The sequence below is a fragment of the Antechinus flavipes genome, chromosome 3 (assembly GCF_016432865.1).
Source record: "Antechinus flavipes isolate AdamAnt ecotype Samford, QLD, Australia chromosome 3, AdamAnt_v2, whole genome shotgun sequence".
Taxonomy (NCBI): domain Eukaryota; kingdom Metazoa; phylum Chordata; class Mammalia; order Dasyuromorphia; family Dasyuridae; genus Antechinus; species Antechinus flavipes.
The window spans coordinates 334,202,332-334,315,371 of NC_067400.1; the positions used below are offsets into that span (position 1 = coordinate 334,202,332).

At 38.8% G+C, this 113,040-nt stretch overlaps 9 non-coding genes and 3 pseudogenes across 9 annotated transcripts; 4 read left to right on the forward strand and 8 right to left on the reverse strand.

Annotated features, from left to right (window-relative positions):
- Positions 1-5,844: 5,844 nt before the first annotated feature.
- LOC127557212 (nuclear speckle splicing regulatory protein 1-like) lies at positions 5,845-7,620 on the reverse strand (annotated as a pseudogene).
- Positions 7,621-20,371: 12,751 nt separating this feature from the next.
- On the reverse strand, positions 20,372-68,326 carry LOC127554265 (nuclear speckle splicing regulatory protein 1-like; annotated as a pseudogene).
- LOC127557213 (nuclear speckle splicing regulatory protein 1-like) lies at positions 20,887-22,995 on the reverse strand (annotated as a pseudogene).
- On the forward strand, positions 41,786-41,976 carry LOC127558567 (U2 spliceosomal RNA). The gene has a single exon (XR_007952937.1). It is a non-coding gene; the product is annotated as a U2 spliceosomal RNA (small nuclear RNA).
- LOC127558554 (U1 spliceosomal RNA) lies at positions 43,986-44,149 on the reverse strand. The gene has a single exon (XR_007952929.1). It is a non-coding gene; the product is annotated as a U1 spliceosomal RNA (small nuclear RNA).
- LOC127558571 (U2 spliceosomal RNA) lies at positions 58,790-58,980 on the forward strand. Its single transcript, XR_007952940.1, has one exon. It is a non-coding gene; the product is annotated as a U2 spliceosomal RNA (small nuclear RNA).
- LOC127558555 (U1 spliceosomal RNA) lies at positions 61,069-61,232 on the reverse strand. The gene has a single exon (XR_007952930.1). It is a non-coding gene; the product is annotated as a U1 spliceosomal RNA (small nuclear RNA).
- A 431-nt stretch (positions 68,327-68,757) lies between the features above and the next one.
- On the reverse strand, positions 68,758-68,921 carry LOC127558553 (U1 spliceosomal RNA). Its single transcript, XR_007952928.1, has one exon. It is a non-coding gene; the product is annotated as a U1 spliceosomal RNA (small nuclear RNA).
- A 15,464-nt stretch (positions 68,922-84,385) lies between these two features.
- On the forward strand, positions 84,386-84,549 carry LOC127558527 (U1 spliceosomal RNA). Its single transcript, XR_007952905.1, has one exon. It is a non-coding gene; the product is annotated as a U1 spliceosomal RNA (small nuclear RNA).
- Positions 84,550-90,060: 5,511 nt separating this feature from the next.
- Positions 90,061-90,255, reverse strand: LOC127558578 (U2 spliceosomal RNA). The gene has a single exon (XR_007952943.1). It is a non-coding gene; the product is annotated as a U2 spliceosomal RNA (small nuclear RNA).
- A 7,671-nt stretch (positions 90,256-97,926) lies between these two features.
- Positions 97,927-98,090, reverse strand: LOC127558556 (U1 spliceosomal RNA). The gene has a single exon (XR_007952931.1). It is a non-coding gene; the product is annotated as a U1 spliceosomal RNA (small nuclear RNA).
- A 9,630-nt stretch (positions 98,091-107,720) lies between these two features.
- LOC127558572 (U2 spliceosomal RNA) lies at positions 107,721-107,911 on the forward strand. The gene has a single exon (XR_007952941.1). It is a non-coding gene; the product is annotated as a U2 spliceosomal RNA (small nuclear RNA).
- The last annotated feature ends 5,129 nt before the right edge of the window (positions 107,912-113,040 follow it).

Below are 113,040 nucleotides of genomic sequence, written 5' to 3' on the forward strand. Positions count from 1 at the left end.
CCTTCAGAGACCTAAAACTTATAAGGGATCACTCGCTGTCGCTTGTCGTCAAAGCAAAGTCTGGGGAGGTTGGAAAAGGTTTTCTGGGAGAGGTGGGATAGGGGCTGGGCTGGATCGGGAGGAGGGAGAGTAATCCAGAAAGGGGCCTTGGAGGTGTGAATTCTGACGGGCTCGGTTTCGAACCAGCGGGAGGGCTAGGACGAGGGCGGGGACCAAAGGCAGGCACCGGGTCTCCATGGAATTAGTCTGAGGAAATGCTCAAGCCTGGAGCGAGTTCGCGTTCCTTTCCTCGTAAAAGTTCTTCCGAAAAACCATTAGATGGCGATGTCCACTCAGACAAGGTTTGGTGGATGACGTCAGGAGGAGGCAGAGCGTATGCAGATGAGGAGACTTTCAGGCCGGGTTCGGAGAGAGGGATAGGGAGGAGAGACTTAGCCCCTCTGATCTTGTCTGAAGCGCGGGAAGCGTGTGTAGTTTGTGTGTGTGTGTGTGTGTGTATGTGTGTATGTATACCGTGTTGTGCGGGAGGCGGAAGTGCTGTGTAAGTAGGCGTGAGTTAGGAGTGTGTGTGTGTAGATGGAGTGCGCGCGTGTGGAACAAAATAAACGCAGTCTCTTTCGAACCATATTCCCACACGCACACAGGCGGCAATGACATTCTGAAGCGTTTCATAATCCCATCGTGTCACATTTCACCTTTCCCACGCGCACCAGCTGATCTGCTTAGGGAAAACGCCGACACAAACCTCCTCATCTGCATAACGGTCTGTCCTTTACTGACGTCACTCGACAAAGCTGCCCCACAGGAGAGCGCCGCCTCTTGGCTCATCGCCCGAACTTGCAGCGAATTAAACTTCCAGCATAGAATAGGAATTGGGCAGTACTCAGCAGGCGTCAGCTCTTGGGAAGAATACTGAGACGCGACTGAGTCCCTTTAGCAATTTCTATACAATGGGCCATAATACTCCTTTGGGATCTATTTTCAATGGAGTCTTATAGGAATTTTATATCTGTAATAGGTTTATTTCTTTAGATTTCATACTGTACTTTCAATACCAACAAGTATTTGATTGTTTATCCCTGTTGGAATGTAACGTGCGCTCCAAGTTACCTGTAAATCTGTTCAATTAAACAGTTGAATAAAAGATGGCACCTAGTCATTTTCTCAGTAACAGAAGCCCGAATGTTACAAACTAGAGTTTTATCGCTATTCTTGTTTCCTCTTCATCAGTCATCTTCATCAGATTATTGTTCACCCGCCCGTAGTCACAGAGCTGGAAGTGTCTGAGGCTGGATTTGAACGTTGGTCTTCTTGACTCCAGGCTTTTGAAACTTAGCTGCCTCAGATACTGGAGTTCTGGCAAGCTACACTTCCTTAGCATTTTGGATGAATCGAATTGCTTATTTTCCTAAATATAAGGCTGACAATTGGGTCGGGGGACTACTGTGTCTCACATCCTTAGCAAAGTTCAAGAAGAAAAATGTTGACATCCTGGTTGCCAAGCGGCCCATCACAGTTAGCCACAATTATCCAATAACAATAACAAGGAAGCAGGTCACCTTGTTAGGTACAAACAGTGGACAAGAGCCTAGACAGCCTGACTCGGGCAGACAAGCTTCCAGATTCTTCCGTCATTTTCTTTGATCCTTGAAGCAGTTAGTGTGTGCACCCAATAGTCACTGTTTCACTTTCATGCCAAGAAGTTTGAATCTTTACTAACTGATGGCCAAACACATGGGCAATTCCCACACAATTTTGTTTCAAGGATAACTCTATCTCCACCAGTATCACTGAGAAAAATGCTTCTGGCTAGTTGGGAGTGCCCACGGGAAATTTGGTGAGTGATGCTAGCCAAAAGACTAGCAGAATCAGACTTGACTGAGTAGCCAGAGTGGCTCGCTGGCCAAAAATGATCCCTTCCCTCCATCATCAAGTAGAGCAATTTTATCACCTGTGTTGGGGTACCTTTCTTTTTTCATTTTCTTTTTTTCTTTTCTTTTTTTTTTCTGTCCTGGAATACCAGCTTACCTTTCGCTGTAATCTACAAATCTCTGTTTGACAGTATTACAGCTGAGAAGTTGCCATTCTAGAACAAACTCACTGGTTTTCTAGAATTATTTGCAAATCTTCTTAGGCATGGAGGAGGATGGGGCTTGCCTTGTAAGCATACAAAGGGGACATAGGAGAGACCTTTTCATTGGATTGAACCCCACGAGTGGGAGCTAGAGTAATTGGAGTAACTGATTCCATTGGTGGTTGTTAATAGGAGCATGTTTGTGTATTTCCAAAAAGAGTGTATGTGGAAGAGTGTATGGAAGAAAAGGGAAGAGATGATGAAGATACTGAGTTGGTGACTGTTTGGAATCTGGAGAGTAATTTCAATAGGTATTTTTAGAAATAGAAGTAGAAAAATTCACTGAAGAAAAGAAAATCGTTAAAAAGTAGAATTGGCCAAGTGGACGTTAATGACTCCATGAGCCATCAAGAAACAATAAAACAAAACCAAAAGAATGGAAAGAAGAGGAAGAGGAGGAGGAGGAAGAAGAAGGAGAAGGAGAAAGAGGGGAAGAGGAAAATGAAGAAGAAGAAAGAAGAAGAGGAGGAGGAAGAGGAAGAGGAGGAAGAATGTGAAGTATCTCATATTGAGAAAACAACTGACCTGAAAAAATAGATCCAGAAGACATCAATCATTTGAGAGTGATTGGACTACCTGAAAGCCATGATCAAAAAGGGAGCCTACAATTTCAAGAAATTATCAAGGAAAACTTCCCTGGTATTCTAGAACTAGAGGATAAAATAGAAATTGAAAGAGATCCCAAAATGAAAATTGCCAGAAATATTATAGCCAATATTATAGATCAAGGAAAAAATATTGCAAATAGCCAAATAGAAAGAATTCAAATATCATGGAATCATCAGGATTTAGCAGTTTCTACATTTAAAAAATGGAGGACCTGGAATATGCTATTTCAGAGGACAAAAGAGCTAGAATTACAAGTAAGAATCACCTACCCAGCAAAACTGGGTATATAAGTATATTTATATAGGCTGTATACATATAGGGTTTGTGTGTATATATACCACCCTGTTATACATATATATAGTGTGGGCTGAGGCAGAGGAGGAGAGGAGGAAGGAAGAATATTCAACAAAATAGAAGATTGTCAAGCATTCTTGATGAAAATGCCAGAGTGGAGTAGAAAATGTCATTTTCAGATACAAGACTAGGGAAAAACGTAAAAGGGAAGAGAAATTATAAGGAATTTGATAAGGTTAAATTCTTTATACTTCTACATGGAAAAAGGATATTTGTAATGCCTAAAAACTTTCTCATTATTAAGGCAGTATGTGGGAGCTATGGGAGGTGGGATGTTATGTGTGAATCTTAATCTCACTGAAATTATGTTCCAGTGAGGGAATAACACATACTCAGCTGGGTATAGAAATCTATCTTATCATACAGGAAAGCAGGAAGGAAAGGGAATAAGAAAAGGAGGAAAGGGATGAAGGGGCTGATAGAAGGAAGAGTGATTTGAGGGGGATATAAAAGTCAGAAGCTTATATTTGAGAATGAACAGGGTGAAAGGAAAGAGAGTAGGCTAAATGGGGGGAAAATCTTAACTGCGGGGAAAATTACAGCAAGCTTCTCCAACTTCATTTCTCAAATAAATAGAAAACTGAATCAAGTTCTAGAAATAAGACCCATTCCTGAATTGACCAATGGTCAAAGGATATGAATAGGAAATCAAAGTTATCAATAGTGATATGAAAAAAATGCTCTAAATCACCACTGATCAGAGAAATGCAAATTAAAGCAACTCGAATTTAGATTGGCTAATATGACAAAAAAAGGAAAATGGCAAATTTTGGAGGGGATGTGGGAAAACGGATACACTTCAATGTTGGTGAATCATTCTGTAGAGCAATTCAGAACTATGACCAAAGTGTTATAAAAACAATGCACACCTTTTGATCCAGCAATACCACCACTAGATCTCTTTCTCAAAGAGCTTTTTAAAAGGGGGGAAGAGGGGAGAAGACTTTTATGTAAAAGGTATATATATACAGCTCTTTAAGTGGTGGCAAAGAACTGGAAACTGAAGGGATTTCCATTAGTTGGGGAATGGCAGAACAAGTTGTTGTACATGGTTGTGATGGAATACTATTGTGTTATGAGAAATGATGAGTAGAATGCTTCCAGAAAAGCCTGGAAAGACTTACATGAACTGTTGCAAGTTGAAATGAGTAGATCCAGGAGAACCTTGAATATAGCAATAGCAATATTGCATGATGATCAACTCTGAATGACTTAGAAAGAATTGGAGTCTGAATGCAGATAGAAGCACATTTTTTTCTTTATTTCTTTTTTGTCTTGTTTCTTATTTTCTTTCACATTTTGATTAACATGATTTGCATGTCATGTTTTTCGTAACTACACTTGTATAACCTATATCAAACTGCTTGCCTTCCCAGTGGGGAAGGGATGGAGAGAAGGGGAGCATTTAGAACTCAATTTTTTTTTTTTGGTGTTTTTAAGAATGTTAAAAATGTGTTTACATGTAATGGGGGTGGTATCAAATTTTTTAAAAGAAAGAGGTAGAGTTTTTTCTAAAGGTCAAAGACAATGACAATCTCTACAAAATCAAGCTATCCTTAAGTTTTTACATCAAATTCATATTTATGAAGGGAAAAAAATGTCTATAAGTTTTTCTTTAGCTAAAAATTGAGATAATATAGAGGTACAATTTCATCTTATATTTTGGAGCTCTTGAAAAACCCTCTCTGTCTGTCTGTCTGTCTCTCTCTCTCTCTCTCACACACACACACACACGTAATATTAATTCTCCTTGCATCCAGATTATCTGTGTTGTGTGAGTTGTGTTCTTTCCTTCAGCATCCACAATTCCTAGCTTTGACTTTGCAGAGTCCGGCTAGATGATACATGTTGCTACTTTCTGATATGCATGAGCATAAACTTTTGTCCTAATGGAATGGCCCTGTTTAAAGATGCTGTGAATGGGAAATGGAAATGATTCAAAATCTGGGCAGCACCTTAATAATATGCTATTTTTTTTCCTGTAAAAAACAAAAAACAAAATGAAAAACAAAAACAAAAACAAAAACAAAAAACAAAACAAACAAAAAAAACACTAGTGGCTGCCATTGACTCTACCACTTCTGTATTTATCATGAGCCCTGTAGTTGTCTCATCAGTGTTTTTCAGTTACATAATTGGGAATCTCAGAAAATTAGGTTCGACTGCAAACAAATACACAGTCTATTGAACATTTGGTTGTTGTTGTTGTTATTAAAGAAACAGTCACACAGCAAAAAGTGCTTGCTTTGCTGGATAAACCAAAGCAAATCTCTCAAAAAATAGCAAGTGCTTTTAAAGGTGATTCTTCAGGAACTCTACAGCAAGCCAACTTGGTCGCGTATGACCAGAAGGAAAACAGGCCCCTGCCTATAGGACACCGATTTGGTTGTCTGTGACTTCCATGAAAATTGGTGCAGAATTTCAGAAAACTCTGCCGGTTGTGAGACCTTCCCCCCACCTTTTGTTAAAAATGCCAAAGCCCTGAAAACCAGTTATTGTTGAATTAAAAAAAATACTGAAATGACTCTTCCTCCCAGATCTGTGGAGCACTCTTCAATCGTGCTAGAGCAGAGAGGAAACGCACATGAACATTTTTTAAATCAAGGACACTTTTATTTACTTTAAATTACAGTGTGTGGAGAATATATATATATATATATATATATATATATATATAATATATATATATATATAATATATATATATATATATATTATATATATATATATATATATATATATATATATATATATGCTGCACCCTTTCCTCTTAACAAATGTCAAACAACAACAACAAAAAAAAAATCCCTCCTCCCCCGCCAGTTTAGTGGCTACTGTTTTCCATATGTTCTTCGTCTGTTCTTGGGAGACCCTCAGGCATCTTCTTTCTCAATATCGGTTTTGCAACCGGTCTCTCGTTGATATCACGGTCCCTTTGTTGTTGCACTTTGCAAACTTGTTTTCAGTGTCTCCTGTGGCCTCTCCTCTGCTCCCTCTTCTTGCCTTGGGTCCTCTCTGGAGGCCTGATGCTCAGCTCCTCCTCTCTGCCTTTCTCATGCCTGTCTTTCTGCCCTCAGAAGAGCCTCCCTCTCCTTTCCATCACACTGGTCTTCACTATTTCTCCACCTGGCTCTTTCTCCATCCTAGGTCATCAGTCCTCCTCCTCTCTCTTTTCTCTTCTCCCCCAGTCTTTCCCCACCCCACCCCACCCCTCCCAGTTTATGCAGTTTTCTTCCCTGGGCCTGTATTTTTTCTTTCTGGTGACCACTGGCCTCAGGGGTTCGTTTGTCCTGCTCCCTGACCTGGCTTTTGCAGCCGCGGTCCTGATGGTGGTCCCCTCTGTCTCGCACCGCTGTGTCGCTGCCTCCTGTCCTGGAGCGCTTGGTGTGGCTCTTATCAACCCCTGGTCCTCCTCCGAAGAGCTGGCGTGGCTGTGGCTCCTGTCACTCTTGCAGTCCGAAGGACTCTGGTCGGCCATTTTCTCATCTTCTTCGCTGCTTGCTATCCACATCAAGGTCGCTGTCTGCATCAGTTTTCCTCTTTTTTTCATTCTGGTTTTGCGCACATCTCTGACGATAATCTAGGACTCTGTTGTCTGGATTTAGTTCGTCAGAACAATCCCGCGGCTTCTCTTCCTCTATCCTACAGCTGGCTTCCAGAAGACCGAAGTGCCATTTAGGCACTTGCTCTTCTCCGACTGTTTGATTTAAAAGATGCCTATAAAATCTACTGAGATCTTTCTGCTTGGTTATATATCCAGACGAGCCTCCAGGGCAGCGACTCTTCTCTCTTTCCGCTTCCTTAGCTATTTCCTCAAATTTCTTTTGTAAGCAGATGTCACAAATGCCTCTTTGTCGTCTGGATTCTCCCCTTTCTGTTTCTCATTCTCTTAGAATTTTCTTTTCCATTTTTTCTCTTGCTCCTTTTTCCTTATCTCCACTGCTTTTTAGTACGCTGTGGATGTTCTTTCCGTCTTTTACTAAAAACAATTTAGGATTACTTTCCCCCTGCTGCTGCATTTTGTCATAAATGCTGTCATATTCATACACAGTGGCATCTTCTGCTAGAGGCTTCTGGATTTCAAGTTTAGTCTGCTTCACCACTTGCTTCTTTCTGAAAGCATCACTCGCGAGGGTCTCCTCGTCAGAGTCATTGTTAAACACTCTTGGCTTCTTCAAAATAGGCTTGTGCATGGGGCAGCTAGGTGGCGGTGGAAAGAGCACCAGCCCTGAAGTACAAATCTAGTCTCAGACATTTAACACTTACCAGCTGTGTGATCCTGGACTCTGGGCAAGTCACTTAAACCCAATTGCCTCAGGAAAAAAAAAAAATTGGCTCGTGCAAGTGCTGTGCTTTCATTGGCAAGATGAGCCCATATTGCTCCAGCCCTCGGTCGACGCCGGGCGGTGTCTTCCTTTCTGGTGATGACCTCTTTCTCTGCTCCCACTTACTTGAGTCACCGTGTCTCAAGGAAAAGTTTTTAGCTGGAGAAAATAAGGAAATGGGAATTGAAACAGAAAAACTAAGCAAAGGAGTTCACATGACTCAGACTTCGGGCAGCTAGGTGACGCAGTGGATAGAGCACCATCCCTGAAGTCAGGCGGACCTGAGTTAAAATATGGCCTCGGACGCTTAACACGTCCTAGCTGTGCGACCCTGGGCAAGTCACTTAACCCCAATTGCCTAAAGGTGTGGGGGGGAGGGCGCGCCCAGATGACTCAGACTTTGCCACACACACCCCTACCTTTTTTTTTCTTCTAAGAATCTTTACTGGTTCTAAATGGAAAAAGCAAGAGAATGGATACGTGTGAGTCTAGACGAGTCAAAGGGGAAAAGCATAGCGAAGAAAGTGCAAAAGAAAGGGAAATGGTGCGAGTATTCGGTCGCAGTCGTGACCGCTGTACTTTTAAGTGCTTCCATGCCCCCAAACACGGGTACTCGGTCTCCCGGAGGCCCGCGAGTCGGAGGGAGAAAGAAGGGCGAGAAAAAGCAGGCGAACCAAGAAGAGAAAGCAAAAATAGACAGAAGCCACACATGGTGAGCCAGCAAAGGGGGAAGTGCTAACTTGTTTTCGTTGGAACCATTAGGTCAGAGGAGAGAGCGCGAACTCTAACTAACCACATAGTGCAGTGCTTCTGGGGACAGTCTACCTTCCCATACGGTGTATATATAATACTCATTGAGGTCACCCAGAGTTGATTTAGCCGAGTAGGGCCCCATTACCTACCTGAGTTACCACAACGATCTTCCAGGTAAGTGCCAGTGGGTTCCTGGAACTCCTCTCGGCTACTTTGTACTCAAGAGGCCAAGAACTGTTGTACCCAGCAAAGTACCTTTACATTCAAAGTTTTTATTTTGCTTTCCTTTTTTTTTTTTTTTTTTTAATTATAAACCTCACAATCACGAACATTTCATTACACAAAGGAGAAGGTAAAGAAGATTTGATTTAACTATGGAATGCTATTGCGTAAGTTGGGTTTTTTTTTAAGCTTTTGTTAAATTTTTTAAAAAGTAATAAAACTCACTGATGTTTGTATCTTCTTCTTTCTTCTTCTTCTTCTTTGTTCTTCTTCCTTCTTCTTTCTTCTTGTTTCTTCCTTCTTCTTCTTATTTCTTCTTCTTCTTTCTTCTTGTTGTTTCTTCTTCTTTCTCTTTTCTTCTTTCTTCTTCTTCCTTCTTTCTTCTTCTTCTTTCTTCTTATTTCTTCTTTCTTCTTCCTTCTTCTTTTTCTTCTTCTTCTTTCTTCTTCTTCTTCTTTCTTGTTCTTCTTCTTCCTTCTTCTTATTTCTTCTTAATATTATTATTTCTTCTTATTATTATTATTTCTTCTTCTTCTTATTTCTTCTTCTTCTTTCTTCTTCTTCTTCTTCCTTCTTCTTTCTTCTTCTTCTTCTTTTTCTTCTTCCTTCTTATTTCTTCTTCTTCTTTCCTCTTCTTCTTTCTTCTTCTATTTCTTACTTGTTCTACTTCTTTCTTCTTCTTCTTTCTTCTTCTTCTTCTTTCTTCTCTTCTTCTTTCTTCTTGTTTCTTCCTTCTTATTCTTACTTCTTCTTTCTTCTTCTCCTTCTTTGTTCTTCTTCCTTCTTCTTTCTTCTTGTTTCTTCCTTCTTCTTCTTTCTTCTTCTTCTTTCTTCTTCTTCTTCCTTCTTCTTCTTCCTTCTTCTTATTCTTTCTTCTTCTTCTTCCTTCTTCTTTTCTTCTTCTTTCTTCTTGTTACTTCTTCTTTCTTCTTCCTTCTTCTTCTTATTTCTTTTCTTCCTTCTTCTTGTTTCTTCTTTCTTCTTCTTTCTTCTTCTTCTTTCTTCTTCCTTCTTCTTCTTATTTCTTTTCTTCTTTCTTCTTATTTCTTCTTCTTCTTTCTTCTTCTTTTTTTTCTTCTTCTTCTTTCTTCTTCTTCTTCTTCCTTCTTATTTCTTCTTCTTATTATTATTTCTTCTTCTTATTTCTTCTTCTTATTATTATTATTTCTTCTTCTTCTTTCTTCTTCTTTCTTCTTCTTCTTTCTTCTTCCTTCTTCTTATTTCTTCTTCTTCCTTCTTCTTATTTCTTCTTATTATTATTATTTCTTCTTCTTCTTACTTCTTTCTTCTTATTATTTCTTCTTCTTCTTTCTTCTTTCTTCTTCTTCTTCCTTCTTCTTCTTTCTTCTGGTTACTTCTTTCTTCTTCCTTCTTCTTCTTATTTCTTCTTCTTCTTTCTTCTTTCTTCTTCTTCCTTCTTCTTCCTTCTTCTTCTTCTTTTTTCTTCTTCTCTTCTTCTTTCTTCTTCTTTCTTCTTTCTTCTTCTTCTTCTTCCTTTTTCTTCTTATTTCTTCTTATTATTATTTCTTCTTCTTTCTTCTTGTTTCTTCTTTCTTCTTATTTCTTCTTCTTCTTTCCTCTTCTTTTTGCTTCTTCTGTTTCTTACGTATTCTACTTCTTTCTTCCTTCTTCTTCCTTCTTGTTTTTTCTATCTTCTTCCTTCTTGTTTCTTCTATCTTCTTCTTTCTTCGTCTTCCTTCTTCTTCCTTCTTCCTTCTTTTCCTTCTTCTTTCTTCTTCTTTCTTCTATCTTCTTCCTTCTTGTTTCTTTCTTCTATCTTCTTCCTTCTTGTTTCTCCTATCTTCTTTCTTCTTCTTCCTTCTTCTTCCTTCTTTTCCTTCTTCCTTCTTCTTACTTCTTCTTTCTTCTTCTTCTTTCTTCTTGTTTCTTCCTCTACTTTCTTCTTATTATTATTATTCTTTCTTTTTCCTTTTTCTTCTTCTTATTTCTTCTTCTTCTTCTTCCTTCTTCTTCCTTCTTCTTATTTCTTCTTATTATTATTATTCTTTCTTCTTCTTCCTTTTTCTTGTTCTTCTTCCTTCTTCTTCTTCTTCTTCTTCTTCTTCCTTCTTCTTCTTATTTCTTCTTTTTCTTCCTTCTTCTTATTTCTTCTTCTTTTTCTTCTTCTTCTTCTTCTTCCTTCTTCTTCTTGTTTCTTCCTTCTTCTTTTTCTTCTTCTTCTTTCTTCTTTCTTCTTCTGTTTTATTCTTCTTCTTTCTTCTTCTTATTCTTTCTTCTTCTTCTTCTTATTCTTCTTCTTCCTTCTTCTTCTTTCTTCTTCTTTCTTCTTCTATCTTCTTCTTTTTTATTCTTCTTCTTCTTCTTCTTCTGTCTTCTTCTTCTTCCTTCTTCTTCTTCCTTCTTCTTCTTTCTTCTTCCCTCTTCTTCTTTCTTCTTTCTTCTTCTTCTTCTTCTTTGTTCTTCTTCCTTCTTCTTCTTATTTCTTCCTTCTTCTTCTTTCTTCTTCTTCTTTCTTCTTCTTCTTATTTCTTCTTCTTCTTTCTTCTTCTTCCTCTTCTTCTTTCTTCTTCTTCCTTCTTCTTGTTTCTTCTTGTTGTTTCTTCTTCTTCTTCCTTCTTCTTGTTACTTCTTCTTTCTTCTTCTTCCTTCTTCTTCTTATTTCTTCTTCTTCTTTCTTCTTTCTTCTTCTTCTTATTTCTTCTTCTTCTTCTTTCTTCTTCTTCTTTTTTCTTCTTCTTCTTCTTTCTTATTTCTTCTTCTTTCTTCTTCTTCTTCTTCCTTCTTCTTTTTATTCTTCTTCTTCTATTTCTTACTTGTTCTACTTCTTTTCTTCTTCTTCTTTCTTCTTCCTCTTCTTCTCCTTTCTTCTTCTTCTTCTTCTTTCTTCTTTCTTCATTCGTCTTCCTTCTTGTTTCTTCAATCTTCTTTCTTCTTCCTTTTTCTTCCTTCTTCTTCTTTTTTCTTCTTCTTTTTTCATTCTTGATCTTTCTTCTTCTTTCTTCTTTCTTCTTCTTATTTCTTCTTTCTTCTTCTTCTTCTTTCTTCTTCTTCTTCTTCTTATTTCTTCTTTTTATTCTTCTTATTCTTCTTCCTCCTTCTTCCTCTTATTTCTTCTTTCTTCTTCTTCCTTCTTATTATTTCTTCTTCTTCTTCTTTCTTCTTATTATTTCTTCTTTCTTCTTCTTTCTTCTTGTTTCTTCCTTCTTCTTTCTTCTTTCTTCTTCCTTCTTCTTATTTCTTCTTCTTCTTTCTTCTTTCTTCTTCCTTCTTCTTATTTCTTCTTCTTCTTTCTTCTTTCTTCTTCTTCTTTTTTCTTTCTTCTTCCTTCTTCTTATTTCTTCTTTCTTCTTATTTCTTCTTTCTTCTTATTTCTTCTTCTTCTTTCTCTTCTTCTTCCTTCTTCTTCTTTCTTCTTTCTTCTTCTTCTTCTTCCTTCTTCTGCTTCTTTTCTTCTTCTTCTTTCTTCTTTCTTTCTTTCTTCTTTCTTCTTTTCTTCTTTTCTTCCTTCTTCTTTCTTCTTCTTCTTCTTTTTTCTTCTTTTCTTCTTCTTCTTTTCTTTCTTCTTCTTCTTTTTTCTTCCTTCTTCTTTCTTCTTGTTTCTTGTTTCTTCTTCTTCTTTGCTCTTCTTCTTTCTTCTTCTATTTCTTACTTGTTCTACTTCTTTTCTTCTTTCTTCTTCTTCGTTCTTCTTCTTCTTCTTTGTTCTTCTTCCTTCTTCTTCTTTCTTCTTTTCTTCCTTCTTCTTTTTTCTTCTTCTGTCTTCTTTCTTCTTCTTCTTTCTTCCTTCTTATTTCTTCTTCTTCTTTCCTCTTCTTCTTCTTCTATTTCTGACTTGTTCTACTTCTTTTCTTCTTCTTCGTTCTTCTTCTTCTTCCTTCTTGTTTCTTCTTGTTTCTTCTTCTTATTCTTTCTTCTTCTTCTTTCTTCTTCTTCCTTCTTCTTTCTTCTTTTTTCCTTCTTCTTCTTCCTTCTTCTTCTCCTTCCTTCTTCTTATTATTTCTTCTTCTTCTTCTTCTTCCTTCTTCTTCTTCTCCTTGTTGTTTCTTCTTCTTCTTTCTTCTTGTTACTTTTTCTTTCTTCTTCCTTCTTCTTATTTCTTCTTCTTCCTTCTTCTTGTTTCTTCTTGTTTCTTCTTCTTCTTTCTTCTGTCTTCTTCTTTCTTCTTTCTTCTTCTTTCTTCTTCTTCCTTCTTCTTTCTTCTTATTTCTTCTTCTTTTTTTCTTCTTCTTTTTTCTTCTTCTTCTTTCTTCTTCTTCTTCTTCTTGTTCTTCTTATTTCTTCTTCTTATTATTATTTCTTCTTATTATTATTATTTCTTCTTCTTCTTCTTATTTCTTCTTCTTCTTCTTCTTCTTCTTCCTTCTTCTTATTTCTTCTTCTTATTATTATTTCTTCTTCTTCTTATTTCTTCTTCTTCTTTCTTCTTCTTCTTCTTCCTTCTTCTTATTTCTTCTTCTTCTTTCTTCTTTCTTCCTTCTTCTTTCTTCTTCTTCTTCCTTTTTCTTCTTTCTTCTTCTTCTTCTTTCTTCTTTCTTCCTTCTTATTTCTTCTTCTTCTTTCCTCTTCTTCTTTCTTCTTCTATTTCTTACTTGTTCTACTTCTTTCTTCTTCTTCTTTCTTCTTCTTCTTTGGAGTTCTAGGTCTCTTCCTTATCCCCACCCACAATTAAGAAACCACATGTGAAGTTGTGAAAAACATTTCCATAAAAATCAAGTTATGAAAGAAAACATAGATCTCCCAACCCTAATGAAAATACAAATCCTGGAGAAAAATTGAGAATTAGAGAATGCTTCAATCTATATTCAGACACATTCAGCTCCTCTGGGAATGGATAGGATTTTTCATCTAAGTCCTTCAGAGTAGTAGTGGATGATTATACTACTGAGAATAACAAAGTCATTTACAGCAGGTCATTCTAGAACATTGCTATTACTCTGTATACAGTATATTTCACTTTGTTCATGAAGAATTTTCCAAGTTATTTTTTTTCCTGAGAGAATTCTGCTGCTCAGGAAATATGTTTAGAAGACCTGCACATGTTTAACCTTTATATTAGATTACTTGCTGTCTAAGGGAGGGGGAGAGAAAAATTTGGAACACAGGGCTTTACAAGGGTGAATTTTGAAAACTATCTTTGCATGTATTTTGAAAATAATCTATTATTAAAAAAAAAAAAAAAAGAACACCTGCACAAAGAGACAGCTTTAACAACCTTCACAATTCCTCATATGGAGAGAATAGGTACCACCATGGAAAGTTTTGATGGATGGCCTCCATGTCTGAAGTGGGGAGTAATGGGAGAGAAATGGTATCTTCTGTCTACTGGAACAGCCTAAGTCCCTCCAAATTCAAACTTATATATCGTTTGAGTTGCAGTATAATACCAATGGTAACATTCCTTAATATCCTATAGGATCAGCAAAGTGAGGATATTTTCCAAATTAAAAAGAAGCAGGAAAAATGAATAAGGAATGGAGAGGCAAGAAATTTAATGCTAATATTATCCCCTCAGGCAGAAGGTGGAAAGTGGAGGGATAGGGATATACCAGTCACATCCATCTCTCTCTCTCTCTGTCTCTGTCTTTGTCTCTCTGTCTCTGTCTCTATCTCTGTCTTTGTCTCTCTGTCTCTGTCTCTGTCTCTGTCTCTCTCCCTCTCTTTGTGTGTGTCTCTGTCTCTCCCTCTCTCTTTCTGTATGTGCGTGCATGCGTGTGTCTCTCTATATACATATATTATGTCATTCGAAGAGATCCTTTTTTCAAGAACAAGGTAGACGAGATGGACTGAGAGACTCCTCATCACCCTTGACGATCTGCTTTTAATTTGCAGGGTGTCTGTTATTCCGTTCAAGTCCAATCAGCTGTCACGTTTCCCCGTGGAAACTTATATCCATGTATCTGAAGAAAAAGCTTCGTTGTCCTGAAACGTGAGATGAGAGGGACTGGAAAGCGTCCAAGATCCCTCCCGGGCCTTACTCAGTGACTGTTTCGATCCTTTGCTATTGGGGCTCTGAGGAGGCGGGTGGTCGGTGAAAAGGCCAAGAAGTTGCTGGTGCAGCCAAGTAGAGCGGTCTCTTCTAAAGCCAGCTGTGGGAGGCAGCTGGAAGGGGAAGGATCAGGACCGAGGTCTGTTATCCTAGAGATCTACCAAAGCCCTTCAGAGACCTAAAACTTATAAGGGATCACTCGCTGTCGCTGGTCGTCAAAGCAAAGTCTGGGGAGGTTGGAAAAGGTTTTCTGGGAGAGGTGGGATAGGGGCTGGGCTGGATCGGGAGGAAGGAGAGTAATTCAGAAAGGGGCCTTGGAGGTGTGAATTCTGACGGGCTCGGTTTCGAACCAGCGGGAGGGCTGGGACGAGGGCGGGGACCAAAGGCAGGCACCGGGTCTCCATCAATAGGCTGAGGAAATGCTCAAGCCTTGAGCGAGTTCGCGTTCCTTTCCTCGTAAAAGTTCTTCCGAAAAACCATTAGATGGCGATGTCCACTCAGACAAGGTTTGGTGGATGACGTCAGGAGGAGGCAGAGCGTATGCAGATGAGGAGACTTTCAGGCCGGGTTCGGAGAGAGGGATAGGCAGGAGAGACTTAGCTCCTCTGATCTTGTCTGAAGCGCGGGAAGCGTGTGTAGTTTGTGTGTGTGTGTGTGTGTGTGTGTGTGTGTGTGTGTGTGTGTGTGTGTGTGTGTATACCGTGTTGTGCGGGAGGCGGAAGTGCTGTGTAAGTAGGCGTGAGTTAGGAGTGTGTGTGTGTTGATGGAGTGCGCGCGTGTGGAACAAAATAAACGCAGTCTCTTTCGAACCACATTCCCACACACACACAGGCGGCAATGACATTCTGAAGCGTTTCATAATCTCATCATGTCACATTTCACCTTTCCTGTGCTCAACAGCTGACTTGCTTAGGGAAAACGCCGACACAAACCTTCTCATCTGCATAACGGTCTGTCCTTTACTGACGTCACTCGACAAAGCTACCCCACAGGAGACCGCCGCCTCTTGGCTCATCTCCCGAACTTGCAGCGAATTAAACTTCCAGCATAGAATAGGAATTGGGCAGTACTCAGCAGGCGTCAGCTCTTGGGAAGAATACTGAGACGCGACTGAGTCCCTTTAGCAATTTCTATACAATGGGCCATAATACTCCTTTGGGATCTATTTTCAATGGAGTCTTATAGGAATTTTATATCTGTAATAGGTTTATTTCTTTAGATTTCATACTGTACTTTCAATACCAACAAGTATTTGATTGTTTATCCCTGTTGGAATGTAACGTGCGCTCCAAGTTACCTGTAAATCTGTTCAATTAAACAGTTGAATAAAAGATGGCACCTAGTCATTTTCTCAGTAACAGAAGCCCGAATGTTACAAACTAGAGTTTTATCGCTATTCTTGTTTCCTCTTCATCAGTCATCTTCATCAGATTATTGTTCACCCGCCCGTAGTCACAGAGCTGGAAGTGTCTGAGGCTGGATTTGAACGTTGGTCTTCTTGACTCCAGGCTTTTGAAACTTAGCTGCCTCAGATACTGGAGTTCTGGCAAGCTACACTTCCTTAGCATTTTGGATGAATCGAATTGCTTATTTTCCTAAATATAAGGCTGACAATTGGGTCGGGGGACTACTGTGTCTCACATCCTTAGCAAAGTTCAAGAAGAAAAATGTTGACATCCTGGTTGCCAAGCGGCCCATCACAGTTAGCCACAATTATCCAATAACAATAACAAGGAAGCAGGTCACCTTGTTAGGTACAAACAGTGGACAAGAGCCTAGACAGCCTGACTCGGGCAGACAAGCTTCCAGATTCTTCCGTCATTTTCTTTGATCCTTGAAGCAGTTAGTGTGTGCACCCAATAGTCACTGTTTCACTTTCATGCCAAGAAGTTTGAATCTTTACTAACTGATGGCCAAACACATGGGCAATTCCCACACAATTTTGTTTCTAGGATAACTCTATCTCCACCAGTATCACTGAGAAAAATGCTTCTGGCTGGTTGGGAGTGCCCACGGGAAATTTGGTGAGTGATGCTAGCCAAAAGACTAGCAGAATCAGACTTGACTGAGTAGCCAGAGTGGCTCGCTGGCCAAAAATGATCCCTTCCCTCCATCATCAAGTAGAGCAATTTTATCACCTGTGTTGGGGTACCTTTCTTTTTTCATTTTCTTTTTTTCTTTTCTTTTTTTTTTCTGTCCTGGAATACCAGCTTACCTTTCGCTGTAATCTACAAATCTCTGTTCGACAGTATTACAGCTGAGAAGTTGCCATTCTAGAACAAACTCACTGGTTTTCTAGAATTATTTGCAAATCTTCTTAGGCGTGGAGGAGGATGGGGCTTGCCTTGTAAGCATACAAAGGGGACATAGGAGAGACCTTTTCATTGGATTGAACCCCACGAGTGGGAGCTAGAGTAATTGGAGTAACTGATTCCATTGGTGGTTGTTAATAGGAGCATGTTTGTGTATTTCCAAAAAGAGTGTATGTGGAAGAGTGTATGGAAGAAAAGGGAAGAGATGATGAAGATACTGAGTTGGTGACTGTTTGGAATCTGGAGAGTAATTTCAATAGGTATTTTTAGAAATAGAAGTAGAAAAATTCACTGAAGAAAAGAAAATCGTTAAAAAGTAGAATTGGCCAAGTGGACCTTAAGGACTCCATGAGCCATCAAGAAACAATAAAACAAAACCAAAAGAATGGAAAGAAGAGGAAGAGGAGGAGGAGGAAGAAGAAGGAGAAGGAGAAAGAGGGGAAGAGGAAAATGAAGAAGAAGAAAGAAGAAGAGGAGGAGGAAGAGGAAGAGGAGGAAGAATGTGAAGTATCTCATATTGAGAAAACAACTGACCTGAAAAAATAGATCCAGAAGACATCAATCATTTGAGAGTGATTGGACTACCTGAAAGCCATGATCAAAAAGGGAGCCTAAAATTTCAAGAAATTATCAAGGAAAACTTCCCTGGTATTCTAGAACTAGAGGATAAAATAGAAATTGAAAGAGATCCCAAAATGAAAATTGCCAGAAATATTATAGCCAATATTATAGATCAAGGAAAAAATATTGCAAATAGCCAAATAGAAAGAATTCAAATATCATGGAATCATCAGGATTTAGCAGTTTCTACATTTAAAAAATGGAGGACCTGGAATATGCTATTTCAGAGGACAAAAGAGCTAGAATTACAAGTAAGAATCACCTACCCAGCAAAACTGGGTATATAAGTATATTTATATAGGCTGTATACATATAGGGTTTGTGTGTATATATATACCACCCTGTTATACATATATATAGTGTGGGCTGAGGCAGAGGAGGAGAGGAGGAAGGAAGAATATTCAACAAAATAGAAGATTGTCAAGCATTCTTGATGAAAATGCCAGAGTGGAGTAGAAAATGTCATTTTCAGATACAAGACTAGGGAAAAACGTAAAAGGGAAGAGAAATTATAAGGAATTTGATAAGGTTAAATTCTTTATACTTCTACATGGAAAAAGGATATTTGTAATGCCTAAAAACTTTCTCATTATTAAGGCAGTATGTGGGAGCTATGGGAGGTGGGATGTTATGTGTGAATCTTAATCTCACTGAAATTATGTTCCAGTGAGGGAATAACACATACTCAGCTGGGTATAGAAATCTATCTTATCATACAGGAAAGCAGGAAGGAAAGGGAATAAGAAAAGGAGGAAAGGGATGAAGGGGCTGATAGAAGGAAGAGTGATTTGAGGGGGATATAAAAGTCAGAAGCTTATACTTGAGAATGAACAGGGTGAAAGGAAAGAGAGTAGGCTAAATGGGGGAAAAATCTTAACTGCGGGGAAAATTACAGCAAGCTTCTCCAACTTCATTTCTCAAATAAATAGAAAACTGAATCAAGTTCTAGAAATAAGACCCATTCCTGAATTGACCAATGGTCAAAGGATATGAATAGGAAATCAAAGTTATCAATATTGATATGAAAAAAATGCTCTAAATCACCACTGATCAGAGAAATGCAAATTAAAGCAACTCAAATTTAGATTGGCTAATATGACAAAAAAAGGAAAATGGCAAATTTTGGAGGGGATGTGGGAAAACGGAGACACTTCAATGTTGGTGAATCATTCTGTAGAGCAATTCAGAACTATGACCAAAGTGTTATAAAAACAATGCACACCTTTTGATCCAGCAATACCACCACTAGATCTCTTTCTCAAAGAGCTTTTTAAAAGGGGGGAAGAGGGGAGAAGACTTTTATGTAAAAGGTATATATATACAGCTCTTTAAGTGGTGGCAAAGAACTGGAAACTGAAGGGATTTCCATTAGTTGGGGAATGGCAGAACAAGTTGTTGTACATGGTTGTGATGGAATACTATTGTGTTATGAGAAATGATGAGTAGAATGCTTCCAGAAAAGCCTGGAAAGACTTACATGAACTGTTGCAAGTTGAAATGAGTAGATCCAGGAGAACCTTGTATATAGCAATAGCTATATTGCATGATGATCAACTCTGAATGACTTAGAAAGAACTGGAGTCTGAATGCAGATAGAAGCACATTTTTTTCTTTATTTCTTTTTTGTCTTGTTTCTTATTTTCTTTCACATTTTGATTAACATGATTTGCATGTCATGTTTTTCGTAACTACACTTGTATAACCTATATCAAACTGCTTGCCTTCCCAGTGGGGAAGGGATGGAGAGAAGGGGAGCATTTAGAACTCAATTTTTTTTTTTTTGGTGTTTTTAAGAATGTTAAAAATGTGTTTACATGTAATGGGGGTGGTATCAAATTTTTTAAAAGAAAGAGGTAGAGTTTTTTCTAAAGGTCAAAGACAATGACAATCTCTACAAAATCAAGCTATCCTTAAGTTTTTACATCAAATTCATATTTATGAAGGGAAAAAAAAGAATGTCTATAAGTTTTTCTTTAGCTAAAAATTGAGATAATATAGAGGTACAATTTCATCTTATATTTTGGAGCTCTTGAAAAACCCTCTCTGTCTGTCTGTCTGTCTCTCTCTCTCTCTCACACACACACACACGTAATATTAATTCTCCTTGCATCCAGATTATCTGTGTTGTGTGAGTTGTGTTCTTTCCTTCAGCATCCACAATTCCTAGCTTTGACTTTGCAGAGTCCGGCTAGATGATACATGTTGCTACTTTCTGATATGCATGAGCATAAACTTTTGTCCTAATGGAATGGCCCTGTTTAAAGATGCTGTGAATGGGAAATGGAAATGATTCAAAATCTGGGCAGCACCTGAATAATATGCTATTTTTTTTTCCTGTAAAAAACAAAAAACAAAATGAAAAACAAAAACAAAAACAAAAAACAAAACAAACAAAAAAACACTAGTGGCTGCCATTGACTCTACCACTTCTGTATTTATCATGAGCCCTGTAGTTGTCTCATCAGTGTTTTTCAGTTACATAATTGGGAATCTCAGAAAATTAGGTTCGACTGCAAACAAATACACAGTCTATTGAACATTTGGTTGTTGTTGTTGTTATTAAAGAAACAGTCACACAGCAAAAAGTGCTTGCTTTGCTGGATAAACCAAAGCAAATCTCTCAAAAAATAGCAAGTGCTTTTCAAGGTGATTCTTCAGGAACTCTACAGCAAGCCAACTTGGTCGCGTATGACCAGAAGGAAAACAGGCCCCTGCCTATAGGACACCGATTTGGTTGTCTGTGACTTCCATGAAAATTGGTGCAGAATTTCAGAAAACTCTGCCGGTTGTGAGACCTTTCCCCCACCTTTTCTTAAAAATGCCAAAGCCCTGAAAACCAGTTATTGTTGAATTAAAAAAAATACTGAAATGACTCTTCCTCCCAGATCTGTGGAGCACTCTTCAATCGTGCTAGAGCAGAGAGGAAACGCACATGAGCATTTTTAAAATCAAGGACACTTTTATTTACTTTAAATTACAGTGTGTGGAGAATATATATATATATATATATATATATATATATATATATATATATATATATATACATATATATATATATATATATTATATATATATGCTGCACCCTTTCCTCTTAACAAATGTCAAACAACAACAACAAAAAAAATCCCTCCTCCCCCGCCAGTTTAGTGGCTACTGTTTTCCATATGTTCTTTGCCTGTTCTTGGGAGACCCTCAGGCATCTTCTTTCTCAATATCGGTTTTGCAACCGGTCTCTCGTTGATATCACGGTCCCTTTGTTGTTGCACTTTGCAAACTTGTTTTCAGTGTCTCCTGTGGCCTCTCCTCTGCTCCCTCTTCTTGCCTTGGGTCCTCTCTGGAGGCCTGATGCTCAGCTCCTCCTCTCTGCCTTTCTCATGCCTGTCTTTCTGCCCTCAGAAGAGCCTCCCTCTCCTTTCCATCACACTGGTCTTCACTATTTCTCCACCTGGCTCTTTCTCCATCCTAGGTCATCAGTCCTCCTCCTCTCTCTTTTCTCTTCTCCCCCAGTCTTTCCCCACCCCCCCCCCCCCCTCCCAGTTTATGCAGTTTTCTTCCCTGGGCCTGTATTTTTTCTTTCTGGTGACCACTGGCCTCAGTGGTTCGTTTGTCCTGCTCCCTGACCTGGCTTTTGCAGCCGCGGTCCTGACGGTGGTCCCCTCTGTCTCGCACCGCTGTGTCGCTGCCTCCTGTCCTGGAGCGCTTGGTGTGGCTCTTATCAACCCCTGGTCCTCCTCCGAGGAGCTGGCGTGGCTGTGGCTCCTGTCACTCTTGCAGTCCGAAGGACTCTGGTCGGCCATTTTTTCATCTTCTTCGCTGCTTGCTATCCACATCAAGGTCGCTGTCTGCAGCAGTTTTCCTTTTTTTCATTCTGGTTTTGCGCACATCTCTGAAGATAATCTAGGACTCTGTTGTCTGGATTTAGTTCGTCAGAACAATCCCGCGGCTTCTCTTCCTCTATCCTACAGCTGGCTTCCAGAAGACCGAAGTGCCATTTAGGCACTTCCTCTTCTCCGACTGTTTGATTTAAAAGATGCCTATAAAATCCACTGAGATCTTTCTGCTTGGTTATATATCCAGACGAGCCTCCAGGGCAGCGACTCTCCTCTCTTTCCGCTTCCTTAGCTATTTCCTCAAATTTCTTTTGTAAGCAGATGTCACAAATGCCTCTTTGTCGTCTGGATTCTCCCCTTTCTGTTTCTCATTCTCTTAGAATTTTCTTTTCCATTTTTTCTCTTGCTCCTTTTTCCTTATCTCCACTGCTTTTTAGTAGGCTGTGGATGTTCTTTCCGTCTTTTACTAAAAACAATTTAGGATTACTTTCCCCTGCTGCTGCATTTTGTCATAAATGCTGTCATATTCATACACAGTGGCATCTTCTGCTAGAGGCTTCTGGATTTCAAGTTTAGTCTGCTTCACCACTTGCTTCTTTCTGAAAGCATCACTCGCGAGGGTCTCCTCGTCAGAGTCATTGTTAAACACTCTTGGCTTTTCAAAATAGGCTTGTGCATGGGGCAGCTAGGTGGCGGTGGAAAGAGCACCAGCCCTGAAGTACAAATCTAGTCTCAGACATTTAACACTTACCAGCTGTGTGATCCTGGACTCTGGGCAAGTCACTTAAACCCAATTGCCTCAGGAAAAAAAAAAAATTGGCTCGTGCAAGTGCTGTGCTTTCATTGGCAAGATGAGCCCATATTGCTCCAGCCCTCGGTCGACGCGGGCGGTGTCTTCCTTTCTGGTGATGACCTCTTTCTCTGCTCCCACTTACTTGAGTCACCGTGTCTCAAGGAAAAGTTTTTAGCTGGAGAAAATAAGGAAATGGGAATTGAAACAGAAAAACTAAGCAAAGGAGTTCACATGACTCAGACTTCGGGCAGCTAGGTGACGCAGTGGATAGAGCACCATCCCTGAAGTCAGGCGGACCTGAGTTAAAATATGGCCTCGGACGCTTAAAACGTCCTAGCTGTGCGACCCTGGGCAAGTCACTTAACCCCAATTGCCTAAAGGTGTGTGGGGGGGGCGCGCCCAGATGACTCAGACTTTGCCACACACACCTCTACCTTTTTTTTTCTTCTAAGAATCTTTACTGGTTCTAAATGGAAAAAGCAAGAGAATGGATACGTGTGAGTCTAGACGAGTCAAAGCATAGCGAAAAAAGTGCAAAAGAAAGGGAAATGGTGCGAGTATTCGGTCGCAGTCGTGACCGCTGTACTTTTAAGTGCTTCCATGCCCCCAAACACGGGTACTCGGTCTCCCGGAGGCCCGCGAGTCGGAGGGAGAAAGAAGAAGGGCGAGAAAAAGCAGGCGAACCAAGAAGAGAAAGCAAAAATAGACAGAAGTCACACATGGTGAGCCAGCAAAGGGGGAAGTGCTAACTTGTTTTCGTTGGAACCATTAGGTCAGAAGAGAGAGCGCGAACTCTAACTAACCACATAGTGCAGTGCTTCTGGGGACAGTCTACCTTCCCATACGGTATATATAATACTCATTGAGGTCACCCAGAGTTGATTTAGCCGAGTAGGGCCCCATTACCTACCTGAGTTACCACAACGATCTTCCAGGTAAGTGCCAGTGGGTGCCTGGAATTCCTCTGGGCTATTTTGTACTCAAGAGACCAAGAACTGTTGGACCCAGCAAAGTACCTTTACATTCAAAGTTTTTATTTTGCTTTCTTTCTTTCTTTTCTTTTCTTTTAAATTATAAACCTCACAATCACGAGCATTTCATTACACAAAGGAGAAGGCAAAGAAGATTTGATTTAACTATGGAATGCTATTACGTAGGTTGGGTTTTTTTTAAGCTTCTGTTAAATTTTTTAAAAAGTAATAAAACTGTCACTGATGTTTGTATCTTCTTCTTTCTTCTTCTTCTTCTTCTTTCTTCTTTCTTCTTCTTCTTCTTTCTTCTTTTTTTTCTTCTTATTCCTTCTTCTTTTATTTCTTCTTCTTTCTTTTCTTTCTTCCTGTTTCTTCCTTCTTCTTGTTTCTTCCTTCTTCTTTTTCTTCTGCTTCTTTTCTCTTTTTCTTCTTCTTTCTTTCTTCTTTTCTTTCTTCTTTCTTCTTCTTCTTCTTCTTCTATTTCTTCTTCTTACTTCTTTCTTCTTATTTCTTCTTTCTTCTTCCTTATTTCTTCTTCTTCGTCTTCTTTCTTCTTCTTCGTTCTTTCTTCTTCTTCCTCCTTCTTCTTCTTCTTACTTCTTTTTTCTTATTTCTTCTTCTTTTTCTTTCTTGATCATTCTTCTTCTTTCTTCTTTTTCTGTTCTTCATTCTTCTTTCTCTTCTTCTTTCTTCTTCCATTTCTTACTTGTTCGTTCTTTCTTCTTTCTTCTTCTTCTTCTTCTCTCTTCTTCTTCTTTCTTCCTTCTTATTTCTTCTTCTCTTTCTTCTTCTTTTTCATTCTTGATCTTTCTTCTTCTTATTCTTCTTTCTTCTTCTTCTTCTTCTTCTTGTTTCTTCCTTCTTCTTCTTTCTTATTCTTCTTATTTCTTCTTTTTTTTCTTCTTCTTCTTCTTCTTCTTTCTTCTTCTTCTTCTTCTTTCTTCTTCTTCTTCTTCTTCTTTATTTCTTCTTTTTTTCTTCTTCTTCTTCTTCTTCTTCTTTTTTCTTCTTTTTCTTCTTCTTCTTTCTTTCTTCTTCTTTCTTCTTGTTTCTTGTTTCTTCTTATTCTTCTTCTTCTTTCTTCTTCTTATTTCTTCTTCTTCTTTCTCTTCTTCTTTCTTCTTCTATTTCTGACTTGTTCTACTTTTTTCTTCTTCTTCATTCTTCTTCTTCTTCTTTGTTCTTCTTCTTCTTCTTTCTTCTTGTTTCTTCTTCTTTATTCTTTCTTCTTTTTTCTTCTTCTCCTTCTTTGTTCTTCTTCCTTCTTCTTTCTTTTGTTTCTTCCTCTACTTTCTTCTTATTATTATTATTCTTTCTTTTTCCTTTTTCTTCTTTTATTTCTTCTTCTTTCTTCTTCTTTTCTTCTATTTTTCTTATTATTATTATTCTTTCTTCTTCCTTTTCTTGTTTTCTTCTTCCTTCTTCTTCTTCTTTTTTGTTCTTCTTCCTTCTTCTTCTTCTTTCTTCTTCTTCTTCCTTCTTCTTCTTATCTTCTTTTTCTTCCTTCTTCTTATTTCTTCTTCTTTCTTCTTCTTCTTCTTCTTTCTTCCTTCTTCTTCTTGTTTCTTCCTTCTTCTCTTTCTTTTCTTTTTCTTCTTTCTTTTATCTTCTTCTGTTATTTTCTTCTCTTTCTTCTTCTTTTTTCTTTCTTCCTTCTTCTTCTTTTTCTTCTTCTTCTTCTTCCTTCTTCTTCTTTCTTCTTCTTTCTTCTTCCTCTTCTTCTTCTTCTTTCTTCTTCTTCTTCTTCTTTGTTCTTCTTTCTTCTTCTATCTTCTTCTTTTTTATTCTTCTTCTTCTTCTTCCTTATTCTTTCCTTCTTCTTCTTTCTTCTTCTTCTTTTTCTTCTCTTCTTCTTTCTTCTTCTTCTTCTTCTTTGTTCTTCTTCCTTCTTCTTTCTCTTTCTTCTTTCTTCTTCTTCTTCTCCTTTTTCTTTTCTTATTTCTTTTCTTTCTTCTTTCTTCCTCTTCTTCTTTCTTTTCTTCTTCTTTCTTCTTCCTTCTTCTTTTTCTTCTGTTGTTTCTTCTTCTTCTTCCTTCTTCTTTGTTACTTCTTCTTTCTTCTTTGTTCTTCCTTCTTCTTCTTCTTTCTTCTTCTTCTTCTCTCTTCTTTCTTCTCTCTTCCTTCTTCTTTGTTCTTTCTTCTTTTTTTCTTCTTCTTTCTTTTTTCATTCTTGATCTTTCTTCTTATTTCTTCTTTCTTATCTTTTTTTCTTCTTCCTTCTTCTTTCTTCTTGTTTCTTTTCTTCTTCTTTCTTCTTCTTCTTTCTCTTCTTTCTTCTTCTTCTTCTTCTTCTGTTCTTCTTTTCTTCTTTCTTCTTCTTCTTTTTCTTCTTTTCTTCTTTTTTTCTTCCTTCTTCTTCTTCTTCTTTTTCTTTTTTTCTTCTTTTCTTTTTCCTTCTTCTTTCTTCTTGTTTTCTTGTTTCTTCTTCTTCTTTCCTCTTCTTCTTTCTTCTTCTATTTTTACTTGTTCTACTTCTTTCTTCTTCTTCGTTCTTCTTCTTCTTCTTTGTTCTTCTTCCTTCTTCTTCTTTCTTCTTCTTCTTTCTTCTTTTCTTCCTTCTTCTTTCTTCTTTTCTTTCTTTTTTTCTTTTTTCTTCTTCTTCTTTCTTCTTTCTTTTCTTCTTCTTTCTTCCTTCTTATTTCTTCTTCTTCTTTCCTCTTCTTCTTTCTTCTTCTATTTCTGACTTGTTTACTTCTTTTTTCTTCGTTCTTCTTCTTCTTCTTTGTTCTTCTTCTTCTTCTTTCTTCTTGTTTTTTCCTTCTTATTCTTTCTTCTTCTCCTCTTTGTTCTTCTTCCTTCTTCTTTCTTCTTGTTTCTTCCTTCTTCTTCTTCCTTCTTCTTCTTCCTTCTTCTTCTCCTTCCTTCTTCTTATTATTTCTTCTTCTTTCTTCCTCTTCTTCTTTGTTCTTCTTCTTTCTTCTTTCTTCTTCTTCCTTCTTCTTCTTTCTCCTTGTTGTTTTTCTTCTTCTTTCTTCTTGTTACTTTTCTTTCTTCTTCCTTCTTCTTCTTATTTCTTCTTCTTCCTTCTTCTTTCTTCTTTCTTCTTTCTTCTTTCTTCTTCTTTCTTCTTCTTCCTTCTTCTTTCTTCTTCTTCTTTCTTCTTATTTCTTCTTTCTTCTTCCTTCTTCTTTTTGCTTCTTCTTCTTTCTTCTTCTTCTTTCTTGTTCTTCTTCTTCCTTCTTCTTATTTCTTCTTAATATTATTATTTCTTTTTTTCTTCTTATTATTATTATTTCTTCTTCTTCTTCTTTCTTCTTCTTCTTTCTTCTTCTTCTTCTTCCTTCTTCTTAATTTTCTTCTTTTCTTCTTTTCTTCTTCTTCTTTCTTCTTCTTTCTTTTTCTTTTCTTTCTTCTTCTTCTTCTTCTTCTTCTTCTTCTTCCTTCTTCTTTCTTCTTCTTCTTTCCTTTCTTCTTTCTTCTTCTATTTCTTACTTGTTCTACTTCTTTCTTCTTCTTCTTTTTCTTGTTTTCTTCCTTTTCTTCTTACTTCTTCTTTCTTTTCTCCTTCTTTGTTCTTCTTCCTTCTTCTTTCTTCTTGTTTCTTCCTTCTTCTTCTTTCTTCTTCTTCTTCCTTCTTCTTCTCCTTCCTTCTTCTTATTATTTCTTTTCTTTCTTCTCTTCTTCTTTCTTCTTCTTCTTTCTTCTTTCTTTCTTCTTCCTTCTTCTTCTTTTCCTTGTTGTTTTCTTCTTTCTTTCTTCTTATTACTTCTTCTTTCTTCTTCCTTCTTCTTCTTTTTCTTCTTCTTCCTTCTTCTTGTTTCTTCTTTCTTCTTCTTTCTTCTTTTTCTTCTTCTTTCTTCTTTCTTTTTCTTATTTCTTCTTTTTTTCTTTATTTCTTCTTCTTCTTTCTTCTTCCTTCTTTTTTCTTCTTCTTCTTTCTTCTTCTTCTTCCTTCTTATTTCTTCTTATTATTATTATTCTTCTTCTTATTTCTTCTTCTATTATTATTTTTCTTCTTTCTTTTCTTCTTTTCTTCCTTCTTCTTATTTCTTCTTCTTTCTTCTTCTTCTTTCTTCTTATTTCTTCTTCTTATTATTATTTCTTCTTCTTATTTCTTCTTATTATTATTTCTTCTTCTTCTTACTTCTTTCTTCTTATTATTTCTTCTTCTTTTTTTTTTTCTTCTTCTTCTTTTCTTCTTATTTCTTCTTCTTATTATTATTTCTTCTTTTATTTCTTCTTATTATTATTATTTCTTCTTTTCTTACTTCTTTTCTTATTATTTTCTTCTTCTTTCTTCTTTCTTTGGTTACTTCTTTCTTCTTCTTCTTCTTCTTCTTTCTTTTCTTCTTTCTTCTTTCTTCTTCTTCCTTCTTCTTCCTTCTTCTTCTTTCTTTTTTTCTTCTTCTTCTTCTTCTCTTCTTCTTCTTCTCTTCCTTTTCCTTCTTATTTCTTCTTCTTATTATTTTTCTTTTCTTCTTCTTTTTTCTTCTTTCTTCTTATTTCTTCTTCTTCTTTCTTCTTCTTTTTGCTTCTTCTGTTTCTTACGTATTCTACTTCTTTCTTCCTTCTTCTTCCTTCTTGTTTTTTCTATCTTCTCCTTCTTGTTTCTTCTATCTTCTTCTTTCTTCGTCTTTCCTTCTTCTTCTTTCTTCTTTTTCTTCCTTTCTTCTTCTTTCTTCTATCTTCTTCTTCTTGTTTCTTTCTTCTATCTTCTTCTTCTTCTATCTTCTTCCTTCTTGTTTCTTTATCTTTTTCTTCTTCTTCTTCTTCTTCTTCTTTCCTTCTTCCTTCTTCTTACTTCTTCTTTTTCTTGTTTCTCTCTTTTCTTCTTATTATTATTATTCTTTCTTTTTCCTTTTTCTTCTTCTTATTTCTTCTTCTTCTTCTTCCTTCTTCTTATTTCTTCTTCTTATTATTATTCTTTCTTCTTCTCCTTTTTTCTTGTTCTTCTTCCTTCTTCTTCTTCTTTTGTTCTTTCTTTCTTCTTCTTCTTCCTTCTCTTCTTATTTCTTCTTTTTCTTCTTCTTCTTATTTCTTCTTCTTTCTTCTTCCGTCTTCTTCTCTTTTTCTTCTTCTTCTTGTTTCTTCCTTCTTCTTTTTTTTTTCTTCTTCTTCTTTCTTCTTTCTTCTTTCTTCTTCTATCTTCTTCTGTTTTATTCTTCTTCTTTCTTCTTCTTTCTTATTCTTTTCTTCCTTCTTCTTCTTTCTTCTTCTTCCTTCTTCTTATTTCTTCTTCTTATTATTTTTCTTCTTATTATTATTATTTCTTTCTTCTTCTTATTTCTTCTTCTTCTTTTCTTCTTCTTCTTCCTTCTTCTTATTTCGTTTTCTTCTTTCTTCTTTTCTTCCTTCTTCTTTCTTCTTCTTCTTTCTTTTTTCTTCTTTCTTCTTCTTCTTCTTTCTTCTTTCTTCTTCTTTCTTCCTTCTTATTTCTTCTTCTTCTTTCCTCTTCTTCTTTCTTCTTCTATTTCTTACTTGTTCTACTTCTTTCTTCTTCTTCTTTCTTCTTCTTTTCTTTGTTCTTCTTCCTTCTTCTTTCTTCTTGTTTCTTCCTTCTTATTCTTACTTCTTCTTTCTTCTTCTCCTTCTTTGTTCTTCTTCCTTCTTCTTTCTTCTTGTTTCTTCCTTCTTCTTCTTTCTTCTTCTTCTTCCTTCTTCTTCTCTTCCTTCTTCTTATTATTTCTTCTTCTTTCTCCTTGTTGTTTCTTCTTCTTCTTTCTTCTTGTTACTTCTTCTTTCTTCTTCCTTCTTCTTCTTTTTTTCTTCTTCTTCTTCTTGTTTCTTCTCTTCTTTCTTCTTTCTTCTTCTTTCTTCTTTCTTCTTCCTTCTTCTTCTTATTTCTTCTTCTTCTTCTTTTCTTCTTTTTCTTCTTCTTCTTTCTTCTTTTTCTTCCTTCTTATTTCTTCTTATTATTATTATTTCTTATTATTATTATTATTCTTCTTCTTCTTTCTTCTTCTTTCTTCTTCTTCTTTCTTCTTCCTTCTTCTTATTTCTTCTTCTTCTTTCTCCTTGTTGTTTCTTCTTCTTCTTTCTTCTTGTTACTTCTTCTTTCTTCTTCCTTCTTCTTCTTATTTCTTCTTCTTCTTTCTTCTTATTTCTTCTTCTTCTTTCTTCTTCCTTCTTTTTTCTTCTTCTTCTTTCTTCTTCTTCTTTTCTTATTTGTTCTTCTTCTTATTATTCTTCTTATTATTATTATTTCTTCTTCTTCTTTCTTCTTCTTTCTTCTTCTTTCTTCTTCCTTCTTCTTATTTCTTCTTTTATTATTTCTTCTCCTTTCTTCTTGTTTCTTCTTATTTCTTCTTCTTCTTTCCTCTTCTTTTTGCTTCTTCTGTTTCTTTTTTTTTTTAAATTTTTTATTTAATAATTACATTATATTGACACTCATTTCTGTTCCGATTTTTTTTCCCTCCCTCTCCACCCCCTCCCCTAGATGGCAAGCAGTCCTTTATATGTTGGATATGTTGCAGTATATCCTAGATACAATATATGTTTGCAGAACCTAACAGTTCTCTTGTTGCGTAGGGAGAATTGGATTCAGAAGGTATAAATATCCAGGAAGAAAAACAAAAATGCAGATAGTTCACATTCGTTTCCCAGTGTTCTTTCTTTGGGTGTAGCTGCTTTTGTCCGTCATTTATCAATTGAAACTCAGGTCTCTTTGTCAAAGAAATCCACTTCCATCAAAATATGTCCTCATACAATATCGTTGTCGAAGTGTATAATGATCTCCTGGTTCTGCTCATTTCACTTAGCATCAGTTCATGTAGGTCTCTCCAAGCCTCTCTGTATTCATCCTGCTGGTCATTTCTTACAGAACAATAATATTCCATAACATTCATACCACAATTTACCCAGCCATTCTCCAATTGATGGGCATCCATTCATTTTCCAGTTTCTAGCCACTACAAACAGGGCTGCTACAAACATTTTGGCACATACAGGTCCCTTTCCTTCTTTAGTATTTCTTTGGGATATAAGCCCAATAGAAACACTGCTGGATCAAAGGGATATGCACATTTTGATAATTTTTTGGGCATAATTCCAGATTGCTCTCCAGAATGGTTGGATTCGTTCACAACTCCACCAACAATGTATTAGTGTCCCAGTTTTCCCGCATCCCCTCCAACATTCATCATTATTTTTTCCTGTCATCTTAGCCAATCTGACAGGTGTATAGTGGTATCTCAGAGTTGTCTTAATTTGCATTTCTCTGATCAATAATGATTTGGAACACTCTTTCATATGAATGGTAATAGTTTCAATCTCATCCTCTGAAAATTGTCTGTTCATATCCTTTGACCATTTATCAATTGGAGAATGGCTTGATTTCTTATAAATTTGAGTCAGTTCTCTATATTTTGGAAATGAGGCCTTTATCAGAACCTTTAACTGTGAAAATGTTTTCCCAGTTTGTTGCTTCCCTTCTAATCTTGTTTGCATTAGTTTTATTTGTACAAAGGCTTTTTAATTTGATGTAATCGAAATTTTCTATTCTGTGATCAGTAATGGTCTCTAGTTCATCTTTGGTCACAAATTTCTTTCTCCTCCACAAGTCTGAGAGATAAACTATTCTATGTTCCTCTAATTTATTTATAATCTCGTTCTTTATGCCTAGGTCATAGACCCATTTTGATCTTATCTTGGTATATGGTGTTTTAAGTGTGGGTCCATGCCTAATTTCTGCCATACTAATTTCCAATTATCCCAGCAGTTTTTATCAAATAATGAATTCTTTTCCAGAAGTTAGGGGCTTTGGGTTTGTCAAACACTAGATTGCTATAATTGACTATTCTGTCTTGTGAGCCTAGCCTTTCCACTGATCCACTAATCTATTTCTTAGCCAATACCAAATGGTTTTGGTAACTGCTGCTTTATAATATAATTTTAGATCAGGTACAGCTAGGCCACCTTCATTTGATTTTTTTTTCATTAGTTCCCTTGAGATTCTCGACTTTTTATTGTTCCATATGAATTTTGTTGTTATTTTTTCTAGATCAATAAAATATTTTCTTGGAAGTCTGATTGGTATAGCACTAAATAAATAGATTAGTTTAGGGAGTATTGTCATCTTTATTATGTTCGCTCGGCCAATCAAGAGCACTTAATATTTTTCCAATTATTTAAGTCTGACTTTATTTGTGTGGAGACTTTTTTATAATTTTGCTCATATAATTCCTGACTTTCCTTTGGTAGATAGATTCCCAAATATTTTATGGTATCAACAGTTATTCTGAATGGAATTTCTCTTTGTATCTCTTGCTGTTGGGTTTTGTTGGTGATGTATAAAAATGCTGAGGATTTATGGGGATTTATTTTGTAGCCAGCTACTTTGCTAAAATTATGAATTATTTCCAATAGCTTTTTGGTAGAATCTCTGGGGTTCTCTAGGTATACCATCATATCATCTGCAAAGAGTGATAGTTTGGTTTCCTCATTGCCTACTCTAATTCCTTTTATATCTTTCTCGACTCTTATTGCCGAGGCTAGTGTTTCTAATACGATATTAAATAATAATGGTGATAGTGGGCAACCTTGCTTCACTCCAGATCTTACTGGGAAAGGTTCCAGTTTTTCCCCATTGCATATGATGCTTACTGATGGTTTTAAATATATGCTCCTGACTATTTTAAGGAAAAGTCCATTTATTCCTATGCTCTCAAGTGTTTTTATTAGGAATGGATGTTGGATTTTATCAAATGCTTTTTCTGCATCTATTGAGATGATCATGTGGTTTTTGTTTGTTTGGTTATTGATATAGTCAATTATGCTAATAGTTTTCCTAATATTGAACCAGCCCTGCATTCCTGGTATAAATCCTACTTGGTCATAGTGTATTATCCTGGTGACAATTTTCTGTAATCTTTTTGCTAATATTTTATTTAAGATTTTAGCATCAATATTCATTAGGGAGATTGGTCTATAATTTTCTTTCTCTGTTTTCAGCCTACCTGGTTTAGGTATCAGTACCATATCTGTGTCATAAAAGGAGTTTGGTAGGACTCCTTCAATCCCTATTTTTTAATAGTTTATATAACATTGGAGTTAATTGTTCTTTAAATGTTTGGTAGAATTCACATGTAAATCCATCTGGTCCTGGGGATTTTTTCTTAGGGAGTTGATTGATAGTTTGTTCTATTTCTTTTTCTGAGATGGGACTGTTTAGGATATTTACTTCTTCCTCTGTTAGTTTGGGCAAGCTGTATTTTTGGAGGTATTTTTCTATTTCATTTAAGTTGTCGAATTTATTGGCATAAAGTTGGGCAAAGTAACTCCTAATTATTGCTCTAATTTCCTCTTCGTTAGTGGTGAGTTCTCCCTTTTCATTTTTAAGACTAACAATTTGATTTTCCTCTTTCCTTTTTTTAATCAGATTTACTAAGGGTTTGTCTATTTTGTTGGTTTTTTCATAGAACCAACTCTTAGTTTTATTAATCAATTCAATAGTTTTTTTACTTTCAATTTTATTGATCTCACCTTTTACTTTTAGAATTTCAAGTTTAGTGTTTGACTGGGGGTTTTTAATTTGTTCCTTTTCTAGCATTTTTAATTGCAAACCCAATTCATTGACCTTCTCTTTCTCTATTTTATACAAATAGGCCTCTAGAGATATGAAATTTCCCTTATTACTGCTTTGGCTGCATCCCATACATTTTGGTATGATGTCTCATTATTATCGTTTTCTTGGGTGAAGTTATTAATTATGTCTATGATTTGCTGTTTTACCCAATCATTCTTTAGTATGAGATTATTTAGTTTCCAATTATTTTTTGGTTCCCCCTGCTTTTTTGTTGAATGTAATTTTCATTGCATCGTGGTCTGAAAAGGATGCATTTACTATTTCTGCCTTACTACATTTGAGTTTGAGGTTTTTATGTCCTAATATATGGTCAATTTTTGTATAGGTTCCATGAACTGCTGAAAAGAAAGTGTATTCCTTTCTGTCTCCATTACATTTTCTCCAGAGATCTATCATATCTAGCTTTTCTAGTATTCTGTTTACCTCTTTGACTTCTTTCTTATTTATTTTCTGGTTTGATTTATCTAATTCTGAGAGTGCAAGGTTAAGATCTCCCACTATTATAGTTTTACTGTCTATTTCTTCTTGCAGCTCTCTTAGTTTCTCTTTTAAGAATTTAGATGCTACCCCACTTGGTGCATATATGTTTAATATAGATAGTGCTTCATTATCCATGCTACCCTTTAGCAAGATATAGTGTCCTTCCTTATCTCTTTTAATTAGGTCAATTTTTGCTTTAGCTTGATCTGAGATCAGGATGGCTACCCCTGCTTTTTTGACTTCACCTGAAGCATAGTAGATTTTGCTCCAACCTTTTACCTTTAACCTGCATGTATCTCCCCGCTTCAGGTGTGTTTCCTGTAAACAACATATTGTAGGATTCTGGCTTTTAATCCATTCTGCTAACCGCTTCCTCTTTATGGGGGAGTTTACCCCGTTCACATTTATGGTTAGAATGACCAATTTTGTATTACTTGCCATCTTGTTAACCCCGGTTTATGCTTTCCTCCCTTCTTTCCCCTTTCCCCCCCTTCAAGTATTAAGCTTGTGAGCACCCTTGCTTCTCACAGCCCTCCTTTTTAGTGTCCCTCCCCCCGCCTTAGAGTTCCTCCCCCTATCTTACCCCTTTCCCTCCCAGTTCCCGTATTCCCTTCCGCTTAGCTTATTCCTTCCCTTTCCACTTTTCCCTTCTCACTTTTCAATGAGATGGGAGAAGTTTCACCATAGATTGAATATGTCTTAAGATTTTTCACTTAAAGCCAATTCTGAAGGCAGTAAGATACCCACTATATTCATCCCCCTCCATTCTTTCTCTCAGATATAATAGGTTTCCTATGCCTCTTCATGAGATGTACTACCCCACTTTACCTTTTTCTGGTACAATGTCCTTTCCACATCAATTTCTAGAACAAGGTATACATGTATTCTTTATACATCTATATAGTCAAAATATAGTTCCCAAGATTAATCTTTACCTTTTTAGATTTCTCTTGAGTTCTATATTTGTAGATCAAACTTTTTGTTAAGTTCTGGTTTTTTCATCAGAAATAGATGAAATTCGCTTACTTCGTTGAATGTCCATCTTCTTCCTGGAAAAAGATGCTCATTCTCGCTGGGTAAGTTATTTTTGGTTGCATACCAAGTTCCTTAGCCTTTCGGAATATCATATTCCAGGCCCTTCGATCTTTTAATGTGGATGCTGCCAGATCCTGGGTGATCCTTATTGTGGCTCCTTGATACTTGAATTGGGTTTTTCTAGCCGCTTGCAATATTTTTTCTTTCATCTGAGGGTTCTGGCATTTGGCCACTATATTCCTTGGTGTTTTGATTTTAGGATCCCTTTCAGTGGGTGATCGATGAATCCTTTCAATGTTTATTTTTTCCTCTGTTCCTATGACTTCTGGGCAGTTCTCTTTGATAATTTCCTGGAAGACAGTGTCCAGGCTCTTTTTTTCATCATGTTTTTCTGGGAGTCCAATGATTCTCAGATTGTCTCTCCTGGATCTGTTTTCCAGGTCTGTTGTCTTCCCCAGAAGGTATTTCACATTTTTCTCCATTGTTTGATTTTTTTGGATTTGCTTGACTGATTCTTCTTGTCTCCTCGAGTCATTCAATTCCACTTGTTCAATTCTGATTTTCAGTGAAGTATTCTCTTCACTCACTTTTTTAAAATCTTTCTCTAATTGTCCAATTGAGTTCTTTTGTTCTGTGGAATTTTTTTCCATTTCTTCTTTTTTCTTTTTTCTTTTTTCTTCTTCTTCCTTCTTCTTCTTATTTCTTCTTATTTCTTCTTCTTCTCTCTCTCTCTCTCTATCTCTTCTCTCTCTCTCTTCTCTTCTCTCTATCTCTCTTCTTCTTCTTTTTCTTCTTCTTCCTTCTCCTTTTGCCAAGCCTCACTCTGCTTTCCCCATTTTTCTTCTAGCTCCCTTGTGAGAGCCTTTTAAATCACTTCTATGAGGTTCATCTGTGCTGAGGAACAGACGATCTCCTCCTTTGGGGAATCACCTGGGGACTGCCTGTTTTTAGTCTCCTCAGGATTTAGAGTCTGCTCTCTATCTGTGTAGAAGCTGTCAAGGGTTAAAGTCCTCTTCAGCTTCTTGCTCATTCTGTCTATTAATCAGAGACAAACTACCAAAGAAAAACAGAAAAAACTGGAGTCTTTCTTTGGGGGGGGGGGGGGGGGGGCTGGGTGTGTTATCGAGCTTCCTCTATAGACTGCAGGGGGCAGCAGTGAGGCACTAGCAGGACTGTGCTGCGCCTGCGCTCTGAGATCCCAAAGCGTGCTGAGTCACTGAGGGGGGGGAAGGGGGGGGCGGCCAGGTCCTGAGAAACTCCAGCTGTTTGCGGTTGTGTTCTTCAGCCCTGGTGTTTTTAGCTTCTCTGCTGGGCTGTTGACTTGCTGCAGGTTCCAAACCTGTAGCGAAGCTCTCCCGCAGAGACGGCTGCGATCACTCCCCACCCCCTCTCCCGTCTGCTCCCGTGCTCTCACTGCCGCTGCCCTCAGCCTGCGCCCGATCTAAAACCGCCCCAGCCCTCCAGTAAAGACAGACCTTTCTTGGCGGATCTCAAGGATGGCTTCTCTTGGTAACTATTTGTGGGTTTTTTTCAGTCAAGCATTGATTCAGAGGCTTGTAATGAAGTGGATAGTGAGAGAAAGCGCGGAGCTTATGCAACTGTGAGCCTCCTCTCCGCCATCTTAACCGGAAGTCCCTTCTTCTGTTTCTTACGTATTCTACTTCTTTCTTCCTTCTTCTTCCTTCTTGTTTTTTCTATCTTCTTCCTTCTTGTTTCTTCTATCTTCTTCTTTCTTCTTCTTCTTACTTCTTTTCTTCTTATTATTTCTTCTTCTTCTTCTTCTTCTTTCTTCTTCTTCTTTCTTCTTTTTCTTCTTCTTATTATTATTTCTTCTTCTTATTCTTTCTTCTTATTCTTCTTCTTCTCTTCTTCTTCTTCTTACTTCTTTTTCTTCTTCTTATTTCTTCTTCTTTCTTCCTTCTTCTGCTTTCTTCTTCTTTTCTTTCTTCCTTCTTCTTCTTTTATTCTTCTTCTTCTTTCTTCTTTCTTCTTCTTCCTTCTTCTTCCTTCTTCTTCTTTTCTTTTTTCTTCTTCTTTTTCTTCTTCTTTCCTTCTTCTTCTTTCCTTCTTCTTCTTCTCCTTTCTTCTTGTTCTTCTTCCTTCTTCTTCTTTTTCTTTTTCTTCTTCTTCTTTCTTCTTCTTCTTTTTCTTTTTCTTTCTTCCTTCTTCTTCTTCTTTCTTCTTCTTCTTCTTCTTCTTTTTCCTTCTTCTTTTCTTCTTCTTTTTTTTCTTCTTCTTTTTCTTTCTTCTTTCTTCTTTCTTCTTCTGTTTTATTCTTCTTCTTTCTTCTTATTCTTTCTTCTTTTTCTTTCTTATTCTTCTTCTTCCTTCTTTTTCTTTCTTCTTCTTTCTTCTTCTATCTTCTTCTTTTTTTATTCTTCTTCTTCTTCTTCTTCTGTCTTCTTCTTCTTCCTTCTTCTTCTTCCTTTTTCTTCTTTCTTCTTCTTCTTTCTTCTTCCTCTTCTTCTTTTTCTTCTTCTTCTTCTTCTTATTCTTTCTTCTTCCTTCTTCTTCTTATTTTTCTTCTTCTTCTTTCTTCTTCTCCTTTCTTCTTCTTCTTATTTCTTCTTCCTTCTTTCTTCTTTCTTCCTCTTCTTCTTTCTTCTTCTTCTCCTTTCTTCTTTCTTCTTCTTCCTTCTTCTTTTCTTCTTTTTCTTTCTTCTTCTTCTTCTTCTTTTATTCTTCTTCTTTTTCTTTCTTCTTCCTTCTTCTTCTTATTTCTTCTTCTTTTTTTTTCTTCTTTTTTCTTCTTCTTCTTATTTCTTCTTCTTCTTCTTCTTCTTCTTCGTTCTTCTTCTTCTTCTTATTTCTTCTTCTTCTTTCTTCTTCTTCTTATTTCTTCTTTCTTCTTCTTCTTATTCTTCTTCTTCTTCTTTCTTCTTCTTTGTTCTTCTTCCTTCTTCTTTCTTCTTCTTCTTTCTTCTTCTTTTCTTCTTTTTCTTCTTTTTCTTTTCTTCTTTCCTTTTTCTTCTTTCTTCTTTCTTCTTTCTTCTTTCTTCTTCTTCTTTCTTCTTATTTCTTCTTCTTCTATTTCTTACTTGTTCTACTTCTTTCTTCTTCCTTCTTTTTCTTCTTTTCTTCTTCTTTCTTCTTCTTTTTCTTTTCTTCCTTCTTCCTTCTTCTTATTTCTTCCTTCTTCTTCTTTCTTCTTCTCCTTTCTTCTTCTTCTTATTTCTTCTTCTTCCTTCTTCTTTCTTCTTTCTTCTTCTTTCTTCTTTCTTCTTCTTCCTTCTTCTTCTTTCTCCTTGTTGTTTCTTCTTCTTCTTCCTTCTTCTTATTTCTTCTTTCTTCTTCCTTCTTCTTTTTTCTTCTTCTTCTTCTTCTTCTTCTTCTTTCTTGTTCTTCTTCTTCCTTCTTCTTATTTCTTCTTATTATTATTATTTCTTCTTTTATTATTATTTCTTCTTCTTCTTATTTCTTCTTCTTCTTCTTCTTCTTCTTTTCTTCTTCTTATTTCTTCTTCTTCTTTCTTCTTTTCTTCCTTCTTCTTTCTTCTTCTTCTTCCTTTTTCTTCTTTCTTCTTCTTCTTCTTTCTTCTTCTTCTTCTTCTTTTCTTCTTCTTATTTCTTCTTCTTCTTTCCTCTTCTTCTTTCTTCTTCTATTTCTTACTTGTTCTACTTCTTTTCTTCTTCTTCTTTCTTCTTCTTTTCTTCCTTCTTATTCTTACTTCTTCTTTCTTCTTCTTCTTCTTTGTTCTTCTTTCTTCTTTTCTTCTTGTTTCTTCCTTCTTCTTCTTTCTTCTTCTTCTTCCTTCTTCTTTTCTTCCTTCTTCTTATTATTTCTTCTTCTTTCCTCTTCTTCTTCTTTTCTTCTTCTTCTTCTTCTTCTTTTCTTCTTCTTCCTTCTTCTTCTTTCTTCTTCTTTCTTCTTTCTTTCTTCATCTTTCTTCTTTTTTCTTTATTCTTCTTTCTTGTTCTTCTTTCTACTTCTTCTTTCTTCTTCTTCTTTCCTCTTCTTCTTCTTTTTTCTTTCTTCTTTTCTTCTTCCTTCTTCTTTCTTCCTTCTTCTTTCTTCCTTCTTCTTTCTTCCTTCTTCTTTCTTCTTCTTCTTTCTTCTTCTTCTTTCTTCCTTCTTCTTTCTTCTTTCTTTCTTTCTTCTTTCTTCCTTCTTCTTTTCTTCTTCTTTCTTCCTTCTTCTTTCTTCCTTCTTCTTTCTTCTTCTTCTTTCTTCTTTCTTCCTTCTTCTTTCTTCTTGTTTCTTCTTTTTCTTATTTCTTCTTCTTTCCTCTTCTTCTTTCTTCTTCTATTTCTTACTTGTTCTACTTCTGTCTTCTTTTCTTCTTCTTCTTCTTTCCTCTTCTTCTTTTCTTCTTCTTTCTTCTTTCTTCTCTTTCTTCTTCTTCCTTCTTCTTCCTTCTTCCTTCTTTTCCTTCTTCTTCCTTCTTCTTTTTTCTTTCTTCTTCTTTTTTCTTCTTCTTTTTTCTTTCTTCATTCTTCTTTCTTGTTCTTCTTTCTACTTCTTGTTTCTTCTTCTTTTTTCTTTCTTCTTTCTTCTTCTTCTTTCTTCTTCTTTCTTCCTTCTTCTTCTTCTTTCTTGTTCTTCTTTCTTCTTCTTCTTTCTTCTTGTTTCTTCTTCTTTCTTTCTTCCTTCTTCTTCTTATTTCTTCTTCTTCTTTCTTCTTTCTTCTTCTTCCTTCTTCTTCCTTCTTCTTCTTTCTTTTTTCTTCTTCTTTTCTTCTTCTTTCTTCCTTCTTTCCTTCTTCTTCTTCTTTCTTTCTTCCTTCTTATTTCTTCTTCTTATTATTTCTTCTTCTTTCTTCTTGTTTCTTCTTTTCTTCTTATTTCTTCTTCTTCTTTCTTCTTCTTTTTTCTTTCTTCTTCTATTTCTTACTTGTTCTACTTCTTTTCTTCCTTTTCTTCTTCCTTCTTCTTTCTTCTATCTTCTTCCTTCTTGTTTCTTCTATCTTCTTCTTTCTTCTTCTTCCTTCTTCTTCCTTCTTCCTTCTTTTCCTTCTTCTTTCTTCTTTTCTTCTTCTATCTTCTTCCTTCTTCTTTCTTCTTCTATCTTCTTCTTTCTTCTTCTTCTTCCTTCTTATTTCTTCTTATTTCTTCTTTTCTTCTTCTTCCTTCTTCTTCCTTCTTTTCCTTCTTCCTTCTTCTTACTTCTTCTTTCTTCTTCTTTCTTCCTCTTCTTTTCTTCTTATTATTATTATTCTTTCTTCTTCCTTCTTCTTCTTTCTCCTTGTTGTTTCTTCTTCTTCTTCCTTCTTCTTCTTCTTTTTTCTTCTTTTTTTTCTTCTTCTTCTTATTTCTTCTTCTTCTTCTTCTTCTTCTTCTTCTTCTTCTTCTTCTTATTTCTTCTTCTTCTTCTTCCTTCTTCTTCTTCTTCTTTTTTCTTTCTTGATCTTTCTTCTTCTTCTTCTTCTTTCTTCATTCTTCTTCTTCTTCTTCTTATTTCTTCTTCTTCTTCTTCTTCTTCTTCCTTCTTCTTTTTATTTCTTCTTATTATTTCTTCTTCTTACTTCTTTTCTTCTTCTTCTTTTCTTCTTATTTCTTCCTTCTTCTTCTTCTTCTTCCTCTTCTTCTCCTTTCTTCTTCTTTTTATTTCTTCTTCTTCTTCTTCTTCTTCTTCTTCTTCTTCTTCTTATTCTTCTTCTTCTTCTTTCTTCATTCTTCTTCTTCTTCTTCCTTTTTCTTCCTTCTTTCTTCTTTTCTTCTTCTTTTTTCTTTCTTGATCTTTTTTCTTCTTCTTCTTCTTCTTCTTATTCTTCTTCTTCTATCTTCTTCTTCTTATTTCTTCTTATTCTTCTTCTTCTTCTTCTTCTTCTTCTTCTTCTTCTTTTTCCTTCTTCTTCTTCTTCTTCTTCTTTTTCCTTCTTCTTCTTCTTCTTCTTCTTTTTCTTCTTCTTCTTTTTCTTCTTCTTCCTTCTTCTTCTTGTTTCTTCCTTTTTCTTCTTCTTCCTTCTTTCTTCTTTTCTTCTTCTTCTTCTTCTTATTTTTCTTCTTCTTTTCCTTCTTCTTCTTATTTCTTCTTCTTTTCTTATTTCTTCTTTTTCTTATTTCTTCTTCTTCTTATTTCTTCTTCTTCTTCTTCTTCTTCTTCTTCTTCTTCTTATTTCTTCTTCTTACTTCTTTTCTTCTTCTTCTTCTTCTTTTCTTCTTCTTATTATTTCTTCTTCTTCTTCTTCTTCTTCTTATTTCTTCTTCTTTTTTCTTCTTCTTCTTCTTTTTTCTTCTTCTTCTTACTTCTTTTCTTCTTCTTCCTTCTTCTTCTTCTTCTTCTTGTTTCTTCCTTCTTCTTCTTCTTCCTTCTTCTTCTTTGTTCTTCTTCTTCTTCTTATTATTATTTCTTCTTCTTCCTTCTTCTTCTTATTTCTTCTTATTATTATTATTTCTTCTTCTTCTTCTATCTTTTTTCTTCTTCTTTCTTCTTCCTTCTTCTTATTTCCTCTTCTTCGTTCTTCTTTCTTCTTCTTCTTCCTCCTTCTTCTTCTTATTTCTTCTTCTTCTTACTTCTTTTCTTTTCTTTCTTTTTTCTTTCTTAATCATTCTTCTTCTTCTTCTTCTTCTTTCCTATTCTTCATTCTTCTTCTTCTTTTTTCTTCTTCTTCTTCTTCTTTTTTCTTCTTCTTCTTCTTCTTTTTTCTTCTTCTTCTTCTTCTTTGTTCTTTCTTATTCTTCTTCTTCTTCTTCCTTCTTCTTCTTCCTTCTTCTTTTTTCTTCTTCTTCTTCGTTCTTCTTTCTTCCTTCTCCTTTCTTCTTGTTTCTTCTTCCTTTCTTCTCCTTTCTTTTTGTTTCTTCTTTCTTCTTCTTTTGTTCTGCTTCTTATTTCTTCGTCTTCTTTCCTCTTCTTCTTTCTTCATTTATTCATTTATTACATTTATTCATTTCTGTGATATTGCCAAACTGCATTTGCGAATATGCAGCTTCATCATTAGTTATATTTCCTATGTTGTGATGCTTTTCAGTCTGCACGTTTTATCATTATCAGGTATTTGTGCATTTTTTTTAAAAAAATCGATGAGGAATCACGGTATGGCTAAAAAATACCTCCAAATCTGTGTACTTTGAAAAGGAGTTGAATAAAGGTGAAAATATCTGTTATGTTCTCTATCATATATGTATGTAGGTCGCTAGAGATGCATATATCAACATTTCAACTCTTTTTGGAACTGGGAAATGGAACAGGAGCTTGCTCCTACATAAAGCTCTATGATCCTCCCTTCCTCACTTTCTCCCCGCCCCTCGACAAATCAATTTCGTAACTTAGTCCAAACGAAACAACTCCAGTCAAGTCAGTCAAGAAACGTTGATTGAGGCGGCTATTGGGGGCCAAGCCTGCGCCTGGAGATTAAATGAGAAGCAAAAAAGACGATTGGTTTTGATGAAGACTTGCCTGGAGTGCTTTCAATTTTTTTGGTGGGGATATCTGCGGTTATGAGTTGGAAACCCGGTAGGTCAGCAGACCGCAGACTAGTTGTGAAGGGAGCTGGAATAGCTTATTCCCAAATGGTCTTATTTGCCCGGGAATATTCCATCGCTGCTAAGTACGCGACCAGGGTAGGGTGCCCTGGCTCCTATTCTTGCTGAGTGGGTTTCTTGGCGGCTTTTGGAGGCTCTTGACCAAAGGAAAGGGAAAGCGAGTAAGGAGGAGGAGAGCTATGCAAATGTTAACCAAGCCCGAAGGCAAGGACTTGTGGGTCGCAGTTTGAAAGTGTCTTCTTGCCAGAAGAAAGTGCAAAAATCTGGTTAAGGTCCGTTTTGTGGCGTGTTTTTAGGCGATGGTCTGGACTGGTAAATGCTCCCGGCTGGCAGCTGTTTTGTCGGGTGTAGGGAGGTAGAGAAGGGCAGTGGAGGCTGGAGCAGCCTTTTTATAGTGGGCGCGAGTGGAAAAGGGTGCTGTGTGGAAGGGTGAGGGAAGTGAGCGAGCATGTGGTTATCGCTTCTCGGCCTTTTGGCTAAGATCAAGTGTAGTATCTGTTCTTATCAGTTTAATATCTGATACGTCCTCTATCTGAGGACAATATATTAAATGGATTTTTGAACTTAGGAGATGGAATAGGAGCTTGCTCCGTCCACTCCACGCATCGACCCAGTATTGCAGTACTTCTGGGAACGGTGCACTTCCCTCCGGGGATTATTTTTGCGTGCAGAAAAGAAGCCTAACGGTCGACTTGTTTTCCGCAAGTTTGTTTTTTGTTAAGTCACTGCGACTAGACACGGAGCGCTTTTCCCGCGCAGCTTACGTGCTCAGCCGGAAGCAGTCGTTGTAAGTCAGCTCAAGAGTGCGAGAAAATTTAACTTCTTTCTAAGAGGAGAAAACAAAAAGACAAGCTTCTTATTTATGCTGACTCTCTTCCACTCCCTTTCCCCACAGCCACACGCATGCAAACTTAGACCCCTGAAGCATGAAACGCTTTCTGGGTGAAAATGGCGACTTCCCACCGTAGCGCAGCTAGGTGGCGCAGTGAATTAGAGCACCAGCCTAAAGTCAGGAGGACATGAGTTCAAACCTGCTCTCAGACACTTTAACACTTAAGCCGTCTTAGCTGCGGGAGCCTGGGCAAGTCACTTAGCCCCAATTGCCTCAGCCAGAAAAAAAAAAAAAAAAGGAAAAAGAAAAAAAGAAAAGAGACTAACCCACAGACTCTAGAAATCCTACAGCTACCCGTACATTAGAATTCTGATCAGCACAGGGACCAAACGAGATATCGTCTGACAGAGGGGTGATGTATTCAGGTTACGAGGCCTTGTTGTTGTTGTTGTGGTTAGGGTCAGCGAGGCTGTTGGGTTTGCCTATTTTTTTCAGCGGTAAACAGTGGTAAGAGATGGGGTGTGGTGTTCTTTTTCTTCTTTAAAATATATAATAAGATGATGGTTCTCTCTGGGAGAAGGTAGGTTTCTTGAGGAGGTTTTCTTGGAGGCAGCCTTAGTATCAGTTCAGATCAATGATTACCCCAAATGCAGCCACCTGGTAAAAATACAAACGTTTATTTTCTCCTTCCAAAGTAGCCTGGTTAGTTGAGGCTTCTCTCTCTCTGCTTGGTTCCCAGCGCTCCCTCCGAATGTCTCCAAATCCAAAGGTTTTGTCCTTCAGCCTCTGCCTCTGCTTTCTTCAGCCTCCAGAGCCAGCACCAAGTTGAATCTGTCTTGCCTCTGAGAGAGCCTTCTCAATTTTCACTGAGCTCTCGACTTGTAGCTTCTTTCTCTGAAAACTCTTCTTCCGCCATCAGCCAGTCAAGTGGAAAATATTCTGGAATGAATCACTCTTCACTGGCTTATATACGACCCTTCTGAGAGAATGGGATTATGGGTTTTCTCCCATAGTGCTCTCTGGCCCTAAGAGCTTCAAGGGAGGTGTGAATTCAGATATCTCATACTAAACCCTGAAATTTCCCAAACGTGTGAACTCCAATGAGTAAAGGTGCAAACACAAGCATTGTATCAATTAGTTCTACTTGGTACCTTGTTTCAGGTTCTGGCCCAAAACATCTTCTTGTAAGATCAGATCAATAATCTATCGACTCTAATGAGCCAGCAGTTTGTAAAGATTCCAACAATGGGGAAATAAAATTTTTATTCATTGAAAAAAAATTCATTTAGTTCGAAACCCCAAACTTCAAAACTTTAACCAGAATTACCATGGGCACGGAATTTCACCCCGAAGCCAAAGACAAAAAGAACTGGGTAGAATATCAAGAGATCCTTTATTTTGGAGGGTGGGAGGGAAAAGAGTTGAAGGGTTTCAAGTTTTCTTCCACAAAATGATTAATATGGTAAATGTTTCTTTGGCAGTATTGTACTTGTCAGATTGCTTGCCACGTCAGAAGAAGAAGGAAGATGCAGGATTTGGAATTTGAAAAAACAAGTTAAAAATAATAATCGTTGTTACATGTAACAACATGTAACATGTTGGTGGGAAGAAGTTTTCTGTTTTTTGTTTTGTTTTTAGCAACAGCACACGCGAGATTGGTGGTAGGCTAAATAAGCAGGGGCGCGCTTAGAGCAACCAGCATACTGGAGGCTAGCGCAACTTGCAAAGACAGAAAAGGAAAGATTTCTAGTGCTGTCTACAAAAGACAAGGGTGGAAATTGCCCCTGTCGGGAGCACAGCCAACTGCTTTTGAAGACTCGAAATCAGGGGAGAGCGCGAACGCAGTCCCCCACTATCACAAATTATGCAGTCGAGTTTCCCGCATTTGGGGAAATCGCAGGGGTCAGCCTACCCGGAGTGCAATGGATAAGCCTCGCCCTGGGGAAACCACCTTCGTGATCATGGAATCGCCCCTGCCAGGTAAGTATGCTCACTCACACCACGCTCCAGCGCTCCCTCCACACACACACACTCTAAACACAGGATCACTCCAGCGACGCTCCCACACATCAATCACACACGCTCCACACACAAAAAACACGCACACACTGAAGCGCTCCAACTCCCATCAACTCGCTTTCGCCCCTCAGGCCCTCAACATCCACCTTTCCCACGCGCACCAGCTGATCTGCTTAGGGAAAACCCCGACACAAACCTCCTCATCTGCATAACGGTCTGTCCTTTACTGACGTCACTCGACAAAGCTGCCCCACAGGAGAGCGCCGCCTCTTGCCTCATCGCCCGAACTTGCATCGACTTCAACTTCCAGCATAGAATAGGAATTGGGCAGTACTCGGCAGGCATCAGCTCTTGGGAAGAATACTGAGACGCGACTGGGTCTCTTTAGCGATTTCTATACAATGGGCCATAATACTCCTTTGGGATCTATTTTCAATGGAGTTTTATAGGAATTTTATATCTGTAATAGGTTTATTTCTTTAGATTTCATACTGTACTTTTAGTACCAACAGGTATTTGATTGTTTATCCCTGTCGGAATGTAACGTGCGCTCCAAGCTACCTGTAAATCTGTTCAATTAAACAGTTGAATAAAAGATGGCACCTAGTCATTTTCTCAGTAACAGAAGCCCCAATATTACAAACTAGAGTTTTATCGCTATTCTTGTTTCCTCTTCATCAGTCATCTTCATCAGACTCTTGTTCACCTGCCCGTCGTCACAGAGCTGGAAGTGTCTGAGGCTGGATTTGAACGTTGTTCTTCTTGACTCCAGGCCTCTGAAACTTAGCTGCCTCAGATATTGGAGTTCTGGCAAGCTACACTTCCGTAGCATTTTGGATGAATCGAATTGCTTATTCTCCTAAATATAAGGCTGACAATTGGGTCGGGGGACTACTGTGTCTCACATCCTTAGCAAAGTTCAAGAAGAAAAATGTTGACATCCTGGTTGCCAAGCGGCCCATCACAGTTAGCCACAATTATCCAATAACAATAACAAGGAAGCAGGTCACCTTGTTAGGTACAAACAGTGGACAAGAGTCTAGACAGCCTGACTTGGGCAGACAATCTTCCAAGATTGAAGAATGCTTCAGTCATTTTCTTTGATCCTTGAAGCAGTTAGTGTGTGCACCCAATAGTTACTGTTTCACTTTCATGCCAAGAAGTTTAAATCTTTACTAACTGATGGCCAAACACATGGGCAATTCCCACACAATTTTGTTTCTAGGATAACTCTATCTCCACCAGTATGACTGAGGAAAATGCTTCTGGCTGGTTGGGACTGCCCACGGGAAATTTGGTGAGTGATGCTAGCCAAAAGACTAGCAGAATCAGACTTGCCTGAGTAGCCAGAGTGGCTCACTGGCCAAAAATCATCCCTTCCCTCCATCATCAAGTAGAGCAATTTTATCATCCGTGTTGGGGTACCCTTCTTTTTTCTTTTTCTTTTTTTTTCTGTCCTGGAATACCAGCTTACCTTTCGCTGTAATCTACAAATCTCTATTCGACAGTATTACAGCTGAGAAGTTGCCATTCTAGAACAAACTCACTGGTTTTCTAGAATTATTTGCAAATCTTCTTAGGCGTGGAGGAGGATGGGGCTTGCCTTGTAAGCATACAAAGGGGACATAGGAGAGACCTTTTCATTGGATTGAACCCCACGAGTGGGAGCTAGAGTAATGGGAGTGACTGATTCCATTGGTGGTTGTTCATCGGAGAATGTTTGTGTATTTCCAAAAAGAGTGTATGTGGAAGAGTGTATGGAAGAAAAGGGAAGAGATGATGAAGATACTGAGTTGGTGACTGTTTGGAATTTGGAGAGTAGTTTCAATAGGTATTTTTAGAAGTAGAAGTAGAAAAATTCACTGAAGAAAAGAAATCGTTAAAAAGTAGAATTGGCCAAGTGGACCTTAATGACTCCACGAGACATCAAGAAACAATAAAAACAAAACCGAAAGAATGGAAAGAAGAGGAAGAGGAGGAGGAGAAGGAGAAAGAGGGGAAGGGGAAGAGGAAAATGAAGAAGAAGAAAGAAGAAGAGGAAGAGGAAGAGGAGGAGGAAGAATGTGAAGTATCTGATTGAGAAAACAACTGACCTGAAAAACAGATCCAGAAGACATCAATCATTTGAGAGTGATTGGACTACCTGAAAGCCATGATCAAAAAGGGAGCCTAAAATTTCAAGAAATTATCAAGGAAAACTTCCCTGGTATTCTAGAACTAGAGGATAAAATAGAAATTGAAAGAAATCCCAAAATGAAAATTGCCAGGAATATTATAGCCAATATTATACATCAAGGAGAAAATATTGCAAATAGCCAAATAGAAAGAATTCAAATATCATGGAGTCGTCAGGATTTAGCAGTTTCTACATTAAAGAAATGGAGGACCCAGAATATGCTATTTCAGAGGACAAAAGAGCTAGAATTACAAGTAAGAATCACCTACCCAGCAAAACTGGGTATATAAGTATATTTATATAGGGTGTATACATATAGGGTGTGTGTGTATATATATCACCCTGTTATACTTATATACCATATATATATATATATATATATGGTATATAAGTATAACAGAGTGTGTGCTGAGGCAGAGGAGGAGAGGAGGAGGGAAGAATATTCAACGAAATAGAAGATTTTCAAGCATTCCTGATGAAAATGCCAGAGTGGAGTAGAAAATATGATTTTCAGATACAAGACTAGAGAAAAATGTAAAAGGGAAGAGAAATTATAAGAAATTTGATAGGTTAAATTCTTTATACTTCTACATGGAAAAATGATATTTGTAATGCCTAAAAACTTTCTCATTATTAAGGCAGTATGCTGGAGCTATGGGAGGTGGGATGTTATGTGTGAATCTTAATCTCCCTGAAATTATGTTCCAGTGAGGGAATAACACATACTCAGCTGGGTATAGAAATCTATCTTATACAGGAAAGCAGGAAGGAAAGGGAATTAAAAAAGGAGGAAAGGGATGAAGGGGCTGATAGAAGGAAGAGTGATTTGAGGGGGATATAAAAGTTAGAAGCTTACACTTGAGAATGGACAGGGTGAAAGGAAAGAGAGTAGGCTAAATGGGGGAAAAATCACAACTGGGGGGAAAATTACAGCAAGCTTCTCCAACCTCATTTCTCAAATAAATAGAAAACTGAATCAAGTTCTAGAAATAAGACCCATTCCTGAATTGACCAATGGTCAAAGAATATGAATAGGAAATCAAAGTTATCAGTAGTGATATGAAAAAAAATACTCTAAATCACCACTGATCAGAGAAATGCAAATTAAAGCAACTCTAGTTTAGATTGGCTAATGTGACAAAAAAGGAAAATGGCAAATGTTGGAGGGGATGTGGGAAAATGGAGACACTTCATTGTTGGTGAAGTTGTATACTGATTCAATCATTCTGTAGAGCAATTCAGAACTATGACCAAAGTGTTATAAAAACAATGCACACCCTTTGATCCAGCAATACCACCACTAGATCTCTTTCTCAAAGAGCTTTTTAAAGAGGGGGAAGAGAGGGGAAGACTTTTATGTAAAATGTATATATATATACAGCTCTTTAAGTGGTGGCAAAGAACTGGAAACTGAAGGGATTTCCATTAGTTGGGGAATGGCTGAACAAGTTGTTGCATATGGTTGTGATGGAATACTATTGTGTTATAAGAAAGGATGAGCAGAATGCTTTCAGAAAAGCCTGGAAAGACTTACATGAACTGTTGCAAATTGAAACGAGTAGATCCAGAAGAACCTTGTATATAGCAATAGCAATATTGCATGATGATCAACTCTGAATCGACTTAGAAAGAACTGGAGTCTGAATGCAGATAGAAGCACATTTTTTTCTTTATTTCTTTTTTTGTCTTGTTTCTTATTTTCTTTCACATTTTGATTAACATTTGCATGTCATGTTGTTCATAACTACACTTGTATAACCTATATCAAACTGCTTGCCTTCTCAGTGGGGAAGGGATGTAGAAAAGGGAAGCATTTAGAACTCAATTTTTTTTTTTTGGTTTTTTTAAGAATGTTAAAAATGTGTTTACATGTAGTGGGGGGGGGGTGGTATCAAATTTTTTAAAAGAAAGAGGTAGAGTTTTTTCTAAAGGTCAAGGACAATGACAATCTCTACAAAATCAAGCTATCCTTAAGTTTTTACATCAAATTCATATTTATGAAGGGAAAAAAAAAGAATGTCTATAAGTTTTTCTTTAGCTAAAAATTGAGATAATATAGAGGTACAATTTTATCTTATATTTTGGAGCTCTTGGAACCCTGTCTGTCTCTCTCTCTCTCTCTCCACACACACACGTAATATTAATTCTCCTTGCATCCAGATTATCTGTGTTATGTGAGTTGTGTTCTTTCCTTCAGCATCCACAATTCCTAGCTTTGACTTTGCAGAGTCCGGCTAGATGATACATGTTACTACTTTCTGATATGCATGAGCATAAACTTTTGTCCTAATGGAATGGCCCTGTTTAAAGATGCTGTGAATGGGAAATGGAAATGATTCAAAATCTGGGCAGTACTTGAATAATATACTATTTTTTTCCCTGTAAAAAACAAAAAAAAAATCAAAATCAAAAACAAAAACAAAACAAACAAACAAAAAATCACTAGTGGCTGCCATTGACTCTACCACTTCTGTATTTATCATGAGCCCTGTAGTTGTCTCATCAGTGTTTTTCAGTTACATAGTTGGGAATCTCAGAAAATTAGGTTCGACTGCAAACAAATACACAGTCTGTTGAACATTTTGTTGTTGTTGTTGTTGTTAAAGAAACAGTCACACAGCAAATAGTGCCTGCTTTGCTGGATAAACCAAAGCAAATCTTTAAAAGTGATTCTTCAGGAACTCTACAGCAAGCCAACTTGGACGCGTATGACCAGAAGGAAAACAGACCCGTGCCTATACGACACCGATTTGGTTGTCTGTGACTTCCATGAAAATTGATGCAGAATTTCAGAAAACTCTGCCGGTTGTGAGACCTTTCCCCCCGTTTTGTTAAAAATGCCAAAGCCCTGAAAACCAGTTATTGTTGAATTAAAAAAAAATACTGAAATGACTCTTCCTCCCAGATCTGTGGAGCACTCTTCAATCGTGCTGGAGCAGAGAGGAAACGCATACGAGCATTTTAAAAATCAACTACACTTTTATTTACTTTAAATTACAGTGTGTGGAGAATATATATATATATGCTGCACCCTTTCCTCTAACAAATGTAAAAAAAAAAAAAAATCCCCCCTACCCTGCCAGTTTAGTGGCTACTGTTTTCCATATGTTCTTCGTCTGTTCTTGGGAGACCCTCAGGCATCTTCTTTCTCAATATCGGTTTTGCAACCGGTCTCTCGTTGATATCACGGTCCCTTTGTTGTTGCACTTTGCAAACTTGTTTTCAGTGTCTCTCGTGGCCTCTCCTCTGCTCCCTCTTCTTGCCTTGGGTCCTCTCTGAAGGCCTGATGCTCAGCTCCTCCTCTCTGCCTTTCTCATGCCTGTCTTTCTGCCCTCAGAACAGCCTCCCTCTCCTTTCCATCATACTGGTCTTCAGTATTTCTCCACCTGGCTCTTTCTCCATCCTAGGTCATCAGTCCTCCTCCTCTCTCTTTTCTCTTCTCCCCCAGTCTTTCCCCACCCCACCCCACCGCCCTCCCAGTTTATGCAGTTTTCTTCCCTGGGCCTGTATTTTTTCTTTCTGGTGACCACTGGCCTCAGGGGTTCGTTTGTCCTGCTCCCTGACCTGGCTTTTGCAGCCGCGGTCCTGACGGTGGTCCCCTCTGTCTCGCACCGCTGTGTCACTGCCTCCTGTCCTGGAGCGCTTGGTGTGGCTCCTATCAACCCCTGGTCCTCCTCCGAGGAGCTGGCGTGGCTGTGGCTCCTGTCACTCTTGCAGTCCAAAGGACTCTGGTCGGCCATTTTCTCATCTTCTTCGCTGCTTGCTATCCACATCAAGGTCGCTGTCTGCAGCAGTTTTCCTTTTTTTTCCATTCTGGTTTTGCGCACATCTCTGAAGATAATCTAGGACTCTGTTGTCTGGATTTAGTTCGTCAGAACAATCCCGCGGCTTCTCTTCCTCTATCCTACAGCTGGCTTCCAGAAGGCCGAAGTGCCATTTAGGCACTTGCTCTTCTCCGACTGTTTGATTTAAAAGGTGCCTATGAAATCCACTGAGATCTTTCTGCTTGGTTATATATCCAGACGAGCCTCCAGGGCAGCGACTCTCCTCTCTTTCTGCTTCCTTAGCTATTTCCTCAAATTTCTTTTGTAAGCAGATGTCACAAATGCCTCTTTGTCATCTGGATTCTCCCCTTTCCGTTTCTCATTCTCTTAGAATTTTCTTTTCCATTTTTTCTCTTGCTCCCTTTTCCTTATCTCCACTGCTTTTTAGTAGGCTGTGGATGTTCTTTCTGTCTTTTACTAAAAACAATTTAGGATTACTTTCCCCCTGCTGCTGCATTTCGTCATAAGTGCTGTCATATTCATACACAGTGGCATCTTCTGCTAGAGGCTTCTGGATTTCAAGTTTAGTCTGCTTCACCACTTGCTTCTTTCTGAAAGCATCACTCGCGAGGGTCTCCTCGTCAGAGTCATTGCTAAACACCCTTGGCTTCTTCAAAATAGGCTTGTGCATGGGGCAGCTAGGTGGCGGTGGAAAGAGCACCAGCCCTGAAGTACAAATCTGGTCTCAGACACTTAACACTTCCCAGCTGTGTGACCCTGGACTCTGGGCAAGTCACTTAAACCCAATTGCCTCCGGAAAAAAAAAAAAATTGGCTCGGGCAAGTGCTGTGCTTTCATTGGCAAGATGAGCCCATATTGCTCGTATGGGGCCGCCATCTTGCTCCAACCCTCGGTCGATGCCAGGCCGGTGTCTTTCTTTCTGGTGATGACCTCTTTCTCTGCTCCCACTTACTTGAGTCACCGTGTCTCAAGGAAAAGTTTTTAGCTGGAGAAAATAAGGAAATGGGAATTGAAACAGAAAAACTAAGCAAAGGAGTTCACATGACTCAGACTTCAGGCAGCTAGGTGACGCAGTGGATAGAGCACCAGCCGTGAAGTCAGGCGGACCTGAGGTCAAATATGGCCTCGGACGCTTAACACGTCCTAGCTGTGCGACCCTGGGCAAGTCACTTAACCCCAATTGCCTAAAGGTGTGGGAGTGGGGGGGGGGGGCGCCCAGATGACTCAGACTTTGCCACACACACCCCTACCTTTTTTTTTCTTCTAAGAATCTTTACTGGTTCTAAATGGAAAAAGCAAGAGAATGGATAGGTGTGAGTCTAGACGAGTCAAAGGGGAAAAGCGTAGCGAAGAAAGTGCAAAAGAAAGGGAAATGATGCGAGTATTCGGTCGCGCTCGCGACCGCCGTGCTTTAAGTGCTTCCATGCCCCCAAACACGGGTACTCGGTCTCCCGGAGGCCCGCGAGTCGGAGGGAGAAAAAAGGAGGGCGAGAAAAAGCAGGCGAACCAAGAAGAGAAAGCAAAAATAGACAGAAGCCACACATGATGAGCCAGCAAAGGGGGAAGTGCTAACTTGTTTTCGTTGGAACCATTAGGTCAGAGGAGAGAGCGCGAACTCTAACTAACCACATAGTGCAGTGCTTCTGGGGACAGTCTACCTTCCTATACGGTATATATAATACTCATTGAGGTCACCCAGAGTTGATTTAGCCGAGTAGGGCCCCATTCCCTACCTGAGTTACCCACAACGATCTTCCAGGTAAGTGCCAGTGGGTGCCTGGAACTCCTCTCGGCTACTTTGTACTCAAGAGGCCAAGAAGTGTTGTACCCAGAAAGTACCTTTACATTCAAAGTTTTTATTTTGCTTTCCTTTTTTTTTTTTTTTTTTTTTTTTTTTTAAATTATAAACCTCACAATCACGAGCATTTCATTACACAAAGGAGAAGGTAAAGAAAATTTGATTTAACTATGGAATGCTATTGCGTAGGTTGGGGTTTTTTTTTTTAAGCTTTTGTTAAATTTTTTAAAAAGTAATAAAACTCACTGATGTTTGTTTCTTCTTCTTCTTCTTCTTTCTTCTCCTTCTTCTTCTTCTTCTTCTTCTTTCTTCTTTTTTCTTCTTTCTTCTTCTTATTCCTTCTTCTTATTTCTTCTTCTTTCTTCTTCTATCGTCTTTCTTCTTCTTCTTCCTGTTTCTTCCTTCTTGTTGTTGTTTCTTCCTTCTTTTTCTTCTGCTTCTTTTCTTCTTCCTTCTTCTTTCTTCTTCTTCTTTTCTTCCTTCTTCTTTCTTCTTTTTTCTTCTTCTTCTTACTTCTTTTCTTCTTATTTCTGCTTATTTCTTCTTTCTTCTTATTTCTTCTTCTTTCTTCTTCCTTCTTCTTTCTTCTTCCTTCTTCTTTCTTCTTCTTCCTCCTTCTTCTTCTTACTTCTTTTTTCTTTCTTGATCATTCTTCTTTTTTCTTTTTTCTTCTTTCCTGTTCTTCATTCTTCTTTTTTCTTCTTCTGCTTTCTTCTTCTTCTTTGTTCTTTCTTTCTTACTGTTTCTTCTTTCTTCTTCTTTTATTCTTCTTCATATTTTTTCGTCTTCCTTCCTCTTCTTCTTTCTTCTTCTTTTTTCATTCTTGATCTTTCTTCTTCTTCTTCTTTCCTCTTCTTCTTCTTTTTTCTTCTTCTTCTTTTGTTCTTTCTTATTCTTTCTTCTTTTTCTTCTTCTTTTGTTCTTTCTTCTTCTTCCTTCTCCTTTTTTCTTGTTTCTTCTTCTTCCTTCTCCTTTCTTCTTGTTTCTTCTTTCTTCTTCTTTTGTTCTGCTTCTTATTTCTTCTTCTTCTTCTCTTCTTCTTTCTTCTTCTATTTCTTACTTGTTCGACTTCTTTTCTTCTTTTTTCTTCTTCTTCTTTCTTCTTCTTCTTCCTTCTTGTTTCTTCAATCTTCCTTCTTGTTTCTTCAATCTTCTTTCTTCTTCTTTTTTCATTCTTGATCTTTCTTCTTCTTTCTTCTTTCTTCTTCTCCTTTCTTCTTGTTTCTTCTTTCTTCTTCTTTTGTTCTGCTTCTTATTTCTTCGTCTTCTTTCCTCTTCTTTCTTCTTCTATTTCTTACTTGTTCGACTTCTTTCTTCTTTCTTCTTCTTCTTTCTTCCTTCTTCTTCCTTCTTGTTTCTTCAATCTTCCTTCTTGTTTCTTCAATCTTCTTTCTTCTTTCTTTTTTCATTCTTGATCTTTCTTCTTCTTTCTTCTTCTTCCTTCTCCTTTCTTCTTGTTTCTTCTTTCTTCTTCTTTTGTTCTGCTTCTTATTTCTTCATCTTCTTTCCTCTTCTTTCTTCTTCTATTTCTTACTTGTTCGACTTCTTTTCTTCTTTCTTCTTCTTCTTCTTCCTTCTTCTTCCTTCTTGTTTCTTCAATCTTCCTTCTTGTTTCTTCAATCTTCTTTCTTCTTTCTTCTTTCTTCTTCTTTCTTCATCTTTCTTCTTTCTTCTTCCTTCTCCTTTCTTCTTCTTCTTCTTCCTTCTTCTTTCTTCTTTCTTCTTCTTTTTTCTTCTGCTTCTTTTCTTCTTCTTCCTTCTTCTTATTTTTTCTTCTTCTTACTTCTTTTCTTCTTATTTCTTCTTCTTCTTATTTCTTCTTCTTCTTTCTTTCTTCTTCTTCTTCTTTCTTCTTCTTCTTCTTTCTTCAATCTTCCTTCTTCTTTCTTCTTCTTCTTTCCTCTTTCTTCCTTCTTCTTTCTTCTTCCTTCTTCTTCTCTTTCTTCTTCTTCTTCTTCTTCTTTTCTTTCTTCTTTTTTCTTCTTTTTTCTTCTGCTTCTTTTCTTCTTCCTTCTTCTTATTTTTTCTTCTTCTTACTTCTTTTCTTCTTCTTTTTTCTTCTTCTTCTTCTTCTTCTTATTTCTGCTTCTTCTTTCTTCTTTCTTCTTCTTTCTTTTCTTCTTCTTCTCTTCTTCTTCTTCTTCTTCTTTCTTCTTCTTCCTTCTTCTTTCTTCTTCTTCTTTCCTCTTTCTTCCTTCTTCTTTCTTCTTTCTTCCTTCTTCTTTCTTCTTCCTTCTTCTTTCTTCTTTCTTCTTTCTTCTTTCTTTTTTCTTCTTTCTTCTTCTTTTTTCCTCTTCTTCTTCTTCCTTCTTCTTTCTTCTTCTTTCTTTTTTCTTCTTCTTCTTTCTTCCTTCTTCTTTCTTCTTGTTTCTTCTTTCTTCTTAATTCTTCTTCTTCTTTCCTCTTCTTCTTTCTTCTTCTATTTCTTACTTGTTCTACTTCTTTCTTCTTTCTTCTTCTTCTTCTTCTTTCCTCTTTCTTATTTCTTCTTCTTTCTTCTTCTTCTTTCTTCTTTTTTCTTCTTCTTCTTTCCTCTTTCTTCCTTCTTCTTCTTCTTCTTCTTTCCTCTTTCTTCCTTCTTCTTCTTCTTTCTTCTTCTTCTTCTTCTTCCTTCTTCTTTCTTCTTTCTTCTCTTTCTTCTTTCTTCTTTTTTCTTCTTCTCTTCTTTCTTCTTCCTCTTCTTCTTCTTCTTCTTCTTCTTCTCTTCTTTCTTCTTCTTCTTCTTCTTCTTCTTCTTCTTCTCTTCTTCTTCTTTCTTCTTCTTCTTTTTTTCTTCTTTCTTCTTCTTTCTTCTTTCTTTTTTCTTTCTTGATCATTCTTCTTCTTTCTTCTTTCCTATTCTTCATTCTTCTTTCTTCTTTTTCTTCTTCTTCTTCTTCTTTTTCTTCTTCTTCTTTCTTCTCTTCTTTCTTCTTTTTCTTCTTTCTTCTTCTTCTTTCTTCTTCTTTTTTCTTCTTCTTCCTTCTTCTTCTTTCTTCTTTTTCTTTTCTTCTTCTTCGTTCTTCTTTCTTCTTCTTCTTATTCTTCTTCTTTCTTCTTTCTTCTTCTTCTTATTCTTCTTCTTCTTTTTCTTCTTCTTTCTTCTTCTTCTTCTTCTTTTTCTTCTTCTTTCTTCTTGTTCTTCTTTCTTCTTATTCTTCTTCTTCTTCTTCTTTTCTTCTTCTTCTATTTCTTACTTGTTCTACTTCTTTTCTTCTCTCTTCTTCTTCTTCTTTACTCTTTCTTCCTCTTCTTCTTCTTCTTCCTTCTTCTTCTTCTTTTTTCCTTCTTCTTCCTTCTTCTTCTTCTTCTTCTTCTTCTTCTTTCTTCATCTTTCTTCTTTTTTCTTTATTCTTCTTCTTGTTCTTCTTTCTACTTCTTCTTCTTCTTCTTCTTCTCTTTCTTCTTCTTCTTCTTCTCTTTCTTCTTCTTCTTCTTCTTCTTCCTTCTTCTTCTTCCTTCTTCTTCTTCTTCTTCTTCTTCCTTCTTCTTCTTCCTTCTTCTTCTTCCTTCTTCTTCTTCCTTCTTCTTCTTCCTTCTTCTTCTTCCTTCTTCTTCTTCCTTCTTCTTCTTCCTTCTTCTTCTTCCTTCTTCTTCTTCCTTCTTCTTCTTCTTCTTCCTTCTTCTTCTTCTTGTTCTTCTTTTTCTTATTTCTTCTTCTTCTTCTTCTTCTTCTTCTATTTCTTACTTGTTTCTACTTCTTTTCTTCTTCTTCTTCTTCTTCTTTCCTCTTCTTCTTCTTCTTCTTCTTCTTCTTCTTCCTCTTCTTCTTCTTCTTCTTCTTCTTTTCTTCTTCTCTTCTTTTTCTTCCTTCTTCTTCTTTCTTCTTCTTCTTTCTTCATCTTTCTTTTTCTTTCTTCATTCTTCTTCTTGTTCTTCTTTCTACTTCTTCTTCTTCTTTTCTTCTTCTTTTTTCTTCTTCTTCTTCTTCTTCTTCTTCTTCTTCCGTCTTGTTTCTTTTTGTTTCTTCTTCTTCTTCTTCTTCTTCTGTCTTGTTTCTTCTTCTTCTTTTTCTTATTTCTTCTTCTTCTTACTTCTTTTCTTCTTCTTTTTCCTTCTTGTTCTTCTACCTTCTTTTTTCTTCTTGCTTGCTTCATCTTCTTTCTTCTTCTTCGTTCTTCTTCTTCTTCTTCTTTTCCTTCTTCTTCTTCTTGTTTCGTCCTTCTTCTTCTTCTTCTTCTTCTTCTTGTTCTTCTTTTTTCCTTCTTCTTTTTTCTTCTTCTTCTTCTTCTTCTTCTTCTTCTTCTTCTTCTTCTTCTTCTTCTTCTTCTTGTTACTTCTTTTCTTCTTGTTATTTCTTCTTCTTCTTCTTCTTCTTCTTCTTCTTCTTCTTCTTCTTCTTCTTCTTCTTCTTCTTCTTTTCTTCTTCTTCTTCTTCTTCTTCTTCTTCTTCTTCTTCTTCTTCTTCTTCTTCTTCTTGTTACTTCTTTTCTTCTTGTTATTTCTTCTTCTTCTTCTTCTTCTTGTTCTTCTTCTACTTTCTTCTTCCTTCTTCTTCTTGTTCTTCTTCTACTTTCTTCTTCCTTCTTCTTATTTCTTCTTATTCTTCCTTATTCTTATTTCTTCTTATTCTTCTTCTTCTTCTTCTTCTTCTTCTTCTTCTTCTTCTTCCTTCTTTTTTCTGCTTTCTTCTTCTTCTTCTTCTTCTTCTTTCCTCTTCTTTCTTCTTCTATTTCTTACTTGTTCAACTTCTTTTCTTCTTCTTCTTCCTTCTTCCTTCTTCTTCTTCTTTGTTCTTCTTCCTTCTTCCTTCTTCTATCTTCTTTCTTTCTTGATCTTTTTTCTTCTTCTTCTTCTTCTTCTTCTTCTTTTTTCTTCTTTTTTCTTCTTCTTCTTTTTTCTTCTTGTTTCTTCTTCTTTTTTTTTCATCTTCTTTCTTCTTCTTCGTTCTTCTTCTTCTTATTTCTTCTTATTATTTCTTCTTCTTCTCTTCTTCTTCTTTGTTCTTCTTCTTTGTTCTTCTTCTTCTTCTTCTTCTTCTTCCTTCTCCTTTCTTCTTTTTTCCTTCTTCTTTCTCCTTTTATCTCCTTCTACCTTCTTCTACCTTCTCCTTCCTTCTTCTACCTTCTTCTACCCTCTTCTTCCTTCTTCTTCCTTCTTCTTCCTTCTTCTTCCTTCTTCGTCGTCTTCTTCTTCTTCCTCCTCCTTCTTCTTCTACCTTTTTCTTCTTCTTCTTCTTCTTCTTTTCAAATAGCTTTTTTTTTTTAACAAATTATATGTATGCATAATTTTACAGCATTGACAGTTACCAAACCTTTTGTTCCAATATTCCCCCCCCTTCTCCCCATCGTGTCCCGTCCCCTGAATGGCAGGTTGACCAATACATTTTAAATATGTTAAAGTATAAATTAAATACAATATAAGTTGTATCCTCTTCTTAATGTTCTCTCCCTCTTGTTCTTTTAAAAAAAAAGTTTCATTAAGACTCTTTATTTATTGCTGCTGCTGTTGCTCTCAGGGTTCAAACTTTGTCCATGTTATCAGGAGATTATGTAATCAGGTGGAAAAGAAATACACCTAGAGATCATCATCAGCGTGACTGAAGGCGCATGACCAAAAATAAATGTTTGACATTGATGTATTATTTATGCAACAAACGTGCCATATATATTTTATCTGTCTTCTTGATCACAAATGGAATAAAGGCACAAGTAAACTATATATGTATAGCCATGTGCACTTATGACATTCCATATTTCTCAATGTGGTTTTAAGCCGTTTTTATTTAATTGGCTTTTACAAAGTAGTTCTCTATTTTTGATGTAGGCATTACATTTATTAATTTCTGTGATATTGCCAAACTGCATTTGCGAATATGCAGCTTGATCATTAGTTATATTTCCTATGTTGTGATGCTTTTCAGTCTGCACGTTTTATCATTATCAGGTATTTGTGCATTTAAAAAAAAAAATCGATGAGGAATCACGGTATGGCTAAAAAATACCTCCAAATCTGTGTACTGTGAAAAGGAGTTGAATAAAGGTGAAAATATCTGTTATGCACAATGTACAAATACCTGATAATGATAAAACGTGCAGACTGAAAAGCATATATGTATGTAGGTCGGTAGAGATGCATGTATCAATATTTCAACACTTTTTGGAACTGGGAAATGGAACAGGAGCTTGCTCCTACATAAAGATCTATGATCCTCCCTTCCTCACTTTCTCCCCGCCCCTCGACAAATCAATTTTGTAACTTAGTCCAAATGAAACAACTCCAGTCGAGTCAGTTAAGAAACGTTGATTGAGGCGGCTATTGGGGGCCAACCCTGCGCCTGGAGATTAAATGAGAAGCAAAAAAGACGATTGGTTTTGATGAAGACTTGCCTGGAGTGCTTTCAATTTTTTTGGTGGGGATATCTGCGGATATGAGTTGGAAACCCGGTAGGTCAGCCGACCGCAGACTAGTTGGGAAGGGAGCTGGAATAGCTTATTCCCAAATGGTCTTATTTGCCCGGGAATATTCCATCACTGCTAAGTACGCGACCAGGGTAGGGTGCCCTGGCTCCTATTCTTGCTGAGTGGGTTTCTTGGCGGCTTTTGGAGGCTCTTGACCAAAGGAAAGGGAAAGCGAGCAAGGAGGAGGAGAGCTATGCAAATGTTAACCAAGCCCGAAGGCAAGGACTTGTGGGTCGCAGTTTGAAAGTGTCTTCTTGCCAGAAGAAAGTGCAAAAATCTGGTAAAGGTCCGTTTTGTGGCGTGTTTTTAGGCGATGGTCTGGACTGGTAAATGCTCCCGGCTGGCAGCTGTTTTGTCGGGTGTAGGGAGGTAGAGAAGGGCAGTGGAGGCTGGAGCAGCCTTTTTATAGTGGGCGCGAGTGGAAAAGGGTGCTGTGTGGAAGGGTGAGGGAAGTGAGCGAGCATGTGGTTATCGCTTCTCGGCCTTTTGGCTAAGATCAAGTGTAGTATCTGTTCTTATCAGTTTAATATCTGATACGTCCTCTATCTGAGGACAATATATTAAATGGATTTTTGATCCTGGGAGATGGAATAGGAGCTTGCTCCGTCCACTCCGCGCATCGACCCAGTATTGCAGTACTTCTGGGAACGGTGCACTTCCCTCCGGGGATTATTTTTGCGTGCAGAAAAGAAGCCTAATGGTCCACTTGTTTTCCTTAAATTTGTTTTTTGTTAAGTCACTGCTACTAGACACAGAGCGCTTTTTCCGCGTAGCTTACCTGCTCAGCCGGAAGCAGTCGTTGTAAATCAGCTCAAGAGAGCGAGAAAATTTAACTTCCTTATAAGTCTGTTCAAGAGTACGAGAAAATTTAACTTCTTTCTAAGAGGAGAAAACAAAAAGACAAGCTTCTTATTTATGCTGACTCTCTTCCACTCCCTTTACCCACAGCCACGCGCATGCAAACTTATCCTCCTGAAGCATGAAACGCTTTCTGGGTGAAAATGGCGACTTCCCACAGTAGCTTCCTAAGAAACAGCTAGGTGGCGCAGTGAATTAGAGCACCAGCCTAAAGTCAGGAGGACATGAGTTCAAATCTGCTCTCAGACACTTTAACACTTAAGCCGTCTTAGCTGCGGGGGCCTGGGCAAGTCACTTAGCCCCAATTGCCTCAGCCAGGAGAAAAAAAAAGGGAAAAAGAAAAAAAGAAAAGATACTAACCCACAGACTCTAGAAATCCTACAGCTACGTGGTACATTAGAATTCTGATCAGCACAGCGACCAAACGAGATTCCTGGGGACTGCTGATAAAGTATGCTTCCTATCGTCTGACAGAGGGGTGATGTATTCAGGTTGTGAGGCCTTGTTGTTGTTGTTGTGATTAGGGTCAGCGAGGCTGCTGGGTTTGCCTATTTTTTTCCAGCGGTAAACAGTGGTAAGAGATGGGGTGTGGTGTTCTTTTTCTTTTTTTAAATATATAATAAGATGATGGTTCTCTCTGGGAGAAGGTAGGTTTCTTGAGGAGGTTTTCTTGGAGGCAGCCTTAATATCAGTTCAGATCAATGATTACCCCAAATGCAGCCACCTGGTAAAAATACAACCGTTTATTTTCTCCTTCCAAAGTAGCCTGGTTAGTTGAGGCTTCTCTCTCTCTGCTTGGTTCCCAGCGCTCCCTCCGAATGTCTCCAAATCCAAAGGTTTTGTCCTTCAGCCTCTGCCTCTGCTTTCTTCAGCCTCCAGAGCCAGCACCAAGTTGAATCTGTCTTGCCTCTGAGAGAGCCTTCTCAATTTTCACTGAGCTCTCGACTTGTAGCTTCTTTCTCTGAAAACTCTTCTTCCGCCATCAGCCAGTCAAGTGGAAAATATTCTGGAATGAATCACTCTTCACTGGCTTATATACGACCCTTCTGAGAGAATGGGATTATGGGTTTTCTCCCATAGTGCTCTCTGGCCCTAAGAGCTTCAAGGGAGGTGTGAATTCAGATATCTCATACTAAACCCTGAAATTTCCCAAACGTGTGAACTCCAATGAGTAAAGGTGCAAACACAAGCATTGTATCAATTAGTTCTACTTGGTACCTTGTTTCAGGTTCTGGCCCAAAACATCTTCTTGTAAGATCAGATCAATAATCTATCGACTCTAATGAGCCAGCAGTTTGTAAAGATTCCAACAATGGGGAAATAAAATTTTTATTCATTGAAAAAAAATTCATTTAGTTCGAAACCCCAAACTTCAAAACTTTAACCAGAATTACCATGGGCACGGAATTTCACCCCGAAGCCAAAGACAAAAAGAACTGGGTAGAATATCAAGAGATCCTTTATTTTGGAGGGTGGGAGGGAAAAGAGTTGAAGGGTTTCAAGTTTTCTTCCACAAAATGATTAATATGGTAAATGTTTCTTTGGCAGTATTGTACTTGTCAGATTGCTTGCCACGTCAGAAGAAGAAGGAAGATGCAGGATTTGGAATTTGAAAAAACAAGTTAAAAATAATAATCGTTGTTACATGTAACAACATGTAACATGTTGGTGGGAAGAAGTTTTCTGTTTTTTGTTTTGTTTTTAGCAACAGCACACGCGAGATTGGTGGTAGGCTAAATAAGCAGGGGCGCGCTTAGAGCAACCAGCATACTGGAGGCTAGCGCAACTTGCAAAGACAGAAAAGGAAAGATTTCTAGTGCTGTCTACAAAAGACAAGGGTGGAAATTGCCCCTGTCGGGAGCACAGCCAACTGCTTTTGAAGACTCGAAATCAGGGGAGAGCGCGAACGCAGTCCCCCACTATCACAAATTATGCAGTCGAGTTTCCCGCATTTGGGGAAATCGCAGGGGTCAGCCTACCCGGAGTGCAATGGATAAGCCTCGCCCTGGGGAAACCACCTTCGTGATCATGGAATCGCCCCTGCCAGGTAAGTATGCTCACTCACACCACGCTCCAGCGCTCCCTCCACACACACACACTCTAAACACAGGATCACTCCAGCGACGCTCCCACACATCAATCACACACGCTCCACACACAAAAAACACGCACACACTGAAGCGCTCCAACTCCCATCAACTCGCTTTCGCCCCTCAGGCCCTCAACATCCACCTTTCCCACGCGCACCAGCTGATCTGCTTAGGGAAAACCCCGACACAAACCTCCTCATCTGCATAACGGTCTGTCCTTTACTGACGTCACTCGACAAAGCTGCCCCACAGGAGAGCGCCGCCTCTTGCCTCATCGCCCGAACTTGCATCGACTTCAACTTCCAGCATAGAATAGGAATTGGGCAGTACTCGGCAGGCATCAGCTCTTGGGAAGAATACTGAGACGCGACTGGGTCTCTTTAGCGATTTCTATACAATGGGCCATAATACTCCTTTGGGATCTATTTTCAATGGAGTTTTATAGGAATTTTATATCTGTAATAGGTTTATTTCTTTAGATTTCATACTGTACTTTTAGTACCAACAGGTATTTGATTGTTTATCCCTGTCGGAATGTAACGTGCGCTCCAAGCTACCTGTAAATCTGTTCAATTAAACAGTTGAATAAAAGATGGCACCTAGTCATTTTCTCAGTAACAGAAGCCCCAATATTACAAACTAGAGTTTTATCGCTATTCTTGTTTCCTCTTCATCAGTCATCTTCATCAGACTCTTGTTCACCTGCCCGTCGTCACAGAGCTGGAAGTGTCTGAGGCTGGATTTGAACGTTGTTCTTCTTGACTCCAGGCCTCTGAAACTTAGCTGCCTCAGATATTGGAGTTCTGGCAAGCTACACTTCCGTAGCATTTTGGATGAATCGAATTGCTTATTCTCCTAAATATAAGGCTGACAATTGGGTCGGGGGACTACTGTGTCTCACATCCTTAGCAAAGTTCAAGAAGAAAAATGTTGACATCCTGGTTGCCAAGCGGCCCATCACAGTTAGCCACAATTATCCAATAACAATAACAAGGAAGCAGGTCACCTTGTTAGGTACAAACAGTGGACAAGAGTCTAGACAGCCTGACTTGGGCAGACAATCTTCCAAGATTGAAGAATGCTTCAGTCATTTTCTTTGATCCTTGAAGCAGTTAGTGTGTGCACCCAATAGTCACTGTTTCACTTTCATGCCAAGAAGTTTAAATCTTTACTAACTGATGGCCAAACACATGGGCAATTCCCACACAATTTTGTTTCTAGGATAACTCTATCTCCACCAGTATGACTGAGGAAAATGCTTCTGGCTGGTTGGGACTGCCCACGGGAAATTTGGTGAGTGATGCTAGCCAAAAGACTAGCAGAATCAGACTTGACTGAGTAGCCAGAGTGGCTCGCTGGCCAAAAATGATCCCTTCCCTCCATCATCAAGTAGAGCAATTTTATCATCCGTGTTGGGGTACCCTTCTTTTTTCTTTTTCTTTTTTTTTTTCTGTCCTGGAATACCAGCTTACCTTTCGCTGTAATCTACAAATCTCTATTCGACAGTATTACAGCTGAGAAGTTGCCATTCTAGAACAAACTCACTGGTTTTCTAGAATTATTTGCAAATCTTCTTAGGCGTGGAGGAGGATGGGGCTTGCCTTGTAAGCATACAAAGGGGACATAGGAGAGACCTTTTCATTGGATTGAACCCCACGAGTGGGAGCTAGAGTAATTGGAGTGACTGATTCCATTGGTGGTTGTTCATCGGAGAATGTTTGTGTATTTCCAAAAAGAGTGTATGTGGAAGAGTGTATGGAAGAAAAGGGAAGAGATGATGAAGATACTGAGTTGGTGACTGTTTGGAATTTGGAGAGTAGTTTCAATAGGTATTTTTAGAAGTAGAAGTAGAAAAATTCACTGAAGAAAAGAAATCGTTAAAAAGTAGAATTGGCCAAGTAGACCTTAAGGACTCCACGAGACATCAAGAAACAATAAAAACAAAACCGAAAGAATGGAAAGAAGAGGAAGAGGAGGAGGAGAAGGAGAAAGAGGGGAAGGGGAAGAGGAAAATGAAGAAGAAGAGGAAGAGGAAGAGGAGGAGGAAGAATATGAAGTATCTGATTGAGAAAACAACTGATCTGAAAAACAGATCCAAAAGACATCAATCATTTGAGAGTGATTGGACTACCTGAAAGCCATGATCAAAAAGGGAGCCTAAAATTTCAAGAAATTATCAAGGAAAACTTCCCTGGTATTCTAGAACTAGAGGATAAAATAGAAATTGAAAGAGATCCCAAAATGAAAATTGCCAGGAATATTATAGCCAATATTATAGATCAAGGAGAAAATATTGCAAATAGCCAAATAGAAAGAATTCAAATATCATGGAATCATCAGGATTTAGCAGTTTCTACATTAAAAAAATGGAGGACCTGGAATATGCTATTTCAGAGGACAGAAGAGCTAGAATTACAAGTAAGAATCACCTACCCAGCAAAACTGGGTATATAAGTATATTTATATAGGGTGTATACATATAGGGTGTGTTTGTATATATACCACCCTGTTATACTTATATACCGTATGTATATATATATATACATACGGTATATAACTATAACAGAGTGTGTGCTGAAGCAGAGGAGGAGAGGAGGAGAGAAGAATATTCAACAAAATAGAAGATTTTCAAGCATTCCTGATGAAAATGCCAGAGTGGAGTAGAAAATGTGATTTTCAGATACAAGACTAGAGAAAAATGTAAAAGGGAAGAGAAATTATAAGAAATTCGATAAGGTTAAATTCTTTATACTTCTACATGGAAAAATGATATTTGTAATGCCTAAAAACTTTCTCATTATTAAGGCAGTATTCTGGAGCTATGGGAGGTGGGATGTTATGTGTGAATCTTAATCTCCCTGAAATTATGTTCCAGTGAGGGAATAACACATACTCAGCTGGGTATAGAAATCTATCTTATACAGGAAAGCAGGAAGGAAAGGGAATTAAAAAAGGAGGAAAGGGATGAAGGGGCTGATAGAAGGAAGAGTGATTTGAGGGGGATATAAAAGTCAGAAGCTTACACTTGAGAATGGACAGGGTGAAAAGAAAGAGAGTAGGCTAAATGGGGGGAAAAAATCACAACTGCGGGGAAAATTACAGCAAGCTTCTCCAACCTCATTTCTCAAATAAATAGAAAACTGAATCAATTTCTAGAAATAAGAGCTATTCCTGAATTGACCAATGGTCAAAGGATATGAATAGGAAATCAAAGTTATCAGTAGTGATATGAAAAAAAAATGCTCTAAATCACCACTGATCAGAGAAATGCAAATTAAAGCAACTCGAGTTTAGATTGGTTAATGTGACAAAAAAGGAAAATGGCAAATGTTGGAGGGGATGTGGGAAAATGGAGACACTTCAATGTTGGTGAAGTTGTATACTGATTCAATCATTCTATAGAGCAATTCAGAACTATGACCAAAGTGTTATAAAAACAATGCACACCCTTTGATCCAGCAATACCACCACTAGATCTCTTTCTCAAAGAGCTTTTTAAAAGGGGGGAAGAGGGGGAAGACTTTTATGTAAAAGGTATATATATACAGCTCTTTAAGTGGTGGCAAAGAACTGGAAACTGAAGGGATTTCCATTAGTTGGGGAATGGCTGAACAAGTTGTTGCACATGGTTGTGATGGAATACTATTGTGTTATAAGAAATGATGAGCAGAATGCTTTCAGAAAAGCCTGGAAAGACTTACATGAACTGTTGCAAATTGAAACGAGTAGATCCAGGAGAACCTTGTATATAGCAATAGCAATATTGCATGATGATCAACTCTGAATGACTTAGAAAGAACTGGAGTCTGAATGCAGATAGAAGCACATTTTTTTCTTTATTTCTTTTTTTGTCTTGTTTCTTATTTTCTTTCACATTTTGATTAACATGATTTGCATGTCATGCTTTTCATAACTACACTTGTATAACCTATATCAAACTGCTTGCCTTCCCAGTGGGGAAGGGATGTAGAAAAGGGAAGCATTTAGAACTCAATTTTTTTTTGGTTTTTTAAAAAATGTTAAAAATGTGTTTACATGTAGTGGGGGGGTGGTATCAAATTTTTTAAAAGAAAGAGGTAGAGTTTTTTCTAAAGGTCAAGGACAATGACAATCTCTACAAAATCAAGCTATCCTTAAGTTTTTACATCAAATTCATATTTATGAAGGAAAAAAAGAGTGTCTATAAGTTTTTCTTTAGCTAAAAATTGAGATAATATAAAGGTACAATTTCATTTTATATTTTGGAGCTCTTGAAACCCTGTCTGTCTGTCTGTCTGTCTCTCTCTCTCTCTCTCTCTCTCTCACACACACACGTAATATTAATTCTCCTTGCATCCAGATTATCTGTGTTATGTGAGTTGTGTTCTTTCCTTCAGCATCCACAATTCCTAGCTTTGACTTTGCAGAGTCCAGCTAGATGATACAAGTTACTACTTTCTGATATGCATGAGCATAAACTTTTGTCCTAATGGAATGGCCCTGTTTAAAGATGCTGTGAATGGGAAATGGAAATGATTCAAAATCTGGGCAGCACCTTAATAATATGCTATTTTTTTTTCCTGTAAAAAACAAAAATCAAAATCAAAATCAAAAACAAACAAACAAAAAAAAATAGTGGCTGCCTTTGACTCTACCACTTCCGTATTTATCATGAGCCCTGTAGTTGTCTCATCAGTGTTTTTCAGTTACATAGTTGGGAATCTCAGAAAATTAGGTTCGACTGCAAACAAATACACAGTCTGTTGAACATTTTGTTGTTGTTGTTGTTGTTAAAGAAACAGTCACACAGCAAAAAGTGCTTGCTTTGCTGGATAAACCAAAGCAAATCTCTCAAAAAATAGCAAGTGCTTTTAAAGGTGATTCTTCAGGAACTCTACAGCAAGCCAACTTGGACGCGTATGACCAGAAGGAAAACAGACCCGTGCCTATAGGACACCGATTTGGTTGTCTGTGACTTCCATGAAAATTGGTGCAGAATTTCAGAAAACTCTGCCGGTTGTGAGACCTTTCCCCCCGTTTTGTTAAAAATGCCAAAGCCCTGAAAACCAGTCATTGTTGAATTAAAAAAAAAAATACTGAAATGACTCTTCCTCCCAGATCTGTGGAGCACTCTTCAATCGTGCTGGAGCAGAGAGGAAACGCATACGAGCATTTTTAAAATCAAGGACACTTTTATTTACTTTAAATTACAGTGTGTGGAGAATATATATATGCTGCACCCTTTCCTCTAACAAATGTAAAAAAAAAAAAAATCCCCCCTCCCCCGCCAGTTTAGTGGCTACTGTTTTCCATATGTTCTTCGTCTGTTCTTGGGAGACCCTCAGGCGTCTTCTTTCTCATTATCGGTTTTGCAACCGGTCTCTCGTTGATATCATGGTACCTTTGTTGTTGTACTTTGCAAACTTGTTTTCAGTGTCTCCCGTGGCCTCTCCTCTGCTCCCTCTTCTTGCCTTGGGTCCTCTCTGAAGGCCTGATGCTCAGCTCCTCCTCTCTGCCTTTCTCATGCCTGTCTTTCTGCCCTCAGAACAGCCTCCCTCTTCTTTCCATCACACTGGTCTTCACTATTTCTCCACCTGGCTCTTTCTCCATTCTAAGTCATCAGTCCTCCTCCTCTCTCTTTTCTCTTCTCCCCCAGTCTTTCCCCACCCCACCCCACCCCCCTCCCAGTTTATGCAGTTTTCTTCCCTGGGCCTGTATTTTTTCTTTCTGGTGACCACTGGCCTCAGGGGTTCGTTTGTCCTGCTCCCTGACCTGGCTTTTGCAGCCGCGGTCCTGACGGGTAGTCCCCTCTGTCTCGCACCCCTGTGTCGCTGCCTCCTGTCCTGGAGCGCTTGGTGTGGCTCTTATCAACCCCTGGTCCTCCTCCGAGGAGCTGGCGTGCTGTGGCTCCTGTCACTCTTGCAGTCCGAAGGACTCTGGTCGGCCATTTTCTCATCTTCTTCGCTGCTTGCTATCCACATCAAGGTCGCTGTCTGCATCAGTTTTCCTCTTTTTTTCATTCTGGTTTTGCGCACATCTCTGAAGATAATCTAGGACTCTGTTGTCTGGATTTAGTTCGTCAGAACAATCCCGCGGCTTCTCTTCCTCTATCCTACAGCTGGCTTCCAGAAGGCCGAAGTGCCATTTAGGCACTTCCTCTTCTCCGACTGTTTGATTTAAAAGGTGCCTATAAAATCCACTGAGATCTTTCTGCTTGGTTATATATCCAGACGAGCCTCCAGGGCAGCGACTCTCCTCTCTTCCTGCTTCCTTAGCTATTTCCTCAAATTTCTTTTGTAAGCAGATGTCACAAATGCCTCTTTGTCATCTGGATTCTCCCCTTTCCGTTTCTCATTCTCTTAGAATTTTCTTTTCCATTTTTCTCTCTTGCTCCCTTTTCCTTATCTCCACTGCTTTTTAGTAGGCTGTGGATGTTCTTTCCGTCTTTTACTAAAAACAATTTAGGATTACTTTTCTTCTGCTGCTGCATTTCGTCATAAGTGCGGTCATATTCATACACAGTGGCATCTTCTGCTAGAGGCTTCTGGATTTCAAGTTTAGTCTGCTTCACCACTTGCTTCTTTCTGAAAGCATCACTCGCGAGGGTCTCCTCGTCAGAGTCATTGCTAAACACACTTGGCTTCTTCAAAATAGGCTTGTGCATGGGGCAGCTAGGTGGCGGTGGAAAGAGCACCAGCCCTGAAGTACAAATCTAGTCTCAGACATTTAACACTTCCCAGCTGTGTGATCCTGGACTCTGGGCAAGTCACTTAAACCTAATTGCCTCAGGAAAAAAAAAAAATTGGCTCGGGCAAGTGCTGTGCTTTCATTGGCAAGATGAACCCATATTGCTCGCGTGGGGCCGCCATCTTGCTCCAGCCCTCGATTGACGCCGGGCGGTGTCTTCCTTTATGGTGATGACCTCTTTCTCTGCTCTCACTTACTTGAGTCACCGTGTCTCAAAGAAAAGTTTTTAGCTGGAGAACATAAGGAAATGGGAATTGAAACAGAAAAACTAAGCAAAGGAGTTCACATGACTCAGACTTCGGGCAGCTAGGTGACGCAGTGGATAGAGCACCATCCCTGAAGTCAGGCGGACCTGAGGTCAAATATGGCCTCGGACGCTTAACACGTCCTAGCTGTGCGACCCTGGGCAAGTCACTTAACCCCAATTGCCTAAAGGTGTGGGGGGGGCGCCCAGATGACTCAGACTTTGCCACACACACCCCTACCTTTTTTTTTCTTCTAAGAGTCTTTTCTGGTTCTAAATGGATAAAGCAAGAGAATGGATGGGTGTGCGTCTAGACGAGTCAAAGGGGAAAAGCATAGCGAAGAAAGTGTAAAAGAAAGGGAAATGGTGCGATTACTTGGGAGGCCCGCGCATCAGATATAGAAAGGAGAGCGAAAACAAGCAGGCGAACCAAGAAAAAAAAGCAGAAGTAGGCAGAAGCCACATATAAGGGGCCAACAAAAGCGAAAGTGCTAACTTACTTTCATTAGAACCATTAGATCAGGGGAGAGCGCGAACGCAGTCCCCCACTACCACAAATTATGCAGTCGAGTTTCCCGCATTTGGGGAAATCGCAGGGGTCAGCCCATCCGGAGTGCAATGGATAAGCCTCGCCCTGGGGAAACCACCTTCCTGATCATGGAATCACCCCTGCCAGGTAAGTATGCTCTCAAACACCACGCTCCAGCGCTCGCTCCACACACACACACCCTAAACACACGGCAACACTCACACAGCACTTCCACTTCGCCTACAAAACTCCAAGCCCAAGGCAAACCCACGGCGCTCTACATTTCAAACCAGAGCACCTCACTTAATCATCTCTACACCATAAAATCTCTGCAAATCACAGAGGAAATAGGGGAATACTCTCCCTAGAGGCTCCTCATCTGCATACGGCCTGCCCTTTCCTTACGTCACCCACCCAGCCTGGCCCAGATCGCCAGCTCACTCGCACTACCTCCTCCTGAACTTGTACCCTCGTGCAAGATGACCCCGGTTCTTTGAACAACCCTAGGCATTTCTTCAGCCTAATGGCACGAGACCAGGTTCGATTTTCCTTCCATTTCCTTCTCTTTTCCTTTTCCCCCCTTTTAAACGGAGACCGTCAGAATTTACAAAGACGTTAAAATGAGTTGGCCCTTTGTCTCCATTCGCCTCTCTTCTCTCGACTTTTCCCAATCTGACCCAGCTCAGGCCACGCCTCTTCCATGAAGCCTTTTCTAAATTCTTCAGCCTCGGAAGCCAGGCTGACCCATCACCTCTCTAGCCTCCTGCTCGGACTCTCCACCTCAGCCCTCTCCCCTTTACACCCCATCTCTCACTCACCTGTCCAACTGATTTCCCCCACCACTTCACTCCCCTACTCGGTCGAAGCCAGTGGCTGGCTCTCTTTTTGCCCCAGGATAAAATAAAAACCCTTCTGTTTGCTCCTTTGAAAGCCCTTCACAAAATGGCCCCAATCTATCTTTCTGACCAAGACTTATTCTTCCCCTTCCTGTGTTCTCTCTCTCTCTCTCTCTCTCTCTCTCTCTCTCTCTCTCTCTCTCTCTCTCTCTCTCTCTTCTCTCTCTCTCTTTCTCTCTGTCTCTCTCTCTCTGTTGAGAGATGAACAGAGCATCTAATAAGGTCTGAATTTTTTTCACTGGTTAATGGGCACTGTTCCACCCACAATGGTGTATCAGTTTTCCATTGAATGGGGACGGGTGAGAGTGTTGGCAGGCCTTTGACAGCAAATGTTATGCCACAGTTTTCTTTAACTGTCCTGACTCAGTTTCCCTGTCTCAGTTACCTTAACTGTTCTGTCTCTGACCCAGTAAAACTAAGGATTATTCGCTCTCGGGTTATAAATTAGCAAGATAAAAGAGTAGATCTCCTGATTCTTTTAGGGATTTACAATATTCCTTTAGAATATTCCAAGATCAATCCATGATATCTTTACTACTTTGTCTCTGGAATTTTTAGGTTTTATGGCTTCCCCTCCCTGATAAAAAAAACTTTCCCTCCCTTTCTCTTCTTTGTCTCCAAAAAGGTATTTAAGAAGTTGGGGTTCTTCCATTCATGGCTGGAGAATGGCATCTGGCAGCTGTATGCTGGACGCTGGATTCTTTGGGTCCTCCAGCTCTGGGACCAATATGGATTCCTTGGTCCCAGTATACTTATCTCTGTCTGACTGGATAATCTGAGACGAGAGTCCTGTCCAGTCAATCTTACTCTCCCATTAATAAAAATATTAAAAAGTCTCTAATCTCTCTCCTGCATCAGTTTCTCCGGCATTACACAACCCTGACTAAAATGCCAAAGTACTTAATTGTAAGATGTCTCTTCCCCATAGATTGATAGGGATTTAAATTTTTTTTTTTTTACTACAAAAAGAGTAAAAACTTCTGTTTCTTTTATATAATCCCCATCTTCAGAAAACGCCCTCAGTCAAGACATGCTGGATATTCTTAACATGGAACTGATGGCGTTAGTTTCCTTGGCCTCAAACTTTCCAAATTCAGCTTTTAAAACAGCTTTTGGAGTCTTTAACGATAGGGACCCAATAGCAGCAAAGGAAGAGGATTGCTAAGTCCGAGCAAGAAATAGGCTCAAATTTTGGCTGCTGCCATATCCGGAAATTATAGGGGTTCATGCTTCGAGTGTAACAGACGGGGCCATTGGGCTCGAAACTGTCCTTGAGGACCCGCCCCCCCCAGTCCTTGCCTTGCAATCAGGAGGGGCACTGGGAGACTGTTTACAGTTAAGGAGTAGAGCCACCCTCCTATGCTTTGCCCTCCAGTGTCCTTAAGACCTGGAGTGATGGGGTTCCCCTTTGCTGATATGGGAAAGATTCCTTTCTAAATTCCCACCCTCTCCTAGTTAATAATGTAAATTACCCTTTAACTCACAAATCCTGGTCCCTTTGAATTCCAATAGAAGATCTGACCTGTCCCAGCCCCACCCGGATCTGAGCCAACTTTGGAGCTACACGGAAAAGCCCCTCGAGCTAAATCTCCCATTATAAAAGGGAGACACTGAGACCCCGTTGTGTGGGTCAGAAACCATTAGACTGGAGGGATCTCTAGAAGCAAAGCAAAGCAAAGCAAAGCAAAGTTTATTATATGTTGTCGCCGGAATTGAGTGTACCACCCATAGAACAGACAATCAAAGGGAGGAATCACCATAGGGGGCAGAGTCAATGCTTTTAATACCTAACACAAATTCCCCCTCCCACCACTGACCCTCATCCTTATTGGCTGAGCATCTTACATTCTAAATGCGGGAACTACCCAAGAAATCGAACTTGATCAACAAGTACATAGTTGCCCATATTTGGTTGAAATAGGGAGGATAACAAGAAGGGGAATTAAGTATACCCTTAGGGGGATAGCAGGGAGGAGACACTTTAAGTATGCCCTTGACTTAAAGCTTAAAGTCCTTCAGGCCTACTCAAATTTTGAAAAAGATGAAGCTTTACTCGATTTTCACAACTGTCTTGAAAGATCTCACCTTATCTCGTTCAGTCCTCCCTCTTATTTATACACTGAGATCTCTTCAAATTCTTGTAACATAACTTCACATTCCCTATCAAATTCCTCATCCCCTTCTGGTTCCTGTCGGTCTCCTTGGGCCACTGGCTCCCACCATTCATCTAACAGACCCTTCAGCTTTCTCTTTCAACCTAATCATTCTAAGTAATGAGTTTTGGACTATTCTGGTTATCAATCAGATCAAACAAGGTATGCAGATAGGGAGTAATATAGCACTACTGAGAGCTACAAGGCCAATCCAAAGGAGCTGCTTCGCCCAGCTTCCCCCAAACCAGGACCACCAAGAAGTATTGAACAGTGAGGTCCAGGTCTGTATAGGAACATGAGCAAGTTTCCTAATGTTTTTAATGACTTTTTACTAGATTTCCATTGTCATCTTTATACAACAAATATACAAATTTAGTTTCACACAAACTTCCCCTTCCTCAGCTAACAAATACTCCAGCACAAGGCTGTTGTAAAACAGCCTCTCTGGTTCGAGTAGCTTGGTCAGCCAAAAGATCTAGTGCCTCAGCAGTCTGATTGGTGATAATCTCTACAACTCCTTGAAGCTTAATTATCCTGTTCAATATATATGGGGTTCTATATCCCCAACTTCCATCTTGAGCCCAAGTGGCTGGCTCATACTCTTTAACTATTCTTTCTGGAGGCCAGGTATCACCCCAACCATTTGCATCTTCAGTCTGAGTAATGGAGGTATCTAAACCCTGAACGAGATAAGATGAGATCTTTCAAGACAGTTGTGAAAATCGAGTAAGGCTTCATCTATTTCAAAGTTTGAGTAGGCCTAAAGGACTTTAAGTCAAGGGCATACTTAAAGTGTCTCCTTCCTGCTATCCCACTAAGGGCACACTTAAGTCCCCTTCTTGTTATCCTCCTTATTTCAGCCAAATATGGGCAACTATGTACTTATTGGTCAAATTCAATTTCTTGGGTAGTTCCCGTGGTGGGAGGGGGAATTTGTGTTAGGGATTAAAAGCATTGACCCTGCCCCTTACGGTGCTTTTTCCCTTCGATTGTCTGCTTGATACCTCTTACGCTATATTCTCTGGGGAACTTCTAATAAATTTTGCTTTGCTTCTAGAAATCTATCCAGTTTTTTTATTAATGGTTTCTGACCCACACAACCCCATTTCTCTTTTCCCAAATCATCGTACAACTGAATCCCTAAACTTGCTTTGCTTCTAGAGATCTCTCCAGTCTTTTTTAAATGGTTTATGACCCACATACCCTCTTTGCAGAGATTCCAAACATGCTAGCCATGTGAGGACCCTCTGTCCCCTGGACCCTCTGTCCAGTGCCCTCCTTATCTCTATCTTCACCTATCTCCTTACTTCCAAACCCAATAATAAACCTCTTTTATCAATCTAGCTCTCGGGCCAATAAATGCTTTTATTGGGGACTCCCGCTGCTACTAGACCCCATTTACCACCGTATCCTTGTGCCGAATGCAAGGGGGTTGTAGGGGAGCTTTGCTTAACTCCCTGTACCCCAATCTGCCACTAGACTTCAACTAAACCCTAATTTCATTTAGGTACCCCAAAGCTAGACCTCAACATGTGGTTCCCTGACAAAACGAATACCGGAAGCTAGATAATTTGGCGATCAAACTGAACCCCAACCTTTTCAGGGCACTCAGAACCAATCTGGGTTTTGAGGTGCTTCCACAGTATTCTCCCGGAAAGAATCTGCGTTCTTTCTTTGGTCTCACTCTATCTCTAAGATAGTGGGGAGAATGTCTATGTTCCGTCTCACCCTACTTCCATTTCAGGTGAAAAGGCTTCTATTTTTTACAGATAGCAGGACCAGGCAATCCGGAACTCTGGACAAGGTAAAAGACTTTTTTTTTTTTCCTTATCTTGCAGTGGACACCCAAAGCCCTCGGATGAGAGAGGCTGCAAGGATTTGGAAAAATAAAAGTTTTTACCTGTCCACAATCTATACATTCCCCTGCCTCTAAAATCTTTCCTGGAGCAGATGCTTTGCTTGAGGAAACTCCCTCAGTCCAAATCCTTTCCAGAATTAAAGGCCCTTCCTTTGCATCTCAATGCATTTCTGTCACCAAATAGTCCTGCTCTCCAGCAGGAACTGTTGAAACCCGAGAAGAAGTGTCTCTTTAACACTCCCCCCAGACCAAGGAGACACATGGCCGTTCTGGGGACCCCACCCCTCTTGGGGGTCCCAGGCCAGTGCTCTTTGATCTGTTCTGGGGAGATAACTGGAGAAATTTAAGAGGAGCTGTGTTTGAGCCCTTCTCCCACTCCACTGTTAAATGCAATGGAGTCGTCAGGCTCTAGCCATGAGGAGAAAGGTCACTGAATTGGGGTGAGTTTAGAGAATATCTCTGCCCACTGCTGCTACTCCCTGGACAGGAGTAAGCAGTCTCTCCTTTAGATTTTGCTCTCCCAGCAAGATTTGGGGGCTTAGATGAGCTGCCCCGCCTTCAAGTTCCAGCGTGGAATCGCCAGAGGAGCCCTCGCCATTCAGGATACACTGCGCTGGGTAAGATGGCATCTCGTCCTCCCCCACCCTCACTCTGGCCTTTCCTCCCCCTTCTTCCACGGAGTGGGGAGTGTAGAACTCTAGCAGCAGCTTCCAGCCCTCAGGAAGTGTGCTCATCCTATACATTTTAAACGGAACTCAGTTTCCCTGATTTGGTCATCCTGCATTAACTGTAGAAGCCTCAGAATTACGCTTTTACATGTTCACAAGGCTGTTTACAAAGACGGGATTTCAAATTGCTCTCGGTTTTTTTCTTAGCCTCAGGGCACTACTTAAAACCTTTTCTTAGCTGCTTGTGAAGAGATAACCTAGGGTAAACCAGGCTAGGTCTGTCTGTCTCTCACTCACTTTGCTATCTAACCCTACAGGTGGGAACTCTTTTGCTCCTAACTTTCTTATCCTAAGATCTTTTGCTCTTAGCACACTCGGTTCTATTCTTTTCTGGATTGGCGTTCTATGTCCCTGCCAACAATTAAAGGTTTTTTTTTTCCCCCCTGGGCTCCAACCCTGGCCAGGTTGCAGCTTCAAGAAAGACCTTTGGAATGATGGCTGAGGAATAAAATTCCAGGTTAAGGCAAATTAAATTCTTTAGAAGATGGCTTTTTTCTTTTCTCCCCTCGTTCCTTGACTGCAGCAAGAAATGAGTTAATGGGAGAAACTGAAGCCATTTTAAAATTTGGTGAATACCTTTAGGAAAGAAGTCTGTCTTTCCTGTGTGCTTTTCTCAAGTTCTCTAGACTTGTTCCCTGTTTTCCCTCCCCCATTCTTTGAGAAGTTATTGAGGGACTAACATGGGAATATAAAATATAGGTTATTAAAACAAAATGCTTGTAGTTTACCTTAGGGGAGGTTGGGGTTGTATCTCCCTACTTAGATAGTGTGTTTTCTAGAGGTATTGGGTAATTTGTAACTGAGTTATTCCTTAAAATTTGTCATCTCTGTTGGGCAATTATAAGTTATATGAAATTTGGTTCAGTTACTTGCGAACCTTGAAGTTTAAAGTTAAAAAATTTTTTTTTTTTACTTAAAGACGAGGGACAAGAAAGATTGATTTGCAAAAGCAATTAATAGTTTAAATGGAGTATCTAGTATTGTTTGGGAGTGTTTAACATATGTCAGAAAAGGTTTAAGCAAATAAGCTTTGGAAGGAGAGAGATGGGACAAGAAGAGATGGTATGAGAGGAAAAAGAGAGGAAAATAGCTCTCCAGAAATGGGGAAGAAAAAGGCACAATTCCCTACTGAATCTGCCATTTGCCATGGGAAAAGGAGATATATCCCATGAGGCTAGGTCTGTCTTGAACTGGCAGATTGGATCCTGGGGAAATAGCACCCTAAAAAAGTTAACTATGATAAGTTAGGGTTGGGAAGCAAGGTGGAGTCAGGGAAGGGTGGCCACATGGAGAGGGACCTTGTCAGGTGATTTAATCCCCCTTCCCCATTAAGTATGGTGGTTGCAACACCTTGCTGGTTCGGATATCAATTGCTTCTACTGTTTAAAGGAACAGTCTACATGTACATGGTGTTAATAACTGAGTGTTTTATTTTTATTTTTCAAGTCTGCTCTAAGAAGTTTGTTGGAACTGTAAGTTATCTGAAAATGACTTATTTCTACTAAGATCCCATCTGTCTAAAGCAGATTATTTAATGCTTATTTACGTGCATGGTAGTCTCCTTGTTTAAGAAAGATGATTAAAAAAAAAATCTAGAGCAATTTGATAGGGTTATTTCCAAAAATTCTTTTTTTAGAATGAAGAGACTATTAATGTTGAATCTGAAAGATTTAAAAGTTTCTTTTATGTGGAAACAGGATGCACAACATGCGATTTAGAATTTTTTTCTTTGTATTTGAGTATTTTAAAGGCAAATGATCTGTGTAATGTTAAATTTAAAACTATCTACTTAGATAAGAAAGATAGCTGTATAAGCTGTAAACCTTTTACTGGATTTTTGAGAACTAGATTCATCTGAAGCCCTTGAATAATGATAATTGCTGTAGAAGATAAAATCTTTTGGGACCCCAGCTAATATTTGCTGGGAGTTTTGAATTCAGGTGTAACTATAGGTCATAAGGTGGAATGGTTAAAACTTAAGGACAGTTACCTGAAGTAAAACTGCCTTAAATAGATATTTTAATTTGCGGCCAGACTTTGGTTGCTGCTACTAATCTTTTAACCTTTTTACTTCCTGGGACTAGAGTTTCTAGGTTTACTTTGCCCAAGTACTTGGGGCCACTCCCACCTTCCCTTTTGAGAAAGCTGGGAATCTCATCACCCTGATTAGGCTAAGGTTTAGGCCTACAGTCTTTTACACTGTGTGTTGATGGAAGGCAGGGCTATCTCTGGAACCCCAATCCTAGGCCCCTGACTTACTGCTCAAGGAGCCCAGGGGCTATAGAATATGCATACTGTCTACAGTTAAGCGAGGAGCTATTGAAATGGAGAACACACCCACTCCTATCACATCTCTCCTTTGCTACCTTGCCCTCAATGTTGGTGGCCCTCTTAGGAGGTTTCCACTGAGGCAAACCCACCACATCATGCTTCTATAACAAGGGTGGAGAGAGGGGGCCAGGGGCTCAAATTCCCAGGTTAATTTGAGCTTGCTGACAGACTCCGGGAATCTTCAGGGGGATTCGTCGTTCATAGGATACTGTGAGGACAAAATCCTGTTTTTTTCTTTTGGCAAACAGCCCTCTGGGAGGGCCTTTATGACACCTTCTAGAGTCGTCTAGGAAGGTTACGTTATAGAATGGGAAAGTTTTCGGGTTTTGCCGTGAATTAGCTTTCTTCCCCATACCTATAGAGATTTTTAAGCTGTCTCTTAATGCAGAGACAAACACTGGGCTTGAGAAAAATGCCTCAATCTCAACACCTGAACTCTGAATAGATTAGTTGAATTCCAATCTCTCTGGACAAGTCCATCCTTTAGTATGCTTTTTTTCTTTCGAATACTGGGACTGATTAACACTTATGCCCTCAGGCAAAAGCAGGGAGCCAAAACACCCAGCACGATCATCTCTTTTAAAGCCAAAAAACTCAACCTAGAGAAACCTAGGACCCACCTACCATCTCAACTTTTTCAGGGTCCAAATCTCAATGTTTCTTTTCTTTTCTTTTATTTATTTATTTATTTGTTTGTTTGTTTATTTATTTAAATGACTTTTTGTTGATAGAACGCATGCCAGGGTAATTTTTTACAATATTATCCCTTGCATTCATTTCTGTTCCGATTTTTCCCCTCCCTCCCTCCACCCCTTCCCCCAGATGGCAAGCAGTCCTTTACATGTTGAATGGGTTACAGTATATCCTAGATACAATATATGTGTGCAGAACCGAACAATTTTCTTGTTGCACAGGGAGAATTGAATTCAGAAGGTATACATAACCCGGGAAGAAAAACAAAAATGCAAGCAGTTTATATTCATTTCCCAGTGTTCTTTCTCTGGGTGTAGCTGCTTCTGTCCATCTTTGATCAATTAAAGCTCTCTTTATCGAAGAGATCCACTTCCATCAGAATACGTTCTCAAACAGTGTCATTGAGGTATATAATGATCTCCTGGTTCTGCTCATTTCACTTAGCATCAGTTCATGTAAGTCTCACCAGTCCTCTCTGTATTCATCCTGCTGGTCATTCCTTACAGAACAATAATATTCCATAATATTCATATACCACAATTTACTCAACCATTCTCCAATTGATGGACATCCTTTCATTTTCCAGCTTTTAGCCACTACAAACAGGGCTGCCACAAACATTTTGGCACATACAGGTCCCTTTCCTTTCTTTAGTATCTCTTTGGGGTATAAGCCCAGTAGAAACACTGCTGGATCAAAGGGTATGCACAGTTTGATAACTTTTTGAGCATAGTTCCAAATTGCTCTCCAGAATGGCTGGATGTGTTCACAATTCCACCAACAATGTATCAGTGTCCCTGTTTTCCCACATCCCCTCCAACATTCCGCATTATCTTTCCCTGTCATTCTAGCCAATCTGACAGGTGTGTAGTGGTATCTCAGAGTTGTCTTAATTTGCATTTCTCTGATTAATAATGATTTGGAGCATATTTTCATATGTCTATAAATAGTTTCAATTTCTTCGTCTGAGAATTGTCTGTTCATATCCTTTGACTATTTATCAATTGGAGAATGGTTTGATTTCTTATAGATTAGAGTCAAGTCTCTATATGTTTTGGAAATGAGGCCTTTATCAGAACCTTTGATTGTAAAAATGTTTTCCCAGTTTATTGTTTCCCTTCTAATCTTGTCTGCATTTGTTTTGTTTGTACAAAAACTTTTCAATTTGATATAATCAAAATTTTCTATGTTGTGGTCAATAGTGATCTCTAGTTCTTCTTTGGTCATAAATTCCTCCCTCTTCCACAAGTCTGAGAGGTAAACTATCCTATGCTCTTCGAATTTATTTATAATCTCATTCTTTATGCCTAGGTCATGAACCCATTTTGACCTAATCTTGGTGTACGGTGTTAAGTGTGGGTCAATGCCTAGTTTCTGCCATACTGATTTCCAATTTTCCCAGCAATTTTTGTCAAATAATGCATTCTTATCCCAGAAACTGGTGTCTTTGGGTTTGTCAAACACTATATTATTAAAGTTATTGGCTGTTTTGTCCTTTGAACCTAACCTATTCCATTGATCACCTAGTCTATTTCTTAGCCAATACCAGATGGTTTTAGTAACTGCTGCTTTATAATATAATTTTAGATCTGGTACAGCTAGGCCACCTTCATTTGATTTTTTTTTTTCATTAATTCCCTTGAAATTCTTGACCTTTTGTTTTTCCATATGAACTTTGTTGTTATTTTTTCTAATTCATCAAAATAGTTTTTTGGGAGTCTGATTGGTATAGCGCTAAACAAATAGATTAATTTAGGTAGTATTTTCATCTTTATTATATTTGCTCGCCCAATCCAAGAGCATTTAATATTTTTCCAGTTGGTTAGATCAGACTTAATTTGTGTGGAAAGTGTTTTGTAGTTTTGCTCATAAAGTTTCTGATTTTCCCTTGGCAGATAGATTCCTAAATATTTTATACAATCAGTAGTTACTTTAAATGGAATTTCTTTTTGTAACTCTAACTGTTGGGTTTTGTTAGTGATATATAAGAATGTTGATGACTTATGTGGGTTTATTTTATATCCTGTAAACCTCAATGTTTCTTCAACTCTGCTGCTAACAGCTGTTGGTTTCCTTTCACTCTAACCTGAGACACTGAGCTCTTTTCTTCTCAAGGCAAGTTCTGCCTCCTGAAAAAAACATTTGTAGCTGAAGCGCCTTTTAATACAAATCTCTCCCAGACTTAGGCCTATAGGTGCCCTGGAAACTGTCCGAGGAGACCCTAGTCTCTGTCCTGAGTTCGAGCAGGAGGAACAATGGAGAAACTGCGTCACACCACAGGGACTGAATTGCCCCCCTTCCCCCCCCCCATCCTGCTCCCCGGTAGGGAATTGGGGTCTGGCCCTGTTTCCCTTTTTATCTCAGGACAGTCCCAACACCTCAAGGGCCGGTAAGCTGGATTGGCAGTGCTGAGATACTTTGCACTCCTCTGACCCCTTCCACCCCTCCCCCATAAGAGTGGGGAAAGTGGGGGGAAGGCTCAGGATCTTTGCTTATTGAGGAACCAACTCTTTTTAAAGAAAGGCAGCACAGTTAAAAGATTTCTAAGAGCTTAAATTGCATTCTTATCTTGATTAGATATATAGGCCTCCAGTTTTCCCTGACTTCTTAGTCTACACCCTGAACCAACACCAGGAGAAATTAGCTTTCCTGGAAATTAAGAGTGAAAGGGCTAAACTCTAGGCTACTTAACACTTTTTACTATAGACAAATAATCTTATGCTCCCAGCATTTTCTCCTACTTCTCCTTGTTAAATGGGCCATCAGCATTCTTACAGGCAGCCCAGAGAAGGGACCTGATGGATTCTGCTGTCGCCATCTCCTCCCTAGATGACACCCTGGTTTTAACCTTGTTTGGGGGAATTGCACCTACCCAAACTGACTACTCAGGAGTCACTCCACAGGATGTACAGAAAGAATTTATTAGAATCTCGAGAAGCAGACCATCCTGGCCTGTGGGCCCGAAAGTACAGCAAAGATACCCACAGGAGGAGAGTCATTCACTTGAAGATGCTTACAACTTTTATACATTTCAGACAAAGAACCCCCAAAATCCCACCCTTTACAGGCTATGATTGGTTACATAAACTTTTATCTCCCTATTTGGTCAGTGGAATGCAGTGAAAAAGGTGATATACAGCTTCGGCCACTTAATTCCTTCTTTGGACAATGGAATGCAGTCCAGGTCTCATGTAAAATTACGTGACTGGGGCCTATAGGCCTGATCTACTTTAGTTAACAGTCTCTGATCAATATGTGCTTAATCTGTAAGTTCTTCACCTTTCCACACAACCTGCTCCCGAGATTTGGGCTTCAACCTTTGGACTCTCAACTGCCCTTCAGCCTGGAGAACATGGGACAACTGACTGGAAATGACTGACCAGGACACACACCCCTTAGATGCCCTGCTGCCATCCCCAAACCCCACACCTCATGCCTCACCTCCTGGCATGAACCCCCAAATCTCTATGACCCTTGCCAGCTCAAAGCAGTTAAGAGATCAGCACCCCTTTTCCCCACATGCCTTTGGAGGTGACTGCTTGAGGGGGGGATGAAGAGGGGACCCCCGAACTTGGAAAATCCTGGAAGGAGAAAATCCTCAATTCTGTCTCAATTTTGCCCCATGTCTTTTTCCTTAAATGAATTTAAGTTCCAACTGCTTGAGGGGGGAATGATGTGGGAAAGATTCCTTTCTAGATTCTCACCCTCTCCTAGTTAATAATGTAAATTACCCTTTAACTCACAAATCCTGGTCCCTTTGAATTCCAATAGAAGATCTGACCTGTCCCAGCCCCACCTGGATCTGAGCCAACTTTGGAGCTATAAGAAAAGCCCCTCAAGCTAAACCTCCCATTATAAAAGGCAGACACTGGGACCCCCTCTTTGCAGAGATTCCAACCATGCTAGCCATGTGAGGACCCTCTGTCCAGTGCCCTCCTTATCTCTATCTTCACCTATCTCCTTACTTCTAAACCCAATAATAAACCTCTTTTATCAATCTAGCTCTCGGGCCAATAAATGCTTTTATTGGGGACTTGCGCCATCCCTGTACCCCAAACCTGCCATTAGACCTTAACTAAACCCTAATTTCATTTAGGTACCCCAAATCTAGACCTCAACATTGCTCATCATGATTGCCGAACCCAGGGTAACTTGGAATTTCTTTTTGATACAGAAGACTTTCTTTCTGTCTGGCACTCTGGTCTCACTCATCCCCCCCCCCCCCCCCTCCAATAGAATAATGGGGATTGAAGGGAAATTTAAGAATTGTTTTGAGACCTTCCCTCTGCTTTGCCAATTTGGTGACTTGTTATTTAAACACTCCTTTCTTATTATTCTCTCCTATCCAGCTCCCTTATTTTGATGTGATTTAATGGTGAAATTGGGGACCAAATTTTTCCTTCTCAGAGCTCCAGGTGACCTTTTTTATACTTCTCTCAAAACCCTCCCATATTCCCTCTGATATCTTAGAGGAAATGTATTTCTCTGTCTGGGACACAGCATTTGGCACCTGAAATGGACAAATAGCCCTCCTTTCCGCCTCTGGCCAGCAGAAGAAAGTTTGCTCAGCTAGATTGGGGGGACTTTTGCATTTCAAAAGGCCGGCTCAACAATGCCCTTAAGGGTATCTGTTCCGGGAGGGTGGTACTCTGCGGTACAAGGGCAGTACTCCAAACCAATCTATCTTTGTTAAAATATCTGCCCAGGTGCGGTTCTTAAAACCCCCATCCTCCTGTAGTAAAATGTGAATCACAGATGAAAATGTAACAAGCCGAACAGAACTGCTTATAAGGCTGTCTTTAGTTCTGTAGGGGACGGAATTCCATCAGAATTCCATCCCGAGCTTGGTACCAAATAAATTCTAAAACTTTCCTCATTGCGGCTGTCTTGAATTTTATTGCCTGGGCAATTTCAGCACCTAAACATGTGGCCCTAGAAACTTGGGGCCTTGCAAAGCAAGGCACAAAGCAACTGGACTGGCAAAGTCGTCAAATCATGCACTTCCCCTCCCAGCCTGAACTCTGTGCCCTTTGTCAGCATGAAGCAGCTCCAGAGCTCCAAGCATAAGATCTCTGTCCCTGCTTGAGGGCGGGGAAATGATGTAATAGCATTCTTTGGTCCCCTGATCCTTAGGGGGGCCTAGGTCAGGAAACCCTGAATCTTCTGGCTTTGGAATCTGTCTTAGAAAACTCTCCTGATCCTGACCACTCCTTAGCTTCTAGCCTCAGGAAACTCCTAGGATAAACACCAACCTTAATTCACTTGGAGATTACTCCTTAGCCCACTACCCTTAAGGAGATTGCACCTTAGCCTCAAGTCATAGAATCACCATGTATTCCTTAGTCTTAGGCTATAGAAGACTGGATAAACCTGTTCTGTCTTTCAGTGCTTCGCTATTTTCTAATCAGGAATATAGCCCACTCAGAGCTTTTTTTGCCAACTTAACTTGAATAGGACAGTGAATTCTCTGGCAATATCTGGAACACCTTTCCCAGATCCCCAAATTTTGTTACAGTGTCTCTTCTCTCAAAACAATGATTTGCAAATGAATTGGGTTGAAGAGAGGGAGGGGAGTGCTGTCACCAGCCTCGTTTTCTCCTCCAAGAGCCATCTGGGTCTAGCATCTGAAGAAAGACATCCCATTTCTAAACTTTTGTTTTACCCCCTACTGGACATAACCACTTTATGCCACAATATTTCTTTGCCTCAGGCAGCTTAGTTCATGCCTTCCACTGACCATTAAAATAGATCTGACCTGGCAAATAAGGAAGACCTACCAACCCCTGTTCTGGGCTTCCATAATTGGTTCCAAGAGAGTACAATGAATCCCTTTAAGTACTTCATGCCTTGCTTTGGGAATTTGAAGCAATCTTAAATGGATACAGTTTGATAAGGGAGACCTGGAAACTGTTACTTCCACCAAGGATATAGTTTGAGAAAGAGGATCTGGAAACTGTTACCTCCACCAAGGATAGTTTGAGAAGGAGGGCCTGGAAGCTACTATCACTGCAGAGAAAACAGACTTATATGTCTGTGTGACAGCTATAAAAGCCCAAAGACATTTTCTTAGGACTTTCAATTCAACAAGTACATTGTAGATTCAGGAGAGACGGCCTAAATGGGTAGAAGGAGTGTCCTGCGTGAGCAAGGGGAAGAAGATGGGAAAGATAGATTTTGTGAAGGGCTTTCAAAGGACCAAAAGGAAGGGTTTTTATTTTATCCTGGGGCAAAAAGAGAGCCAGCCACTGCCTTCGAACGAGTAGGGGAATGAAGTGGTGGGGGAAATCAGTTCGACAGGTGAGTGAGAGATGGGGTGTAAAGGGGAGAGGGCTGAGGTGGGGAGTCCGAGCAGGAGGCTAGAGAGGTGATGGCTCAGCCTGGCTTCCGAGGCTGAAGAATTTAGAAAAGGCTTCATGGAAGAGGCGTGGCCTGAGCTGGGTCAGATGGGGAAAAGTCGAGAGAAGAGAGGCGAATGGAGACAAAGGGCCAACTCATTTTAACGTCCTCGTAAATTCTGACGGTCTCCGTTTAAAAGGGGGGAAAAGGAAAAGAGAAGGAAATGGAAGGAAAATCGAACCTGGTCTCGTGCCATTAGGCTGAAGAAATGCCTAGGGTTGTTCAAAGAACCGGGGTCATCTTGCACGAGGGTACAAGTTCAGGAGGAGGTAGTGCGAGTGAGCTGGCGATCTGGGCCAGGCTGGGTGGGTGACGTAAGGAAAGGGCAGGCCGTATGCAGATGAGGAGCCTCCAGGGAGCGTATTCCCCGATTTTCTCTGTGATTTACAGAGATTTTATGGTGTAGAGATGATTAAGTGAGGTGCTCTGGTTTAAAATGTAGGGCGCCGTGGGTTTGCCTTGGGCTTGGAGTTTTGTAGGCGAAGTGGAAGTGCTGTGTGAGTGTTGCCGTGTGTTTAGGGTGTGTGTGTGTGGAGCGAGCGCTGGAGCGTGGTGTTTGAGAGCATACTTACCTGGCAGGGGTGATTCCATGATCAGGAAGGTGGTTTCCCCAGGGCGAGGCTCATCCATTGCACTCCGGATGGGCTGACCCCTGCGATTTCCCCAAATGCGGGAAACTCGACTGCATAATTTGTGGTAGTGGGGGACTGCGTTCGCGCTCTCCCCTGATCTAATGGTTCTAATGAAAGTAAGTTAACACTTTCGATTTTGCTGGCTCCTTAAGTGTGGCTTCTGCTTTTTTTTTTTTGGTTCGCCTGTTTTTTCTCGCTCTCCGTTCCATATCTGATTCGCGGGCCTCCCAAGTAATCGCACCATTTCGCTGCTTTTTTTTGCGCTTTCTTTACTATGCTTTTCAAACCCTTTGACTCGTCTAAACTCACACCCATCCATTCTCTTGCTTTATCCATTTAGAACCAGAAAAGATTCTTAGAAGAAAAAAAAAAGGTAGGGGTGTGTGTGGCAAAGTCTGAGTCATCTGGGCGCCCCCCCCCCCATATCTTTAGGCAATTGGGGTTAAGTGACTTGCCCAGGGTCGCACAGCTAGGACGTGTTAAGCGTATTTGAACTCAGGTCCGCCTGACTTCATGGCTGGTGCTCTATCCACTGCGTCACCTAGCTGCCCGAAGTCTGAGTCATGTGAACGCCTTTGCTTAGTTTTTCTTGTCAGCTCTCAACGTTTCAATTCCCATTTCTTTTATTTTCTCCAGCTAAAAACTTTTCCTTGAGACACGGTGACTCAAGTAAGTGGGAACAGAGAAAGAGGTCATCACCAGAAAGGAAGACACCGGCCCGGCGTCGACCGAGGGCTGGAACAAGATGGCGGCCCCACGCGAGCAATATGGGCTCATCTTGCCGGTGAAAGCACAGCACTTGCACGAGCCAATTTTGTTTTTCCTGAGGCAAATGGGTTTAAGTGACTTGCCCAGAGTCCAGGGTCACACAGCTGGGAAGTGTTAAGTGTCTGAGATTTGTACTTCAGGGCTGGTGCTCTTTCCACCGCCACCTAGCTGCCCCATGCACAAGCCTATTTTGAAGAAGCCATGGGTGTTTAGCAATGACTCTGACGAGGAGACCCTCGCGAGTGATGCTTTCAGAAAGAAGCAAGCGATGAAGCAGACTAAACTTGAAATCCAGAAGCCCCTAGCAGAAGATGCCACTGTGTATGAATATGACAGCACTTATGATGAAATGCAGCAGCAGGAGGAAAGTAATCCTAAATTGTTTTTAGTAAAAAAACAGAAAGTACATCCACAGCCTACTAAAAAGCAGTGGAGATAAGAAAAAAGGAGCAAGAGAGAAAAATGGAAAAGAAAATTCTAAGAGAATGATTTTCCCCCCCATTTAACCTACTCTCTTTCCTTTCACCCTGTCCCTTCTCAAGTGTAAGCTTCTGACTTTTATATCCCCCTCAAATCACTCTTCCTTCTATCAGCCCCTTCATCCCTTTCCTCCTTTTCTTATTCCCTTTCCTTCCTGCTTTCCTGTATAAGATAGATTTCTATACCCAGCTGAGTATGTGTTATTCCCTCACTGGAACATAATTTCAGTGAGATAGATTCACACATAATATCCCACCTCCTATAGCTCCAGCATACTGCCTTAATAATGAGAAAGTTTTTAGTCATTACAAATATCATTTTTCCATGTAGAAGCATAAAGAATTTAACCTATCGAATTTCTTATAATTTCTCTTTCCTTTTACGTTTTTCTCTAGTCTTGTATCTGAAAATCACATTTTTCTACTCAACTCTGGCATTTTCATCAGGAATGCTTGAAAATCTATTTCATTGAATATTCTTCCCTCCTCCTCTCCTCCTATGCCTCAGCACACACACACACACACACACACACACACACACACACACACACACATATATATATATATATACCCCCTATATGTATACACCCTATATATATATACTTATATACCAGTTTTGCTGGGTAGGTGATTCTTACTTGTAATTCCAGCTCTTTTGTCCTCTGAAATAGCATATTCCAGGTCCTCCATTTCTTTAATATAGAAACTGCTAAATCCTGACGACTCCATGATATTTGAATTCTTTCTATTTGGCTATTTGCAATATTTTCTCCTTGATCTATAATATTGGCTATAATATTCCTGGCAATTTTCATTTTGGGATCTCTTTCAATTTCTATTTTATCTTCTAGTTCTAGAATACCAGGGAAGTTTCCCTTGATAATTTCTTGAAATTTTAGGCTCCCTTTTTGATCATGGTTTTCAGGTAGTCCAATCACTCTCAAATGATTGATGTCTTCTGGATCTATTTTTCAGGTCAGTTATTTTCTCAATATCAGATACTTCACATTCTTTCTCTTCTTCTTCTTCTTCTTTCTTCTTCATTTTCCTCTTCCCCTTCCCCTCTTTCTCCTTCTCCTCCTTCTTCTTCCTCCTCCTCTTCCTCTTCTTTCCATTCTTTCAGTTTTGTTTTATTATATTGTTTCTTGATGTCTTATGGAATCATTAACTTGGCCAATTCTACTTTTTAATGATTTCTTTTCTTCAGTGAATTTTTCTACTTCTACTTCTAAAAATACCTATTGAAACTACTCTCCAAATTCCAAACAGTCACCAACTCCATATCTTCATCATCTCTTCCCTTTTCTTCCACATACTCTTCCACATACACTCTTTTTGGAAATACACAAACATGCTCCGATGAACAACCACCAATGGAATCAGTCACTCCAATTACTCTAGCTCCCACTCGTGGGGTTCAATCCAATGAAAAGGTCTCTCCTATGTCCCCTTTGTATGCTTACAAGGCAAGCCCCATCCTCCTCCACGCCTAAGAAGATTTGCAAATAATTCTAGAAAACCAGTGAGTTTGTTCTAGAATGGCAACTTCTCAGCTGTAATACTGTCGAATAGAGATTTGTAGATTACAGCGAAAGGTAAGCTGGTATTCCAGGACAGAAAAAAAAAAAGAAAAGAAAGAAAATGAAAAAAGAAAGGTACCCCAACACGGGTGATAAAATTGCTCTACTTGATGATGGAGGGAAGGGATCATTTTTGGCCAGCTAGCCACTCTGGCTACTCAGTCAAGTCTGATTCTGCTAGTCTTTTGGCTAGCATCACTCACCAAATTTCCCGTGGGCACTCCCAACCAGCCAGAAGCATTTTCCTCAGTCATACTGGTGGAGATAGAGTTATCCTTGAAACAAAATTGTGTGGGAATTGCCCATGTGTTTGGCCATCAGTTAGTAAAGATTCAAACTTCTTGGCATGAAAGTGAAACAGTGACTATTGGGTGCACACACTAACTGCTTCAAGGATCAAAGAAAATGACTGAAGAATGTGGAAGCTCGTCTGCCCGAGTCAGGCTGTCTAGGCTCTTGTCCACTGTTTGTACCTAACAAGGTGACCTGCTTCCTTGGTATTGTTATTGGATAATTGTGGCTAACTGTGATGGGCCGCTTGGCAACCAGGATGTCAACATTTTTCTTCTTGAACTTTGCTAAGGATGTGAGACACAGTAGTCCCCCGACCCAATTGTCAGCCTTATATTTAGGAAAATAAGCAATTCGATTCATCCAAAATGCTAAGGAAGTGTAGCTTGCCAGAACTCCAATATCTGAGGCAGCTAAGTTTCAGAGGCCTGGAGTCAAGAAGAACAACGTTCAAATCCAACCTCAGACACTTCCAGCTCTGTGACCACGGGCAGGTGAACAAGAGTCTGATGAAGATGACTGATGAAGAGGAAACAAGAATAGCGATAAAACTCTAGTTTGTAACATTCGGGCTTCTGTTACTGAGAAAATGACTAGGTGCCATCTTTTATTCAACTGTTTAATTGAACAGATTTACAGGTAGCTTGGAGCGCACGTTACATTCCAACAGGGATAAACAATCAAATACCTGTTGGTACTAAAAGTATAGTATGAAATCTGTAAAGAAATAAACCTATTACAGATATAAAATTCCTATAAAACTCCATTGAAAATAGATCCCAAAGGAGTATTATGGCCCATTGTATAGAAATCGCTAAAGAGACCCAGTCGCGTCTCAGTATTCTTCCCAAGAGCTGACGCCTGCCGAGTACTGCCCAATTCCTATTCTATGTTGGAAGTTTAAGTCGATGCAAGTTCGGGCGATGAGCCAAGAGGCGGCGGTCTCCTGTGGGGCAGCTTTGTCGAGTGACGTCAGTAAAGGACAGACCGTTATGCAGATGAGGAGGTTTGCGTCGGCGTTTTCCCTAAGCAGATCAGCTGGTGCGCGTGGGAAAGGTGGATGTTGAGGGCCTGAGGGGCGAAAGCGAGTTGATGGGAGTTAGAGCGCTTCAATGTGTGCGTGTTTTTTGTGTGTGGAGCGTGTGTGATTGATGTGTGGGAGCGTCGCTCGGGTGATCCTGTGTTTAGAGTGTGTGTGTGTGTGGAGGGAGCGCTGGAGCGTGGTGTCAGTATGCAAGTATGCTAGAAGTTTACATATACATACATACACGCACACGCACACACACACTACACACGCTTCCCGCGCTTCAGACAAGATCATAGGGGCTAAGTCTCTCCTGCCTATCCCTCTCTCCGAACCCGGCCTGAAAGTCTCCTCATTTGCATACGCTCTGCCTCCTCCTGACGTCATCCACCAAACCTTGTCTGAGTGGACATCGCCATCTAATGGTTTTTCGGAAGAACTTTTACGAGGAAAGGAACGCGAACTCGCTCAAGGCTTGAGCATTTCCTCAGACTAATTCGATCGAGACCCGGTGCCTGCCTTTGGTCTCCGCCCTCGTCCTAGCCCTCCCGCTGGTTCGAAACCGAGCCCGTCAGAATTCACACCTCCAAGGCCCCTTTCTGAATTACTCTCCCTCCTCCCGATCCAGCCCAGCCCCTATCCCACCTCTCCCAGAAAACCTTTTCCAACCTCCCCAGACTTTGCTTTGACGACCAGCGACAGCGAGTGATCCCTTATAAGTTTTAGGTCTCTGACGGGCTTTGGTAGATCTCTAGGATAACAGACCTCGGTCCTGATCCTTCCCCTTCCAGCTGCCTCCCACAGCTGGCTTTAGAAGAGACCGCTCTACTTGGCTGCACCAGCAACTTCTTGGCCTTTTCACCGACGACCCGCCTCCTCAGAGCCCCAATAGCAAAGGATCGAAACAGTCACTGAGTAAGGCCCGGGAGGGATCTTGGACGCTTTCCAGTCCCTCTCATTTCACGTTTCATGAAAACGAGGCTCTTTTTCTTCAGTGGCTTGTTCTTGAAAAAGGAACTCTCACCAACCACCAAAAAATAATTTCTCCTGTAGGATTCAGTGTTTCTAGCTTGTTCAGATTTCTTTGAAAAGTAACACCAATCATATCCCATTATATCCTTTAGAAAAATCGAATATTTCTATTTGAAAGTTTTATTTTGCAAGTGTTGTGTATCAGACTTATTCCTACTAAAAGGCTACCAAACTTATCATACTTCTCTACCTGATGAAGAATGTCTTCTGGGCCACATTAGAACAGTCTATATTCCTCCACATTTAACATCAGCCAACAGGCAATATAAAACAAAAACTTTCCTTCTCTCTTTTCACGCTATGAGACTGATCTCAGTTTCCCCACCTCCACTAGATACAAACAAAATGTGTATAGATAATGAGAAAATTAGAGATACACTCCCTGAAAAAAGCAAGTCAAATCTTTCTATTAAACAGAAAACTTACTGCCTGGGGAGAATAAACCATTTCCAGAAGTCCTTCAATACTTAAGTTGATGTGTAGAGTGAAGAGAGCAAGCTCCTACTACATCTCCATGTTTCAAAACTCCTTTTAATATGTATTATCTTCACATAGAAGATTTATCTGGTATTAATCTGATAAGAAAATATGTTTTTAAATTGATTATTATTTTAAAAAGCAAATGTACAACTCTCACATTATTTCTTTACTTGTCATTTCTGACTTATTTCAAAAGTAAAATATTTCTTTTCTCTAAGTCAGTGACATTACTGTGGCAGTTAGGTGCTTTCAGGGCCCAATGGAAATACTTGCTTTAAGCCATAGAATAATTTATTTAATCCAAAATTTTTGTTGGATCATAGGACCCTCAGAAGATGGTAACAGTATCAAAGACATGTCATTCAAAACCCTGAACTTCTTGTAAAACCTGTTTATGGAGTCAAATCTCCTAGTCCTATTCAAAGGAACAGTTTAACATAACTCTATAGACTAAAATCCAAACTGCTAATGGGATAAAGTATTTTTTTTAAAAGTTAATGTGCTACCAGGTCACATGACCAAGAGAATGAACATTTGTTCCAATATTCATGACTCAAACCTTTCCAAAATAGAAACTGTACACAAGAGATAAAACAATTTCAACTCTCCATTATCTAGGACACCAAATATCCAAACAGGTTAAAAACAAACATTAAGGGAAACAGGTAGGTTGGTACAGTGGATAGAGCACCAGCCCTGAAGTCAAGAGGACCTAAGTTCAAATCTGGTCTCAGACACTTAACTCTTCCCAGCTGTGTGACCCTGGGCAAGTCACTTAACCCCAATTACCTCAGCCAATTAAAAAAAAATTAATAACAACAAACATTAAACTAACTGCAGAGAAGTTTGCGGAGATATCTTGGAAATACTGTGGGTTCAGTTCCAGACCACTTCAATAAAGTAAATATCTCAATAAATTGAGTTACATGAATGTTTTGGTTTCTAGGTACATATAAAATTTTATACTATTAAGTATACAAATAATATATCTAAAAATTATATTTAAAAATGTCTATATATCTTAATTTAAAATATTTTATTGTTAAAAGTGATAGCCATCATCTGAGCTTGCCTCAAGTCATAATCTTTTTTAATGGTGGAGGGTCTTGCCTTGATACTAATGACTATTGACTGATCAGGGTAATGGTTGTGGCAATTTCTTAAAATAATACAATGAAATTTTCCTCATTGATTGATTCTTCCTTTCACAAAAAATTTCTCTATGGTATGCAGTATTATTTGATGGCATTTTTACCCACAATATAACTTCTTTCAAAATTGGGGTCAATTCTCTCAAAACCCGCTAATACTTTGTCAACCAAATTAATGTACTATTTCTCAATATTGTTGAGTCTCAGGTATTAAGGAGAGGAGAGAGAAATGGGGAACTACCAGTCAGGTAGAGTTAGAACACACACATTTATGAAGTTCACCATTTTATATGGGCATGGTTCATGGTGTCTCAAAACAATTACAAGAGTAACATCAAAGATCACAGATCACAGATCACCATAAATGATATAATTATAATGAAAATGTCTAAAATATTGTAATTACCAAATTGTGACACAAAGACAATATGTGACCACATACCGCAGGAAAAAATGGCATTAATAGATTTGCTTTATTCAGAGTTGCCACAAATCTTTAATATATTAAAAAAAAAAAAGTCACAATATCTGTGAAATGCAATAAAACAAGGTATGCCTGTAATCCCTAACCCTTAACTTGCTCATCACCCCCTCCCACATCATTCCCCAAGAAGGCAGAGTTGCAAATGCCCTTCATAGTTCAGAGAGAAATCAAAAGACAAGAGTTTGCCTTGCCAGAAAAAACATGATAAAACCATGTCCTTCAAGAGAGATCAGTCAGGGAACAGAGGGAAGTGGGGCAGGACATATTTATTACCCTCCCTAAGCCTGAGGGAAAGAGCCCAGAATCCAGTTACATCTAATTCTCTCTCCCAGAAGTTAACTAGGGGTAGAGGCCAGTGAATCTTGGGATAAAGCTGATATGGCTTTGAGGTGCTACTGAAGTCAAAAAGGAAAGAGAAAGTAAAAAATAGAACCTATAATGAAAAGAAACTGAAATGACCAAAGACTCAGTAACATAAGTGGATGAACCAACAGTGAATATATTCAAGGGAATGTGGTTTCAAGCTCAGCCAAACAAGTTCAGACATTGATGAATAAATAGCACAAAACAAAGGAAAAGGAATCAAGAGCTGATAATGCAGAGAACCTTATGTATGTAAAAGATCATCAAACCAAAACAGAAAAATATGTTGTGAAAACATATTTTATGGCCTACACAGCAGAAATGATTGACAGAATAGTAGAAATTGAAGCCATAGTGGCAAGTCTCACTAAAGGAAAAAAAGGGAGATTACAAAGATTGAAACATGATCCCCTTTTCAAAGAGTTTTCTATATTATGGTAGGGTCATTATTGTTTTTCCTTTGTTCTTTAGGAGGACCATGACATCAGTAGCTGATGCCATGACATGAAAATGAGTTGAAGTTTGTGCTAAGTCATCAGCCTCACTTTCTTCCATAGCCAGTGGTCAGGGACAAGATATCTGGGGCCAATGGCAAGATATAGATGGGGACAATTGGAGATGATGACCCCCTATCTAATGGAGGAGGGAAGGTGATACTACACTTTCATTCTTTTTAGTTTGTTTGACTCATTATTGATGTCTCATAGAAACATTAGCTTCCATTTGCCTCATTCTAGTTTTTAATGTGTGGTTTTCTTCGTTATTTTTTGTATCTCTTTTTCCATTTAATTAATTCTACTTTTCAAGGTATTGTTTTCTTCAGTGGCATTTGGCCAATTATATTTTTAAAGGAATTGTTTTCTTCAGTCAATTTTTTTCCTTCCTTCTCCAAGCTGTTGACTGGAATATGTTCATCATTGACATCTTGGCCAGGGACTGAACCTTGAAAATAAAAAGAAAAAAAGAAAAGTTTCAGTAATTTTTTTTTTAAAGAACAAAAGAGACCAGAATTTCAGAAAGGGAGAAAATACTATGATAAGAAAATTATCACATTAAATTTAACCTAGATTTAAAAAAAAAAATACTTGTTCAATTCATATATATTTTGTTGTTGTTGTTCTATGTATATTAAAGTGTTGCTTTCTGTCAAAACCACATTTCAATAATGACAAGAAATTAACCTTGCCTTGCAGAGCAGATATAGTTAAAAGTTAAATCTCAGTGGAAGATTTAACTGTTTCTTGTCAAAATAATTCCCAGGAGTTAGATTACTCTTGAATATCACCACAGGGAGAAAATTTTTTTTAACAAATTTACAAAGTAAATTATCTTAAAGTGAAAACAAAGAACTGAAATTCTATACTCCTTTGGATAAAACAATCACACCCTTAAACCCTAAAAAAAAAAGCCTTTAGACTTACTCAAATGTTGTTTTTCAATGCCTGACTCTTCATAATCCTATGGACCATAGTATACCATTCTGATATGTCTTTTAGCATTCCAATACTAGTCATGGAGTTTTCTTGGCAAACATACTGGAATGGTTTGCCATTTCCTTTTCCAGGGGATTACCTTTTGTCTGAACTCTCCACCATACTCTGTCTGTTTTAGGTTACCCTGAAAAAGATAGCTCATAGTTTCATTGAGCTACACAAACTCCTCCAACACCAGGCAGGAATACAGAAAGGGAGTCACTCAAATAGAAACCTAAAACAGCATAGTACTTTACCAGGGTGTCATAACTGTAATGCCTGTCTTGGAGGGCAGGGTTTAGAAATAAAGGGGAAGAAAAAACAAATAATACCACACTGCACTAACACCTTTTACCTTTCTTTTCATTTTACTAGCACTAACACCTTTTACCTTTCTCTTCATTTTACTAGATAGAAATTGTCACCTTCTGGCTCAGCATCATCAATAAAACATTCTCACAAAGAACACCTTTCAAAAAGGTCAGCACTTTGTCAAAATGTAAAACAACTTTTGAATACCCTCCCCCATTGCCTCATGGGTAAAACAAGATTTGCTTAACCTTGAGCCTTCATCCATCAAGTGGACAGGTTTCCAGTCCTCCTATCCTTCTTTAAAAAAGAGTATTGTCCTTGAAATCTGAAAGATTCAGATTCCTCCATCTTTGTGAGATTAAAAGTAGAAGCCAAATTAAGGTTAAAAAAAAAAAAAGACAAGAGAAGCCAAGGTAAATAAGAAGATTCCTTTAGATTAAGTTATGTGAGTCTGAAGAATTTTTTTATTTTTTTTTTTTAAGATCAGCCTTATTGGAATCCTGGCATGTTGTCAGAGCCTTAAATTTAGCAAAGAGGAGCAAGGGAAAGAATTGAAACAAAGTATAACTGGAGTTGCTACTCAGGCTCTTTTTTTAATGTATAAATTGAGTAAAAGAGTAGCAACTGTTACTTAGTCACTGTTCAATCAGCTTACTCAATCAACTAGGAAGTTAGTTAAGTCTTGAAAGACAATCTTCTCTTCGAAACTCATGGGTGCCCAAGATACATTATGTTCTCTCCTTGAGAGAAAAAGCCTAATCCTGGAGATTCTGGAACTCACTCCTTATCTAGTGTTTTAAGGTTGGTACTGTAATTTCCCTACAAAAAGCCCAAGAAGGTATGTCAGATATTATTTTAAAGGCAACTACTTCCAGGTGCCCCTAGTTACCTTGGTTGGGAAAGTGAGTCCCATGAGCAAGTCCAATGAGCAAGATAAGGCACTTGACTTAAGGAGACTACTACTCCTCATAACTCTGAGAAAGGCTAAACCTTTTCTCCCCCTCTGCACAAATCTTTGTTTTTTTTTTTTCTCTCATGTTTGACTCTTCCATGACCCCATATGAGGTTTTACTATCAAAGATGCTGCAGAAGAGCAGTTGGTTTGAAGTTGGAGTGAGAACATTTGCTTAGAATTCTCTTTAAGTAAGAGCTTTATTTCACCATACCTGAGGAGCCAAATAGTATAGTAATGGGGAAGGGGGAGGGGGGGTGAGAGCAAGCTCAAGTACCATAATTTTGCCTCTAAGCCATGTTAGGAATATTAAGGTTGCTAAAAACAGAATCTTTTTTTTTTAAGACAATACTTAGCCACAGGATCTGTTAAAAACAGAGTAGAGCTACTTCCTTGCCTGGGTTCAAGGAATAGTTTGCAGAGCAAATGTTCCTTCTGTGGACCCGACAAGTATATACTATATACAAATATACTAAATCTTAATGATTTTAGAAAATGTTTATATTAATAATTTTCATAAGCTAGTTGAGGGCCTAGGGTTAGAGTCTAGCACGGACTCTACAATACTGTGGTGGTTTGCTATTTCCTTTTCCAGCTCATTTTACAGATAAGGAAGTCAGAGAGGGTTAAGTGACTTGCCTAAAGTCATATATATAGCTAGTATTTGAAGCCACATTTGAACTCAAGTTCTTCTCTATCCGTTATACCACCTAGCTGCCCACAAAAATCTATAGATAGCACTAAAAATCAGATTTCTAGGCAAGTGTTTCTAAACTGATTTTTATACTAAAGAGTTGACTCTGTGTGCAGCAGGGAAAACATTAAAAAATGGGTAGTTAGTTCTAGTGATACTGGTTACCTGAATGGCTTTCCTGTCTCTGATTTGTTGTTGTGTATCATGCTTGTCTCTGGCTAGGTACTGAAGTCATGAGGCATAAATCATTTTAATTCCATTCAATTCAACAAAGGTTCTTTAAGTAAGCCAATAAGAGCTTATCATAAGGATGTGGTATTGATCTTTTTCTTCTTATTTGTTAGGATCATATCAGTAAAATGCAGTAGGGGTGGTGGTGGAGTGGTCTTGTCTTTTCCTCTTTTAACATTACTTCATTTTAGACAATATCCTCCAAATCCAAAAGGAAGAAATATGTTCCTTATCCTTGTTATTTTCAAACCTTTCCTTGTTTATTTTTGTTCCTGTGCTAATGTAACAGACAATCCTGGTTATAGTCTATACTGACAGAGATAAAGTTCTATTGCAAGGCTAAAATATATATCAGTTAGGCCCTGGTCAATAAGAAGTAACCATTATTCCTTAAGGACAGTGGAGAAGGACAGCCAGGTGGCAGGTAGGGGGCATAGTGGATAGAGCACCAGCTCTGAGGTCAGCAGGACCTGAGTTCAAATCAGATCTCAGACACTTAATACTTTCTAGCCTGGGCAAGTTAACTTAAGCCCAATTGTCTCAGCAAAAAAAAAAAAAAAAAAAAAAAAAGACAGCAGAAGCCATATTCAATCTATAAAAAACAGGTGTAGGTTTTTTTAGGAGGTCTCCCATGACTTTGTATGTTTGTGTTTCCCATATTTTTGGTGAGGTAATTGGAGTTAAGTGACTTACCTAGAGTCATACATATAGCAAATGTCTAAAGCTACATTTGAACTTGAGTCTCCTTCCACTAAAGGGCAGCTAGATTTTTCAACTGATAAGACACTGGGTCTAGAATATTCTTGACTCTAACCTCAAATACTTACTAACTGTGTGACTAAGCAAGTCATTTAATCTCTGTTTGCCTTAATCTACTTTAGAAAGAAATGACAAACCACTCCAGGACTCTTGCCAAGAAAACCACATAGATAATATGGTCGATGGAGTGGCAAAGAATTGGATTCAATTTGTTCTGCCTTGGTTTCCCTGGTGGCACCCTCCACCCCTTCCTGGCCATTAGAACTGAAATAATTAGGGCTATGGAGCTCTGGCCACTCTAGCATTCCAAAGAGTCATAAAACTCCAGGAGGCTATTTGGAATGTTTGAGCATTTTTCTGGCTCAGATTTCCTGTCTCCTAGATTCTTCATTCCCAATTTACCCCAATCTGTCAGAATTAAAAAGCACTCACCAGTGCTCTGTTTCTCCCTTCCCCCTTTGACTTCGTTTCTCTGATAGCTGGAGCCCTATAAAGAGTCTCTGGAATCCCTTGCTCGTCTTGGATGCTTTGAAACAAGAGTCCCATCCAACCGGCTGGCTAATATGGCTGCCAGTCCAAACTCTCCACTATTAAAATATTAAAAACCCTCTAGTTTCTCCGAACTACAAATTGAACACCAATAACTTCTTGAGTCCTATTCTAGCTGCTTCTAATTAATGCATAGGACGCAGTTCAGACCAGTACAAGGCATCATATAGTTAAATGCTGGATTATATTCACTCTGATGGGTGTAAAAGTTTAGAAAAGAAAAAGATGAGATTACTAGAGTAGTGTTACTATCTCAATTCGAGATGATCCTTAAAGAATGAGTGATATTTGGACAGAAGAGAAAATGAAACAAGCATTTCATTTTAGTGAGGAGAAATAGAAGCATGGAAATACACATGACATAAAAGGAATCATAAAAGCCAAGAATAAGAAGAGATCTGAGAGATCTCTTTAATCTATCCCTCACCGGGGGATTCCTTTCATAACATCCTAAGTAGCGGTTACTCAGTCTCTGCTTACATATCTCAAGAGATAGAGAATTTATAAACTCGTGAACTCACCTATCCTACCAGGAAATAGTACTAATTAATTATTAGGAAATTATTCTACCCTTTGATCTAGTAAAGTCTCTAGTGTGTCCCAAAAAAACCACAAAAAACCACCTTCCATGGTAGTAATCTGGAAAAGAATTGTGCACGCTGCTAAAAAACCAAGTTATATCCTAGAATTATACAATACGTTTCGCTTAAAGATTGGCATAATAGACACCTACCACAGTTTGTAACATAATGAGGTTTAAGAAATGGGTTTTAGGATGAACAAAGGACAGACAGTGGAAGAGCACTGTAAACAAAAGTGGACGTGACAATCTGACTTTTGAAACTTGCAAATCAGGGGAGAGCGCGAACGCAGTCCCCAACTACCACAAATTATGCAGTCGAGTTTCCCGCATTTGGGGAAATCGCAGGGGTCAGCCCATCCGGAGTGCAATGGATAAGCCTCGCCCTGGGGAAACCACCTTCCTGATCATGGAATCACCCCTGCCAGGTAAGTATGCTCTCAAACACCACGCTCCAGCGCTCCCTCCACACACTCACCCTTTACACACACGGTCACCTACACAATATTTACACATCCCGCACAACAATCTTCATCCACGCAAACTATATAAATCACAAAGTATTTCAAACGAAACAACATAGTAGCTACGATCTTCTGACCTTCAAATTTATATTTTCCAGAGGGAATAACTGGTCGGAGAAAACAGGACTGCAAATCTTCATTTGCATACTGCTTCCTCTTTTGTGACTTGATTTATTCAACTTTTGTGCAACATTTATTTCATCCCAATGGAACAAGAGCATTGCATTTTATGTTAGGTTGGTTTCGTTTTGTTTTTTTATTTTCATATCTAGTTTACAATTATGCCGGATGTCGATTCTTCTCCCTTCTCTACATTTCCTAATCTGTCCCAGATCAAGCCACGCCTCTTTCATGAAGCCTTTTCTAAATACCTCAGCCTTAGAAGCGGACTATGAATCCGAGCCTGGCCATCACCTCTCCAGCCTCCTGGTCAGACTCCCCACCTCAGTCCTCTCCCCTTTTCACCTCATCTCTCATTCACCTGTCAAGCTGATTTCCCCCACCACTTCACTCCCCTACTCGGTCGATTCCAGTGGCTGACTTTTTCTTGCCCCTGGAATAAAATAGAAACCCTTCTATTTGGCCCTTTGAAAGTCCTTCAGCCCCAATCTTTCTTTCCCCTGCAGTACTCTACACTTCAATCAACTCCTCTACTTCCTGTACGCAAGCATCTTCTCTGTAGGACCTCTGTCTTGAGCCTACATAGTACTCCCTCCTCACCTACCCATTCTTAAAATACCTTGTTTCCCTCAGGGGTCTCTTCAGGGATCATCTTCTACATAAAGCCTTTCCAAATTCTTCTCCCAAAATTCAAGACCTCCCCTAATTTTTAAAATTATACTTTTATATTATTATAAGCTTGACAAACATGAACAAAGATGAACATTTCTATGTACAAACAGAAAATGACAAATAATTGTTTATGAAATCCTGAATTACAATATGCTTTGGAGTTTTTGTTGTTTTTTTAAATAGATAAACAAATTCAATATGCTCTTTCCAATGCTGTTTTACTGTTGAGATTGGGAAAAGAACCCCAAAAGTTTGGGGTCACCAATGTCATGAGGTATCTTAAAAGAATTTGCAGGCTTATACCCATTTCTTAGACAAGGGGCAAAGTTTATTGTAATTGTAATGCCAATTATAGCAGATTAAATTCCAAAAGAAATTAGTAAGGGAAAGGAGATAATTTATACAAATTGGATCAGAGCTTCATGTTACTTATTTGCTAATTTTATGGCTTACAGACAGGTTTGAGGGGTGGTCTATTCACTACTTTCTCAGGAACTGGGTCATTACTGACCAACAGAATATCAATCTGACAGTAATGTTTGTAATACTATTCTAAAACCAGAAAACTTTGAAATCATCGATAGACAGATTATTAGAACAAGAGCACTCTTAGGTCAGAGAGCTTCAGGATTACTAATATATTTAAGGGAAGAAATATTATTGCATTCTTAGGCCAGAGGACTTTTACAATCATTGACAGACATTGTTAGAACAAGAGCACTCTTAGATCAGATCAGAGGGCTTCAAAATCACTGCTGTCTCCCCAATATCACTGCTGCTCTGTGCCTGTATCTAAACTACCTTCTCTTTTTTTGTAGCACATTTGTTAAATGTTTCATTGATGCTCTTTCCTTTTTTTTTTTTTTTTTTTTTGAGTTATCATCACTATAACCCCCCAAAGCCCTTCCTTGTAACAAATAAACTTACTTTAAACAAAGGCAACATACATCTGTGCCTACACACTCCATGTCAGAAAACCTCTTTCATACTATCCTCTCTGCTAGGAAGTGGGAAGCTTTCCTCCCTAAAAAAACAAACAGAAAAATCTTGTTATTTTGTATTATGTTCTGTATATAACTATTTTTGTACACATTATCTCATGGACAACATGTTGCTAAATAGATGTTTGTTTTATTCACTACAGTTTGAATAAAAGAAAGTAAATGAAACTGATTTTTTTAAAAAAGCCTGTGTAAGCATACTTGTGACATCTATCCAGACTATATATTATTCACTGCCAATGGGGGTACTTCCCGCTCCTTCTTTTCTTTCCCCATGACTTTAAACTTTTTTCTCCCTGTGGCTTCAAACAATGCAGTTTCAAGAATTCTACTTTTCTGAGTTTCCTGATTCATGAGATGGAAGAAGCTCCACCAAGGCCATTTGAAGTTCATGATTCTAGGTCACATAATACGAAAGATCATCATTAGGAGGTAACTAGTCTGTTGATTATTCCCTGATAACTAAGTCAGTTACAGGGATAATAAATTCCCCCCTAGAAAACCCTCAAGAAATACTTTCCAGAATAACAACTGCATAGAACATCAGAAAGGGATGAGTCCCTGAGCTCCAAAGCCCTAGCTTTTTTACTCCTGAAGACACTCACTATAGCCTCCACTTGTTGTAAAAAAGAAATAGTACTACTGACTCCCTATGTTTTTCCTTTTTGATTTCTGTTAGTCACAGCATTTCCAATTAATTCCATGCTTGAAGAATACTGCAGAATAGCAATTTTATATGAAAACACTTGAGTAGAAACACCTGCTAAAACCACAGAATCTTTTCCGCTATAAAATCTACCTTGTCATTAGACGAATGGAAAGAAGAAAGGCTGAATTACTTTTATTTCTGTTACTCATTGTTGTAAGGCTCTACTTGTTTTTCCCTGAATGTTGGAGTTATTTGGGGATTCACAAAAGATAACTGAAAAGTGGAATTGAGCAGATTCTCCTCTTGAGATAACTTCCTACCTTAAGCAGTATTCACCCTCTACAGAAGTGATTTTGAAATCAATCCACCACCATAGCCAGGAAAGGAAAGAAAAGGAAAAAAAAAAAAAGACATAAAATTTACAAATGGTTATAAAAGGAGATTCTTTATAACTGGTACTATAGGTCTTGGAATGAATGAAAAGAAGATGGGCTGTTCTTCAGGTCAGGATCCTGGGTTAGGGTTCCACAAACTACGTGAGACTAAAAAAAAAGGAAAAGGTGGGAAGAAAAGGTGAACATAAGCTCCAGGTGGCAACTCCAAAAGTCTTGGAAGGGTGTTGCAACACCAAAAGGTGATTTGTTACAGCTCCTTTGACTATATGGAGTGCTGCAATCTATTATGAGGTGGTAGGGAGGATTGGATATGGAGGAAAAATTGATACAATCTCTCCTATTGCTTCCAGGCATTAGCATTACTCTGACAATAGCACTGCTGCTTAATATGGATTGGGAGAAATGGCTTGCTCTTTGGGAGCGAAAATGAATTTTTGCACAGAATTATGCCTTTCCTTTGAGATTCCACAAAGAAATATAGAATATGACAAATTAAATGACTTTAAAAGGGAATTTTAGAAGGATTCATTAAGTAGAAGAGCCTCAGTAGTTAAGCTTCAGCTTAACAATATCATTACATATGCATGCATAAGTTCTCTAGCAAGGAATATCAATATTTATATTTAAAGATGATGGTTACAAAAACCCCAATTAGCAGACATTCTTATAGACATTATGAAGAAGTATATAGTACTTCCAAGTAATATGTTAACTTTCTTCAACTTCCTGCCTCCCTCCCCTGACCCATGCAAATTAAGCTAGTAAGGCAGAGCTTTGCTCAGCTGAATCAAGTCTGGAGGTATGAAATATAATTCATTAGGATCCTACTCTTTTCGAATTAATATTAGTTATAAAATATCAGTTTGATATTTTACATAAATCATATAGAAATAATTAGATAAGATAGTGTCTTATAGTAGGCCTTTTTAGGAGGCCTCAAACTTTAATGCAATGTTCCCTACTTGTTTACCTCTTATGAAGCTCACTTGTAGATCAACAGGAATGCCAACAAAGATATTTGCATCTTGTCTTGAATTCCATGCCCAAACCCAGCATAGGCGGGATAACTTGATTCTTTGAAAAATCTCCCAACTTATTTTTGAATCTCTGACTATCCTTTTTTGCCCAACATCAGCAGCTGACCATCTTATGATCACTATCTTGTGGTCACCAGAGATGACTTTCACCCATCTTGATTCTTTGGCTCTCCAGAGCATGATTTATTAATTTGATTCTGTATTTTACCATCCATCTTTAGTATATTTGGGTATTAAAATCTATCTTTAAAAAAAGGTCTTGAACACCAAATAGATAATTTTGATTATATTAAGTTAAAAGGTCTTTGTAAGGATGCCCATCAAATTGGAGAATGGTTGAGTAAATTGTGGTATATGAATGTTGTGGAATATTATTGTTCTGTAAGGAATGACCAGCAGGATGAATACAGAAAGGACTGGCAAGACTTACATGAACTGATGCTAAGTGAAACGAGTAGAACCAGAAGATCATTATATACCTCAATAACTATACTGTTTGAGGATGTATTCTGATTGAAGTGGATCTCTTTGATAAAGAGAGCTTTAATTGATCAAAGATGGACAGAAGCAGCTACACCCAAAGAAAGAACACTGGGAAATGAATATAAACTGCTTGCATTTTTGTTTTTCTTCCCAGGTTATTTATACCTTCTGAATTCAATTCTCCCTGTGCAACAAGAAAACTGTTCGGTTCTGCACACATATATTGTATCTAGGATATACTGTAACCTGTTCAACATGTAAAGGACTGCTTGCCATCTAGGGGAGAGGGTGGAGGGAGGGAGGGAGGGGGTGGAGGGAGAGGGGAGAGAGGGAGGAGGTGGAGGGAGGGAGGGAAGGGAAAAATAGGAACAGAAGTGAATGCAAGGGATAATGCTGTAAAAAATTACCCTGGCATGGGTTCTATCAATAAAAAGTTATTTAAAAAAAAAAAAAAAGGTCTTTGTACACACAAAACTAATGCAGACAAGATTAGAAAAGAAGCAATAAACTGAGAAAAAAATTGATATTTAAGGGTTCTGATAAAGGCCTCATTTCTAAAATATATAAAGGATCAACTCAAATTTATAAGACTTCAAGCCATTAGCCAATTGATAAATGGTCAAAGGATATGAACAGACAATTTTCAGATGAAGAAATTAAAACCATTTCTAGTCATATGATCAGATGCTCTAAACCACTAATCAGGGAAATGCAAATTAAGACAACTCTGAAATATCCATGACACAGCTCTCAGATTGGCTAAGATGACAGAAAAAGATAATGATTAAATGTTGGAGGGGAAGTGGGAAAACTAGGACACTAATACATTGCTGGTGAAATTGTGAATAAATCCAGCCATTCTGGAGAACAATTTGGAACTATGGTCAGAAAGTTATCAAACTGTGCCTACCCTTTGATCCAGCAGTGTTTCTACTAGGCTTATGTCCCAAAGAGATCTTAAAAAAGGGAAAGGGACCCACATGTGCAAAAATCTTTGTGGCAGCCGTTTTCGTGGTGGCAAGAAAATGGAAACTGAGTGAATGCCCATTAGTTGGAGAATGGCTGAATAAGTCATGGTATATGAATGTTATGGAATATTATTGTTCTATCAGAAACAATCAGAAGGATGGCTTTAGAGAAGTCTGGAGAGAGATGAATTGATGCTAAGTGAAATGAGCAGAACCAGGAGATTATTATACATGACAACAACAGGACTATATATACGAGATTCAATTCTGATAGACGTGCCTCTTTCCAACAATAAGATGATTGAGGCCAATTCCAATGATCTTGTGATGAAGAGAGCCTTTTATACCCAAAGAGAGGACTGTGGGAATTGACTGAAAAATAATTTTTTTATATATTGCCATCTTTTCAGGTTATAAAAGTTAAAGAAAAGATAGATCCATTTTTGTTATTTAGTCAATTAGTTATGTATGTCCTACTTTTCATGACCTCATTTGGGATTTACATGGTAAAGATTCTGGAGTGGTTTTGTCATGTTTTTCATCAATTCAATTTATAAATAAGGAAACTGAGGTAAATGGATTAAATGACTTGCCCACTAAGGTCCAATTTGAACTCAGTCCTTCTAAATCCAAAACTGATACTCTACCCTCTTTGATACCTATCTTCTCCTGCTTACAATTCCATACTTTCTTTAATGTCATAAAAGTTGAACAAACTGAAAAACTCATGATCTCTTATAACCCCTAAGAAAACAACTTTGTCTAACTCTATATGTAAACTAAGTCAAGTTACAGATTAAACTATATTAAGAGGATTCACAATAGACTGAAGAGTCCAATTGAATTCCTCAAAGAGTCAGGGACAGTTGAGATTCTTCCTATGGCTTCTTATCTGAGAAATGTTTAAAATTCTTAAGTAAATTTTTATATCCCATGAGACAGCTTTTGTTCAGGTTAGGTTAATATTAAAATAGACTTTTAATTAACCAAAAGGAATAGTCCTGAGTCCCAAATAAGAAAGGGAAATAAAAAACTCTTATAACAATGCTTAATGTTTATTCAATCTCTTCACCTAATGTTCTGCTTTTGTTCTTGCTCTTGCTCTTCCACTCCAGTCCTTCCTCCACTAAGCTATCCAAATGAGTTTCCTAAAGTTCAGATCTATCAATCAACTGGACTCAGATCTGACATCAATCAATTGGACTTGAATCAGCTTCTAAACTGTCAGTAGCTTGAACTGAAACATCAGACTGGAGACAGGAGAATCAGGACAAAAGTAGAAGTTTAATTTCAGAGTGAAGGAAATCTATCTGCAAGGAGAAGACCACCTATCTCCTTTTTTTTTTTAATAACTTTTTATTGATAGAATTCATGCAGGGTAATTTTTTACAACATTATCCCTTGCATTCACTTCTATTCCGATTTTCCCCCTCCCTCTCTCTACCCCTTCCCCCAGATGGCAAGCAATCTTTTACATGTTGAATAGGTTACAGTATATCCTGGATACAAAATACGTGTGCAGAACTGAACAGTTTTCTTGTTGCACAGGGAGAATTGAATTCAGAAGGTATAAATAATCTGGGAAGAAAGAAAAAAATGCAAGCAGTTTATATTCATCTCCCAGTGTTCTTTCTTTGGGTGTAGCTGCTTCTGCCCATCTTTGATCATTTGAAACTGAATTAGCTTTCTTTATGGAAGAGATCCACTTCCATCAGAATACATCCTCAAACAGTATCATTGTTGAGGTATATAATGATCTCCTGGTTCTGCTCATTTCACTTAGCATCAGTTCATGTAAGTCTCGGCAGTCCTCTCTGTATTCATCCTGCTGGTCATTCCTTACAGAACAATAATATTCCATAATGTTCATATACCACAATTTACTCAACCATTCTCCAATTGATGGGCATCCATTCATTTCCAGTTTCTAGCCACTACAAACAGGGCTGCCACAAACACTTTGGCCCATACAGGTCCCTTTCCTTTCTTTAGTATCTCTTTGGGGTATAAGCCAATAGAAACACTGCTGGATCAAAGGGTATGCACAGTTTGATAACTTTTTGAGCATAGTTCCAAATGACCACCTATCTCCTAAGAAAGAAGGCCAGATGCTGAAACCTCATTTACTTGAAAGAGGTTGGTCTACAACACAAACATTCTTAGATCTTGAGTAGTTCTCCTTTTTAGCGTTTTTTGGGATAATATAGGTATTATTGGATCTCTGTGGGAATAGCCATTGTGTCAAATTTTAGCCACTCTGAGAGGTACAGCAATGGAGTTTTGTGACAGAAACAGGAATGCAGTACCTCTCAGTGACAAGGAACAGGGATTGTGAACATGTAGTGGATGGCCCTGGGAAATAAGGGACTAAATCCCTCAGTGAACACCTGCTGCTACTCCAAGCAATACACTTGGTCAGAAGATGATACCATCCTGAGAGCAGTGGATTAGTGTTATGCCAGTATATCCTAACACAGCCTGCTTGCTGGGATTTAGCTCTGGGAAAAGGGTATCTCCAAAATATTTTGACACATGAATATCACCTCCAGTAACTCCCCAGTTATGTCTGGGATGAAATATAAAATCCTGTTTGGCTTTTGAAACTCTTAATTATTTGGCCTTTTCCGACCTTTCCAGTCTTACACCTTACTCATCTCCACATACTACGTAGCACAAGGCAATCGATCACTGGCTGATCAGCCTTTTTCCTATTCCTGAAACCTATTTGGAATTATCTTCCTCATGGTTAATGAGATGGGAGAATAGAGAGAAGGCAATCCCCTAACAGCAACGGTATCCCCTTGGCTGGTGGCAGGTTTTGCGAAAGAAAGAATTTGAAAACCCCAATGACTACAGGCACAAGGTTTGTTGCAGAGAATGGGAATGCTAGGAAGACAGACTTCTTAGTGGGCAAGGAATATAACAAAAGTGGGTTACACTGAGAAGAAAATATATTCAACAATAGGCAAGGTCTTGTTAGAACAAAAGATGTCTGGGTATACAGGCCTAGATATATTGGGGCTGCTTTGATCTTTGGCCAAGAACTAGGAGCCTAATCTCTGGAGAAATCTGTGAGATGGTTTTTCAATTCAATTCAATTCAAAATTAAATGAAACTCAAAATCATGGGAGTTTCCTTTATGGACATGAAGGTGTGCCCCTCCATGGGGAGAGTTTGAGACTCAGAATCACCCTTCTCCCACAGGTTAAAGGGGACCCAGTTTCAGGGGACCTTGATATATTACATTATGATATCCAACTCATAGGTTGCCAGGCTTCCAAGTCTTAAAAGCCTCGCTTTGGGGGGAAATCTTTTCTGATCTTCCTTAATGCTAATGTCTTCCATCTCTCCACTTACAGGATGTACATAGCCGTTTGCACTTTAGGTTCCCTGATTGGACTGTGAGCTTCTCGAGAGCAGAGATTAACAAGGCTCTTTTGCCTCTCCTTTAACCCCTATTCCTGGCTTGTGGTAGACTGCTTAATGTTTCTTGACTGACTGAAATTGCTTACATTTTAATGAATTTTCGAAATTGGTGATTTGCTCTCCGGGTAGCAGTGACATGGAGATTGATGAACTGTGTGCAGTTGGTATGTTTCACAGGTGGTTTGATTGTCGATTTTGTTTTAAGACTTGACAGTAGGCAGAGGAGTGGGCGGAGGAAGCCAGTAAACGAGGGCGCCTGTGGAGCGTCCGATTCCTCACGAAGGCCGCCTGGAATCTGGGGGCCCGGGTTGCCCTTCCTGGGAGGAGAGTTTCTCTATAGCTTTTTGACAGGAGGTGGGAGAGCAGCAGGTGAGGAGGGAAAAGAAGCTCAAAGTTTTGTGAAAGGAGTATCTGGCCCTTAGCCCGCCTATCAGGACACTGTCTGCATTTTCAGCTCCTATTCCGCCCCCTGCAGGGAAGCCATTGGTCGACTTAGTGCGGATGTAGGGGGGGTATGCAAATGAGGAGTTGCCAAGCAAGCAAGGTTTTGTGGATACGGGGAGAGTGCCTTCTTGTACGAAGAAAGAGCTAAGATTTATTAAAAATCCGTTTTCTGTTGTGTTGTTGGAGGCCTTTTTGTTGTGTGGAAGCGGACATCTGTCGGCTGAAGTGTATGTTGGGGTTTAGGAGGTATCATCGGAGGAGGATGAGGGTTGGCGATGTGGTTAGTCGCCACGTGTGTAAAAGGGTGTTTTTACAAGGGTGTAGGGGAGCGGCGGCTGCAGGCTTTTATCGCTTCTCGGCCTTTTGGCTAAGATCAAGTGTAGTATCTGTTCTTATCAGTTTAATATCTGATACGTCCTCTATCCGAGGACAATATATTAAATGGATTTTTGGAATTAGGAGTCGGAATAGGGGCTTGCTCCGTCCGCTCCGCGCATCGACCTGGTATTGCAGTACTTCCGGGAACGGTGCACCTCCCTCTGGGAGACATTTTGTGTTTCAAAAGTAAGTTTTTATCAAAGCGACTGTTTTTCTCTTGGAGCTTTTTTCTTGTCCATTATCGTGTTAGCTATTTTGTTTACGATACGGCGTGTCTTACTGACGCGATTGACGTCTTAGAGCTACGTTTTAGCATACTTGACGTACACGTTTTGCTTCCTGTTTGGCTTTTTTCATTTTTACCGGCAAGCAGCCTTATAAGGTACTTTTGTTGATTTAAAACTCCATCTAATTACGTAATCACCGTTTGATCTGAATTTTTAAACCTTACATATGCTAAAGCATATAGTGTATGTTTATGTATGCGCACACTGTTTTAGGCATTTATATGCAGATTTAAAGGTGACGTCATAAATTAATAAAAAGTTCAGGGAAATTACTTGTTCGATCTATGAACAGAGGAAGTTCAGGACCACACAAGAGTTAGGGGAGATAAAGTAGATTAATAGTTGAAAATGAATGTTTTTCACAATTTAAGGCAGCTAGAACTGGAAGAGAAGCAAAAGTGTAATATAAATTAGGATTAAGGATTTATTTGGCTATTTTACATTTTCTTATTCAGGGACCAGCCCTAGTCAATCAGTTTTTGAAGGACATTGCTGATAGATGTGATTACCCAGATATTCTGGGACTCGGATCAGCACAATGACCAATCACAATTTCAAATCACCAGACCATGATAAAAAAATTATTCATTACCTTCATATAAAGAAGTGGTGGACTTAGAGTGCATACCAAAGCACCTTTTCCCTCCACCTTTTCTCTCCCCTTTTCTTTCTCCCCTTCTTTTCCTTTTTTTTGGGGGGGTAGGGGTGGGGCATGCCCAATATGAGAATTTGTTTTTGCATGACTATTCATGTTTTTAATAGGTTTTATTTTCCTTGCCTTTTCAATAGGTGGGAGAGGGGAGAAGAAAGAAAATAAAAGTGAAAATAAAATGAATTGAATTTAAGAATTGAACTGAATGATGTAGAATATCGTTTCTACATCTGATCTTCTAAAATACTGACTTACCACTATTTACAAGGGGGGAAAAACTCATTTGACTTGGGAGAAACATTGTCAGATCACTCACAAAACAATTTCCCTGACTCTCCAATTAGGAACATTCTCAATACTCAGGTAGAGAAGATATTAAGCTCTCTTCCTCACCTTACCTCTCTCTCCTCACTCTTCCTCTCTCCCTCTTTTCTTTCTCTCCTGCTGTCTCCTCTCCCCGTCTCCTACCCTCACCCTGTTCCTCCGTCCTCCCCCTTTCCCTGGCTTCCTTGTAGTAACCTTTTTAGGGACTTGTTTTCTTCAGCCAATTTCTGTGCTTCTTTTCCAAGGAGTTGGCTCCCCCAAAAAAACAAAAAAAAAAAACCTTTCATAACTCTCTTGCAATGTTCTCATTTCTTTCCCCTATTCTTTCCTCTATTTTAAGCTCTTTTTTGAACTCTTCCAAGACAGTATTTTGACTAGTGACTATTTAAGTCTTCATCTTCAGGCAGTAATCCAGTCTTCACTGTTTCCTTTGTAACTCTCTATGGTCAGAGCTCTTTTTGATTATTTGCTCATTTTTAAAAGTTGAGGTCTGCACTTAGGACATAGGGAATGTGACAGGGACTTCTCAGTGATTGGCCTGGGGCCAGTGCTGCAGGGTACCACAGAGTGCCGAGTGGCCTGACCAAGTCGTGTCTGTTATGCTGAGATTGAGAGACTCAAAATTTGCCTTCTGTGGTTGCACTGGAGGTCTCACTGCTGATCTGTCTTTCTGAATCAGGACAGAGTAATCAATGCTGCTGTAATTTGGCAAAGAATCTCCCACTACAATCCTCCTATGTCACATCTATGCTGGGCCCTGTTCACCCCCTGCTTTATTGAGACTGACCTTTTCTGAAGTTCTTCCAAGATACCTTAACTAGGTATACCTTAAGAAGCTAGGAGGAGCTCAGGCAATACTTTCCACCATTTTGACTCTGCCCCCCACCCCCACCCCTACCCCTCTTTGTGCTAAAACTTAATTGTTTAATGGAAACATTTGAGTATCTAAATAGGTTATATATTATGGTACTAATCTATGGATAGATAGCCCAGTATAGGCAATTATTCTTTTCAGATGCAGTTCTGATCCAAAGGTCCTCTCTTTGTTCCTTAAAGGTAAGCAGGAAATTCCATTTTGGTTTACTCCAGTTTGATGCAGTCTTTCACACTAGGACTTTGATTGATTCAAGGAAGTAAACAAGCACTGTTCAATTTGGTTTCTGATTGTTTGATTCAATTAAAAGTTGTTCTTACCCACTCTGCCAATCACTGCACCATCACATTTGAATGAATGACTGAATAGGTGAGTTTTCAAGGAGATTATCTAAGAAGAGAAAGAAAGATATAGGATGAAGATAAATATTTTAAGGAATGGATTTTATTTTCTTTTGCTTAAAGATGGGAAAAGACTTTGGTGTGCCAGAACACAGGTAAGAATGAAGTTTAGAGATAAAACGGGATTGTGCTAGAACAATCAGATGTAGAAGACCTAAAAGAACAAGGGGAAAGGAGTTAGAGTTGACTTTGCCAAGAAGGATCATCATATGAAATCAAGTGAAATTCAAAGAGGGGGAAAGAAAGAGTTCTTGTGGGGAGGACTACAAAGATTATTTTAACATTACATATATTTGCAGTAGTCCCAATCAATGAAGAATTACAGAGTAGAAGATAGATACTGGAGTTGAGCCTGTTCAGGGAGGAACTGGGATTGGGAAGAGTGTTGCCAGAGGGAATACTCCCCATTTGGGAGTGATGGCCTGGGAAAGTACTGAGAGATAAAGATGAACAAGAGCAGTAGGTTTAGGTCGCTCCTTATTAGGGCCTTTTGGTTCTGTACTGTTTCTTATCAAAACATACAGAAGATTGGTGAGAAAGAGCAATTTTAGAGCCTACTTTATCTACTTCTTTAAATCATTTAAATATTGTTTAAATTCAAAAACCTTTTTTTTCCAGAGATCTACCTCTGCCAAGTATAATATACAAGAAAACAGTGGGTTCTCACCAGTTAAATAAAAAATGGTCTATGGCAGAAGTTACAGAGAAAGAAAATTAATTTTATATGTGCCTTTACTATGCTCTTTGATGTCATAAACCATTGTGAAAAAAAGACCCTCCGGTTCATAAAGGGATCTGAATTAAAATAGAGCCCAATCACCGACTAAAACATTATCTGAGAAAAAAGAAGCCTGTAAGGAAGAAATTCTACAAAGGAGCAGAGAGGGAGAGTTCTCAACTACTGCAAGCAGATATGGAAAATAGTTAATGGTACCTAGAGGCTTTTGAGCAGGAAGCAGGAGTTAAGGGGAAGGGAATGTCTGTAGATATAATAAGCCAGGATGCTCAGAAAGTCCCAAATAGTTTTCAGCTTCTGCTCAGAGTTGCCCTTGACCCAATTAAGGCTGTTCTATGATTTCTGGCAGCTACAGGCATCTCCAAATTCAGTTAGAGGTCACTCAAAAGGGATTACTGATAAATGAAAGGAATCACTATTATGTCAAAGATCTCTGAGCCTCAGAAATGCTTGTAATAGACTGGTTGTTATGTAACTGTATTATTCTGTTTCCCAATGTTGCTTTTGGGGCACTGGGTTGCTTGTGGCAGTTCTTTCCCTAGCAGAGTCACTTAGTCCATTTTTTTTTTTAAAGCTAATGACATCAGGATCCTGTTTCTTATGTGAATTGAATTAAATGAGGCACTTGCACAAGTAACCAACTTTCTTCCGGAGTCACTGAAGTCCAATGGAGAGGCATAACAACAAGACAAGGAGTGATGTCACCGAAGATAGGGGATAACTTTAGCATCTTTGCTATTTGAGCACCCCTTTGCACCTGTTTTCAGTACTATAGGGCAATTAGAACAAACTGTTATTATCTGGCCGACCCACACATTTTCACATCTCAGATATGGGATGACCTAACAATACCACTACTGGGTATGAATCCCAAAAGACATTTACATATGTCATTTTCAAATGTTGGATTACTCATTACTGGAGTTCTAGAAGCTATCGCAACTATTTATGTCACTGACTGTTTTAGCTAGAGCTCGAACAGAATCTATTCAGACTGTTCATTTCACGGATCACTTAACCAAAAATGTATCACGATCCCTTAAAGAACAAATTAATATAGATGAGTTGAAATAAGAAGTAAATTTAATGAAACAATCATTAATATGGTTAGGGGGTTGTCTACACAATCTGGAAACTCGATCACAACTAGCATGGATTTACTCATGAATGTGTAACTCGATCTAAGTGGGATAATGATACCAGCAATATGGCAAGGAACAGAATAAATAGAGCTACCCATGATTCCAACTTACTTGGAATAGATCTGATTTAGCTGCTTTAACAGGGACATTGATAGAAAGTACTGCCCTCTGGAATCGATCCCGAGAGTGTAGCAAACGAAATAGTTGCACGATTTCAAAAGGTAAATCTTGTCAATCCCATGCTTTTCCATTTTGTTGCTCTCCCATGTGTCCTTCTTGTACTTATTGGCTTAGCCCCTTTTGCTATCTGGTGTATTTTTCTTTTTTTCTTTTTTTTAATTTAATTTTATTTAATAATAACTTTATATTGACAGAATCCATGCCAGGGTAATTTTTTTTTACAACATTATCCCTTGCACTCATTTCTGTTCCGATTTTTCCCCTCCCTCCCTCCACCCCCTCCCCTAGATGGCAAGCAGTCCTATATATGTTGGATATGTTGCAGTATATCCTAGATACAATATATGTTTGCAGAACTGAACAGTTCTCTTGTTGCACTGGGAGAATTGGATTCAGAAGGTAAAAATAACCCGGGAAGAAAATCAAAAATGCAAATAGTTCATATTTGTTTCCCAGTGTTCTTTCTTTGGGTGTAGCTGCTTCTCTCCATCATTTATCCATTGAAACTCAGTTAGGTCTCTTTGTCAAAGAAATCCACTTCCATCAGAATACATCCTCATACAATATCGTTGTGGAAGTGTATAATGATCTCCCGGTTCTGCTCATTTCACTTAGCATCAGTTCGTGTAAGTCTCTCCAATCCTCTCTGTACTCATCCTGCTGGTCATTCCTTACAGAACAATAATATTCCAT